The sequence below is a fragment of the Pleurodeles waltl genome, chromosome 8 (genome assembly GCF_031143425.1).
Source record: "Pleurodeles waltl isolate 20211129_DDA chromosome 8, aPleWal1.hap1.20221129, whole genome shotgun sequence".
In the NCBI taxonomy this organism is placed as follows: domain Eukaryota; kingdom Metazoa; phylum Chordata; class Amphibia; order Caudata; family Salamandridae; genus Pleurodeles; species Pleurodeles waltl.
Window position 1 is genome coordinate 1,511,021,409 of NC_090447.1, and position 124,628 is coordinate 1,511,146,036.

Below are 124,628 nucleotides of genomic sequence, written 5' to 3' on the forward strand. Positions count from 1 at the left end.
AGGGCTCCATTAAAGGTAGGAATATCCGTAATACTCCATCTGTTTTCCCTCTCCCAGAAGCACTGATAGTGACTTGGGGACATGGCAGTAACACAGCATTGTGAGTTTACCGCTGAGGGTCCACTAAGAACCTGGGAATAACTACGGAAATCGCAAATAGTGCACTCAATTTTAAGGTTGAAATATCCCATTTTCTAACCCAGTGGTTCCCAATCTGTGGTCCAGGGACCCTTGGGGGTCTGCGAAGTCTCTTCAGGGGGTCCGCGACTGCTACGAAAATTAAATAATATTAACAGATTAGGTCCCCAACTTTCAGTAATGACCCAGCATGGTGGTCCCCGGATTCCATTAAAGATTCAGTGTGGGTCCCTGGGCTCCATTAATGACAAAGTGGGGGTCCACAGAAGTCAAAAGGTTGGGAACCACTGTTCTAACCCATTTCCACTTGGAAATTCTGATGCAATCTGTGTGAGGTAGGGGGTCATTCCCAGTATTCGATATCCAAGCATTCCTTCTAACTTCAGAAGTGAAAGAAAATGGCCTGCCAAATCAGTAGTCATGGGGACCGCAGTGGTCATTCTTTGCATGGTCCTGGATGAAGTTTTCTGTGGTGTCAATGTTTGCTACTCCTGATCATCAAAGTGTTTCTACAGTACCCCCCGCCCCCGAATTCTGAGTGCACCAAAAAGAAAACAGCGCAACACCCTCCATAATATTGGCATAGAACTACTTCCTCTTTATATAGTCCAGAAAGCAAAAGTTGACTAATTTAAAAAAGAGAAAAAAAACTATTTTTTGAAATGTAAAGACTTGCTGGCTTAATTTAAAGGAAAACATGCAGTTTTAAAACAAACTTTAATGAAAAAATATTATTATTTCTTGCCTAGGATAACACCAAATGTGCTATTGTAGTGTGTCATAAAAATAGCTTGTGGTGTGTGATTGCGTAATAGATTGGCAGGCACACGCAGTCCGATGAAAGTTTCAGTCGCGCGAGCCTCGTCTCCCAGGAGCTGCGAACGAGCCTCGTTTATCACATCTACCAGACTTTGGGAGTATTATACGTGTTTTTTTAAATAGCCTAAGTAAGTTAATCAAGAACAGATCCACGCCCAAACAGGAAGTTGGAAACGTAAGGCTTCTTCGTTCATTCTCGGGTGGAAGGTCCTGGCTCCACGCTCGGCTGGCATGGCGCGCCCTGTGCCGGGGGTGTGGAGGGGTGGGGACCGTCTGAGGTGAACGGTGGCCACCACAGTGAGCACCCACTGTCAGAAGGTCACCCGGGCCAGCCGTGATGTAGGGGTGACAAAAGAATGCCTCTGTGTGGCACGAAGGCACCTTCCTGGAGGCGGACGGGCTCTGCCCCCCGCCTCTGGATTCCACAACTGGCCCTTCTCTGCGTCACCTGTTTTCTCCCAGGTAAGCCACATTTGTACTCTCATTATATTCAGCAGGGCTGCGTTTTTCATTCAGCCCATGTTTGGTGTTTCCCTTCCTTTCCTCCCGAGAACATTTATTTACTCCGACCCTTTCCTGGGTGCTCAGGGGGTCGGAGAACAGGCTCCTGTAATACCACTCTGGAATACCACCCCCTTCCCCTAGGCTAGATTTACTCACAGAGAAATCACTGTGGGAGAACACGCGTCCATGATTGCAGGGGCGTAGGAGACACTAAATTTCTGGGGGGGACAGGGACAACCTTGAGGTGGGCCCCCTGCACAAAGCTTGCCCCCAGAAGGGTTGCCGTGGTGGGGGGAGATGGGGAAGACGGTCGCTTCCAGTCGAGTCCTGTGTGGCCTGCAATTCCCTGTCTGCTGGGCCCTTTGCTGCCTGTTAGGCAGCGACAGGCTCTGTGATGCTGTTCGCCTGTGTGAAGTCCTAAGAGGCCTGTACTGCCTGCTGGGCGCAGTGCTTCCTGTCGATTCCTGTGCTGCCTGTTGGGAGCTTTCTTACTAGTCAGGCTGTATAAGTCTCTGGGTCTCGTTCCTGTGAACTGCTGTGCTGTCTGATAGGGCCGTCCTTAGTGCTGGTGGCGCCCTGTGCGACATTGTTTGTTGGTGCCCCCCAGTGACCACCTCTGCCACGGATTCCCTCACTACTATCCATCACCACTCTCTCTCAGATGCATTTCATTAGTTTTATAGCACCACTCATACCGGTAAATATCCCTTACAACGCAATCAATGCAATGCAATGCATTGACCATGCTGCCATTACCACAAATATGGGTCTAGCACACATGCCTTTACCACACATATCTTTACAACACATATGCGTGGTTACAGCATAGATAGCGGTCTAGCTGTCCGGGTGGAACAGGAAGAAGCAGAGGAGAGAGAGGTAAGTAGGGCTGTGGCCGGGTTTAGAGTGGGAGGTTGGGGTCATTTTTAGGTCAGGGTAGGGTCGGGGTAGTTTTTAGGACAGGGTGGGGTAGGTTTTAGGGGTCAGGAGGAGTGCATGGAGTTCAAGTAGTTTTAGGACAGTGTGGGGTAGGTTTTAGGGTACAGGGTGGGGGTCATGTAGTATTTAGGACAGAGCGGGGTAGGTTTTAGGGTTCAGGGTGGGGGCAGGGGCATCAAGGTAGTTTTTAGAGCAGTTCAGGGTAGGTTTTAGGGTTCAGAGTGGGGGTCGGGGTAGTTTTTAGGACAGGGCAGGGTTACTTTTAGGGCTCAGGGCAGGGGGGTTTAGGGCTCAGGGCAGGGGCAGTTTTAAGTGCTTGGATGGGTGGAGTATGGTATCAGGTGTAAGGGGGCAGGGTAGGGAGAATTTACCACGCATGTTCCTTTACCAAACATGCTTTTACAATGAAATTCGTTGTAAAGGCATGCGTAGTAAAGACACGGTCATTGTTGAGACCGCGATGTTAAGGCATGCATAATATGCGCATGTGTTGTTCCATCATTCATCCCTCATACCAGTCTAGGGTGTCAAAGCACTTTACATCAGACAGACATTACGCAGAGACAATCATCATATATGTGTAAATCAGTGTATATGAAATGTTACATAAGACAGAGGACTACAAGGTGTAGGTGTCACAGGTCATCCATACTGGTAGCAGGTATAGTTTCAGAGTGCTTTATCTGGAGAAGCGCAAACTCAGAATTTAAAACATAACACCATGGTTGGGGGCTCTCTTTAATAATAAGAACTGCACTCAAATCAACTTGTTTTGCAACATTAAGTTAATCAAAAAGTGGGGGGAAATCATGACGCTCTAATATATACCTTGATGTTTGCATGCAGCTCTTTGATGAGTTCATTGCTCACTGTTCTATATTCAGTTTTCATTTATAAATTGCAGGGGACAAAAAAGGAGCTCTCTGATGTAGGAAGCTGGCCTTGTGTGTGGTGAGTACCTATGGTATTATCACCTTATACCAGGTCCAGGTATCACCTTATTAGTGAAGTGTAGGCAGTGTCTAGAAGCCAGGCTCTCTAGAGTTAGCTGTGGATGAGCAGCCAAGACTTATCTAGGACACATGCAAAGATCATGCAATACCACTGTAGTCACACAGCACTTACACGCATGAAAGAAACACGCGTTACGAAAATAAAGGTTCCTTATTACAGTAACACAAACACTAAAACACTAGATAGGCAATACTCCAATAGGATGTAAGTAACACACTATTATATGTACAGCAGCAATCACAAATTGGCATAAAAAGCAATAGAAAACAGTGAAAAGCAATAGGCAATACTGAAGGCCTAGAGGGGACCAGACCATATACTAAGAAAGTGAAATGCGAAAGCCGGGTCCCCACCCAAGGAAGTGGAATTGGTAGAGGGGAGCTGGAGGAACTAGGAAACCCCAAAGGTAAGTACCAGAGTGCCCCCCAGCGACCTGGAGAAAAGAGGTAAGTTACAGTTTTTTCCCTGACCCACCAAAAGGACTTCAGAGAAGGATATTGCAAAACGCAGACAAGACTGCAAGAAACTAGAGGTGGATCCTGGAAGAGTAAGACCTGGAAAAGAAGGGCACCAAGTCCAGTTTACGTAGGATGGTCCGGTCGTGGCAGGAGCCATGACCCACCCATCTGTGGATGCAGGAGTTGGTCGACGGGGAGACAAAGATGGTCAGCAATGCAGCACTGGAGCAGATGAAGAGTTCCTAGGTGATGCAGTCGACGTCCCACGCCAGATGAAGAATTGCAGTCAGTCTGTGGTGTGGAAAACCCACCAACAAGCCTTAGCAAAAGCAAATGTCGCAGTAGGAGAAAAGTGGAGCTACCGGGGACCAGCAAGGTCCAGGGGGACTCAACCCATGGAGGGGAGTCTCAGGTGACCATCAGCAAGGCAGAGAGTCTGGAGGAGGAGAGGCAGCCCCCACAGAAGACCTACAGGCAAGGAGCCCAGGAGCTGTAGAGAGGCCCACAGCACACCTGAAGAGAGATCCCACTTCACAGGCGAAGCACATTGAGGGCTGTGCTTCACAGAGAAGAGTGCCGGGGGTAGCTGCAAGAGATGCGGTGCATGGGGGTACTGTCCTGCATGGGAAGGCAAGGACCTACCTACTCCAAAGTTGGGCAGCTGGTAGAGAGGACCAAGGAGACCACTCCAGACTACCACCCCTGATGCAGGATCCACGCAGCTCAGGAGGAGAGGAGAGGAGATCCACGCAGCCGGTTGTTGTTGCAGTTGGTGCCTGCGGATGCAGATAAGTGACTCCTTCACTTCAAGGAATTTTCCTTCTTTCTTCTCATGCAGACTGAAGACTTGCTGCCCTCAGAGGAAGCACAGCTGGGCAAATGTTGCAGTTGCTGGAAGGAGTCGGAGAAACAATGTTGCGTGGCAAAGTCGTCGCTGGAGCTGCAGATTGTAGGTTCCTGTGAAGTCCAGTTGCGGTTCCAGTAGCCAGAAGTCAAAGTAAACGTTGCAGAGGAGTCCTGCTGGAATCTTGCACGTCAAATCTGAGGACCCACCCAAGAGGGAAACCCAAAATAGCCCAGAAAGGGGGATTGGTCACCTAGCCGGGTGACCACCTAGGAGGGGGCTGTGATGTCACCTCCCTGACCTGGCCACTCAGATTCTCACAGAGGCCTCTGCCAACCTTAGATTCAAGATGGAAGAATCAAGTGGCCACCTGGAAGAGCTCTGGGCACCACCCCTGGGGTGGTGATGGACAGGGGAGTGGTTACGCCATTTCCATTGTCCAGTTTCACGCCAGAGTAGGGGCTGAGGTCCCTGAACTGGTACAGACTGGTTTATGCAAGGAGGGCACCAAATGTGCCCTTCAGAGCATACTAGTAGCTTGGCGAGGCTACCCCTCCCAAGCCTTGTAATGGAGAGGGTGTTGCCTCTCTCTTCCAAAGGAAATCCTTTGTTCTGCCTTCCTGGGCATGAGCTGCTCAAGCAGCAGAAGGAGGGCAGAAATCTGTCTGAGGGGTGGCAGCAGCGTGAGCTGTTCGGAAGACCCCATAAAGCTGGTAGGAGCAATGCTGGGGATCCTCTAAGGAGCCGCCAAAGTGCATGGAATCATACAATCAATACTGACAATAGTATTGGGGTATGATTCTGACATGTTTGTTACCAAACATGCCCAGGTTCGGAGTTACCATTATGTAGCTGGACATAGGTAGTGACCTATGTCCAGTACAAGCGTAAAATGGCGTCCCCGCACTCACGAGGTCCAGGAAAATGGAGCTGGAGTTCGTGGGGGCACCTCTGCTCCTGCAGAGGTGCCCTCACACACAGGTACTTGCACCCTACCCTCTGGGCTAGGAGGGCCTACCATAGGGGTGACTTACAGTGACCTGGTGCAGTGGCCTGAAGTGAAAGGGTGCAAGCACCTTTTCACGCAGGCTGCAATGGCAGGCCTGCAGACACACTTTACATGGGCTCCTATGGGTGGCATAATACATAATAAATGCTGCAGCCCATGGGAACCCCTGATCCCCCAATGCCCTGGGTACCTGGGTACCATATACTAGGGACTTATAAGGGGCACCAGTATGCCAAGTGGGGTGTGTGTGTGGTCCAAGCAACCAAATTTAGTGGGAGAGAGCACTGGGGTCCTGGTTAGCAGGATCCCAGTGAACACAGTCAAAACATACTGACAACAGGCAAAAAGTGGGGTAACCATGCCAAAAAGAGGGTACTTTTCTGCATCTGACAAAAGCAGAAACCCACTGACCTATTCACATTATATACACTTTGTGATCTGCATGTAGACGGCCTTTGTAGCAGGCATAGTAACCCTGTACGTTATGATGAGTCAAAACTTCCACTAGACAAAACTTCAGTCTCTCTCCAGAATGACCATTAATCACCGGAATTATTTTAAGATTTTTATTGTTGCCTGAAAACTGTTGGTGGCAAGGAACATCCAGCAGGTGCTTTTAAAGTCACAATATACTTGCAAACATAGCACCCCCATCCTAAATCAGCACCCAGTGCGGCAGCACCGGTTGCATCGCCCTAGCTGCCTTACCTAGCCCTGTCCATCTCTTAGGCCATCTGGTTCTTCCTGGGACCCATGCTGTGTGCTGGTCTCTCTGCTGTCTATCCAGCAGTGTCAGGCTCTGTTCCACCATAGCCTGTGAAGTCCTGTAAAGCCTGTGAGCTGCCACAGTGCTGGCTTCGCATCCACAGGCCATTGGCAGGAAATTAGATTTACAGACAGCCCTTGCCCTTCAGAGCGGGCTTTCACAAATACCAGGAAGGCTGAGGGAGAGACAGGGGACAGAAATGTTGGGGGGGGCAGGATGTCAACTTAGGGGACAATAATTAGCACTGGGGCAGGCAAGCTGGAGACAGAGGAGAGAAGAGAGTGAGAGAGAGGCAACAGAAAGGGGGGCCCTAACAAACACTGGCGCACAGGGTGCCACTAGCGCGCTAAAGCCTGCCCTGCTCATATCTAACAGTAACTCAACAATACTGTTTTTAGAAAGGGAGATACTCTGCAACACAGCACTGTATTTAAAAAGAAAGGGAGTTACTTAGCAATAGTTTATTTAATTACCCAAACCTCCTTACGTTCTCAAATCTTGCTGCTGTCTTCAGGGTTCGATCTTCAAGGGACAGGAAGGGTCGGGCTCAGGAGGGACTGGATGCACACAGCAATCAACAAAGGGCCTCTCCTCCCCCTTTGTTCTCAGAAGTGCAAACTGCAGGCAGCTGTGGCGGCAAGGTGAGAAAGAATCCCTTGTGTACTGCAGCACAACAAAAGGGCAGAGGGCGAGTGTCCTGGAGCCAGGTCACAGGTCAAGTGCAGGGCCATATAGGTAGCGCTTTCATGCGCTAATGGCCCTGCGAATTACAGGAGAAAGGAAAATTCTTCTGTCCCCTCGTCCCCCCCACCCTTGTCCCCCGTGTCCCCCCCACTCCAAAATCTGGGGGGGACATATCCCCCGCGTCCCCCACACTTCCTACGCCCATGCATGATTGCAGAACCGACTATACTGAGTTTAAAAAAAAGTGCTTTCACACCTGTAAAGTCCCTCTGCTTGTAACTCGCCTGCTCACTTGGAAGAATGAGGCCCCGTGTGTATTACTAAGCAGTTGTGTAGCAGTTAGTGTCAATTACGGAGTATAGGGGTCAGAGACAACTTTCTAAGGGTCACCCATGTCCCCTTATGATATACAGAATAATGTACCTTCAGTTGGGCTTAATGGGTTATTATAAAACGCAGAAGCGCTCTATTCCATATAGTGTTCTACAACGGTCATGTAGCTATATACTAAATGGCGGGAGTGCATTATTCCGTATAATGCTAACAGGTGAATGCGTGTTTGTAGTCACTGAGGAGTTCTGTGCTGCTCAAAGAATGAGACTACAGGCAGAAGAACGCCTTATGTTAGTGGATAAATTCGAAGTCATTTGAAATATCTTCATAATGTACTTAATGGGGGTAAATTATTCTATCTCATTTTCAAAAGGCAATGTTGGAAAATGTGCTGCTATTGTAGACTTTGTAGTTAGCAATAGGTTGGTTAACGTCATAGAGTGGACTTGGGTCCTCCCTTGTCAACCATTGGCTTTTCACAACTCGCCTCTTTCAGCATAGACTTGAGACAGTGTCAATCATGTCTTGGCTCCGCCCAGTGGAGTATTAATCTCTCATGCAAGGCTATTTGGGATTATCCTTCCCCCTCCACTCTTGTGCTTGGATAGAAATGCACAAGGGACTATTTCCCTAATTTCTCACTCTTAAGTGTGTTAATGCTGCATGCTTTAGCACCGTAGATCCCAAACCTTTTAGAACCGCAACCTACTTCTTAGAACGACAAACTCCCACGACCCACCTAGCTTTAAAGGCCATGAGGCAGCCATTTTTTTTATGTATCTAAAGCGTCGTGTGATAGCACACTGTCATATAAAGACAGTACATTTTCCATTTAAATGACCACTAAATTTGCACAGACATACAGTTTTACTGATAAAACGATAATGCACACAAATGATCATGTGTGGAAATTGGGTTTTAGTGAATATTGTTTGTGTATCAGCAAATAAATTGTCTTGATTTGTTGTGATCCTATTAAAACCTTTGTTTCATCACATTTCAGAATTACTAAAAAAAGTGCTTCCGTTTTTCCTTTCCTAAATGCTGAATGTGTACAGTTCATTTATAGGTATTCACATTTTGTTGCGTGTTACAAAAAAATGACATCTGCAGCCTTTTCTTTCACTCTCCATGTACCCAGGAACTCTCATATAATTCCCTCTACTTTTCCTTCTCTGGCTGTAAAGTGAGTGGAGTTTGTAAACACCAATCCCCATGTTAAAAGAAGCATCAGAAGACCTAGGCTGATATTTGACCTCTCTCTTTGAAACCGGGGAAGTGGCAAGATGGATAAGGAATTCAGATGCCGACAGCACCAAATTATTGCAGGATTGGTTTTAGTGAAAGTTTTGTGGAGTTTGATGGCACTGAAGTTATCCTTAAACCCCCCAAAATAAAATGCTGGCGTGCCAATAATTTACTGTGGGGGGAGGAGGGTTTGAGGCTGCAAGCATACAGCAATTTCCAAAGTTTAGTACAAAATGTGTATACTGTATAGTTTTAAAGTGATTGAATGAAAACCACTGTATCTGATACTGAAAAAATCTGTACACTGATGACACTATAGGCACTTAAAAAACATTTTGTAAACTATTGTAAGTAGCTGATTGGTCTACCGAATGCGGTGATTTATGCAAGAATGATAAATTAATTGGATGTAATTTGACTTAGATAGGTTTGCTGAGAGTCTACAAGGTGGACCCCCATTTTTGACTGTGTTCTTGGGTAGATAACTGATTATGGATATGGACCCTGTTAAAAGGTCGTTTGCACTTTGTATTTGATGATGGCGTTTTAATTTAGAAAGTGTGCTATGGATTTACTGAAATGATATTGATATTTTAAATTGTGTGATCACGTATTATTTGTTTTTATGAGATGTATTTCTGCTTTCAGGGTTTTTAACCGAAATCAAGCCATATTACTGTTAAATGCTTCTGTATTTATTGCTTGGACCCACCAAAAATCGTCTCGCGACCCACAGTTTGGGAAACACTGTTGTAGCACAGTAAACCCAGACCTTTTTGCTTTGTTGCCTGTTTTTTGTGAAAGTGCCAGTGTGTGCCAGTTAATCCACCCGGTGCTCCACCTCATACTGCAGGGAGACCATACAAGGCCTTCTGTGTGAGGGGACCTTCCTGACAGCAGGCACCGACATCCCAAGGATTTTGGGACCCTGGGACCAAACGAAGTTTGGAGACCCCTGTTTGGAACAGCTTTGAATTTATGATCCATTTTCAGCTCCTTCATGCTCTCTTTGACAAGGTGCACAGGAGTATTTTCCAAATTCTGTGTTACATCTAATATTCAGGGATCGTGACGTGTGTTTTCAATATTGTAAAACAGCAGCAACTCACTAATATTACTGCAAATAATGTCTGTGACCCCCTCCCACTTCTCATATGTGAGGTCCTTTTTTGATCTAAAAGAAACTTTTTTTATGGATGTTGCATGAAACACAAACTCAGCATTTCTCTGCAAAAAGGAGCTTTTGCGTGTCCAGAACACATCACATTCTGGCTGAGACAACTGCATTTTAGTTAACCCAGAACTGTCCAGACAATAAAAAGGAACCGAAGCAACAGATTTGGCTTGCAAGTTGTACAAATCAGAAGAAAGAGGGCCTGATTCCAACTTTGGAGGACGGTGTTAAACCGGCCCAAAAGTGGCGGATATACCACCTACCGTATTACGAGTCCATTATATCCTATGGAACTCGTAATACGGTAGGTGGTATATCCGTCACTTTTGGGCCGGTTTAACACCGTCCTCCAAAGTTGGAATCAGGCCCAGAGTGTTTTGTTTCTATCAACTTTGTGTTTTTTAATTGCTATGACATCTTACAGCAAAAAGTGATTACTTTTGTAAAGTTCTTGAACACAAGAGGTCCACAGACACGTGGACACAGGTGACAGAGAAAGACACCTACATACATCAGTGCATACACAGAGCAGCACAACCCACAGACCTCCTCACAGGCAGTCATCTTATACGTAGACATGTAGAGTGCTTGCTTAGTGCTGTGTCCCGGTCTGAGGCTGTCTGAAATGCCAGACGTGATAAGAGAGTGGCAAGGACGGAACAAGGGACTGCGAATGGGGAATAGCCCTTGTGAATCGAATCGAGGACTGTAAGGTTAGGGGCACATCTATTGATGGTGCCCAGGGGTCGGAGGGGCCCACTGCACCAGAGTTATTACTCTTTTTAATACCTTGGCGTGAAGAAGAGGGCCTGTGTACCTTTCTGGCATTAGGGCCCCTGTTTGTTCCTTTGCTACACCACTGTGTTATTTGGCAGTGACAGCTGGAGACCCATGTCTGCAAGCCAACAATCAGAAAGTGACATGCACAGAAACAACAGGGGCAGATGCAGCCCCCCTCAACACAGGTCAATAAGGAATGGACAATCAGAGCTACACAAGCAGGCACACACAGCGGAACAAAGGACAAACAGACATAGAGTAGGATGCAGCCGGCGCATATGTCAAAGGGGGCGACGACGGAACGGGGAAACAAAAGAAAAAAGAAAACACACTCACAGGTTCTCTTTGTCGTCTCTTCCCGCTGCATCATGCTGCCTCGCTCGTCGCTCCTCTTCGTCTTGTGTCCCATCATTTACTCGGGCACCAGCACAGACTCCCCTGCAATTCTGGCACTGCTTTCATGCTAAACTTAGCATGAAAGCAGCGCCAGGATTGGTCCTAGCGGCAGTGACTGTCGCTCAGACACAAGCCTTGGGTCTGTGCTGTTTCTCCAGCCCCGCTGTGTATACAGCCGGGTTGGAGAAACCGAAGTGCGCCTGAGACAGCCGGCCAAACATACATGCGCACTTAGTGCACTCTCCCCTCCTCCCCTTCCCATTGCCACTCCCTGTACACACTGCTGGCTGAGGCAGCAGATGAAAAGTAAAATGATAGCAAGCTATTGTTTTATTTTTCATCTGCTGGCTCAGTCAGGGGGGCGACTCCCCTCCTCCTCTGAGGAGGAGTGGATACAAGCTTCCTGTCCACTTCATCTTGACACCCTTTGCTGACAAAATCCTAGTTAAGGTAGAGAAAAGGTTAGTGTGAAAGCTCAGACAATCCTTGGCATCTCTTTAGAGAAACCTCTGTTATGGGGTGATGGATACTTTGGGCTCCATGGCAACCCACTCCTTTACGATGCCCCCTTCGGAACAATTGCCTGACATTAACAGTGGCATGTTCTGTGCTATAATCATACGTATGTGGCATTGCAGTTCTCTTCCTGAATTTATTTAATACTAACATATAACATATTTATCCCAGCTCCCTCTGTCTACAGCAGTCACTTTGCACCAAGTCCTGAACATTGGGTAAAAGTAAAAACTTAAACTTGAACAATGCACATTGATTTATTAAATAAATGAAATCCCTGAACCAATATATGGTGTCCAATGTACGTACAGCAAGTTAGTAAAATATTTACTAATTTTCATGGTCCTTTTTTAAATAAATTAAATGATTCTTGGTGTTTCACAAAATAAAAATAAAATAAAAAAATTCTACGCTCATTAATGTTGATGAAATATGAGAGTCTTCATATATATTTCTTATTGGCCTGTTTGGAATAATCACCTGTCAGTAACACTGATGTGCTCTCTGCTTGCCCATTCTATTCTTGGCCTCTTTGTGATATTCGTACATATGTAGCACTGCAGTTCAGTACCTTCATTTCTTTAATATTAAAATATGAAACACTTAGGTTTGACAGATTGCTCAGTGTACAGCAAACGCATCCTGAGGTTTCCTTTTACAAATCACCTTTATCAAATACTATGGGTAATTGAAACAAATTAAGACTTCCTCCCCAAGAGAGAATTTTCTTGATAGATTAAAACCACAGGACCACAAACGTGGTATCCACAAACGTGGTGTCCACCGTACATGGAGCAAGTTTAATTTAGTAAAATCCTGCTTTGACGCAAATTAGTTAAAAAAATAAAATAAAAAATAAAATAAAATAAAAATCCACTCGTTAATTTTGGCTCGTTGCTTGCATTAAATCGTTATTCCATTTGCCTGCGACAATGATATCTGAAATTGTATTCTATTATTGTGCTTATCTCTCCGCATCTGAATATTTTATTTGCTGACAGTTGCTTCCACACAATAAGTCACTATAAAACCCAGAAACACATTATCAGCCCACGAGGCATTGATATCGATCCAGTGACTATCAGAACAGAAACCAGAGTTGGTGTGTCTGCACTCTGTTTCCACCTTCACCATTGGGTTCAAAATGAAAACACAAACAACTGTAGTAGCGAGTGAGAGGCTTGGACGAAAAAACAGACCCGGCGGTTGAGCCTTCTCCGCCGTCGCTCCTAAAGCGTGGAACGACCCGCCCTACACGTAAGAGCCTCCTCCACACTTGTTGGATTCCACAAGAAGCTGAAGACCTGGCTTTTCGAGTAGTCCCGCTAGGTCCTAGGCGTGCCTAGACTCACGCCTGCTCAGCGCAAGGATACCCTCCCCGGTGGTGGTGAACTCTAGAATACTGCTTCACAACATAACATAACATTAACAAAACGCAACACAAAACATAACGCATAACACAAAACAACATAACAAATAGCAAAACATAGCAACACATAACACAAAACATAACACATAGCACAACACGTGACATAACACATACCACAAAACATAACACATAGCACAAAACATAACATAACACACAGCACAACGCATAACACAACACATAACACAACACATAAAATATAGCAACATAACACATAACAAAGCATAGCACAACATAAAATATAACACATAACACAACATAAAACATAACACATTACACATTACACAACACTAAACATAAGATAACAGAACATAAAACATGTTAGATGGGTGACACAGCTGTTCCTCAGTCTGTCCTGCACAGAGCTGGGCATTTCTACGGCGCGACTCACCCACACGCCTGAGTCCAAAGACCAGTGCAGCTGTTCTGGCATCTGGCAGTCAGAGAAGGCTGCTTGACGCAGCTACTCTGTGTTTGATAACATCGAAAGTCAGAATCACGTGGGAGTGATAAGAAGATGGCAAACAAAGCTCGGCAACCATTGCCTTTGTAGACTAGACATATAGGCCTCACACCTTCACCCCTGGTTGCCCTATTGGCATAGATATACATATTTCATTTTCTGATCACACACTTTTCAGATAAACGGTCTTATTTAGGTCTTGCCATATTACGATCCCATTATCTCCTATGGGGAGTGTAATGTCACGGACAGGACGTCTGTCACATTTGTGATGGAGTAATCCCTCCTCCAAGCCCCAAGTCAGGCCCTAACTCTGAGTTAAAGTTGTAGAGAGGAACACAGAATGGGAAGTATAAAACATTGACAGGTCTTCAGTGTTACTTGGAGCACATTAAGAAGTAAATTTAGAAGTGTAGAGCTGACAGGGAAGCCCCCCACACTGGTTGTAAAATCAAGGAGTGATAAGAGAGGCTCCCAGTAGGCCAGTATCTACTCTGAAAGCTTTTACGACAAAGACTAGTCAAGTTGTGCATGTGACAACCAAATCTGGCCTCCATGGTACAGTTTCATTTCTCTGGGGATTCTGTAAGCATTTGGCAAACAGTTTTATAGTCTGACCAAATGGAACATTTTGACTTAAATGCAAATTATTATGTTGAAGCATAAACACCACATCACTAAAAGAACATTATTCTTCAGTGTTGAGGTGGGCCAAGGCAACTTCTGTGCTAACCCCACCAAGGAACACGGGCAGGTAGGAGTTTGTGATTGGACTCGCTGAAAGTATTTACCTTCAAACTTAGAAACTTTTCTGGAGGTCAAAGATGAGTACACCAGAAGACTATAGCCTCAATGGCTTACAAGGTTGGATACACCGAGCAGCTGATCACACTATAGCATTCACACTGTTGAGCTCTGTCGGGGAAAACAAAGAAGGTTGTTTCCACAGAAGTGGTGTTTTTTTTAGTAATGCAGGTCATCACTTCTGAATGGGGACAAGTGATACAGGCTTTATTCATTCATCTACGTCCCAGTTACCAGACCCCATGCAATATCTGCCTGACACAGTGTCCACTGTGTGGCCAGTCCTTTGCAGTGACAGCTGGGGTGTAGGGGCTGCAAAAGTGTGAATGAGGTGTGGTTACAACCAAAATCTGCATACATCTGGAAGGCCTTTTAGATATTTTCAGCCTGGGACTGCAAATTTCTTTTTACTAGCATTTGTGAGTCAAGTGTGACAAATACACCGTCATGTAACAATTTAGCAGAAGATATGTCCCAGAGCAAACTTTACGTGGAAAAGATCCAAGCTAAAAATCAGGTTTTTAATGCAGATGGGACAAATATATCCTTCAGTGCCGCCCAGCCTGTCTGTACCATGTGCAACTGGCTGGAAGAGCCGCATTCACTTACTTACCCAGTCACAGGAACAGCTATGGCTCACAACATTTGGAGCTAAAAAGAATGGAGAAGGAGGTCTGAAGGGACGTTCAGGTTTTCTTTTTAGTATTTAACTATCTCACTCGAAGTTCATTACTCTGGGCCTGATTCTAACTTTGGAGGACGGTGTTAAACCGTCCCAAAAGTGGCGGATATACCACCTACCGTATTACGAGTTCCATAGGATATAATGGACTCGTAATACGGTAGGTGGTATATCCGCCACTTTTGGGACGGTTTAACACCGTCCTCCAAAGTTAGAATCAGGCCCTCTGTTTCTTGAAGAAAACATTGGAGAAACACATCAGAGATTTCACCTGTGATTGCAGCTTTGGACTTTACCTTTTCTTTATTCCAGATTTTTGGAAACCCCCTTGGTCCTTATCTCCTCCCTCCGCCCTTTCCCGAGGTCACTGGACTTACGTCTGCTACTTACCTATAATGCTGTGTTGCACCATTCACACCAAACATACTGTAGGAAAGTACTCTCTTTTTGGCATGGTTACCCTCACATTTTCCTGCTATCAGTGTGCTTAGACTGTTTCCACTGGGATCCTGCTAATCAGGACCCCAGTGATTATGCTCTCTCCCTCCAAATTTGGTTACTTAGGACCTTTTTGCACTCCACAGTTGGCATACTGGTGTCCCCTTATAAGTCCCTAGTAGTACTTGGGCACCCAGGGCATTGGGACACTGGGGTCCCCCATGGTCTATGTATTGTGCCACCCATGGGGCCCATGTAAAATATGGCTGCAAGCCTGCCATTACAGCCTGCGTGAAAAGGTGCATGCACTCTTTTCACTGCTGCTCACTGCACCAGGTCACTGTAAGTCACCCCTATGGTAGGCCCTACTAGCCCGAGGGCAGGGTGCAGGTGCCTGTGTGTGAGGGCACCCTTGCATGAGCAGAGGTGCCCCTAGAAACTCCAGTTCCATTGCACTGTGCTTCGTAAGTGCGAGGGACCCATTTTACCGGTGTACTGGACATAGGTCACACTACCTGTGTCCAGCTACATAATGGTAACTCCGAACCTGGGGGTGTTTGATATCAAATATGTCGGAATCATACCCCAGTACTGTTGCCAGTATTGATTGCATGATTCCATGCACTCTGGGGGCTCCTTAGAGGACCCCCCAGTATTGTTCCTACCAGTCTTCTAGGGTTTTTCCAGGCAGCGTGCGCTGCTTCTGCCCCTCAGACAGGTTTCTGCCCTCCAGCTGCTTGACCAGCTCAAGCAGAGGAAGGCAGAATAAAGAATTTCCTGTGGTAGAGGGAGGCAACACCTTCTCCCTTAGAAATAGGTGTTACAAGGCTCGGGAGGGGTAGCTTCCCCAAGCCTCCAGTTTGCTTTGAAGGGCACATTTGGTGCCCTCTTTGCATGAACCGGTTCACATCAGCCCAGGGACCCCCGGTCTCTGCTCTGGTGTGAAACTGGACAAAGGAAAGTGGAGTGACCCTTCCCTTGTCCATCACCACTCCAGGAGTGGTGCCCAGAGATCCTCAGGTGGCCACTAAATTCTGCCATCTTGAAACCAAGATGTGCAGATCCCCCTGGGAGCATCTGAGTGACCAGGTCAAGCAGGTGATGTCAGAGACCCCGCCTGATAGGTGGTCATGGTGCAAGGTGACCAAACCCCCTAGTAGGGCTATTTAGGAACTACTTTGCCCAGATTCGATGGGCAAGACTCCACCAGGACTCCTCTGCATTGTTTACTTCTACTTCTGGCCACTGGAACCGCAACTGGACTCTTCAGGAGCAGACAAGACTACAACTGCCAAGACGATCTCGCCTTGCAGCATTGTTTCTCTGGCTCCTTCCAGCAACTGCAACATTTTCCCAGCTGTGCATCCTCTGGGGTTGGCAAGACTTCAGCTGCACCAAGAAGCAAGGAGAAATCTCCCATTAGGGAAGGAGTCACTCCCCTACATCTGCAGGCACCTACAGCAACAACATCTGGCTGTGTGGATCTGCTCTCCTCTGGAACTGCATGGATCCTGCATCACAGGTGGTGGTCTGGAGTGGTCCCCTTGGTCCTCTCTGCCAGTTGTCCAACTCGGGAGACAGTGAGCCCTTGCCTGTCCTTGCAGGACAGTACCCCTATGCACTGTGACTCTTGCAGCTACCAAGGCTTGTTGTCTCCTGCTCAGAGGGAGCTTCAGGCTCTGAGTAGCCCCGGCCTCCAACAATGCATCCTGCCAAGAGCTGTCTTCTCTCTCCTGCTCCAGCAATGTTGGACTCCTCTCCAGGTGTTCTGATTGGGCCTCACTGTGACTTACTGTGATTGCTGCTAGTGGGTTGCCTGTGGGGGCTGCGACTGCTTCCGCTGGCTCCCCCGACTGCTGAGGATCAGCCCGGACTCCCCACCAAGGGTTGGGTCTCCTAGACCTTGCTGGCCCTCTTCTGCCTTGCAACTCTTCTTTTGCTTCCTTTTGCTTGCCAAGGCTTGTTGGTGGTTCTCCTAACCACTGACCATCTGAAACCCAACTACCGATGTAGGGACAACATCTACACCACTCCTAGGACTCTTCTTAAACTCCTGGACTCCACAGCTGGTCTTCTTCTTCTTCTTCCCCCGTCGACCTAGATTTTTATCCACAGAAGGGTGGCTGTTGGCTCCTGCCCCAACTGACACTCCATTGTGGACTGACTCTGTCCTCTTCTTTTCAGGTCCTCTTCTTGCAGAATCCACCTTTGGTTCCCTCTGGACTGGTCCTGTTCTTGCACAATCCATTTTCTATGTCCTTTTGTTAGTCCTTGGGAAAACCAGGTACTTACGTCTGCTCTCCAGGTCGCTGGAGGTCATTTAGGTACTCACCTTTTGGGGTCCTGAGTTCTCCCATCTCCCCTCTAACTACTTCATATTTTAGTATATGGTTTAGTCCTTCCCTATGGCCCTCACTATTTTCTAAAATACTTCCCAATGCTTGTTGTTTCTATGCAAATTCCCAATTGCTATTGTGTGTATCTATATACAGTGTGTACTTACCTCCTGTTAGAAATGGGGTCTCTAGTTGGCAGAGATATACACCATTGTCCAAATAGGGACCACAATTCTAGTCAGGGTAAGTCACAACACAATCTAGATTATCCTGTGCCCACCCTCTGGTAGCTTGGCAATGAGCGGTCAGGCTTAATTTAGAAGGCAATGTGTAAAGTAATTGTGCAATAAATCATACAGTAACAAAGTGAAAACACCACAAAAATACACCACACAGGTTTAGTAAAATAGATAATATTTATCTGAATAAAATAAAGTCAAACCAACAAATATCCAGTTAGCAAAAGTTGAAATGTCACTTTTAAAAGGTTTAAAAGAGTCTTAATCCTTACAAATTGTGAGAGAACAGGGCTGATTGCAGAGGCCCCCTAACGTTTTGCCCCCATTTTCCACTTTTTGCTGGTGTTTTCCTGACTCTGATGGTGCCCTGGGTACTGCTAACCAGTCCCAGGGCCTGTGCTCTGTATAAAATCAGTATGCAAATTAGGCTAATTATAATGGCAAAATTAACCTACCTATAAGTCCCTAGTATATGGTGGGGCATGGAGGTTTAGGGACCCCAGCATAGGTAGTGCCCCCATGGGTGCACTGCTGAGGTGCCCAGTGTCATTTTAAAGGCAGGCATGCCTTTGCTGGCTGCTTTTAAATTAAAGTTATATGCAAATTCGACTTTGGAATTATAAGTAGTTCCAAAGTATTAAACTACCTTATTTGTACATATAAGTCAACCCTAAGGTGTGCCCTATGTGCCCCTAGGGCTGGGTGCCATATAACTATAAGCAGGGACCTTATAAAATAGTTTTATTAGCCCTGGTGAGGTAAAACAGCCACATTTGTTTTTCCCTCATTGTAGTGAATGGCCTCCATAGGCTAGAATGGGGAGACTTTAGTTTCATTTTTAAAGTCCCCTTAAGAAACAGATACCAGACATTTGGTATCAAATTAATTGTTATAATAAATCCTACTACTTCCAGTTGTGGGAGTTAATATAACTTGTTCAGGTAAAGAGTTTTAAACTTTACCTGAAACGTTGCCAACTTCAGCCCTGCAGTGTTTTTGCTGCTGTGCTCTGGTTGGCCAGCCTCAGGCAGCCTGGCCAGGCTGCCTTGATGAGGTATGAAGTGGCCTGGCTCCACACAAAGAGATGTGCCTGAGGGAGGAGATCTCCCCCTCAGCAGATGGTAAAGCAGGAAGGGGGAGGGCTGCCAAACTGGTCTTCAAAGTCAGAGAATGACATTTGGAGCAACCCAGCAACACCCTCACATCCTGCAAACCCAGACAATTAGGTGCCCTCTTGATTAGATTAGGAGAGGGCAGGAGAGGGGTGTGTTTAGGATTTTTAGCCACACCAGTGGGTGGGCTCAGCCAGATGTAACCTCCAAAAATCATTTTCAGCCATGATTAATTTTTGAGGAATGTTGCTCCCTGGGATTGATTTTTGCCACACTTCCCAGGAAGTGGTCATCACAGGGGGAAGGACCCTGCACCTGATTGGAGAACCAGGACCCCCCTGTTTCTCACCCAGGAGCAAGGATAAAACTGGCAGACCTGCACCCACACCTCAGATCCGCATCAGTTTCCAACAAAGAAGAACTACAGGAGAAGAAGGACTGCCCTGCTGGACCCCTGGCCTGCACCTGGATCCTGCACTCTGAAGGACTGCACACTTGGGCTTCACCACAAGGAGGACTTTGCCTGGCTTCAACTGGTTCAAGGAGGGACTCCCTGTTTGCTGCAGGTGAAAACTTACTAACCAGAGTCCCCTGCACCAACTCCTGAAGAAACCAACCAGCTGACCACTGTCCAGTGGCCAAAAAGGAGTTTGTGCCAGGTGCATTCTGGGAGTTGTAGTCCACACCCCAAGGAGCATCTCAGAGCTTCTGGAACCTTGGGGTGAGCTGTGGACCCCAAAAGAACCTTAAAAGAACATCTGGAAGAAGATCCAGAAGTTTGGAGAACTTTGGAGAACTTTTGGAAAAAGGCTCCATAGAGGGACCGACCCGCCACAGCAACTCTAGCCGGCTTGCCTCAACCGCGACCCGGCCCGACTTGCGGGTTTGTCCGGGTGAAGAAAATCTCCAAAAAAGAGACTAAGGGCCTCATTATGACCCTGGCGGGCGGCGGAGGCCGCCCGCCAGGATCCCGCCCTCCAAATTACCGCGCCGCGGTCAAAAGACCGCGGCGGGTATTACGAGTTTTCCCCTGGGCTGGCGGGCGGTTCCAGTTAAACCGCCCGCCAGCCCAGGGGAAAACGACCTTCCCACGAGGATGCCGGCTCGTAATCGAGCCGGCGGAGTGGGAAGGTGCGACGGGTGCTACTGCACCCGTCGCGTATTTCACTGTCTGCAAGGCAGACAGTGAAATACATTTTGGGGCCCTCTTACGGGGGCCCCTGCCGTGCCCATGCCATTGGCATGGGCACGGCAGGGGCCCCCAGGGGCCCCGCGACCCCCCCTACCGCCATCCTGTTCATGGCGGCTTTCCCGCCATGAACTGGATGGCGGTAGGGGGGGTCAGAATCCTCATGGCTGCGGAGCGCGCTCCGCAGCCATGGAGGATTCCAATGAGCAGCGGAAAGTCAGCGGGAGACCGCTGACTTTCCGCTTCTGACCGCGGCTGAACCGCCGCGGTCAGAATGCTCATTGGAGCACCGCCAGCCTGTCGGCGGTGCTCCCGTGGTCGGTGGCCCTGGCGGCCACCGGCCGCCAGGGTCAGAATGACCCTCTAAGTCCGAATGTAGGAAGTTACCCGGGACCTCCCAGCCAGCGTATCCGAGGAGGGCTCCAAGGATGTCAGATCAAGGTCCAGGTTTGCCCCGGTCGAAGGATTTTCACCTCGAAAAAACAACTAAGTCCGAAGGTAAAAAATCTCCACCGAGGGCTCCTGCAACGCGTATCAGAAGAAGAGTTCCAGGAGGTCTGATTGGACTGGCAGGTTCGTCCCGCTGAAGAAAATCTTCAGAAAAACAACTAAGTCCTAAGGTAAACTTTTGATCGAGGCCTCCTGCGGGCTGTAGCAGAGCCAGGCTGCATCGCGGTCGGCCTTAAACTTTGACTTTGCCCTAGTTGAGGTGCAACCAGATGACCAGATTGGCGCTTCTTGTTTCTATGCGCTAGAAAACAATAATTCTTTAAAAATTCTCCGGTTCCCCTTATCCGATTTTATTCGCTTTTGTGTCATTTTAAAGATAAAAATATAATCTATTTTTATAAATTGATTTTGGATTTTTAAACTGTTTCCTGTGTTTTATTTAATTACTGTCTTGTGATATTTGAATGCTTTACACTCTGTCTCCTAAGTTAAGCCTTGTCGCTCGTTGTCAAGCTACCAAGGTTTGAGCTGAGTTTAATTTACTGAGACCAAACTGGACCTAAGTGGAGGTTAGTGACCTATTGCTAAGTGTAGGTACTTACCTGCCCTTACCAATAACCCATTTTCCAACACAAATAAACAGTTGCTTCTTTGTTACACACAGTACCTAGGATGCGTAAAAAATAACGACACATGGAAACCGCAGAGGAGGAGATGCGTGAAAAAATAAGGTGTTTACGTTGGATTTCCCTGCACGGCACAGACAATGGGTCATTTCTTTCCACGCTGCAAGGGTTTGTGTCTTTTTTTCGGCTCACAGTCTTGGTTCCTCATTGTGATGCAGGGATATTTTGACGGCCAGGGACAATGCGTTGAAAATCCTTGACGCGCTGGAAGAAGGAGCAGGCACTGCGTTGATCCAGTAGGCGATGTGTCAAATTTTCCACCGCAAGGCAGGCACTGCATTGAATTTCCTGTCGGGAAGTTCGTGCTGCAAAATCCTTGACGCGCTGGAAGAAGGAGCAGGCACTGCGTTGTTCCAGTCGGCTATGCGGCAATTTCTCAGTTGCGATGCAGGGTGTGCATCGCTTTCTGCAGGCGTTGCATCGATTTTTGGCACACAAGGAGTTTCTTGAAGAGGTGAAGTCTTTGTTGGCCCTTAGACTTCAGAAACAGGAGGCAAGCTCAATCCAAGCCCTTGGAGAGCACTTCAGGGGAAGGCAGAGTCCTTCCAGCAACGTCAGTGTCCAGCAGGGCAGCAGGGCAACAGCACCACAGCAGTCCTTCTCAGCAAAGCAGTCCAGATGAGTCTTTTGGACAGCCAGGCAGCTCCTCTGACAGGGTGCAGGTGTAGGTCCAGAAGTGCCTGATTTGGTGTGGTCAGAGACCCAGTTTATATACCCCAAAATGCCTTTGAAGTGGGGGAGGCTTGAAAGAGTGGTTTTGAAGTGCACAATTTCCCCCTTTAAGCCCTGTTCTGTCTGCCAGGGTCCCAGTGGGGGGTTATCAGTCCTATGTGTGAGGGCAGGCCACTAGCCTTTGAAATATAAGTGTCAGGCCCTCCACCCTTCCAGCCCAGGAAGACCCATTCAGTATGCAGATGAATGCAGATGTGACTGAGGGCCTCATTATGACCCTGGCGGGCGGCGGAGGCCGCCCGCCAGGATCCCGCCCTCCAAATTACCGCGCCGCGGTCAAAAGACCGCAGCGGGTATTACGAGTTTTCCCCTGGGCTGGCGGGCGGTTCCAGTTAAACCGCCCGCCAGCCCAGGGGAAAACGACCTTCCCACGAGGATGCCGGCTCGTAATCGAGCCGGCGGAGTGGGAAGGTGCGACGGGTGCTACTGCACCCGTCGCGTATTTCACTGTCTGCAAGGCAGACAGTGAAATAAATTTTGGGGCCCTCTTACGGGGGCCCCTGCCGTGCCCATGCCATTGGCATGGGCACGGCAGGGGCCCCCAGGGGCCCCGCGACCCCCCCTACCGCCATCCTGTTCATGGCGGCTTTCCCACCATGAACTGGATGGCGGTAGGGGGGGTCAGAATCCTCATGGCTGCGGAGCGCGCTCCGCAGCCATGGAGGATTCCAATGAGCAGCGGAAAGTCAGCGGGAGACCGCTGACTTTCCGCTTCTGACCGCGGCTGAACCGCCGCGGTCAGAATGCTCATTGGAGCACCGCCAGCCTGTCGGCGGTGCTCCCGTGGTCGGTGGCCCTGGCGGCCACCGGCCGCCAGGGTCAGAATGACCCTCTGAGTGTCCTGTGTTTGTGGTTGTCTGGGTGAAATGTACAAGGGAGTTGTCAACCAGCACAGACCAGACATTGACAGGCTTTAAGACACAGATGGTTTTAAGTGCAGAGAAATGCTCACTTTCTAAAAGTGGAATTTCTAAAATAGTAATATAAAATCCAACCTCACCAATAAGCAGGATTTTCTATTACCATTCTAGACATACTGAATATGACGTTGTTACCCCTTTTAGATCATAATCTGCCACTCAAAAAGTATATGAGGGCTGTCCTAATGCTAGCCTAAGAAAGGAGTAGGCCTCACAGTAGTGGAAAACTAATTTAGGAGTTTTTCACTACCAGTACATATAAAACACTTACAAGTCCTGCCTTTTACCTCCATAGCACCCTTCCCTATGGGTTACCTAGGGCCTACCTTAGGGGTGACTTATGTGTAGAAAAAGGGGAGTTTAAGGCATGGCAAGTACTTTAACATGCCAAGTCGAAGTGGCAGTGAAACTGCACACACAGGCCTTAGGCATGGTTAAGGGGCTACTTATGTGGGTGACACAATCAGTGCTGCAGGCCCACTAGTAGCATTTAATTTACAGGCCCTGGGCATATGTAGTGCATTTTATTAGAGACTTATAAGTATGGCAGTTGGGGCTGAACCAATGTTACCATGTTTAATGGAGAGAGCATATGCACTTTAGCACTGGTTAGCAGTGGTAAAGTGCACAGAGCCCTAAAACCAGCAAAAACAGTATCAGAAAAGTGGAGGGAGGCAGGAAAAAAGTTGGGGGATGACCACCCTGAGGCTGCCAGGTCTAACACCTCCAGTTGGAGGGACTGCCTATAAGTAATCTAGTGTAGTGTTGCTGTAATACGGTACCTTTATTTTTGTAACACTGTTGTTCCTTTCATGTGTGATAAGTTACTGTGTGACTATTGGGGGATCGCATAAGCTTTGCATGTCTCCTAGATAAGTTTTGGATACTCATCCACAGCTACCTCTAGAGCGCACTGGCTTCCTAGACACTGCCTACATTCACTAATAGGGGTTGCCTGGACCTGATATAAGGTGCCAACACCATAGGTGTCAACCACACACCAGACCAGCTTCCTACACTTATCACCATGTAAAACAAGAATTGACAAACCCAATAGCTTCCTTTCAATGTGTATATGGAGACATGGCATAACTGCCAAGTTTTCCAGGTGAATGCGCGATGTGCCTCTCCAGTCCATGTTTTTCCCTTTGAATACTGGAAGTCTTCTTTTATAATTCAATAAATAAGACCACAAGTCCCTGAATTCAAAGAAAAACCCTGGACTGGAACAGCACATCACGCATGGACCTGGGAAACGTGGCAGGGCTGAGACTGGTATTTAAAGACATTAATGGAAAGGAGGAAGCACATAAACCCATGGACGCACAACAGGTATTTAGTCATTGCATGGCATATATTTTTAAATGCGCCTCGCTCGTATGCATGGATGAAAGATCTTTGAAACAAGTGGGTGCTTGTCATCTCAGACAGGGGCAGCTGACAAATACTGAGAGTGGTGGGGTGAGCAGATGAGTAGGGTGGTGTCAAGGAGGGGCTAAATAAAATAAAAATAACTTACCTTGCTTGCAAGGTGATGCCCTCGTTCCGGTTTCTGACTTCTTTCCACGCTCCAACTCACTTAACCAATCCTGGTGTTGCTCTCATGCTGTTAACCAGCATGAAAGAAGCACCAGGATTGGAGGGAGTGGCCTCTATCGGCACTCCAGAGTGCACTGGAGGCTTGTGCTTTCTCTTTACCCAGCTGTCTAAAATAGCTGGGTTGAGAGGTTTAAAGTGCGCGTGCCTGGCTGGCAGTCGCAAGACAACCAGCCAAAGGGACAAGCGCACTTTAAACAAATGCAGAGGCAGCCCACCACTTCTCCCTTCTACTGACACTGGCACTCAGCTGGCCCCGCCTCGTCCTGACACTCAGTTCAGGAACCGGGGATACAAAATACAAATTTTCATCCATGGGCAGTGCCGGGGCATTTTTAATAGTGGGACAGTGCTCCTCCGCTACGATGGAAGAGCCGCCCCTGATCTCAGAGGTCTGAAGCGAGGTTTATTGGCTTTAGGGTGACCACCTTGCATGGAGGCAAATTCAGAGCCGGACTGTAAAAATTCAGGATAAAGGGTCTAAATTCAGGACTAAAGTTCAGTTTTACACACACATCCGAGGAGAGGCCATTCCTCACTACTTTGTCAGCACATTTATTTAGGTGGTACATTATGTTCTTGTTCAAAAGTAAATGGATGCCCTTTGGCATGGCGTGAACAAATCTATCAAATATTTATTTAAGAGAAAGCAATAGCAAAATTGTGATTATGTATCTAAACATTTTAAAACCCATGGCAAACAGTTTGGGAAACATTAAGGTACATGACTCTTTCACCTTCTGCTAATTTAGGCAAGTTAAAAAAAAACTTTGGCCCTCCTCGAAGGTGTGGGCGACAGTCGAACACCGAATATCGGGATGTGAGGTACGTAAAACCTGTCTGTAATCTCACAACACTAAGAAGGCCTGACCACTGCATTAGAGTGTGCAACAGGGGCTCTACATTTATCTCACAACTGGGAGCCTGAACCACCAGACAAAGAGAATTTAAAGAGTGGGATGAATCCCAGATCACATGGGCGATCCTTAGCAACTGATCCAAAGGATTGTTCCTAAGAACCGGACAAACAAGGAGAGGAGAACACAGTGGGACAAATCCTCATGAGAAGATGGGCCCGCCATGAGTATGGAAAGTATTGCATACTTGGAGAGTAGTCTCAGCAGAGAGGCCAGAAGCAGAAGAAACAGTGTCAGGTAGCTGAACAAGCAGCACACCAACCCGAACAAACTCGGTTGGTGCAGTGGTCCATTGGTCATGCTTGTGCAGGGTAGACACAGGTTAGGCCCCTTGAAATGTTGGGCCCTGGGCAATTGACTACTCTGTCGTGTCTTAAAATGTTTCTGCAGTTGAGCCATGACCGACCAGTGCTCTAGCTCATCCCTGAGTGCCAAAGAACATGGAGAACCTTCAAAATATTTGGAATGTAAATTACACAACAAAAAAATTTAAGAACATGATAAAGACGCTAACATTTGGAAAGTGTTTCTGTAACACTTGGAAATGTTTCAGTTTAGTATATTTGATCATATCATTGCATTGTCACTTATTTGAAGTGATCGTTTCTATTCATGAACTTTAAAACATTTATTAACCCTCCCCCTCCAACGCCATGAGTGAAAAAAGTGAACCAATTTTGATAGAGGCCAATAAAGCATGTACAAGTGAGGTTTTTGTGCAGAGTCCATCTTGAACTGAATTACCTAAAAATGCTCTCAAATGTCACTGTCAAGTAAATTAAACACATGAAGTAAATTGATTTGACTTAGATCACACAATTTAGGCCTGTGGGGAAGTCAGGATTTGGACTCAGGTTCCCTGGTCATAAGTAGTGCAAATAAGCCATTGACCAGATGTTAACCTGACACAATATTTAAAAAAGCTTATATAATGAAGGAAAAGTGAGGTAGGACACAAAATGCTAATATCACTGGCTTTCTCGGACTCTACATAGCTGTTCAATGCAGCTGTCAGAGTGCATTGAAAAAAGTATAGATACTGTGATCCTGAGTGAGCAGTGTGGTTGGGGTCAGTGAGTATGAAAGCAGAGTCAAAAGCCTGGCTAAAAAGAACAAAATATTCTGGTAACTATGTTGTGGCTTTTTCACCATCCGGTTACTGCATTGAAAAATAATGCAAGCTAAACTAATCAGTGGGAAATGCACTACTTGACATTGAGAAACCTCCAACTATAGAATTGAATCCTGTCTCGTGCAGCAGGGAAGAGTGACATGTATTTTTAGCACTAAGGTCCAATGCCTGTCACGGAAAGCACTATAAATGCCATTATTGTATACTTGCATTACACACAGTACAGTGAAGGCTAGCATAGAATGAGCAGACAAGTTTAGTGTAAAGATAAAAAAGTTCTTCTACAGTATAGATTTTTGAAATGTGCAGATTCTACACAGTCCAAATATTTTTTATAACTGTCCTTTAAAAGCACATAGTGCACAATTTTTTTAGATGCTTTGGAACGAATTTGGCCTCCCTTTCAGTCAGCAGTGGGGGTATGTGCAAGTGCACCATTGTCTGACTTGTAGATTGGGCCCTCAACCTTGGAATATCCCGTCCTCTCCGGTGCCCACTTATATCATCGCCTGGGGCAGCTAAGGGCGTGATGTCCGGCATGGACAATCTTCTGATTCCCCATCTGTACTCCCTGCCACAGGCGGTGCACCTGCTAGAGAAGTGGCAGGTCTGCCTCCAGGTGGAGCATGAGGTGGAGGACTGGGCTGAGATCCTGGACAGCCTTAGGTGAGGTGTGCGGGAGGCCCAGGTGAAATGTTGCCTTCTCAAGAGTCTGCAGAAGTGGCACTGTATGCTGGACACAAGTCAGCTGGACTGCTGCACCACTCCTCCTTGTGGGCATGTCCACAGCAACATTATCCACATACTCTACGATTGTCCAGACATCTGCACCTTCTGGGATGCACTGGGGTCCACGCTGAGGGAGGCGATAGCTTTCTCCATCCCGTTGCCACATCACCTCATTCTGCTTCACGACTCGGCAGATTCTCCTCGGGTATCTCATCTGGACCATAGACCTCTCATCACCGCCCTGATGGTGGTCAAACTCTGCATTTTGCGCCATTGACTCTCCTCACAGGTGCTGTCACATGAGGAATGGCTCATTGAGATGTTTAACACCACTTCCTATGAGAGAATCATTTATAATCTGCAGGATAAGGGTGACACATTTCTCCTCATATGGTCTCCCGTCTTGCAGGAGGGTTGCTGAAATGTAGCCGATGTGGGGGAGGGCCTCCCCTCTGCTGCACAGTGGGGCATGCTGGTTTGGCATCTCCTCAGTCTTGTCCCGTTTTGTCGCCAGGGAACTCACTTCCCGGGTGCATCCACTTGTGGGTTGTCTTGTCGACCTCCTTAACCCCCATCCCCCAGATCCTTTCCCCTTTTTTTCTTTTTCTCCCCCTCCTTTTCTCCTTCTCTCTTTTCTCTTCTCTTCCCTCTCTTTCTTTTCTCCACCTCTCCCCCTCCTTTTCTCCTTCTCTCTTTTCTCTTCTCTACCCTCTCTTCCTTTTCTCCCCCTTTCTTCCTCCTTTCTCTCCCCTCCCCCTCTCCGTCATGCCCCCCGCCTCTCCTCTGTGGTCCATACTCTTGCAGTCCCCTTCTTATTCCTCCGCTGAAAGTACACGTTCTGCTGAGAGCGTTGGGGCGAGCAGTCTCTTTTCCTTTTCTTTACTTCTCATCAGAAAGCAAAGAATCAACATAATAAACAAACACTGCACCTTTATGAGTCCATGGTAACCACGGTAAATATAATAAACATGGAATAAATATCACACCGTCTACCAGTCAGCATTCTTGCCAGTCCATAACTGCACTGAACAACAGCTCCACCTCATCCTTCATTGTTCCTTGTTTGTGAGTTAAGTGCCTCTCATTCCTTGAGAGTATTCCTTCCTGTTTGGGAATAATGTGCTTGTTACATTGCATGTTGTTTACAGTTGATTACTTTAACCCTAGTTGTGTTTTTCAGCTGTCGAGGCTGTTATCATCAGGCGTCTTAGCACGCACCTAGGTGTTTCTTCAGCATGCATCATTTTGACTTTTCTGAAACATCAAAAGGTCTTTGTACACCTCCTGTGCAAGCCACCCCGCGAGCAACAGGTCCCATCAATGGAGAAGCATGTGTTTCTGACATCCTTCCTCAGGCTGACGTGTGTCATGGCTCATTGCGCCACAGCGCCACTTAGAGGCATGCCTGCGCTACAGCACCTGTCAAGTTGACTTGCCTGCTTCCATAGCAACAGATAACTTTGGGAGTAGCCGTGTGGTGCGGCAGCACGTGAGCTGGGGGTCATAACCATCTAAAACCTGAGTTAAGATCCAGGCCTTTGTTATAAGCAGCTTCACCTAGTGGCCAGTAAGTCAAGCACATTTAGACTTTATGAATTTGGCAGTTCTGAGCCTTAAATTCACAGGCATGCTTAAATATGAGAGCTTTTGTGGACCGGTAGCCAGGGTACCACTAACTTTCCCTCCTACGTAGGTGGGTTTCCGATGTTCTTTATCAGTAAACTAAGGAGGTGGAATAAGGTTATTCTTTCACAACTGGATCTGACGTGTGAGTCTTAGAGACAGTTCAGGGATTTCATTTAGAGTTTTGTTTGACTCCTGTGCAAGTTGTCACCCGATGACAAATCCAACTTTCAATTGACAAAATTGTTTTCACAGATCAAGAGATTCAGTCACTGCTTAACAAAGAAGCACCCAGTCTTGTTCGCTTCTTCACTCTGGTTTCATGAGGAATGTGCTCCTAAGCAAAAAAACAGGAGGTATCCATTTTGTTAACAATCTTGCGGACTTCAGTGCATGGATTGTATATATGCATTTTGTAGGAAAGTGCCCTTGTTGGCATGTTTAACCCCACTTTTTGCCTGATATTGATGCCAGCTTTGATTGAGAGTGTGCTGGGATCCTGCTAACTAGGCCCCAGCACCAGTGTTCTGTTCCAAACTCTGTACCTTTGTATCCACAATTGGCACACCCCTGGCACCCAGATAAGTTCCTGGTAAACAATTAGGGAAAGCAGGAAGAAGTGACCACCCCAGCTAGGACCACCCTTAAGGTGTCCAGAGCTGAGGTGGCCCACTCCCTGCAGAATCCTCCATCTTAGTTTGGAGGACAGGGACCAATAGGGTTAGGTTTGTGTCCCCTCCCCAAATGGAGTGGACACAAGAAGGGTGTAGCCACCCTCAGGGTCAGTAGCCATTGGCTACTGCCCTCTGACCCCTGTAACACCCCTAAATCCAGGATTTAAGGGCTCCCCTCAACCCAAGTCGCCAGATTCCGGGTGACCTCACAAGAAGAAAGAAGGAATGCTACGCTGAAACTGCAGCAGAGAAGAATAAGACAAAAACTGACTTGGCCCCAGCCCTACCAGCCTGTCTCCTGCTTCAGAAAACCTGCAAAAAAAAGCGACACATAATGCGGGTCCAGCGACCTCTGCCAAGCCTCTAGAGGACTGCCTGCATCACAGAGGACAAAGAACTCCCGTGGACAGTGGCCCTGTCCAATAAGAAACTATGGGGGTTAATACAACTTTGGAGGAGGTGTTAATCCATCCCAAAAGTGACGGTAAAGTGACGGATATACCACCAGCCGTATTACGAGTTCCATAGGATATAATGGACTCATAATACGGCTGGTGGTATATCCGTCACTTTACCATCACTTTTGGGACGGATTAACACCTCCTCCAAAGTTGTAATAACCCCCTATATCTAAGGACTCCAGGGCCTCCCCGGATCCGCGTGTCTTGACCACTCTGCACCTGACACCCACAGCCTGTGTCTAGGTGGCCCAACCGACTAGAGGGGATCCCCACGTGATTCCAAGCAAGTGCCCACCCTGGGTTGACCTCTCCTGAACCCCCATGACGATGCCTGCAGTGTGAATCCAGAGGACTCCTCTGACCGCGAAAGCTCCAGATGAAGATATCCGACGCCAAAAGGTACACTACACCCGCAGCCCCCTGGACTTGGAGATCCCGACCTCCAATGCAGCAACATACTGCAGGCGGCCCTCCTACTTGTCTAGTCCGTGGTTTTCCGGTATCTACCCACTTGACCCAGCCTGCAGTATGTAAGTGACCCCGGGGTCCCCTCATGGGAAAGCATTGGGAGCCCGACGCTCTGTTTGCACCCGGCTGCCCCTGCGCCACTGAGGATGTGAGTTTGGTGTCTACTTGTGTCCCCCACACCTCCCCCCCGGTGCTCCTCTAAACCCCCCAGGTCTGCCTTCGCAAGACTCGGCATACTTAGCAGATCTGAAACCGAGTGCTCCCACTCTCCATAGAAGCCCATGTTAAACTTGCCTCATCTTTGACACCTGCACCCGGCCGGCCCTGTGTTGCTGGTGGTTGGTGTTTGGGGTTAACGTGAACCCCAACCAGTGGACTTCCTAACCCCCAGAGACTGGAACTGTAAGTATTGTACTTACCTGCAAAACTTACAATTTTTCTATTCTCCACGAACTGTTCTGAAAGTTGCAATCTCCTTTTAAAACAGATTATTGCCATTTATTCAAAATCTGTACAACTTACCTATTCCAATCAAAGTGGTACTTCAAAAATGAGGGCATTCACCTCCTCAGGGAGTTGTTATGAGAAGGAAACTTCATGGATTACTCGACTCTAGGGACACTAAGCTCTTGGTTCCTATTTTTTCCTCATCCTTCTTTTCTCCAGTTTCAAATGCAATTACTCACTTACAAATTCTTGGCTTTAACCTTTGGGCTATCTTTAGCTCTTTGGTGTTTCACCAAAGTAATGAAACCAGCCATAGAATTCTTGGGACAACATGCTGCTTGTGACCCCGGATATAGCAATCTGTCCCTGACGGTCAATATCTTAGAAGATCTGGCATATGTCATCAACCAGGAAAAGTCGTACATGGTGCTCTCCACTCTCTTGGAGTTCCTAGGCTTCGTAAGAAATTCAGACTGGCACTCTACTTCTCCAGGTCAGAAGATAAGGCCCATTGAGAAGGGGGTTTAGAGGGTTCAAGCGTGAGACAAAGTCTACCTTGGTTGGATTGTCAGGTTGGTCAACATGTTGGGAGCTTCCATTTAAGTGATCATCCCAGGCCATCTCCAGTACAGGGCCCTCCAATGATTGAAGACCATTTTCCTTGCAATGGTTGCCCTATGTGGAGTTAGTTTCGCTTTACGAGGACGTCCATATTGACTTTAAATTGTGGCTGTCAAACACTGAAGCATGGAAAGGGCAAGCCATCTTTAGCCTGGTTCCAGATGTTGTGATCGAGTCAGATGACAAAAGGGGGCAAATGGTCTAGACTCTAGAGAGGAGCTTTACCTACATATGAATTGTCTGGACCCGGACTCCGGCCCCTAGTGCTGCCATTGTTGCATCCTCCTGAGAGTGGACAATGTCTTGGCTGTTCAGTGCATCAGTCACCTAGGAATGAATGTTATCAGAGTTAGCTAATGACTTTTGGCATGTCTTTTTGCAATTATGTTAGTTGACTTACCAGGCAAGGCGAACATAATCACAGATTGGAACTCACACCACCAAAAGGCCTTCAACAACTGGAAGCTGAGTTTCTAGTTTTTTTAGATAATGAAGATGTGGGCTCTGTGTAGGATAGACTACTTAGTGTCTTGACTGCTGTTTCAGCTCGCATTGCATTTCAGCTACAGACTAGATATATTTGCAATAGTGATGGACACCATTATGCAGGAATGTCTAGCATTTAACCATACCCTCCCTCCATTTTCCATAATTCGTAGGGTCACCAGTAGGTCAGAAAAAAGCCAGCAGAGCTGCCCTTAAAAGCTCTCCTATGGAGGACACATGCAGTTCCCAACTCTACTGGAGTTGTCTTGCGAACTCCTGAGATTACTCCCTTCACTACCAATGGTTCTTCTAGATTCAGTGGGCCGAACACACTAATTAGTGATGCAAGGCCTTCTTTATTTGGGTACATCTCTACTTTATGGAGTCACTGGTACATGCCAGGACTTTCGCGACAGCTCATCACTGCATCAGCCTGGCCACACACAGAAAGTACAGATTTGCTTAAAGTAGGTGTGAGACAGCCTTAATCCTGTGGGGCAGATGTTACTTATGTTGTCCATTTCATGTCAATTTTTGCTGCATATGCTGTAGCCTATAGGACTGTAAGCCCTTATCATTCTGCCTTCTCAGCAGGTTACTTACTGGTTGCAGATCAGACAGTTGGTAAACATCCTTTGGTGTCAAAGCTACTCAGAGGCAATTTATTTTCCATGTTTCTAGGACCAAAGTATCCCTTCCTACAGGTCTGCAGACAAGATGCTTATAAACAACACTGTTATATAACACCATGATTGCGTGTTATGGGCCATGGGCGGGCACACAGTTAAGTGAAGAAAGGAAGGGAACTAATAAAAACAAGGGAAAAAAAGAAAGAGGGACAAATAGACAAAAGGTGCATAAGAGGGAAATGTAACTAAGAAAAGTAAGGTTAAGAGGAAAAGGATGGGTAGATAGTAAGGGAAAGAAAGAACTGGAGGAGGAAGGAAGGGTAACAGGAAGAATGGAAACAAAAAGGGTGAAAGTAGGGTTGAAGGGTGAAAAGATGGATAGATGGAATGGTGAAAAGTTGGATGGAAGAGTGAAAGGGTCAGCAGATGAAAGACAATGTGCAGAAAGATGGGAGAATAGAGAGATGGAAAAGAGTGAATATATGGATGGATGGATACATAAATTTAGTGATGGATAGATGGGTGAAAGGATGGATGGGAGGTTGGATGGATGGATAAATGAAACAATTATGGTTGCATGGGTGATTGGTGGCTGATTGGAAAAGTGGGCAGATGGATGAGTGGATGAATGGATGAAATGATTAATACCACAATCACCGGTATTAGTTGGAACTGCAGCTGCAAACCCCCACCTTCCCAGAGCCCAAAACTGCAAGAACATTAATAAAAACACAATGCTGTAGCAGAATAGTCTCAAAGACACAGGGGTCCTAAACCAGAATAAGTAGGAAAAATGGAGATCCACCCACAACTGGACACACTGATCCTCACTAGAAGCTGGGGATGTCCTGTCCTAACGCAGGCATGGAGATCGGTTCAGAGTGAATGTCCAAAAAATGCAGAGGGACTGAAGGCATGAAATCCAACACAACACATGCACAATGCAGGGAGATCAAAAAGGAATCTGAGAAACCAACAAAGGTGCAGTGAGGGAGAAGATTGTGTGCAAACTAATACAAGAGTCAGAGGACCTAACAAGAAGCACGTTTACCAGGCAGTGAGCATTTACATCCTGCTGCCCTTTATAGTCCCTCTGCCTACAATGATCTAGAAGAGAAAGTGATGTCATGACCAATAGTGAACGGATGCTATTTTGGATTGGGTACTAATGTGTTAACAGTGATTATAAAGTATTCCCAGCGATCTTGGAAAGGGAATCATGCTGACCATGAGACCCTGATGACTCCCCACTCTCAAACTTTGTCCTAGTTGCCGTAATCTTCAATTCCTCTAATGTCTTACACTTACTGTAACTCACTGACCTCGGTCTGTGGGCTGTGTTGATGTATGCGGACGTTCTTGCAGTAGATGGATGTAAGGAGGATTAAAAGGAGAGAGGCATCATGTTTGCTTGAGTTGTGTGCTTAGTTTGCTCAATGTGACTGGAGGGATATTTCAAGTGATATTTTGATTTCCGAGAACTCCTTTGGCAGAATAAATACTTGAGGAGAATGCGGAGGCATGCCTCAGTCCTTGCATCACAAAAAGAGAAAGTGTGAGGGGATCATGGACCCCTATTACAAATGCTAAATTGTGATTGGTCTTCATTGTTTTCCTACTGATAAGATGTTTTTGAGCTTTGTTATGGCTGCTTCTTAATAAAGCAATAATTGTTTATAAATAATCAAATAGTGTCAGGCAGAGGTCCACAACAGTGTCCAGTTGTCACTGGTCAGCTGGGTTCTTCCGTGAAAAGGCCTCTTGCAGCTTGTTGTCTCTTTGTAGCCACACCAGAGCTCAACCAAGCGACCCTTGGAGTCAACTTCTTTGTCTAGGGTACAAGAGAGTCCTGTCTTCAGAGCTACTTGCAGTTCACAGACAGCAGGCTCACCCATCTTCTGATCTTTCAAAGATGCAGAATGTGTTCTGTAGTGTGTGCCTGGGGCTGCCACATTTATGCCTGGCACACGCTAGTGGGTGGGGGGTGACTCCTGGGCATACCTTACAAGTTCTGGGGACCAAGCCTAACCACTTTTTCAGTAGTTCCTGTTTCTCTTACTGCAAACATCCCCCAAATGCCATGCCATGAACATGGTCTGTGAGGGCTGGGGTTTGTGTGGATCACCAATTTCCTCCCACACCTCACACTAATCCGGTTTGAAACAGGTACTGTACACACAACATCCCAGAGACAGATGTCTGGTAGGAGAAAAGCAGAATCCTTCAATGATCAAATGGCGGATCCACAAGAATTGTCTTGGCATCCTGTTCTCTCCATTTCAGCTGTGCCCCATGTGCTACATGTGGCCCAGCAAGTGCCACATGAGGCAGGATTTGACAGTGTGGTGTCACAGGATGCCCGCAGTCCCATTCTGAGTATTCAGTGGAGTTCAGAGGAGTCACCTCTGCTCATTCAACTCAACCTATTGTTTGCTCCTGGGAGTCATTTTACAACCCATTCATACCTATTCAAGGCTGAGCACAGACTGGGAGAATCTGGAAGCTAATGCAAACTAGCCCCAGGAACATCAGGCAGGGAAAAAGTGACTTTGAAAATGTTACTTCTCCTTAATAGTTATTAGAAATCCAACTTCACCACTGAATTCAATTTTAATACCTATTACAAATAATGGCTTATCTTTTCATTCAGCAAGTCCCTTTCCAGAGGTAGCAATATAAGTGTTTTCATCTGCACTCTGGGTTTCTAAATATTAACAATAGTGATATTATTATTTTGCTACATGTCCCACTTTTAAATGCCATGTGCCCTACTGTATGGACCACAAGAGTTTCATAGGGGTGACTGATTAATAATTAATAAGGAAGTTTGTAGCTATCAAAGAGGGTCATCTTAACAGTTCGTACTTTAGGTTTTATGCTGCCAGTCAGGTTACACAGGATAGGCCTGAAACCATGTTTTCTTTTGTCACACTAGTGGATGGCACAATAAATGCTGAAGTCCACAAGTGACACTTAAGTTTTCATGCCTTGGGTGTATTTCCACACCATATACTATGGCCGTATAGAAAAGTTAAATCGCCCAATCAGGGATTAGCCACTTTCTCTAGGGGTTGTTTACTGGGTACTGGGCATCAGTGACCCAGAGTGCAGTCTAAAACCTAGCAATAAAATGATGTCCAGCAAAAGGTGAAAAATCATAGTTGGTCACTCAAAAAAGGCAGATTTCCTACAGTTCCAAAATATCAGTCAGAACAGCCAGGGGGTCAAGCACCCAGAGGCTCTTTGTCGCTTCCTTATGATCCAGTTTGTATCTACTAAACTTTGGGGGGTTTGTAGCACTTCTCTCTGCTCCATTAAGCTCATCTCGATCCAATGGACCTTGGAGCAAGAGCACAAACAGCTTTAAGCCACTCCAAAAGATCCGGCATTCCAGGGCTTCCTCTTGTTGCTGCTTCCAGACACAGCTGAAAGTTGTGGTAAATAAACACAACAACTGAAAAATGTGGTAAGGTTCTCTTCTTGGTTTAGTCTAAGCCCTGTCCCTATGACAACAGTAAGAGTAGAGGATCCTAACTGCAGGATTCCCTTGCACTTTTTTAGGGGCACCTTCACATCTTAGAAGCCTGACTCATCCACACATTCTGGACCAGGGAATGTGGGAACAGGCATATACACCTTTTACACAACACACCATTAATTTGGTCATAAAAACTACAAAATATGTTGAACACTGAGCTGTGAATTAACATTGATGTATTATTTGGCTGAATAAGAACAAAGTTTTAAAAACATAGGGCCTGATTTAGAACTTGGCCGACGGGTTACTCCTTCACAACGGTGACAGATATCCAGTCTGCCAAAGTCTAAATCCCATGGTATAGAATGGGATTTAGGTTTCGGCAGAGGGGATATCCATTACAGTTGTGACGGAGTAACCCGTCCACCAAGTTCTAAATCATGCCCGTTGTTTGAAGGTAATATTTGAACGAGCAGCAGCATTGACACATTTTGGATTCATTTTTAACTTTCTGGCTGTTCCCTGTTTTGCTTGCCCAGTTTTAGTTAATATTCTTTTACGTGAGTCAGTGTTTGCAGGCTTCCTATACAAATATTCATTATTACTTTATTAGACATTATTTTTGAGCTGCAGTCTTTCCTGAGACCAGATACAAAAGCTTGAATCTACCACGGATTGGGTGAGGGCTTGGTGGGAAGCCAACACATTATTAGTGATGTTGGTAATGGATGACTTCCAATAACCCTCCCTCTATTTGTGCTTAGGAATCTGCAAGGTTGTTTCCATCCAAGCCTCTCTGAACAGCACTGTGGTGCTGCCCTGCCATCATGCTATTGGACCTGAAGAGTTGCTGAGGGATTATCGCGTGTATTGGCAGATGGGACACATAGTGGCCCATGCACTGATGGATGGACGCCATGAGGAGCAGCACCAGAATGGGAAGTATTTCAACCGCACCTGCTTGGACCACAACAACCTATCCCTCAGCCTATCAGATGTCCGGGTCTCCGACGCGGGGTCCTACAGCTGCTACGTCCAAAAAAGAGATGGGACTGGCCGGGGTTTCAAAAGCATCCAGGCTGATTATTCAGTCCTGCTAAGTGTTATAGGTGAGTTGATAGTTATGTGTAGGTGAGTGGATAAATGGATGAATAATGAATGGACAGATATATGCGTTGTTTTGTTTGAACATCCTTTGGTTTGAAGGAGGTGGAAAGGGTCACTGATCACCTCTAGATTGTACAAAGCCTGTGTGTGGAAGTGAACCAAGTCCACGCTTTTAGCCATGGGACATGCTTGCAGAGTTTCTGATGTAGTATAAGTATGTACTGCAACCCCATTTGTTTTCCATGGCAAGCCTGTTACGGGTGCAAAGTGTATTGGAGAGGATGATCTCAGTTGCCCAAGAACATACATAATTGCTTGGTAATCTGTGTCACTGTGAATAAAAATAGAAGTCACTGTGATGGAAGTCCTCTTCAGCAATCACAAGTTCACTAGATAATTTTAAGGTCTTGTGTAACAGAGTTGTTCTTGTATTGCAAAGATCTGCACATTAAATTCTCTCCTGCTTCACTCAGTGGACTTAAAATAGTCACTGGGTTGGAAATCCCTTAGTACCAAACAACAGCAGCAAACTCATGAATGACAGATGTACTCACAGAGGTCTTTGAAGTGGCTGAGAAGCAGACATACTGCAATGTTGTCTACGCCAGGGGTTCTCAACCTTTTGACTTCTGTGGACCCCCACTTTAATATTAATGCAACCCGGGAACCACCACTGAATCATTATTAGAATCCTGGGAACCCCCCCCCCGAGTCATTACTGGAAGCCGGTGACTCCGGCCTAAACATTGTCAATGATTTGAACCGCAAAACAATACACAAAAAATACAGAAACAAGAATTAATCAAACACATAAACAATTGATAACACATTTTATTTAACTCCTTCGCTGCCAGGCCTTTTCCCCTCCTGTGCCAAGCCTTTTTTTGGCTATTTGAGGTAGTTCACGCTTAGGCCCTCATAACTTTTTGTCCACATAAGCTATCCATGCCAAATTTGTGTCTTTTTTTCCAACACCCTAAGAATTCCAAAGGTACCCAGAGTTTGTGGGTTCCCCTGGAAGAGAACAAGAAATTAGCCAAAATACAGCAAAAAATTGTTTTGGGGGGAAAAATGGGGAAAAAGTGCTGCAGAAGAAAACATGTGTTTTTTTCCTGCAAATGGCATTGACAAAGGGTTTGTGGTGCTAAAGTCACCATCTTCCCAGCTTTCAGGAACAGGCAGACTTGAATCATAAAACCAAATTTTCAACACAATTCTGGCATTTTACTGGGCCATACCCCATTTTTACTATGTTTGTGCTTTTAGACTCCTTCCAGTTTGTGACAGAAATGGATGTGAAACCAATGGTGGATCCTGGACAGCTAAACAAGACAACATTCTGAATTCAGCAAGTGTTATATATTATGATACTTTAGGTTTATGTTATTTAGGAATGCTAGTGTTGTAGAACTTTTAATATAGAATTCTGTAATGGAATGCAGAACATGGGAACAGAAGGGATAGGCCATTAAGACTAGAGAAGACTTGGAAGAAGGAAGACCGTGCTGATATAGAATAAAGATACCTTCATTTATACTATACACAAGTGTGGATTGGATCTTTTCTAGCAAGGAGTCAGATGTGTAGATCCTTCAAGATTATGCGACAGAAAGTAACAGTTGAAATGAAAAAATATTGAAATTGAGTTGAAAAAACAGCCATTTCTGCCCACATTTACTTCTGTAACTTTTTCCAGCTATCGCAGATTATTGAAAGCAATATACTGTTACATCTGCTGGACTCTTCTGGTTGCGGGGGTATATAGGGCTTGTAGGTTTGTCAAGAACCCTGGGTACCCAGAGCCAATAAATGAGCTGCACCTTGCAATGGGTTTTCATTGCATACTGGGTATACAGCAATTAATTTGCTCGAATATAAAGTGTGAAAAATAGGTATCAAGGAAACTTTTGGATTTGCACAACATAAGGTGTTGAGAAGCAGTGGTTATTTGCCCATCTCTGAATTCGAGGGTCCCCATACTAGCATGTGAATTACAGGGCGGTTCTCAAATAGACTTCTTTCTTACACACTGTGTTACATTTGGAATAAAAAATGTAGAGAAAGACAATGGGCAATAACGCTTGTTCTTCTATTCTGTATTCCCTCAAGTCTCCAGATAAAAATGGTACCTCACTTGTGTGGGTAGGCCTAGTGCCCACGACAGGAAATGCCCCAAAATGCAACATGGACACATCACATTTTTACATTGAAATCTGACCTGTTTTGTTTGGAGTGTTCCTAGTTGTGGAATTTGGCCTCTCGCTCAGCCGGCACCTAGGGAAACCTAGCAAAACTGTGCACTGTTGAAAACTAGACACCTAGGAGAATCCAGAATGGTGTGATTTGTGGGGCTCTCACCAGGTTCTAGCACACAGAATCCTTTGCAAACCTCAAAAGTTGGCAACATAAAACACTTTTTCATCACATTTCGGTGATAGAAAGGTCTACAATCTGAGAGGAGCCACAAACGTCTTTTCACCCGGTATTCCCCCAAGTCTCCCGATAAAAATGGTACCTCACTTGTGTGAATAGGCCTAGTGCTCGCGACATGAAATGCTCCAAAACACAACATGGACACATCACATTTTTCTAATGAAAACTGACCTGTTTTTTGCAAAGTGCCTAGCTGTGGATTTTGGCCTCTAGCTCAGCCAGCACCTAGGGAAACCTAACAAACCTGTGCATTTCTGAAAACTAGACATCTAGGGGAATCAAAGATAGGGTGCTTGTAGGCCTGTTACTGGGTTCTGTTACCAGAATCCTTAGCAAACTTCAAAATGTGGCTAAAAAAACATTTTTTCCTCACATTTCGGTGCTGCAAAGTTCTGGAATCTGAGGGGGGCCACAAACTTCCTTCCACCCAGCATTCCCCCTCATCTCCCGATAAAAATGGTACCTCAGACACCCGAGGGAGTCCAAGGAGGTGTGACTTGCGTGGATCCCCCAGTGTATGCTTACCCAGAATCCCGTGCAAACCTAAAATTTTGCTAAAAAAAAAATCGCGTTTTCCTCACATTTCTGAGTGGGATCACCGCACCGACACAAATTTCCGCCTAACGTTCCCCTCGGTCTCCCGATAAAAATGATACCTGACTTGTGTAGATGGGACAAGTGCCTGTGACAGGGAAGTGCCAAAAACATGTTGAAATTGAGAGGGAACCAAAGCGGTTCCAAAAGGACAATTAAAAAAAAAACATTTTTAACGCTGAGAAGTGGGGTCGAACATTTATTGGTATAGATGCGACAATGGTGGGTGGTAGGAATTTTGTGGATTCCTGCTGATTCCTAAAGGTTCCATCACAAAAATGTAGGGAAAATGTGTGATTTCAAGCAAAGTTGGAGGTTTGCAGGGCATTCTGGGTAAGAAAATGGTGTTGGGTGCATGTGAAGCTCACCACCCTGGACTCACCCAGATGTTTAGTTTTCAGATGTGCCAAGGTCTGGTAGATTTTTCTAGGTGCAGCCTCCCAAAGTCCAAAAATTGCAGCCGCTCACCATTCCAAGTGGAACGATTTTTGGAGTTAGCCTAGCTCTCTTGGCCCAAATGTAAAATCAAAACCCATAATAATCAAATGTCCTCTTTCTTGCCGTTGGGATGAGATGCTTTAGTTTGCAGGGGGGCTGAAAGACTGTTACCCCCTTCAGTTGGGATTGAGGGCATAACCATGCCCATACAGGTTGGCAGCCCCCACCCCTCTTTTTTTTTTATTGCCTGGCATCTAGTAGGCTTTCTGACCCCCCGGGGAGCAGATCGGTGTTAATTACTCAATCTGCCCACCTCGTGGGCAGAACGACTTGTTCCCCATTTATCTGTGGTGGGGGTATGGCACCCTCTTTTAAAAAAAAAATCTTCCCCTGTGTCTAGTGGGCTGGCTGATCTGCCCCCAGGGGGCAGAAATGACCATCAGTAATGTGCCCCATGGGGAGCAACCCTTGCCCAAGGGGCCGCCTCTCCCAAACAAAACACACAGACACCGATCCCTGGTGCCTAAGTGGTTTCTGCCCCCTTTGGGGGCAGGTGGGCCTAAGTGAACGAGATAAGCCTCCTCGTCCTAAGGAGAAACAAATCAGTTTCTCCTCAGACGCGATGGAAGCCATGCTTCCAGCACGTATGGGGCGACACCTGATGAGGTCATTGCCCCGGAAGGAGTCGGGGTGGGTCGGGTTTGCAGCGGAAGCGATTCCCCTGCCATCCTGCCCTTGGGAGTTTGAGTGGGTGAACCACAGGTACAGGTCATAACAGTTACGTCCTTGGCACACCATCGCTGCAGCCGAGAACGTAACCGTTACGTCCATGGCACCGAGGGGTTATTTGCAAACAAATATAAATAATTTATTTTAACAGGAAGATTGGAGCTCTTATAAGTTCAATTGAAGCCGCACATTGTCCAAACTATCACACTGTATTCCGTGCGATGCACCCGCACTTCTCCCATAGTTACACCAAGAAGCCTGCAGACTAGGAGTAACGCCGCTTTCAAGGACAACCATATTCCTCAAAGAAAAACAACAAATGCAATATTGTTTCCCTATCCCATCCGCACACTGAACTCTGGGCCTGATTTATATCTTGGCAGACGGGGTTACTCAGTCACAAACGTGACGGTTATTCTGTCTGCAGTATTACGCTTTCCATAAGATATAATGGCATCGAAATATGGCGGACGGGATATCCGTCATGTTTGTGACAGAGTAACCCCATCTGCCAAGATCTAAATCAGGCCCAGAGTTCAGTTTCTGTAAATAAGTTATGCAATTTTACACCGAAACTATTAATAGGGAGTGTCCCAAATCTAAAATTCAAATAAAGTTCCTTAGCCAAAGGCGGGGTGATAAAGTTCATAAATAGTTCAAAGTAATGATCTGGTTTACAATCTAAAAATCCTCCTTTGAGTGAATAATGTGGGGTGGTGGCATGAATGTTTTCCAGCGCAACCTGCCACTACCCATCTGAGAGTGATGTTTTAGATACTTATGTACTCTCCCGCGATTATTCCAGAGCTCCATCAAACCCAAGGAGGTCAGTTGCGAGTCTACCAAATTAAGCGAGGGAATCTTGTGGGAAGTGTCCAAGGCTATCACCTCTTCTAGTGCTGACCGATAATCCATGAATTCTTCAGTATTCCACAGTCTTCTCTCATATACCAGCACTCTTAGATTTTTTTCTGCAATGGTTTTGAGACCTAAATCAATATGGATCTCAAAAACTTGTTTTCCAAAGATGATAGCTATTTTAACTGTTTATTTGCCCATAATTCTTCTCCATAGAGGGCTCCACCCAATGCTTATATATTATAAATGTGTAAGGCTGGTGAAATAGACCTGGATGACTTAGTTTTTTTAACTTTGAAATCTTTGAATTCCAGAGGTGCTCTGCTGTAGTTTATGGGTGCTCTTTTAAATGTGATGTATCCACTCTACATTGGGGGATATTTATACACCCAAGTAATCAAAGTATCTTATTGTTTACAGTCTCGAGTTATCCAACACAATCCTACCCCCCCCCCGAAAAGATTTATGAGGGTTGAGGGTCATAAATTTGGTCTTTGAGGTATTAATCTTTGGACCACAGGTTTTATAAAATTCCATAAACTTCTACAACAGCTGTTGGGCACCCCAAGGTGATTCAAATGAGGAGAGTGTCATTGGTGAAAAATGACTCAAATAAGGTGAGTCATTTGTGCAACTGTTAAGGCCACTGATGACATAATTAATGTGAAGAGACAATAAATGCCCTTTATTTAGCGCTGCTGTCTTCCTATAAATAATGTCGAACCTAAATACCTGGTCAAATGTACTGACGTTTTTCCTCAAGCCTGCTTGTAAGGTTGTCAAAATGTTATAGGTGCCCACCCATTCCTGTAATTTATTAAGTACCTTGTGGCAGAAAAGTTTCTGGAACCATCACTTAAACTTATTGGTTGATAATTACATGGGTTGTCTCTGCCCCCTTTTTTAGGTTTCACCTGCGAAGCACTGGTACTGTGTTTGCAAAGTCTTTTGAATTTAAAAAAAAATCTTAAAAGGGGCTTAAAACCTGCCCCTTACTTACTTGAACTTACTATTCATTCATTACAACGTTGCTCGAATTTACTTACTTCTCATTGGCCAGCAGGTAGTCTGCTTTCACTTCCAGCTTCTTCCTGCTGCTCTTGCCGTCGTGTGGAGCTTGGACAAAGTGAACCTACGGGTCACTGGCTACTGGCCAGTGTCCTTCCCTGGCTACTCACTCGCAAGGTACTTTTTTGATCAATGCCAAACAATCACTCCATACGAGGGCATGTGTTTGTGGTCTTTATGCACATTTGTTGACGCATTCTGTACCTCATGCTACAGCGATGTACCACTGAATTGGATGATAGCTATATCGTTGCCTGTGCTGCAACCACTACATGGAAAACATGTTTGAGGTATGCAAAAGATGTAACTGTGCATATGTTTACAGTAACAGTTCCATGCCGATCCTTCCAATCTGCTTGAATTATCAAGATCACAGACACCTTGGTCCAAGGTCAAATGGAGCGTTTAGCAGGAAGGCTCTTGACTCTTCACCCATCAGTGTCATCTACTCCCTTCCTTTGTCGCCATTAAGCTTCATAGCATCAGCAGATAGCTGACACATGCACTTTGGCAGGGGGCGCACAGCTGATCTAGGCCCGTGTGCCTGCCAAGTTTCAAGGTTACACCTCCAGATGCATAAATATCTCTTGTTCTGACATTGATGGTGTCAGGCGCCTGACCCTTCCTCAACCCACTGCCGCAGCCTCCCAGTCATCAGACAGAAGCTAGTGATTTTCCACAGTGTTAGGTTTTTGACATTCATTCCTAGGCAAACATCTGTGCTCCTGTATTGCAATACCAAGCCTAACGTTTTCTTTGGGGCACTTAAACATTGTCTGCTTTCCCTTTCTCAACCCCCTCCTGGCCGCAAGAAGGAGTATTTTCTGAAGCATTGTTTTTGGTCAGCATGCACATCACCCTTTGATCACCAGTGTATCACTTGGTTTCTCTTATTCACCATAGTTCGGCCTTCAACTCACTCACAGTCTCAGCAAGAGTCCTAATTAAAGATTTTGGCAGGGAAGTAGCTCAGGGTGGGGGGGAGGGGTGTTTGGGGTGTGACCCCCCCCCAAGCAAATGCATTCTTGACTTGAGAGTTGGGTCTGGACGCCCTGAGTCGGGTCACCTATGCCTTTGTTGTTGTTTCTCATTGTCCTTGTTTCAACAAAAGGTTTTAACTTGTAATAATTTTTTATCAGGAACTTAGACGTGGCCCACCTGATGCAAATCAGTATTGAACTTGTTCTTCATGGGAACAGTGTATCCCAAACCTTGGTCATCTCTTCCCCCTTTGGTGTACTGTTTTTAGTTGGGAAATTTACGATTCACACCTTTACGATTCACACCTTTCCGAATCTCACCGACTACGCCGCCGCCCGTGGATTTTAGCTAAAAAATGTAATCTCTTAACTCTTGTTCCGAACCAGCATTGTCAGACCCTTCTTGAGGCATTTAAATCTTTGGCTCCAAGGGTTGTATATGTATTGGCAGGTCAAGCGGTTGACTCTTTTTGTCAGCAGTTAACACCTCAAACCTGTTCTTACACAAAACATTAAATTTATGGGACAATTCCAGTCTAGGGTAGGGATGACGAACAGCAGAAGCGCTCACCAGGTCATCTCCTTTACTGGGTTTCTCTATAGTAGTTGTGAATGCACCATAGGTGCAAGTACAATTTTTTATTTCTTTTTTGCATTTAAAATTTCAGGTATTTTAGGCTGTTTCAAAAGAGTAGGTTTTTATTTGTTGTTCCCTGGCTTAAGAATGAGCTCCACCTCCTCTACTAAAGTGTCAGTTTCATCTATTGCGCAGTTTGACGTGTGATTCTTTGATTTGGAAACTCCCTGCAGTGTTGTCCATGTTGAGTGGTAGAGACAAGTAAAGAAACTTAGACCTTCAACTCAGAACACAATGAGACTGCAACATAGTTGCAAACAAATAAGAGCAGGGTGGTTTTGGAGGAAGTAAGAGAGCACAAAAGCTGAGGGTGGGATGGTAGACATCGTGGGTATTCATAGATTTTATTAACTCACTGTGGCTGGGATGTCAGGCTCATAAGACCAAGGGGGGTAACCCCGCCTTGCCTCCTCCTGGCAATGACTGCGAAAATGGGCCCACCCTTGGCATGAGCTTTGCCCAGACCCGGCCCACACAGCGGGTCAGAACAATGCATTTCATAGCGCCAGCAGTCCATGGGGCCTCCACCTCCTCTGTTACTGTGTCCTTCCTCTGCTCAAGGGATTCTGGGATCGGTAGTCTCTCAGCAACCAACAATGGCAACATCCCACTCAGGGGGTAGATCAATGCGCTTTATAGCCAACACCGAGATGGCAGATCTCTAACATTTGTGTCCACCTCGGGCAGCTCACTTCAGGGGTGGGACTGGCCTGAGGGGGGTGGAGAGGCCTCCCTGAATACAGAATTTCTCGCTGGCACAGGTGCCAAATGGTCTCTGGGGCGGGAGGGCGGCCTCTCTCCTGTGTGTGAAGCCAGATCTGCATACCAAGAGCGGCGGGCCTGTTTGAAGCCTCCTACTTTGTAATTCAGATTTACAGGTCATTCTTTTGGGAGGGGTGTGTATAACACCTAACCCACGGCAGGCTTTGTGACCTACTGCCCGAGAGCACAGACCCTCACCCTAGAAGGTCAACCTCGTGTCTGGCGCTGGCAGACTGGCTGAAACTGGTCAGTCCACCCACTGGTAGTTTATTTATTTGAGAGTTTTCTATAGCGCTGGCAAGACCGAGAGGGTATCAGAGCGCTTTACGACAGAATACATAATAAACATATGAAAAACACATGAAAAATATAAGAATCACATTACAGACCGATTATACAGAAGGGTTCTCATGAACAAAAGGATAACGATCCGGTAGTTGGCAGGTTATCCTCTAAGGTGCCCTCGGGGTGCATGTATTGATAAATCCATCACTGGTATCAGTGAGGGTTTATCAATACGAGATGTTTGACACCAAACATCCCTATGTTCATTGAAGCCATCATGTAGCTGGGGAACTCGTACTGACAAGTGTCCAGCACATGTACTTAAAATAGCATCTTTGCTCACTCACCATGTCTAAGAATCGACAAAGACAGAGCAGGGGCGTACCTGCACACACGGATATGTCCTCACATGTAATATAATGCACTCTGCCTTAGGGTTGTAAGGCCTGCATAGGGGTGACTTACATATGTTGCACGGAGTGCTCGCGGAAAAGGCACATAGGAGGTGTGTCATGTTGTGTTTTCACTTTTAGCTCCATCGAGACATGCAGCCTGTAGTGGCAGTCTGCTTGTGCTAGGTGTGGGTCTCTGAGGATGGCACCGTACATGCTGCAGCCCTCAGGGAACCTCTTTGGTACCCATGCCCTAGGTACCAGGGGTACCGTCTACTAGGAACCTACAGGGGGGCCAAAGGTATTGCCAGTTGGGGAACCGTTGTACAGTTTTAGGGAAGAGATCTGGCACTGGGGCCTGGTTAACAGGAACCCAGTGTGCTTTTTGTCAAATTGCATCGAATACCAGGCAAAATGTGGGGGGTGACCATTTCAAAAAGGGGCACTTTCCTACAGCCATCATCCTTAGTCATCCTACATCTTTCTCCTCCTCCATCATCCTCTATCCTCCTCCTTCATCCACCTTTTCCATCATCCTAAGTCAACATCATCCTCTTCCTCCACCATCATCATCCTCGATCATCCTCCTCCTCCTCCATCACCCATCATCCTTTTCTTCTTCCATCATCCTCGAACAAAGCTCATGAAAAACTTTTTTCCTAAAAAAATAGTTGAGGTCTGCATGCATGGTTCTCAATTAATGTAACTTGTGCCAGATAAAATCCTGACCCACATGCTCCTGTGATGCAATTCCAACGCAGAATTACAGCGGCAGCCAATATGTTTGATGGAGCAATGCCTTCTGCACGAAAAGCCCAGCCAAATTTTTGGTTCATCAAAATATTACATTGTCTCCTTTTCTTTAGAATTTTGTCTTAAGTCGCGTCTTCATGTGCGGGGGTGGAACGGTTTGTGTTTTTGAATCCTCACGATTTAAAGAGACTCGTCTCAAAAATGGCAGTCCTGCACCACAGTAAGGTGGTGCCTAGCTGAATCAGCACAAGGGGGAACCAGATTTAAGCTATTCCTAAGTAGATAACTCTGCTGCCTAGAGATGGACAGGAACCACAGTGGCAAAATATAATTTTGACTGAGGTCCCTAAAAATCCTTGCAATGGAGCTGGAAGCAAGGGCTTGTGCCAGATACGCATGGCTGCGACTCCCGGCATTTAAAAGAAAAGCAAATACTCTACTCTAATTGGTGAATGCAAATAATCTGTGGTTACTGGGCTCATTTCCAGAGCTATTTTAGCATTTTCATTCCCTCTGTGAGTAGAATATTGGGTTTCTTGAACACAGTTGTAATTAGCTGAACCACCTGCATTCTGCATCACACATAGAAAGAGAAACTTGCTTCTTAGGAAGACACCCCTTCCTGCACAAAAAGAATCCTGTCTGTAACACATGCATCCTTGCAGCATTGCGCAACGTGCCTGCGTTGGTGCTAGGCAGCCCACATTGTGCCAGCGCTAGGAGAGAGCAGCTATATCTTAGTAGATATGGCTCATTTCTGCTCTCCTCTCTTCACGCAGCGTTGCATTTTTGTTGGCAACAATGAAGGTGAATTATCTGTGGGGGCGCACATATGTTTGACTGTTCTCAAAAAGTTGTCAATCTACCTGTAGGAGCATCTTACTGTCTCAAGCCCACATCTTGCTTACATCTCTTGGAGGTAGCCCTCTGCAGTTCCCTGGCAGGCAGAGGCCCGCTGGCAGTGCCCCTGGTCTGTACCTGGGGAGTCCCAGCCTCTTGGCAGACAGGTTAGGCCCATGAGAGATCTCAGATGTAAAAGTTTGCAGGTACTTTGAATAGAGACATCTTTAAATCTGTTGTAATGAAAGCAGAGTTTGGTGTTCGAGCCTCGGGTGGATTTAAGTCATGTGGACCCAAGCCATGCTGGCCACGCCAGTGTGTTTCATTTAATTTTACTTGTTGAAATGATTGTTTGCCTACAACCATGTCTTTGGTTTAAGCATTCGTATACAGTGAAATCAGCAATGGCACAGTCTAAGGTCTGGCATGTATTTTAAGTCCTGATTAAAGTATTCTTAAAGTCTACAGTGGTGGAAAGAACAGATTGTATCCTGTAAACAATCCCTCTGTGAGCTAACAATTTAATGTGTGATGAATGAATGTACTTTGGAGATGCAAAATAGTCCCTCATACATTCTAATGAAATATTCCACTGGAAGTGGAATTATATATTTGGAAGGATCCAAGGTCGACAGTTAACTATAACTGGTGAACGTCAGTGTTTTTAAGCATCACTTTAACTTTGTTTTTTTCAGTAGGTCACCACTAGGTAGTTATAGTTAGGATCTAATTTCTATAGAAAAAGCATTTTTTGTTTTGCTAATAACTTTGGCGCAGTTTTATGAATCTTCATAAAATGTTCTAAAAAAATACGACGCTCACTTCAGCGTCTGTCTGAAAAGTTTCAGGTTGATCTGTCAAGTGAGGGCCAAGACAAAAGGGGGAGGGTCCCAAAACACTTTTCCCCCCATGCATTTTTCCATAGGGATTTTTAACAAGAATAGCGCCCAAACCACTGGATGAAATTATACCAAATTTGGCAAGAAGGTAGCTCTTGGTCCAGAAAGTGACCTTTTTGTTATTTGGTGTTCAGAAAGTGCTGGCAGCCATGTTGGAACTCAGCTTCAGTAGAGTCCCAGAAAAAAAGACTAAAAAGATAGAAAAGAGGACAGAGTATGGACACCCTGTCCCCTTAGCTCTGGTGACCCCCCCCCCCAGAGCAAAAAAACATTAAAAAAATAAAAATCAGCAGTAGTTGCGTCAGATTTACGGATTTGCCGAAAATATTTTACAAAGAAGTGCATGCTTCCGTGCTTGTTTCAGCGAAGCCCTCCGGTGGGCCAGGTCCCAGTGGCATTGAAATTTTGAATGCAGGTGGGGCTGCCCGGAACCCCCTGCAGCCCCGGGGCCCACCACCTCTCTGGGGCTAATGTATTTTCAAATGCGGGGGCCAGGTGGCCCCCAGCAACCCCACCACCTCCCGGAGAACAATTTCAAATGAAATGCTGGGGAGGGGGGGAACCAACCACCCTGCAGTCCCGGGGACCACCACTTCCCCAGGGCAGAATTTGAAATGAAACACGTGAGGGGGAGAACCTTGTCACCCTGAAGCCCCAGGGACTGCCATCACCCAGAGGCTACATTTGAATAAGATAGGGGGTCTGTTTCGGACCCCTAGCCCCAGGGACCACCATCTCCCCAGTGTGGTATAAATTGGCCCCCCTCAAGGAGCTAGTGATGGCCATGGGGACCGCCACCCGCCAAGGTCGGCTCCTGCTATTTCCTGGGGTGCCAGGCCCAGGACATAGTTGTTTGTTCTGACCTTTGACTCCCCCCAAGTCAGAGCAAACACTCTGGTTCTAGCAAGTGAGAGCTGTCAAACAGCTCCCCTTGCTGCAAGCAGAAATGCAGGCAGGAAACCACAGGAAACAATTGCTTTCACAGACAGGGAGCTGCATGTTCAGCAGGTCCCTGTCTGTGACAGCAATGCTGGCTCCCGCAGAAGGCAGGGCGCCGAGTGGAACCACAGGGGTGCTCAGGCTCCACCCACGGTGTTCAGCCGTGGTGACTGGGTGCTCTGGCGGGCACCCAGATGACATGGCCGGGCCTCAGGGGATGGGCTCCCTGGGGCAAAAATCGGCCTGGAGAGGGGATCCGCACAGCCCTCCTCATCCCCAAAAATGATATGTTTAGGTGGGGCTCCAGGGTATAGGGTCCTCGAGGCTGAGATCAGCCCAGGGAGGGAAACACATGCTCCCCCTTCCCCGAACAATTTTTTTTTTTTAATGCTGGGCCCCTGGGGGATGGGGTCCTTGGGGCCAAAATCGACCAGGGGAGGGGGTCGCATGGGTCCACTTCCTCCCCCCAAAAAAATTTAGGAGGCTGGGTCCTGGAGGATGGTTTCAACAGGGCCAAGATCAGCCCAGGGGAGGAGGGCTACACAGACGTCCCTCCCTGAAAACAATACATATTAACACCAGGCCCCAGGAAATTGGGTCCCTGGGACCAAAATCGACCCGGGGTGGGCGCGTGGCCCGCCTCCCCCTCAAAAAAGGTTTTAGAAGGTCGGGCCCTGGGGTATGGGATCCCTAGGGCTGAAATCGGCCAGGGGATGGAGGCCACGCGGACCTGCAGCCAACTCCTGGCCAGGTGCAGCGTGGGTTGTGTGGTTTGGGGGGGACGGCCATGTGCAGCTGTGGTTGGATTAACTAATAGTAATGAAAATTCCTTTATTTAAAAAAAAAAGCCCATAGAAATTCACCGAAAAAAAAAAACAGATTACAGGGATGTTATAGTTCTGAAACAGAGCCCTAAGGTCACTATAACTCGCGCCTTTGCCATGCACTGTTAATTACCCCACAAATTACGGCACTCATGACATCTAACAACATCATTAATAATATCAATATATTATTTGCTGTAAAATCTTTGACTAAAAACTGTGCATGGCGGGGCGCAAGTTATAGCTACTTGAGATAACTCTATCTATAACAGGTGAATTTCCATGGTTTTGTATGTTTAAAATCTGAGCCTAACTCTAAGGTCCCTGTAACCTTTGTTTCTTAAAGTGAATTTCTATATTTTTTTTAATTGTATTTCCTAACTGTAACGTCCCTGTAACCTTTGTTTTTTTTTAGTGAATTTTTATATATATATATATACATATATATATATACACACACACATACACACACCCCTGCAGATAAGAGTTTCTCTGGTATGGTTGTCTGACCCTATATCCCTGGAAGAGCGTAACTTTTCATAGAAAAGAGTGGCAGGCACCTGTCCATTCATCCATTCTTCTTTTCTCCGAGGGGGAGTGATATGCATTTTCCCCTTGGCACTGTGGAGATCTGACCCGGTACGTCCCCTGCCCCAAACTGTGAGTTGTATGACAAGGTGAGATGATGATACCCGGTGCTTCTGTTTCTCTCTCCTTCCCATTCCCCTTTCCTCTGATCTACTGCTGACCACAACACTAACCCTTTGCATGATCGCTACTGGGTATAGGGAAGAGTTGACTAAAGCATCACTTTTCTGCATCCCAATTACTAGCTTTGTGCTACCACTTCATCAAACACACAAACAGTGATGGGAGAAATGCTTGCAATATGTCTAACCACTAGCAGTCACTCAGAGTAGCATCTCAACCCATCGTTCTTTTGCCCACCATGCCACCTCAGTTTGAAGCCAACCATTTGCAAATCAGTCTTGATCCTGCTACAACAGGAACAGTCCAGCCTGAACTTCAAGGCCAGGTCTTCCCTGCACATACAACAGAAGCACCCCAAGACTGGTTTGACCCTTTTTGGGGCTGCTCAGCAATGCTTAATTTGTAAATAAAGACGTGCTGTTGCACAAAGCCCTTCTCTTAAACACGGGGCTGCTGCAATTAAATGTGCGAACCCGGAACACTGAGGCAGCGTAACCCTGAAGCCATTTTGGGCCTCTTATTCCATTTACAGCCACTCTCTGCCCCGTCAGCTCACTCTTGCAGCTTTCTGCTTTCTTCACTTGTGACGCTTTTTCGGTTTTCTCGTCCTCTGTCTTTCCCATGTGTGTCTTTTGCTCGCAGTAAACGCTTGAGGCAGAAAAATAAGCACCTGCCCTCAAAAATAAGTGCCGGAAACAACAAGCACAAATTAAGCTCAGCCTCAGCTAGGTGTAACTTGGCTCTCTATACTTTAGCTCCACCATTAAAACTCCGAAAATGTCGAGTACCTGCACTTCTGTAATTTGAAAGGGAGAGTACCAGCACTTCTCCGGACTGCTGTAATACCTTTGTAGATTGGGTACTGGTCCTTGGTATCGCGAGGTACCCTGAGATAGTGAGTAGCTGCGCTGCTACATTTCCACTGAGAGCACGGGCATGGAGGGACGAGCTTTTGCAGATGTAGTTCAGACGGCCTAGGTCTAGGAACTCCTGGTTCCCCAGATCCATGGATAATGACCCCCATCCACCAATGGTGACAGAGACACTAAGCGCCTTGAGAATGATGTAACTGTCATGCACACTCCACACAGCTGCTAGAAGAGGGGACCAGACAGTCAGCACCTGGACGCACCTGTAGACACATGCAGAAGGAGGTCTTCACTTGAGCTATACTTCTTTACATTTATTGCAGAAATATTTGTTCTTATGACCAATAATGCATGAGCTATGTTTTGATTTGAAGAATAGTAAGGGTTAAGCTACTAAACTATTCAGTCAACTAGTAACTGGACTGGACATGGTGGAACTGTGCACCACCTGACATCAACAGCGAACACTAGCACGAGAAGCTGCTCGCTTTATTATAACACAATACACTGCTTGGATTGTGTTCTTTAACAACTGCATGGTCTGTTGGCATGAGACATGCACCAGCATGGAAATGTTATGTATTTACAGGTAATATGACAGCTCAGTAGGTTATTGCACCCGCTGCGGAGATATGCTCGCAATCAGTTCGTGAGTTAGGGTTAAAGATGTGCAAAGGGGTTGTATGTTGGAACGACGCCTGCCGGAACAACGAATGCCAGAACAACGAGGTCGGAACAACAACCTCGTTGTTACCACTAATGCCTTTACCACGAGTGCCTTAACAACGATTTTTCGTTGTAAAGGCATTCCTGGTAAAGGCATTAGTGATAGGCATCCATTGTTTCTGCATGCGTCCCCCCTGCCCCCCACTCCCACCCCTAAAAATTACCACGACCCCCCCCTAAAACCACACCAACCCCCCACCGTTGCCCCTAAAACTACCCCGCCCCTAAAACTGACCCCCACCCTACCCCCAAAACCTAAAACAACCCCAAGCCCCACCCCATCCCTGAAACCTAAAGTACCCCCACCACTAAAACTACTCCGAGCCCCCCACCCTGCCCCTAAACCTAAACCCCCCAACCCCCCACCCCGCCCCTAAAATTACCTGACCCCCCAACCCACCCCTAAAACCTAAAACCCCAACCCCCCACCCCCGCCCCACTTACCTGAATCGTGGCCTCGTCGCGTCGTCCTCCTCAGCCGACTCCCTTGTTTGTGCCTTAACCACGCATGTGCGTTGTTCAGCACATGCGTGGTTAAGGCACAAAATAACGAAGTTGTGGTTAAGGAAAGCGTTGTTCCGCTTTCGTTAACCAGGACTTCGTTGTTCGGGAGTCGGCCTTAAGGCCGTTTCCTGTGCAAAGGTTTCCTCTTTACTAATTTCTGTCCTCATTCATACATTTGGTCACAGTTTTCTGCTCCTCTTCTAAAGTATAAACTGGGAACGCTTCTTGAGAAAAATAGCATGTAACAGTTTTAGAGTTAGCATTTGTTTGAAAAGAAGATGCAGCGCTACGTGCAGCATTGTTTTAATGCCAAATTACTTTGGGCTGTTTCTACCCTGTTGACCAGGCACAGCCCACAGTGGTTAACCACCTGTGAGTGGTGATCTTTTCTCATGGATATTCACTCCCAGCTATCAGTCACTGAAGAGCCAAGGGACCTCAGAGCTCTCTTTAAGGTCCTGTTGGGTGAGTTTAAGTCTATAGGAAGCCACAAGCATCACAAAGTGTGAGCAAGGGAGTGAAAGACTTACATTGATTCACCTGTAATTCAGTTTTAACTGGCAGGCCAACAGCAGCTACCCCTCTCTGAGGCTCCCCCCATCCTTGTGAACGCCTACAGATATTGTCCCTAGGAGTTAAGGGAAAGGGACTTAATTGGAGCAACAATGCTCCACGCCATAGAAAAACTGCGGAATGTCCTTCGCGTCAAGGGTTTTAGTCATAACCACTAATGTAGTACCACCTAAATTATTAGATAACACGATACCCCCCAGCAATCTTTTTATTATTTTAACCCTTGCTGCTAAGTCCTTCCAGACACCTATGCTGTTGAAGTGCATACATTGGTACATATAGAAACCGCATCCAGTGGTATGGACCAATGAACCCTGTGTATTGTCTCTGTAGGCTATGCCACTGATTCTGTGGGATTGGGACGGTCATTGCACAGTGCCTGTGTCACTGTCCCTGTGGGAAAGTCATGCTATGGTGTCTGTGTCACTGTGAGGCAGTCGTGGCACGGTGCCTGTGTCACTGTCCCTGTGGGAAAGTCATGCTATGGTGTCTGTGTCACTGTGAGGCAGTCGTGGCACGGTGTCGGTGTCACTGTCCCTGTGGGAAAGTCATGCTATGGTGTTTGTGTCACTGTGAGGCAGTCGTGGCACGGTGTCGGTGTCACTGTCCCTGTGGGAAAGTCATGCTACGGTGTCTGTGTCACTGTGAGGCAGTCGTGGCACGGTGTCGGTGTCACTGTCCCTGTGGGAAAGTCATGTCACGGTGTCTGTGTCACTGTGAGGCAGTCGTGGCACGGTGTCGGTGTCACTGTCCCTGTGGGACAGTCATGTCACGGTGTCTGTGTCACTGTGAGGCAGTCGTGGCACGGTGTCGGTGTCACTGTCCCCGTGGGAAAGTCATGTCACGGTGTCTGTGTCACTGTGAGGCAGTCGTGGCACGGTGTCGGTGTCACTGTCCCCGTGGGAAAGTCATGTCACGGTGTCTGTGTCACTGTGAGGCAGTCGTGGCACGGTGTCGGTGTCACTGTCCCTGTGGGAAAGTCATGCTATGGTGTCTGTGTCACTGTGAGGCAGTCGTGGCACGGTGTCGGTGTCACTGTCCCTGTGGGAAAGTCATGCTATGGTGTCTGTGTCACTGTGAGGCAGTCGTGGCACGGTGTCGGTGTCACTGTCCCTGTGGGACAGTCATGTCACGGTGTCTGTGCTCTTTCGTTAACACTGTGGGACAGTTGTGATGGTGTCTGTGGTAGTGACACTGTGAGACTGTCATGTCATGGTGTCTGACACTGCGCAACAGTCATGCTTTGGTGTCTGTGTCACTGTTCCTGTAGGCCAGTGATGTCATGGTGTTTGTGTTACTGACACTGTGGGACAGTCATGCCATACAGTATGTTGTAAAAATGTTAATTGTACGTTTAGCCACTTTAATTATATACACTTTATTAATGATCTAATATTATTTAATGTTCTAAGCAGTCATGGACCCCCTGAAGAGGCTTTGTGGACCCTAAAGGGTCCCCAGACCACAGGATGGGAACCACTGGCTTAGAAGTATGTTTGTGTCTGTAAATATTATTAATTATCTCAGGAGGCGCATCATTTTGTTGTTATAGACTAAAAGGGACTTAAAATACCGCTTTGGGAATAAATGCTAACATTAATACTGCCCAAAATCTCTTCTGCCCAAGAGAGTCTAACACTAGGAACAGCAAATAAAGTGTAGTTATGGTAGGATGTTTTGCACCGTAGGAGAAATCGGCCTATTGTGAAAGGAGACAAAGGGCCTCACATAGAGTTTGGCGGATGGAGTTATATGTCACAAACGTGACAGATATCCCATTTGGCGTATGACGATCCCATTATATCCTATAAATATATATTTATATCTTTATATACATTTGTGAAGGAGTAACCCGTTCGCCAAACTTTAAATCAGGCCCAAAATCACAAATATGCTGAAGTCTGCAAATTATTAAATTACTTATTAAAGACCATTCAGCTGAAAGTAGCAACACATATTTTAAAAAGTGTACGATCCCACTACAGCCAAGAGCATCATATGTTCACTGTTTGTCTTTTTAATCAGCGCTGATGAAAACCGAAGACAGCACTGATTGTGCGACCCACTAAAGTAGTTATTTAAAAATCAGGCCTACCACTGCAGAGCCTGTGTGTGCAGTTTTGAACTGCCAATTCAGTCTGGCAAATAAACCTTTTGAGAGGCCTAAACCTTCCTTTTTAATACATATAAGTCAACCATAAGGTTGGGCCTACCAGCCCACAGAGCAGTGTGCATTGTAGTTAAAAAGTAAGATACTTTTAAGTTTTCCCTGTTCTGGAGGTGAAAAACACCTAATATAATTTTCACACTCATATAAGGCCTATATTTCCCATATGATTCCATTGGGTTACCTTATTACATTTAATAAGTGCTAACATTTGATTGGGACATTACACAACATTGGGGTAACCCAATGGACCAATAGGACCTGGGTACTAATTGATTCAAAACAACATTTGGTCCTAATGGATGCTACAAAAGATATATCAAACTAATTGAACAATCATGACTCTATAATTGTAGGCACATGCCCTCAAACCCAACCAGGGGGAGTATGTCAATCCTAAAATAAAACGAAGAGTCCAATAACATTACAACACACTGCAAAATCAATGGAACTGAATTCAAAATTGTATTGATATTTAATACTATATATATATCTACATTATTTACATTTCATTTCATAGTTGCACCATTGTGTGACATACAAATGCTCATGCATATGTGAAGAAAAATGGGAAAACACAACAATGTCCAGTTCATAAATTGGAAACACTATATCAGGCCTGTCTGGAAGTCTTCCCTTGGGATCAATCAATAGCCATCCATAATGTGTGGATACAATGTATGAGTCCATATAATCTCTTCTTGGACCATAAAGTCAGTCCAGGCGATAAAGATAGAAGATTGTCGACGTTTCGACCCTAAACTTTGGAGGCCCATTAAAACCTTCTGTGCGGGTCTTCATCAGGACAGATTGATGAATTGAAAGGAGCAATCTAATTTCGATAGTCCCAAGAACGATACTTATGGAATTTAATAGGCAAGATGAAGGCTCACCAGCTCTTTATATATTCCTTCATCTGCGCCTACCAATGGGGGCACTTCAATTCATTTTCAGAAGGAGCCATCTGATTCAATCAAAAATTAGCTCTCCGTGATACAAAGTATCTCTGCAGTGTTCGCTTGGGTGTTCAAAAAGCTGGTAGGGTGGTGGGGTTGAGGGGTTGTGACTAATGTTATAGAGTCAGGATTGTAGCATCCATTAGGACCAATTGTTGTTTTCTACCAACATTTGATTGGGAGCAGGTAGTATTTTAATTCACAATTCTGAAAATGCCATTTTTAGAAAGTTGGCATTTCATTGTGATAATCATTTGGTGCCTGCTGCCAGTGTCCTGAGTCACATGACGATGCTGTTAGGCTTTACGTATTCCTCCCAGACAGTGAGACCAAAGGGCTTAGTTGTAGGCAGGATGAGCCATCCTGACAGGATGGATGGAGGCGGAGCTCTTCTCTGCCCCACTTGCGCTTCAAAGGGGCTTGCCTCCAGCACAGAAAGAAAAACCCCAACACTAGTCTTTTGTCATCCCACACTTCTGGAAGCCCTGGCAGAGGGAGGAAGCAGCTTCCCAGAACCAGATATGGGGTGGCCTAGAGGTTTCCCCACTTCAAACGCTGGGCACCAAGTGTAAATATTGAACCTTCAAAATACTCTTCCGTGTAAGTCTGGAGCTGTAGACTACAGAAGAAAGGTTGCTTTATTCCTCAGAGGATTACTTTGCTGCTTGAGACCTTCCTTGTTCCCCAGAGGACAACCCTGCTGCTACCAGAGGACTGTCCTGCTGGTTGAGGCTGGCCTTGTTCCCCAGAGGACCACCCTGCTGCTAGAGGTCTGCCCTGTGCTCTATGAAGGAAGACTGGACCGCTTCCCTTCATCCCAGTCTAAGCTGAGTGACTGCAAGGGTCTGTAGGCTGACCTCCTTTTCTGAGTTATAACGACATAACAAGTTATAGAGGCCTCCCTGCAACTGCCTAAGTGACGTGCTCCAACTGTACCTGCCTGAGCCCCGCTGGCCTCTGCTAGAGTGAGGCCATGAGCACCAAGAGGTGCAGCCCCAGGTGTTGGACTTTTGGCTGACATCAAAATGTGCATCTCTGTGGAGAAAAAGAGAAATCCTGAAGTTTTGGCCTCTTCGTGGCAGCAAACGTCAAGACTTTGCGACCAGTGATGACCGCCAATGCGAACCTCCAGTGAACCTAACTCTGCGTTACAGTGACCACTAGTGACGGTCGGCAATGTGAGATCTGCACTTTGCGCTACAGCACCGACCGCCCAGAATGACCACCAATGCAAAGCTCCAGCAATGACCGTCAGTGACACCAGACTGGATCATCACATTACAGTGCTTTTCACACTACAGGGATTACCATCCGGAGAACTCTCCCAGCTCCTCTCGGCCTCTTTCACTGCTAACAGGACTTCAAGCCAGACCTTGAGAAGGTAACCTTAACCTTTTCAGCCGTGCTAAGCTCGTCCCTGTATCCGACCCACACTTCATCCCGCTTGGCCGGAACTAGGGACTAGAAAAAGCTAAATTTTGGTCTCCCTTGTACCCATGTCGCCCCGGGTTACAGACTTGCTTTCACACCAGCTGGCCCCTACGGTCATGGCTCTGTATAACTTATTCATTGACAATGGAATCATCCCAGTTTGTCCCTATACAAAAAAATGGATGCTGTCGACCCTATGAATTTAACAAATTACCGACCTATGTACCTGCTTCCGCTTCTAGGTAAGTCCTTAGAGGGGCTACTAAATTCACGACTTTCAGCCTATTTAGAGGCCAATAAGATTCTTAATCCCTCTGAGTCCAAGTTTAGGGCCGCTTATAGTACGGAGACAGCTCTGGCTGCAGTACAGACTTTATAAGTCTTTCCCTGGATAAAGGCACTTCCACCATTTTGGTCTTATTAGACCTATCGGCTGCCTTTGACACTGTGTCTCATCCTAGAATGATTCATAGGCTGTACGAGACTAACATTTCGGGTGTGCCTTGAAGTGGTTCCAAGATTTTCTTAGTAACAGATCACAGACTATTTTGTTAGGTTCCTTTAAGTCCCGTTCCAAGTCTATTGACGAGGGTGTACCACAGGGCTCTCCCTTTTAAGCCCTTTTTTATTCAACATCTATGTAGCGCCCACTTGCTGACGTAGCTAGATCCTTTGGTTTTGCCATAATATCATATCATATGCCCATGTCACACAGTTGATGATCTCCTTTGATAACAATGTGGAGGTCACTAACAAGTTATTCTCCAATGGCATGAAGGCCATCTTAGATTGGATGGCTACCAACTGCTTACAGATGAATGCAGACAAAACGAAGATCGTGGTATTCAGCAATGGCCAGCAATCTTGGACGTTGGACTAGTGGCTGCCCAATCTTGGTCCAGCCCCCAAGCTGGTAGTCAAAAACCTAGGCTTAAAAATTGACCAGTCTCTTTCAATGAAAGATCATGTTGCTACTTCAGTGGTAGCTGTTTCAGCACTATGCTTCTATTAAGGAAGGCCTTCCCTTTTCTTCCAACATCATCTAGGAAAACCTTAGTCCATGCCCTGATCATAAGGAAACTGGACTATGTCAAAGCTCCACTCGCTGCTGCTAATGAAAATCTATGGGCAAAACTGCAAATACAAAATATGGCTTCCTGACGGCGCTTCTTCTGAGCTTTTAAGCTCAGAAACTCAAACAGTATTGTCCTACTAGGGATTTTACATTCCAAATTCAAGTTTTTACTGACAGCCCTCCGTATTCGGTTGGTGAGAAGTGGAGAAGGTCTTTTTCCTATCTGGCACCGTTCTTTTGGAACAATCCGCCACTTCATTTTTGTTCTTGCTCTGATTTCACTAGTTTCAAGAAATTGCTTAACACTGCATTGTTTTAGGTGGGTGTTTTGTGTCCTGACTGTACCTTTTCTTCCAGCGCTGAGAAACCCCTTCTGGGGTGAATAGCGTGCTATATAAGCTATATTAACATAACATATTAACATAGCATAACTTTCCTGCAGTCTAGAATGACCAGATGACCACGAGTGGTGGTTTGTGCTTTTAGGTGCTATACTTACCTAAACCTTTGAAATTGCTTATCTCCGGTTCTACTGATTGAAGTTTTGCCATTCTAAAGTAATTTTATTTATTAACATTTGCTCTATTTTTCTGAATTGGTTTGGGACCATTCTTGTGTTGTGTTTTCATTTAATTACTGTTTGTGTGCTGCATAAATGCTTTACACTTTGCCTCTAAGTTAATCGTGACTACTTTTGCACCAAGCTACCAGAGAGTTAAGCACATGTTATTTTAGTGACTTTTGAGGTTCCCCCTGAAAAGGATTGTGGTTGTTGCTTGAGTAGGGTTTCCAACCCCCTCAACCAATAACCCAATTTCTTAGTCGTCCAAATTGCGGTTTTCCACTTCAAAGAATTTTCGGAAGCCGAGTTCTTATATTGATCACTTGCCGATAGAGAGGTGGCTCATTTCTATATCAGTTTTAAAATAGGCTACCAACAAATGTGAGCAATGGAAGTCTTATGGCGAGATAAGGAACATTTTTATTGCGTTTATCCACTTTGTAGGGCAGGTGCGTAAGACCTAAATCATGCTCCATCTTTAACAGGTTTGGGGATTTTCCCTAATTTGCTATAAGTTGTTGAATATGTTATAATATAAGGGATTCTGCAACCCAATCTGTCTCTAAATTCTTTATAATAGGCAACTTGTGACGCACCCAGTCACCTATTGTAAAGAGATGACATAGATGCTCAACTGTAATTAGTTGAGTTTTGACAAAGCGCCTGATTAAAAAAGCTGTTTAAAGAATGAGAAAATAAGGGTCTGATTATGACCTTGGCGGATGGGTTAATTTGTCACAAATGTGACGGGTATTCCGCCCGCTGTATTACAAGTTCTGTTATTTCCCATGGAACTTGTAAAATGGCGGGCGGTATAACCCTTACGTATGTGATCGATTATCCCATCCGCCAAGGTCGTAATCAGGCCCTAAATGTTGCTTTTCTTTCTTCTGCTCTGTTTTTTAGCTGTGCAGCTACAAGCAGAGAGTGGATATTTATGGCAACATGTTTATTTGTTTGCTCTTCATAGATATTTATAAAAACGTTAGAATTTTTCTGCTTGTTTCTACACAGCTACTGAACCTTTTTTTTAAACTGACGTGAATTAAACTGATTCTAATGTCCTTTTACAACAAATATCGAACAGCATGTTTGATGCGCTTAATTTTGCACTAAAGATTGATTTTATTCTTCATGTTTGCAAATGTGCTCTCTCTTTCATATTAAAGACCTTAAGTGGTCTTTGAGAAACGTGATGGCGCGACTATGTATAATAATTAATACAATTACCCCCTAACATACATGATAAGGATATTGCAAGTCATCAAGGAGCCCATAACCTTATAAAAGAACTCAACTTTTGGCCTTGTTCCTCTATATGGTCATGGAACTTCACAGTAGGTATCTGGCAATATCCTTGTACTGCACTGTAGGGGATATTTTATCCCATAGATAACAAGTTGATTATTTTGCTACAATGAGTTGATAAACTAAATATAATTATGTATATAAAAGGATTGATATTTATATCCCTGTAAAGGTTTTATTTTGAATATATATCACGGATATGTATGAAATATTTGCTAAAATGGATCTTACAAGATTTTCCAGTTTCAGTTGTATATATACATATATGTCTGGCAAAATTATATTATGGAGCTAAATAATGTTTTTATATTTTAATTTTAATGTTAATTACAGAATGGATTTGTAAAAAATTTTAATATTGTAAAATTTCTAGGAACATGTTTATGTGTACAATATGCATAAGTACTTGCATAAAGTGCTAGAAATAAGGAACGTGAATATGAATGTATTACATGTAAGGATGTTTAAATATATAAAACAAAAATTCAGCCATTGTTTAAAACTGTTCTGTAAATTTTTATTTCACCTGGTAGTGTGCTTTTATTGCAGCAGCCTACAGCCAGCCTACTGTATCTCAAGAGGAGCCCTCCGACAACACCTGCTGTGTAAACCTGACTTGCCTCTCCCAAGGGGGCTATCCACAGGCATCCGTGGTGTGGTACAACCTGACCGGGGAGCATGTGATACCAGAGTCCCAGCAGACCACTAGCTTCCTCCAGGACCCTGACAGCCATCTTTACAATGTCACCAGCCGGCTGGTGGTGGAGGCGTCTACGTGCCTAGTAGTGTGTTCGGTGCAAAGTGAGCATCTCCCTGCAGCAAACTCCAGCCACTTCACACCTGGTAACTACCGCTTGAAGCTTTCTGTTTGTAACAAACGTTCCTACAGCTAAAGCACAGAGCAGGCGGCCCCCTAACTTCTGGAAACCTCCTGATCACTTATCCGTGGGGGCTCTGTATGCGTATTCCACAGTTTAACACTAATGATGAAAAACAACTTTCCTCACATGAAAATGCATTTTATTTGGAAGTTACGTCCTCGCCCACTTTTCTGGCATGCTTCTTCTTCGGGCTCGCTTCTACACACCATGTTCCATCCTGCACAGGGGTGGTGCTTGATTATAATTCTTACCTCTTAATATGAAATAGAGATCTTTTAAGAAATAGTTAAAACTGCCCCAGAAAAACCCCAATCAATTGATTATTTATTCACAAGCTCACTGAACATTGTTAAAAGTGATATATGGAGAGTCTCCGAGCATATACACTTTCCCACCACTAAATTCTTTGTCAAAATGTTTCGGGCATTTTCCAAGCTGCCACCAAGGATCGCTGGCCTTCATCAGGACTACGATCCCTCTGTCTTGTCTAAAGAGTCAGTTGTGCACCGTCTCAAAGTTGTGTCCCACATACATGCTACAAATACCTTACATTCAGTCTAAAATGCTGATCTTGAGCTTTTCTCTGTAAAACAGGGATCACATTTTTCAGGCTCGAGTCGTGGAAGTTAATCAAAGCAAAACATTTCTCTGTTTTTGTGGTCTGGCTTAGAATTTCATAACATTGTTTCAATGATTATCATAAAATGAAATGTGATGCACTGTACACTGTGAAACACAGCACACTTCAAGTGAAATCACGCATTGTGGTTAGCACCCCTGTCCGAGATAGACTCCTTTCCCCGTCATTTGATGGATAATTCTATGGGAGCTTCACCCTGTAGTCACACACTGTACTTCATAAAAAGCCAAAATAAATTTAATTAGTTAGTTCTCATTACTAGTCTATTGAGCCTTATTTCTCTTTTTTCCTATGCTTTTTAATCATATTTTTGGGAGGGATGTCTTGTTATCATGCGTTGTGGATTAAATTTGAGATTCAATGCTATCCTAGCATTTAAGATTATCCTGTGTTTTTATCTGTTTTCTAAGACCAGGCATAGCTGCACAAACATATGGGAGGGGTTGTTATACCCTTAGATCGGGAAACAATTATTTATTGCCATATGTGCCCCACATTCATTAGCAAAATCATGTATGAACATCTTAAGACTCTTGCAGTGAGTAAAATCCGTGTCCCCATTTCTCAGTGTCAACGTTCACATATTGCCTTCTCATCTAAACAATATGAAGTTTTTTTAGGTGATGGGGCAATGAGTAAATAATCAATTGATTCGGTATTCTCTTAGGCAGTTCTAACTATTCCTTAAAAGATCCGTATCTCATATTAAGTTCTAAGAATTATAATTAAGGCTCCCTGTTTTCAATTTTTACTGATTTTTACAGATAAATACAGACTGAAAAACATTTATTTTCCTGTCTGTATTTTTAATTGTGAATAAAAATGGAAATAAGGTTCTTTTCTGGCAATTCTAAATACCGTCAGACAATATATTTGCAGATTGACAGGTAAGTAGGTTAAAAATAAAAAAAGACATATTATTAAGGATGATTAAAGAGCAGTGTATATGCGTAAGATTGACACTAAAAGTTTCATATTGTCTTAAAATGTATTGATTTATCATATACAGGTCTTAATACCATTGAAAACTGTTAGATATTCAAATAAGAATGTACATTTTTCGGTTAAATAAGTTTAGAAATGTACTAGTTTCAGCTTCATTTTTTCACAAAACCTAAAATATATACGGATAAATACAGATAAAATTAGCAAAAAATAAATATGGATAGATATAGACGGAATTCTAAAAACAAAAAGAAAAATACCATAAAACCGGGGGCCCTAATTATAATGAAGCTCCACCCCTCTACAGATTGGAGCATGCCTGGAGATTAAGCATGCCACGAAAAAAAAAAAAAAACCTTGCGATTGTATGCATCCAGGAAGAAAGGGCCAGACTGGTACCCCTATAAAATAATAATAACAAAAGTCCGTGGATGACAATATGAAAAATCAAATTAAGACCTCACACCCTCCTCCCCAAAAAATAAAGGTTGCGTGCTATCCTCGCAAAATTAATGTGTTTGAGATACCCCCATAAAAAGGAAACTGTGTGTACCTCTAACCCCACCTCCCAAAAAAAATAACTATTTGTGTAACAACTATGTTGTTGCTCTTGCAGCTGTAGCCAGGTTGACTACACACCCACTTGAATGTTTTCCACACAGATAAAGTTTAGTCTGTCAACACATCGCGATAGACTACTGATGTGCAGATGTCTATAGGGGCAGTGGCGAATCAATGATAGCAAAAAAATAAATACATGCAAGACAAGAGCATGATAAAAATATGGCACAGAGTGCCAGAAAAAGAGTGCATCGTGTCGTGACCATGGTTCCCAATGTTTTATTCAACCAGTGTAGGGTGGAGGGGCAGGAAGGGAATTGCAGAAGTGTGGTACGGAGAGAGGTATGTCGACGGAACAGGGAACTGAAATTAATAGAGCATATTTCAGGACTGCACGGTCCCAGATTGTGAGGAGAAAATGGATGAATTGTAGGGGATTCTGGTTTGGAAGATAATGATTCAATTTCCAGGGTGGTGTGGGATGTGGAGAGATGAGTGGGTGAGTGGTTGCAGGAGATCGGTAAGCTGGTGGTAGCACTTGGTGTTGTACAGTAGGAATGTTTTTACATGGATCCGCTTAACTGTAGCCTCTGATCTACAACTACGCAGTCTGCTGGCAGTAGAATGAGAAAGATTTGTTGTTACGGTGTTAACATATGATTGCTGGTGCTGTTGTTATGCCCGAGTGATATGGGAGTCTCATGTGCTTCTGTTGGTGTTGACAGCTGTCCTCAGGCCTACTAGTATGAATTCCGAAGTCAAATACCACTAAGCTGGGTCATAATAAAGCCTTTTATTTAACAACCAGGAAACTTAAATTTATTGCTGCTCTGCACTATTGGTTAATATTAAATGATAACATAGGCTGTGCTTGGCATGGGTCAAATAGTGGGCCGAGAGTACCTATTAGACAGGAGTAGAGTCCCTCCTCACCCATGTCTTCTTCTCCTTGCTCTTTTCTAGATGGATGTAAACTAGTTCCAGAGCCTAAGAAGAAGGACGCCTCAGCCATTGTGGTGGGGATTATTGCCATCATCCTCGCCCTGTTATTGTTGTTCCTGGCAATTAAGTTCTGTTGCCCCTGCTCCACAAGAAGTAAGTACTAATGCATGAACATTTACAATTAGGTCAGGGGGTATCAATGATATTCTGGATTAAGATGATGTTGACAAGCGTAGACTTTGCTTTCTTCAAGGTAGCACCATTAACCTGGAGTTTGTGATGAACTGGTTCGAAATGGGCGTATGAACAAGGAAGTGTTTGTTGGGTTACAGTGAGAAACATCAGTAACAATGTAAGTTTGATCTGTGTGAGGTGAGGTAGCCATGCGAGGAGGATGCATGGTGCAGGAGCATCTTCAAGGTGGTGTTCAGACAAAGTTTGGGAAAAAACATTGTGCGGACAAAATATTGTGTTAAGAATATGAAGGACAAAAATATTGTGAAGGTAAGTTTCTACTGGTAAGCAAAGTTTTAACCTATATGAAACCACATATATATATATACCTTGACAGTATATATCTACAAGGTACGTAGATGTGCAGTTAAGTTTAGCAAATCTATTCTTTCCTATTTGCACTTACCATCTCGATATTTGGGTCCTCAATATTTTTGACACAATATTCTGAACAACACAATATTTTTGGTTCCAATACTCTGCCAGTAATCCAGCAAGGCTCCAGTTTATCAGGCCCTGGATGGCGCCAGCTAGAATGTTAGCAGCAATGGAGAGCTGCCTAAAAAGTTTGAAAGCAACCACATCTGAGGCAGTGGCCATTGTCTATGCGGAAGCATAATTTCGCAGGGACCTCTAATTGTTCTAGATGGCACTGGCTGGGAGAGCTGATCACAGGATCGATGCACCCATCAAAGCTTGACTTTGTGAGAAGGAGATGCCATTGGGCCCCTGACAATGTGTATGAAGAGCATGCACTGCAGGCACAATACTAGGGCCAAGTTGCTGGTTCCAGCAGTTTACATGTCCACTGCCATGATGTTGCGCAAAAGTAATTGAAGTAGAACAACCCAAAGAGCCAATATGCTTGTCACAGTATCTCCTACTGCACAAGTCCTGGGATTAGCTGTAGTCTAGATGGCTCCCTGAAATTCCCCAAACTAAACTCAAAAAAAGACCCCAGCTTTAAAAAAATCTGTCTGTTTTAGCAGAACCTATATTCTGTCTGTTAAAGAGTTACACCAAACGTTGTCACCCAAATAAAACTAAGACAAAAACAAACAATAGGCAATTCTTTCACCCCAGGCAGCCATCATGGCAGAACTAGACATAGGGTGGGAGCATATTAGACCCCTGAGAAGGCACCGGGGAGTGACCCATCACAGGGAAAATGCCTGATACTAATGATCCCTATTAGATCTGCAACAAACAACATATGCAATAGAAAAGGATATCTCCTTCATTGAGGCTACTGTGGCCTCTATAGAACACAGGATCATCATTTCGAAGGTTAGCCAGAAAGAGGAGTGGTGTGGGTAACACTTTTGGAAAAGTAGGTGTCCAACATGATTTGCACAACTTGGCCTTAAAACATGTGCCATCTCGTCATTAATAGGCATTATGGGGGTTATTACAACTTTGGAGGAGGTGTTAATCCGTCCCAAATGTGACGGATATACCACCAGCCGTATTACGAGTTCCATAGGATATAATGGACTCGTAATACGGCTGGTGGTATATCCGTCACTTTACCGGCACTTTTGGGACGGATTAACACCTCCTCCAAAGTTGTAATAACCCCCTATATTGCAAACTGACTTCCAAAAGGTTACTCAGCAACCCTTTATGCAATCATATGGGGGGCGCCCTCTCACTCTGTCAGACGAGACACCCCTGTATGGGATGATACCTTGTTGACTGTAAAAAGCAGTTTTGCCAGAAGCATGTCCTCTAAGCTGGAGGTTTGAAAGACATAGGGGGCCTGATTTAGATTTTGGCCGACGGCTTACTCACAAACGTGATGAATGTTCCGTCCAACGTATTACAATTTCCATAGGATATAATGGAATCGTAATACAGCAGACGGGATATCGGTCATGTTTGTGACAGAGTAACCCCACCTGCCAAACTCTGAATTAGAATGGGGACTCACCACAAAGGTGGCAGAGTACTGTCCTGCCAACCAGACTCCCAGTTTGCCAGCTCTGTTTAGAGTCATGTTTCTGCCAATGGGAGATTCAGCTTTCTCCAGGAGTGGAAATCTTTAACTAATTGCCTGAGTGAGTTTGAGCCAGCAGTCAGACCACCTTAGACATTCCACCCTTCTGAAGTCCTTTTTTTGCTTGGCTTCTGGGACCACCATAGAAAGCCTTGCCTTCCAAAGCAGGTTTCCATATAAATGCCCCCCTCGTCCCCCACACATTGACAAGTTTTCTGGAATTCCTCCCCAGAACACAGCCTAAGAAAATGTTCTCAAAGTCCTCTGCCAGCAAGGACATGCCCAGTGTCCCAATAGGAGACGTGATGGACTTCAGTCTCTCTAAATTCACTAAGGATTGAAGAGTAAGGTGTCTGTGAAGTAACGATCAGTCCAGTGAGACTTACAGGAAAAGGTAGAGGAACTCAAACCTTCTTTCATCCTGAATAGACATAGGGGGTTATTCTAACTTTGGAGGAGTGTTAATCCGTCCCAAAAGTGACGGTAAAGTGACGGATATACCACCAGCCGTATTACGAGTTCCATAGGATATAATGGACTCGTAATACGGCTGGTGGTAAATCCGTCACTTTTCCGTCACTTTTGGGACGGATTAACACCTCCTCCAAAGTTAGAATAACCCCCATAGTCAAGAATACTTGGAAGCAAGGAATATATTTTCAAGATATATTAAAATTTTAAATCCTATTATAGTGCGCATGGTATGTACAGTAACTATTATAGCAAGCATAGGCATAGCCAACAGGTGTCGCCTTTGGGACTTTAGAAGTGTTTAGCCAGAGCTATTGACTTTGCCAGTTCCTTTAAACGATGCTGTAGAGCATTGTGGCTGCTGTGCAGCATGTTTTATAATAAAAGAGTGTTATAAGCAATCCAGTATCCCAGAACAAAAGTAACAATAATATGCTGATTTAAGGTACAACTTGAATCATTCCACCAGGGTATTGCAAACCAAACAATGACTGATAAATCTAAAGCGATACGGAAAGGATGAAACAACCGCAAGTCATAGACCAGAAACTTTAAAGAGCGTATCTGCTAGTAAAAACTATTACCCTCCAAGACCATTATAAGGCGGTTCATAGACATTTAAGAAACATTTATTGTTTTTCAATTAAAAGATTGACAACAGCAGCATCGGGCAAGGAGCAACAAGTATTGTTTCACAAGCAGGATAACACACAAGGTCATTCCTTCTAAGACTGGTTGTCAGTCACAGTCACATTAGCTGTAGTGTGACTGATGAAAACACTGTAAATTCCATTTTGCTTGATGAGCAGACCTTCACGCCACAAGGTCCATAGAAGAACCCATGCAGCGCTCCCAGCACGCAATACACGGGAAATGTCACTAGCTGTTCTTTACAGATCCTAGAAATGGTAAAAGAGCTGCATGAAGCGCTGAGTAAAAAAAACTGTTCCTACTAATGTCATTGTATTGAACTGTTGTAGCAGGTGCATAAACCAGGTGAGCAATCTCACAGGTTACCGTTAACAGTGCTTGGATACTACCCGTCTGAGCACTATAATAACACATGCCTTATAAAAACAAGCAGTGTCTGACATTAAAGGCCTGATTACAACTTTGGAGGAGGTGTTAATCCATCCCAAAAGTGACTGTAAAGTGACGGATATACCACCAGCCGTATTACGAGTCCATTATATCCTATGGAACTCGTAATACGGCTGGTGGTATATCCGTCACATTTGGGACGGATTAACACCTCCTCCAAAGTTGTAATCCGGCCCTAACACCCTTACCATCCGAGGTATTGTGGCAGTGGGGGAATAGACATGCAATACACCTCCAGAGCAGTGCAAAACAATCCAGCAGCCTCGCCCCCTCCCTCGCCCTCCGCGCACACACAGTGAACATCTCGGGGTTGGCAAGGCGATGTGCAACAGCCCACAAACGTGCCTGCCTCATTCCAGCTGGATCCCTGTTCCTCCTATTGCAACAGCAGTGGTACAAAAAACAATGGTGATAGCCACAGAACAAGCACTAGAGTTTGTAAAAACAATAAGCTCAGCCCAGGAACAGAAACCAGAAACAAGCCCCTCCCAAAAACATTATTATGACACTAAAGGCAATGTTGATGTACATCTTTATTTCTTTCATCCACATTAGAATTGTCTTAGTTTATTTATTATTACCATTGTTGGTATTATGATGATGATTATGTATGATATTTGGACCCGAAGGGAGCAGAATAAACAAGTTCCAGTAATGCCACTTTAATGAAATAAAATATAGTTTTTCAAGTTAGGGGTCTAAGAGGATGTGGCCTAATCTACAGAGCTGCCAACTTTGGTACTGGGGAATCAGGTTCGAGTCTCAGCATTAGCTCTCCCCTAAAAAAAAAAACGTAAACACTTAAACATGGGCAATTGAAACCAAATGGGAATGAAACAAAATTACAAATGCCGATCCAGCTACCGTATTGGTTGAATCGATGGTTGAACTCTCTTAGTGAATGACGCCGCTCGTGCTGATGCAACAAAAGCCGTAGAAAATTATAAATGCCGATCCAACTACACCAGGGGTTGAACTCTGTTTGTGAATAAAGCCGCAGCCATGATTGAAGCAGTGGTTGAACCCTCTTTAAGAATGAAGCAATGCGTGCTTATGCAACAAAAGCCACGGACTACAAAAGCACGTAAATGTAGAAACGTGTTGTGCTCACCTAGTTCTTAATTCTGCTAGCAGTGCACGCTTCTGTGTTTCGCTGGCCAATCACAGAAAACACCACATTCCTAAAACACAAGCGAGAGGAAAATGTAAAAAAAAGTGTTCCGCAATGAGCATAAATCAACAGGAGTGAAGAGTACATGTTGGAGGTGTGTAACCAGGCATCGTAACGGATTTTCAATGACCAATGACCTTGGCCCGACCCACAGAGTCAGTGGTATCTCTACCACAGCAAATGATTAATTTGGCTCCCTGCTGGCCATCTCTGATCAAGCGGGCAAGATCGTTCAGGGTGTCATCCGGGAAGCAATGGCAAGATGCATGCCAATGAGTCCAACAGTGAATGGGAAAAACATCCTAGAACGCAAGATGTATTAAGAAAGCGCAAAGCAGAACTGGTGGAGGAGAAAATATGCCTACCAGAAGTCAAGTCTCCTGGAATCTCTGTCAGATAGGAAATGAGGAAGAGTGTCAATATCATGGGAGGCTGAAGCAGCCTGTCCCACCAAACTACGAGGAGTAGAATGCTTTAGGAAACAGGCCGGATAACCGGGGTCAGGTGTGTGCCAGTGAGATATTGCTCAATCAACATCGGCCCCTGTATCAGCCTTTCCCAAGCCCACAACAAAATGTTGTGTAGGGTTTCACTATAAGGAAGCACCGGCTCAATCCTTGTTTGACCTTGATGGAGGACGTCAATGAGAGGATCAGTAGTCAATACCACAGAGAAAAGTGTCAGATCCAAAACCACAGCAACCTGCCTCAGCATGTCAGCTAGAGAGGAGCTCGCCTCTGTAGCAAGGCCAGGGTGGGAAAGGAGGCCCGAGGCTAGAGGAGAGTCCAAGCCACTAGCCACACCTAGGTCAGTCACCGAGCTATCCTCCATTGGAGGCTGAACAGTGCTTAATTCTTCTCTACTACGTTCAAAACCATGTCCCTCAGAAGGATAAACATGAGGGGACTTCACAGAAAGTGGAGGGATGGTGTCAGAGGCAACCCGCATGATCAACACCGTACCCGACATCAACAAGCAGTGTCTCGACATCAGGAGGGGAGAGGGGCATGACTTAGATCGACGTCACCTGCATCTTCGTCGGCTGAAAAGATACAGGCGCGGAAGGTGGAACCCAGAAGGGCTGTGCACCAGCGCTGCAATGGCTTCGGCAACAGAAGCAGGAGGCCTAACTGAAGCCGAGGAGGAACCCGCAGGCGCGGACACAGTCAAGGCAATTTTCACCTTTTTGGGGCTCAAAGGTGCCCCAGGGGAAGGTGAAATCGTCTGCGGTGAGTTTGGGGATGCCGCGACTTCGACCTCTTGCATTGTGACTTACTGTGTGAAGTCGATGGAGAACGACATCCACGGGAGTGACTCGTGGAATGGGCCCATGAGTGGACCATAGTGTGAGAAGGAGTCTGAGGTCGACTGGAAGCCAGGGACGGCCCTGCAACAAGCTTCATACAGTGTTCCTGCAGCACCTTTGGCTGAAGGCAATGACAGGAGTCACATTCCATGGAGTCATATTGCTCCCACAGGCACCATATACAAATATATTTGGGGTCCATGGCTGATATTTGTCATCCATAGGACCCACAGGGCTTGAACCCTGAAGACATACAATGGTAAAAAGCACACTGTTCCATCAAAAATCAAGAAAAAGTTGAAGTAGACCAAAAACGGCCTGCAGAACCATCACAAGATCTGCGTTGCAAGCACGGAAAATAAGGACCTTACATCGGTGCATCATTGAGGGGATTATATGGACTCCATCGACGTCACATCCGCTGGATGACCTCGATACGGTGTCATGAGACTCTCTCTTCCGACGTGTATGTGCTATGGAAAAAAATTCCAGATTCATTCTCACGCCTGGGGAGGATTCTAAAGTAAGGAATAAGCATCTAGATGCCTCTGGCAGATGTGTATGATTTACAGTCAACTAGAGCCTGATTTTTTTGGCCTCTGCCATCGGTTATTTGTGACATACCTCCACAATCCCAAACCCACTTGCGGAGACCACCATCAAACTTATCATTCCACTGTCCACAAGGTAAAAGTTAAACAAAAGGTTAATTTAAAGAAGGTTTTGAGTGTGAGGCCTTGACAAAACATCAACCTAGAATTGCTGAAAAAATCTGAGTCCACTTGGAGGTCCTTTGAAGAAAAGAGAAGCCAAAAACAAGAGGCGCCCATCGAGTGCACTAATTTGGGGTCCGTGTAATGGGAGAAGTACTTATAGTGTTGAGCAGTGGTGAGAGAATGATGGTCGTAGTAAGGGTGAGGGAGGCGTGGTGGCGTCAGCTGAACGACGAGGTGCCAAGGTCAAGCAATGAAAGTCGTCTTGAAGGGACCAAATTCCAAGAGATTGGGGAAGTGGTGCTGTCCAACGACTGCACAGGGGCTTCTGAGCTAATAGCCCAAGTGATATATATCCTGACATCTTGTAGGTCCAGCCACCATTTTATCGTAGTGACACAGTGGCTACTACCTAGCATGGTAGTTCTTTTGCCCACCAGCCCACTCCTTAATGCAGGGGTCCCTGTGAGGGGTTGGTCTTGGAGGATATATTTTTCTCGGTGGCTTTGTTTACAAAATGTGAACAGGGATCAGTTGTGTATTTAGGTGTGTCGCTTTGGGGCAGGTGCATGAGCAGTTGGCAGTGAAGTTGGCAGAACTCTATGGTTGTTGACAGCTGCAGTTTAGGTTGAAAAGTAACAGTAGACAAGATCACGCCTGGACGAGCTAGGAGGTTTAAGGTTTGTTAGGAAGTTAAGTTGATTAGAGGTTAATATTTACAGTAAGACTGGAAGGGAGTTTAAAGTTAGCGCCCCAGTAATTGCACAGATCAGCATGGAGGGAATACACTTTTCCAATATTAATGTTTTGAAGAGGGGTATGGTGTATCAAAGGTGGGGGGTACTGAACATAGGTGAGATCTTTGTGTAGTGAGGTTCATAGTTTTGTAAGGCAAAGGCCCGGGATGTTTTTATGGGATGTGCATCTGTTTCAATAAAGCAGCCTTTTTCATACAAAAACCTAGTGTTAGTGGTTGGCAATGCGCCCCTCTTCCCCAACAGTAATCCTGATCACAAAGCAAATGCATCAAACTATAATTTCTGTGAACACTGTTTTTCGTGACAGCTGTCTTTATACTTTGTGCCATTTTCTGTATCACTTGGTGTGCTTAGTGTGTGCCTACAGGGGAAGAAGAAGAGGGGTACCTTACCTCCTTACCCCTTGCAGTAATACAGGTACTCCTATCAATTGTTAGGACTTGTGTTGCTGCCTCAGATGGGCAACTGTCCTTCCTTGGTTGGGTGGGGGTTTGGGGAGGGAGGTCTGGGGTGGCCACATCTCTGAATCCCCCACTGAGTCGTCCCTGACTAGTAAAACAAATCTGAAAGGTTCTCGACCTGCGGACACTGTTAAAAGGCAACTTGCGACACGTACCTTATAATTTATTACTTTTTGTTTGATTTTTCTTTTTTATTGTACATAAGATATATTGTTACTGTACGCATTTTCTTCTGTAATTCATTGACTTCCCTCTTTTTACTGCTGTGTAAAGTGCTCTGTTTCCCTATAGGGCTGGTCAACAGTATGGAAAACCACACATAAATGAATAAAGTGATGGTTTGTGTAGGAAGAGCGGCCGAATAATTGTGGTTTTTTGTTTATATGAGTTAGTGAATTTCAGTGCTGGTATGTTACAGGTAGGTAAGAGGGCATCAGTGTTGAATCGAACAAGATGAGTTGAGGAAGTAACAACATACTGTAGGCCGTACTGTGTGAGTGACTTCCACCTGGACTGGATTAAGCTAGTAGGTAATTAAAGGTCTTGGCTTGCTGTGGGGGAGGTGTTGGGTGAGTACCTCGGTTTCCTTCTTGTGATGTGAGTGAGGAGCAGTGTTGGTTTAGTCAAGGTGAGGCAAATAAGAGACAGTCATGTTTGTTTTGGGGCAGGGTTGTGTGAGTGATTATTTTGCTTATATGTTTACAATGCAAGTGAGCAGCAGTGTTGGTTTGATAAGGGTGAGGTGGGTGGGAAACTGTCTAGATTTGGGTGAGAGGAGAGAAGCAGCCTTGTTTTGCACAGTTGAAAGGGGCTTAGGGAGGAATAGCTGTTAAAAATACTGTTCTCAGTGGTTCCCTGCCGCTTTTGTGACTCTCGTTGGAACTGTTTTCTGGGGTGGGGTTATGTTCCCCGGACAGCTTGGCAGCAAGGCGGGGACAGGAGGAGATGCGCTAAAAGGTCTTTGTGGGTCACGCAGCGCGGGTCGTTCTCTACGATTCTCTACCTGCTTTTGTGAATCTGCTTGGAACTGCAGTCTGGGATGGGACGACGTACCCCAGACTGTTTGGCAGCAAGGCAGAGCCCAGGAGGAGGTGCGCTTAAATCGCTTCGTGAGCCCTGCAGCGTGGGTTGTTCTTGACGGTTCCCTGCCCCTTTTTTTGTGACTGCTTGGAACTGTAGCCTAGGGTGGGACTACGTCCCCCAGACTGCTTGGGGGCAAGACGGGCCCAGGAAGAGACACGCTAAAAGCACTTTGTGAGTCCTGCAGGGGTAAGCACCCCAGCGTGCGCCTGGGCCAAGACCGGGCCCGTCTTCGCCCGTCATCACCTGGAAGAGGCTGGGCTGGGCCACCCTTCCTGGTTGTTATGATCTATTGGCACTGATGAGTCTCCTATTGATGGGAGAAAACGAAAGCACCACAGCTAAGTTGCAAACAGGGGTGACACGACTTCTTCCCTGCCTGTGCCGTGGGTGTGATTGCAAAGGAGATAGACTTGTCTGTTGATTTGGGAGCAGGGTGTTGTGCCTTGCCAACCTCTTCATCTCTGTGTGCCCTGCCAACCTCTTCATCGCTGTCATCAATATATTCGAAGATCCTGGCCAATCTCCTTTGCTGGCTCCAAGTAGGGTCCCTAGTACTGTTGTCCCGTGAGCGCTAGTATTTGTGAACCCTCTGCAAGTAGGAAGAGGAAAATTAAGAAAGGGCCGCTCTTAGTCTGACTAAAAAACAGGGGGCCGCCACCAACCACCCGAATGGTTCACCTAAGTTATATGGGTCTATCTCGCTCCAGAACAATTCACGGATAAGTGCTGCTGACAAGCAGACATACAAAGCCTCATCATTGGCCTGGGAGAATGCCATGGTCAAAATAGAATCTGTAGTGGCTTCTTTAATTGCTCTGCTGGTGGACAGGATATGTGCCCTAGAGGGTGTGATAACAGAACTATACTCCAAGCTCATCTCCCTGCTGACATCATCGACATTGATCCAACCACTTGCCCAGGTATCCACAAATGCGTGGGCCAAATCTAATGATCTGTTCATTCCCTGGACCGGAGGGCTGTACCTGCTTTTGGCACTCCTTCCTTAATAACATCCAGGTGCAGTCAGCTGGTGGGGGCGTGTGCACAGTAATCTCCAATTGTGGCCAAGTTGGACATCAGAAGTGAGCTCAAGAGAGACCTGACAGCTGTTCCTTCCGCCTGTGTACTCTGGTAGCCATGTCTCAGCACAATTGTTACAAAGGCTGCGGTAGTGGTGAGGAGAGCGAGAGAGAAGACCATTGAAGTGGAGAGAAAAGGGGACAGGTGACTTGGTGATCTAATGTGCTGTGTAACATCTGTGATTGCTGTTTTTTTAGTTTGAGTGAACTGAAGAGAAACAACATTGGTTTAGTCAAATGACTGAAGCTGGTGGAGGGAGAATAAACCAAAAAACTTGATTACTCAGAATAAGAGTGGGTCATTTAACTAGGTTGTGGTGGAAGGAGGGTGAGCTGGATGAATTGAGTCAGACAAGGGAATTCCTGGGACATGCACACAATTCCATGGAAGCTGTATCAGAGCAGCATAAACAGACCTTTAGAGAGCTAAATATGCTTTCAGAATAAAGGTGAGTAGTTCTATCCCATACTAATATGATTAGTTGTCTGTAGGTGTTTGATACATTGCACTCTAACAAAGGGTGTATATAGAGTATTGAAGACATCCACCAATTAGCACTCTAGTGTGGTCAGGCTGTGAATAATACCTCAACGATAGATAACATGAGAAAACATAGGGTTTGCTGATTACAATCATGGGATTAGTGAAGCAGCAATGTTGTTAGGTGAGCGGGTCTCAATTGGTAGAACTGGTTAGTTAACACATGGTTGGCATCCCAGTACATAAGAACCACTAATGAGATTGTTAGTAACCGGGACATTAAGCAGAATGTTTTAGAAATGGGGAGTTAGTGATGGGAGAGAAATTAGAGTTGGTCGGTAGAGGTGCAAAGTGAGCTCTGTCAAGTAAACCAAATGGGGTCAAGGTGGCTGACTGATTCATACAACAATGTGTGGAATTAGTACAGATCTTTATACTGGGCTCTCAGTCAACACACAAGTGTATCAGGAGGTTGGTGCGGATCTTGAGAGGTCGAAGAGCCTGCGGCTCTTAATGTTTAAGGACCTCTAAAAGAGGTATAGAGATGTTATGTGGGAGACCTACCAGTAGGCTATTGCAGTCATCTACTTCGAGGAGTATGAGCCTCGTGCTGAGGGTCTTGGCTGAGTGGAAGGCAAGTAAGGAGCAGACCTTCCTGACATTAAGGAGGTTGACGCGTGCTGCGAGGGCAATGCAGGTGATAGGGTTGGAGATTTGACTATTGCTATCTAGTGTTGAGTTGGAGGGGTAGTGATTGTGAAAAGGGAGAAGTAGAATGGAAAGTGGAAGGTAGGTGGGTTTGATGGGGAAGCACTGCTAGCTGTGGGGGATTTGGTGATATGGATGACAGCTACATAAAAGGTAGGTGTCAAATTGCAAAAGCCAATCAAACTTTGAGTTAGCTGATGTGAAGGCAAGGGTGGTAAAAAGGAATTTCAAATGAAATGAAATGGAAGTTATTTTTATATAGCGCACTACTGCTCAAAGGCGTCTAGGCACTTCCCACTACCGAAGACATAAAAACGCAGCGAAAAAGTGAAAGATTAGTGATGGAATCCTGACAAGGTCAAGGGGTAAAAACCTATTGATTGAAAAAACAGGTATTCAGGGCTTTCCTTAAAACAGGAAGATCCACATATGTCTTCAGCTGAAGAGGGAGGGAGTTCCATTTTTTGTCTCTCCAGTAAATGAAGCTCCTTCATCCCCAGTGAGCTCCTTTACCATTGGGAACCATCACATTTAAGGCTCAAGAGAACCGCAGGGTTCGAGACGGGTGGTACCAAACACATTTCTGTTTCAGATAATCTGGGCCAAGGCCCCTCAAAGCTTTAAACAGGATGCAGAGTGGATTCAATGTGCTTGCGGATGGTTAGCCAATGAAGCTGAACCAGGGCTTGAGAACCCGACTGATTCATTCATATCTTAAGTAGCATACGCTCCGCAGAATTCTGCAGGACTTGTAGTTTGTTTGTAAGTTTCTGCTGTAGATTAACATATAGTGCATTCCAATAGTCTGAGGACGTCACCACATTAATATTTTTTATCAAATGACAATTTGTCATCAAAGATGATGCACAGATTTTTATCTGTAAAAACCAGCAAGGGTAGGGCTCCAAATTCTTGAGGCCACCAAGAAGGGGACCAGAAATAAAGAGAGTTGCCCAGTAAGAGCACCTCAGTATTGCCGGAGTTTAGTTTTAAGCAATTGTTGGATATTGAGTTGCTAATTTCCAGCATACAGCTGTAGAATCTGCTGGCTGTGTCTTCCGGCTACCAGCCACAGATACTATTTATTATCTGAGTATCATCTGCACGACTGACGACTGAAAATCCTAACTTTGTAACTAACGTAGCCAATAAAGACATAAAGATTGAAAAACATAGGGCTTAAAGAAGAGAATTTGTGTTACGAATGGTACCAAAGGAGTTCTGGTTAGGTTGGTTGTGCAAGTAACTGGGCCAAGTTATTCGAGAAAGATGGGTGGGATTTACCTAGGCATGATGAGATGAGAAAAATTTGTTATGAGGGGAACTTGTACCCATCGGGATTGCATCATTGGTCTATTCTTCACATCATTACCAGATTAGGCTAGGTAAATTTAGCTGTTACTATTAGGCATAGCCATGGAGGGGCAGATTTACCAAACTATCAGACAACGCAGCGCAGCAGCCACAAATGCTGCTCTGTGCTGCGTTGCGTGCCAGGGAGGGAGCGGGAGAGCCATAGCTACAGAGATATGGCTCTCTCCTCCCCTCTCCCTAGCGCCGGTGCAGATATGGCTGTCTCCTCCCCTCTCCCTAGCGCCGGTGCAGATATGGCTGTCTCCTCCCCTCTCCCTAGCGCCGGTGCAGATATGGCTCTCTCCTCCCCTCTCCCTAGTGGCGGGGCAGATATGGCTGTCTCCTCCCCTCTCCCTAGCGCCGGTGCAGATATGGCTGTCTCCTCCCCTCTCCCTAGCGCCGGTGCAGATATGGCTCTCTCCTCCACTCTCCCTAATGGCGGTGCAGATATGGCTGTCTCCTCCCTTCTCCCTAGTGCCGTATCTGCAGAGATATGGCTCTCTCCTCGCCTCTCCCTAGTGCCAGCCATGCTGCTGTGCGCCACGCACACACCTTAGTGCCATGGTGCAAGGGTGTGTGCAAGAGTCTAGCATAGGTTTGGTACTGGACGGGTACCACTCCAGTACAAAATGCTATCCTCAGGCACACTTGTGTTCTGCACAGCGAACAATGACAATGACAAAGTTTCTCCTTTTAATGCCTGGTTATAAATGGCATTATTTTGTGACACAAAACCCCGTCTCGCGTTTTGGTAGATAGGGATTTACATCAAAAAGAGTGGGTGGCTGCATGGGATCGCCCATGTAATGCCCCCTTGACGCCAAGTAATGCGTTACTTTTAGTCATTTTCCAGTGCAAAACGAATAATAAAATAACTAAAAAAAACATTTTGTACTGGTTTGTGGAGGGTCATTGTCTTTTAAAATCAAGTTCGGTGTGTAACATTACCTGGAATAATATATTTTTTCTTCTCCGGCCTTTTACCAACATAGATCGAGAGGACATAATGTGAAGAATATTCGAAAATATGCATTATTTTTGAGTATCAAACTTAATTATGTCCTAAATGTTAAACAGTTATACATTTTTTCGCCTCAGGCTCCTGTAGCATTGCCTTAATAAAGCTTCCCTTTGAGCTTTGAAACGTGTCGGCTAAATTTGTCCTGTTGACATTTTGTATGTGTGTATATGACTGTTAAATATAGTATTGTAAATTATTGAAATCGTGGATGTAATTGAGATGGATTTTTACATGTAGCGTGGCTAATTGTGTTTTATGGTGCATCACAATTCCTTTTCTGGTATCTATTAACACCAGGAGGGCACCAGGCCCTTGGTACTCTATTCCTCTTTACCGTAAAGTGCTGGAATGGGAATAGTAGGGAATGCAGGACCCTTGGCAGCTGACATGGGTGGAGGATGATTTGGAGTTTGTCCACTCAAGAGATGTGGGGACAGTGAGTCAGAGCACTTATGTATTGACAAGCTCAGTTAATGGGAATTTCTTCCACCTGCAAAGGTGTGTGGTGTGTTTTAAGGGGGTCGATGTAAGCATTAACACATCACATGATCTTAACACATGATGGGGCCGGGCATTATGAATTATTATATTAAGTGGAGTTGTTAAAGTTCCAGTGTATTACTTCCTGAAAGTGTCAAAAAATCTTGGCCACTGGTAGGTTAGAAGGTTGTGAATCCGTTGTAGGCTTGTTAGAGATATTGTGGGTTTGAATCTCGTGGTTATATACACTGGGCCTGATTCACAAAGGTAAACTTAGAACCAAAGTCCAAGTTTTGACCAAAAGTCTAAACTTAGACCAAAAGTCTAACTTTACTACGAGTAAAGTTACACTTTAGGTCTAAACTTAGGGCCTGATTACGACCTTGGCAGAGGGGATTACTCCTTCTCAAATGTGACGGATATCCCGTCCGCCATATTACAAGTCCCATAGGATATAATGGAACTCGTAATACAGCGGGCGGGATATCTGTCACATTTGGGACGGAGTATTCCCCTCGCCAAGGTCGTAATCTGGCCCTTAGACTTTTGGTCTAAGTTTACCTTTATGAATTAGGCCCACTGTGTTTCAGTGTAGGGAAGCGATCCGACAAAGTGAGTGGCCAGGAGAAGGTTGTCGGGCAAGAGTAGTGGTCAGAAGGTAAAGTGTTAAATACCATTGGGTTAGAATTGAGAATGTGGTCCATGGCTCAACCACTGTTGTGTTTCCTTTGTGCGCCAGTATTGGAGAGTGAGTGTAATAGCAGCTTTCTATGTTGCTGTAGATTCCCAAGTAGAAATCCCCATGAAGTCAAGGATGGGGTTTAGCATTTTTTTAAATTAAAATAGGGGAGTGATTGTTTAATTTTGTTTGATTCAAGTTTGCCTAATGGAAATTGATTTAAGGTTGTGGGTATTGGGGTGTTGCGGCTATAGTAGTCCCTGTTTGAAACTGACCTGGCATTTCAAAGACAAATAAGTCATACAATAAATTGTCTCTATTTGGGGGAGAATCATTGTGTTGGAGACAATCACAGGTCAAGTCATCAGGTGCACAGAGATCAGGAAACACTCTCAGGCAGTGCCTCTGACTGTACACAAAGTCTTGTACCTTAATGCTACGGTGCCAGGCTCTGTGCTGTAATTTTGTGAACACCAAATCCTACAGGCAGGAAACTCAGCTTGGTTCTGAATGTGTTCTCAATATAGCTATTGTGTTAGAATGTCTAAATAATTGAATGTGTCTTGGATGGCATGGACTGGAAATAGTGCTAAGTAAATATTTTATGCTAGTAAGTCAGATGTTCCACAGTGAGACGGATGAGAAATAGAGAACTTGGGGCCAGAAGATCGTACCTTGTAATTGCTAATTCCTAATAGCGATTCTGTGATAATCGCAACAAGGAAAGCGCAATTCCAAATGTTCGAAACTCGTTTGAGTTTCTTTTGTGATTCGCAGTGGGTCGCAAATAGACCTACCCCATGAATATTTATGAGGTCGGTCTCACTTTGTGACCCACAGGGAATCGCAAAAAATCACAGGGATGGTGGCCTGATGGGGTCAGCAGACCACCATGTCTGTGAATGCTTTTAAATAAAATAATATGTTTTTTTTAACACAGCATGTTTTCCTTAAAGGATGAAGGGATGCGTTTAAAAAGTAGAAAATGAAAAGTTTTCCTTTCATTTTTTAAGAGTAGGCAGTGGTATTTGAGACCACTGCCTGCTCTTAAACAAATGCTTTTACAGATACTCACAAAGGTGAAGGGATCCCTAGGAGACACTTTCCTGTTTGTGAATGGGTTAACACCAATTTGAAGTCGCAAAACATTAAATCAGACCACTGCGATTCGGTTTTAGGAAGGGACGTTTAAACACGCCCCTTCCTAATACCAAATCGCAATGCCAAATTGCGATTCGGTAACAAGTTATCGAATCACAATTTGGCATTTGGAACATGCCAGACATGTCCTAGCTTGTCCTCGCAGAACCCTACATAATTTCTTTTCATAGCCTTTTCCAACCAATTATTCCTAGAGCTAAAACCATTAGGTCTTCTCAACCAATTAGATTTTTTCCTCAAATGTTGAAACTCCTGCAAAAGCAAACATTTTTCAAATGTCTCAGTCAAGAGGCTTCCATCAAAGCAGTCGGACTAGGAATCAGTTTCTGATCTCAGTTTGGTGTAAATCTGCCCTTTTGTTTTGTGTACATTGATACTTCGAATTGAATTGGAAATTCACCTAATTGGATCTCCCTACAGGTAAACCTCCCTGAATCAATGTATACTTTCTTTTAGAAGAGTAAACTGATCATTCCCTCATCCGCAGAGGCATGTTGCTGTATTGCTTGGAGATGGAACCCTGCCCATTTCCCAACCCACCATGTTCGTGGGCAAAAGGTATCTTCTTATGAGAAGACACTATAAGGGAGGTGGATTCCAAACGTTTGAAGTCTTACATCTTCTGTGAGGCCTTAGATTTTTCTGCCCAGACGTAAAGGTCCATGATCAGGAATAATTTATTCCAACGCATGTGTGGCTTTTCAGGATATTTTCTATCTCAAGCTGGCATACTTTACCTAGCAGTCTCAGACAGAGAGTGTACAGGTGTGAATGTTGTCAAAGGACCATTAGGTCAGCAAAACGGTGTTTGTAATGGGGAGAGGGTGAGGGCAACGCTAGCTCTGCCCTTGACATTTCCTGCACTCAAAATGAGACAGGGGAATAGAAAGGAGGGTGAATGGGACATCTTCCTTTTTTATGGATCTCTCATTACTCCCCTAATTTAAATGAGGCCATAAGACATCATGGGAATGAGCAGGGCCGGATCTTAGGGGGTGTGACCGGTGCCACCGCACCAGGCGTTGACTTCGGTTGGGGGCCATTGGTCATTGGGTGGGAACCAGCGAACACTGTCGCACCGGGTGTCTCCAGCGCTAAAGACGGCCATGGGAATGTGTACTGTAATGTAGGCGGGGCGGGTCACTTCCTACTTGTGATGTCATAAGCAAGTGCCAGTGCGACTCTCACTAAAATTGCGAATTGTGCCTCACAAATTATTGACAAAGAAAAATTGCTATTTGGAAATCGCTATTTAAATTAGTGAATTTTAAGAAATTGCAAAGTCAATGTAATGCTTGTACAAGCATAAAGATTTGCGATTTGGGAACTGTGGTGCCTAAAATTCGCAAATTCATAATCACAAAAGAGCATTTTTTTGTACACCTGGTCCTTTTTTCAGCATGTGGAGGGTTAACCTGGACTGACAAATCTACACATTAGTTGTTATAATTGGTGAAATTGGAAACACATGATGATAATGTCAATACCTTGCTATGATTTTAGCAACATATCTCTTCATTAGAATTTTTGTTTTGTTTGTAAAAAAAAAAAAACTACCTGCTAAACATTTGGCTGATAGAGATAAAAGCTCCCCCATCCAAAACCAATGGTGCCCAGAATTTGTACAGCATAGGCGTATGCATCTACCCCTAAAAAGGTGGGTGGAAAGAAATCTGATGAGCACAGAACACTGGTGCAGCATTGCTGATTAGAAATAGTGGGTGTCTCAGTTAAGGAAAGTGAAATGCCGCATTGATATGCTGAAACGGGTACTAATGTTAGATGGGTGAGCTCAGAGGAGGTGCAATTCCAGTGGAATATTCTCTACTCAAGTAGTACGTTTTGTAAAAAAAAATAAAAAAATCTAGTATACAATCTTATACATGCAGAAGAATTAAAACATGTAATATATCTATCACCAGTGGAGAGGAAATTCCCATCACAACTTGGTGACAACATGAAAACTCAATGCCTAATCCCTGAACATGTCTCCTGAAGGTTTCAGTCACACCTACATGCCAGCCTCTGAATATCATTTCTACTTATCCCTTCTTCTAGGAAACAACAGCCCTTCCTATGCAGCTCCTATTGGGCAGAGGGGAGGTGAGTCTGAGAGGAGTGTGTGGTATCCTGCTCTCTTCTATCACACATTCTTTCCCTTGTTTACATATAATTGTGAAGATTGTTATGTTTTGAATGTTCAGGTCTGGTATTGGTCAGTTACTCCACTGTCACAGCTCTGATTGGATGTCCCTGTTGGACATAACGTTGCTGCTGCTGACAACACGTTTTGTTGTGCAGCCATTTTAGTTATAGCTCCATACACGTTATTTTAGCAAACTAGGCCTGCCGCTGTGCACTTTAACCTAGGCATATTTTATTCAGCTTTGTTTATTATTTTAATATTAGCCACATGTGCGGTCTTGTTTTATTTCTCTCTATCTAGCTGTTCTTTGCCTAGGTCAGCACTGCGTTCTTAAACAAGACATTTCTTTCACTTTATTTTCTCAAGGCTGCAGTGAGATAGATTGCCGGTAAAAGTGGTAACGCTTTGTCTCTAGTGTTCATAGAAACATACACACCCTTACGTAGGGACATTTTCTCAGAACATCAGCTGTTTTATTATAAACACACTTCTCTGTCCCATACACGTTAGAGGGAGATTCCAGCCAGATGACCACAACTGTATGCTGATTGCTTCGCTGCAACTGCTTATGTAGACTACAGGCCTTGTGCTCAGGTCTGAGGAGTGATGTCTTCCCAGGGGAACCTGAAAGGCAGAACTAGAGCTTAATATGCTGTGCCCTAACATAGCCTAGGTAGGAATTATCTTAATGATTCTAGTGATAATATGGTAGCGTTATTTTTATGCTTTACTCTCCTTGTCACAATTTTAATCGTCATGCTTCATCGTCCTAGTTATTGCAGTACATGCTTTATTATCTAAGATGCAGTTGCTTCATTAAAACCTTTTTGAAACATATACTGCCTCTGATTGTCCATGTATACGTGAGACTAATGTAACTGAGAGAAACGGATGCGATCTGAGTGACCACGATTTCCCTGAGGAGTCAATTGTGTCATGCGCTCGGCTGCCCAATCATCCCTGCTCTTGGGTGGAGATGAAGCACTGCTAGATAGCCGGAGCAAAACCCGGATTATGCCGACAGGTGTCACCGGTAGTGGGTTCCGACTCAGTCCCCCCACAGCGCAAGTGATTCTGCCTCCCAAATCCAGTAGTCTCATTAGAATAATGAGAGCCTAAGCAACAGTTGGTTTAGGAGTATCGTTTTCATCCACTCCACAGAGTGCTGACCAGCTGACCTCTCCGGAAAGACAACAGGCTTAAACAATACAAGCATAGGACCAGGACACATGCAAGGGGGTTGGCACCCTAGCTGAGGTTTTATTTTTACAACCCCACCTATAGGAATGATACCTTATTTGATGCCTATTGAGGTGGTACTATACCCCAACACATGCCTGACGCACCCTAATAATTGCCTTGTACTAAAACTGGCCAAGGCCAGGGCTTCTGGGTCCACCAGGCCTTCCCACCTAAAATGCAGTTTGGGGTTTGGCCATTATATGCCCCCAGGAAAGTGCAACCTCCAAGGGGGTTGCTCTGGCAGGAAACCTTATATATTGTCCACAGACAGTACTTATAGTCAATGGAAGCAGTAGAGGGGGAGCACGTTAAGGTATGGGATGTCAATGTTGTTTTCTCTAAGAGCAGAGGGACATCTTCCAACTCACACCCACTATTTTGCTCAGACAGCAAGCAGTAGAGTTTGCTGACCCTAAGCCTTGTTGCTGTTTATGCTCCCTGTGAACTAATTCGGGACCCCTTTGATTTAAGCAGTACGGTTGCTTTTATTAACAAGGATGTGTTTTGACTTTTAGCAGCAGGGCATTCAGGGCTGTGATCAGAACTCCTGTTTCCTAATGCACTGGCTTCTTTAATAGTCAAGTGGTCAATAGTTATTGTTCTATTATTATATCCACTGACCAGTGTCAGCTGTCAAAGGTGGCCTGATGTCAGTTCTGGCGATATCACTGAGAAAAACAAAAAAGTGATGACTGGAGTATTTGAAATATAAAATATGCCTGGTGTTTCCGAAAAACCTGCATAGGAGGTATATGGCACAGCAGTTCAAGGTAGACAGTCCTCCTGGGTGGAGAAGGAGGGCATGGCAAGACTGATTTCATGTTCTGTCCTCATTGGAGTGGTATAGTGAGCACGAACCATGGGTAGGAAGTAGCCCAGAGTAGTAAGCAGTGATAGAAAGCAATAGAAACATCACTTCTCAAGACCTGTGGTATCAGCTGGTTCAAATGCCATGCCACTGTTGCTACTCTTAATGTTCGTAAGATGATGCCATTGTTACTTGCTTCCTTGGCACTGCATGTTCTGTTTTACTTCCGGTGTTTCAATTCTGGTTCTTAATCATCATTAAAGACAATTTCCGTAGGATGGGTGTAAGCTACAGTGATGGTGAATCTACCTCCTAGGAATCGGAAGGAATAATTTTGTTGTGATAATGCTTAGGGCCTGATTTAGATCTAGGGTGTAAAGGACTCACCATCGGTTTTCCGACTGAAAACCCGTCCGCTGCCTTGGCGATCTGTCCCACAGATTTAGATGTTGGCAGTCCCATTAGCATAGTCCCGCAGACTCCGCCAAGGATTCCCATCCACATTCACGGCGCCACAGAAAATAGTGGCTGGACTCCAGCCACTCCTACCGCCGTGCAGATTTGGAGGTGCCTTACCACCAGGCCAACTGTGGCAGTCCGACCTCCTATTCTGAATTTGGGGGAAAAATGAGGTACCAGCTTAACTTGTTTCCTGATTCCACTTTTGTTTTTGACTGGACATTGCTGGACAGCACTGTCCCCCCACCATCACCGGACTTGACTATAGGGAACCCGCATTGCCTGTGTCCGTTGTGCGGCCACTGCACATGAGTTCAGGACCGCTGCAGTTATATACATGTGACAGTAATTTATTTTAATTAATTTGACATGCATATGTCGTGGACACTATGGTGTTAGACATGGATGGGGACACATTGGTACAAGACACACATCGCACACATACACAACTGTCATTATGGTGTCAGTATTCATTGCCAAATGAATGCTTGCACCACAATGAAGTTAGAATCACACTTGTCAACTATATTCATGTGTGCACTTTGCAAGGGGACCTCTACCTGTCATGTTGTGCTTCCTGTTGTGTATGTGAGTCAGTACGTGTATGTGAGTGTATGTGAGATTTGATTGGCTGGTTGAGGTGGATGGAGCTGGGTTGGGTAATGTGGTTGTGTCATTATGTGTGCCACTTGCATATGGGTCTGATGTTGTTGTGTATGGTGTGTGTTGTGTGGGTGAGTGCAACATTCAGGTGAGTGTTGCTGTGTGGCAGTTGTTGTTGTGATGTTTGTAGCTGTGCCTTTGTGTGCATGTATTTGTGTAAAAGAGTGTGTAGTTCTGTTGGATGTTGTGCTTGTTTCATGTGTGGGTGTAGTAGCAATGTTGTGTGTATGCTGTGTCATGGATATATTTAAATGTGTATTTTTGGCATGTGCGTGTTGTGTGGTGGTGGAATGGCAATGGATCATAATGTGTATGTGGTGTGTGTTGTGCAGATGGACACATATGGCAAAGGTACAGTGTGTGTGCTTGAATTACCTGTATTCCATATCCACTGCCATTGTCCGATGCCATTGGGTCCAGCGACAAACTCCCTCCATCCGCAATCCTCCGGTAGTACACCGCAACAAGGACTGTAACATCTAAATAGAGTCAGTGGCAACCCGCCAGCCTGACAGCTAGGAACAGCACTCTGCCATGACGGTCTGCGGCTCAGCCGCAATACATCTCAGTACAGCAGGCGGAACAACCTGGACTTGACGGTGTTCTCGGGACCGCCGCAGGAGGGGATTGACGGTAATACTGCCAGGATCAAAATCAGGCCCTTAGTCCCGAAAGGCACGACATTGAGTGTTAAGCAAGACTTTTTCGACACCTTGGGGCATATTTATGAGGAAGGGTCGAAATGCAGCGCAGCAAGTCACCTTGCCGCACTCCACCACTTGGAAAGGGCAGGAATGTGCTGTGTTTAAGGCATGCATCACATTCCTGAATTATCCCTCTGCGCTGGCATCCTTTTGGCAGCCCAGTGTCAATGCAGGTAGGTGCCTAAGTCGCATGCAGGTTTGTTTTTGTGCAAGAAGGGATACCTTCCTGCAGAAAAAACATTCCTGGAAGGCTTATTCCTCTATGTGTGTGGCAAAATGCAGCACACATGGAAAGAGGAAGAAACAAGGAGAAATATTTCTCCTCGTTATGCCTCCCCTTGGAAGGCATAAGATTTTGGTGCACTCCTAGGTTCACAAGGTCTTGTATATCTGGGAATGCATCAAAAACCATGGGAGTTGCATGGTAACACCTCCGGAATGCCTATGGAATGCCTTCTCAGGGCAGAGTAACTCAATGCAGCGATTTGCACTGTGTTGCGTTACTCCATATTTTTAGAGCCACTCAAAGCCATGCAGAGTAGTTTGGCGTGGTTTCACAAATATGACTTAAAGTTTGTTTCACCCATGTATCACGTTGCGTGGTGCAAACATGACGCAAAGCGCTCATAAGTATGCTCCTTTATTGTTAAAGTGATAGGTCACATAAGAAAATAATAGAAACCTTTCCACATTAGTGAATTACAAAGGGATTACAAAAATAAGAGGGCAGGGGAAGAACATAGACGGGAAGGAGGGAATCATAAGAGCCTGTTCATCACACAGATGCATAGCTCAGGAGGAGAGGGAGGCTACAACCATAAATGTTGATACTGCAGGGTCTGGTATCATGTTCCCAAGAGCCAGACATTCTGTGATAGCTGCTTCTTCTTAGCAAGTCAGGTATATGTTGCAACATTCTTCAACCCTCCCAACTTAAGTCTTTCTATATGTCTGAAATGGCTTCCAAGTCCTTTCGAATTTTAACATTTTCTCTGCCACTCACAGAGTCAGTTTCTTCATCCTCAAATCATTATCCACTGAAGGGCTAGTGTGGGTGAATCCTTCTGCTTTGAGCAACGGGCTAGCTTTATGGAAGTTTTTCCTGGACTTTCACCAGTCTCATTTGTACTGGGTCCCTAACGAGATCAGAGCTGCCCATGTCTTCCCAGACTGAAGTTTACCTTCTTGCTCAAGGGTGCTTCTTGAGCGACCTCCTCGATTGGATGGGGGTCAAGAGACAGAGGCCATGGAAACCTAGTTGTCATGGTTTTACAAAGATAGCAGAGAAGGACACAGCAAGAGCGTCAGCAAAGATGAAGGAAAATTCCAAGAAAGATAGCAGTCATCTTTTTAACGAGGCAAGGTGACACGGGGAAAGAATCATCACTAGCCAATGTCAAGTTTCTGGAAGAGACCCAGTTGGTCCCCGTCGGGATCTCCACCAATCGCCTTCATCCTACTTGGGTACGGAAGGGGTGGTGCTCCTTTAGCCCTATTGAGGCATCCAGTGGGGGCCTCCAGACAGAAAGCAGCAGAGAAGAAGCTCGGAGACAATGTGTTGCCTAAAACTGTGGGTCCTGATGTTAAATAGTGGGTTGGTGTACAACCCTTGGTCATATTTGCCTTATGTAGTGTGCCAAAGGCCTCATAGGGTTCACCCAAATTGAATAGATTTTAGGATCGCAGCCTCATTCCATTGTAGATGTTCTTAGATGAATGGACCGAAATCGACCAACAAACTGTGCTTTTGGTAGGTTAGGTCTTGGCCCCAAATGAAAGATTACAAGCCACAGAGAACTCAAGCTGACAATCACAGAGCATGCCTCCTCGCCTTGCAGATGGGTGATAAAGCATTATTCGTTTTACCCACTCCAGATAAAAAAAATAATAGCCATGTGGTGTGGGCCATATGAAGTAATTGGAAAGGTAGGTTTTAAACTGGTCTAGGTCCACACACCTGAATACCTAGCAATGAATATCCGCCTCCAAAAATGCTACTTATCAAAGCATTTCAGTGCTGTTCATTTTACGCCTCACTGAGAAAAGCCACAAACTTAAAAAAATAATTGGTTTAAACCTAAAACGTTGAAAATAGTTAAAGATGTACATGGAAACAGCACCTCCTGCCAATACAAGATAGCGCTAACAGTAACCCAAGCCCTATCCCCAGCTAACCAATGAGATTACAAGATGGCTGCCTGTCATTTGGACACCATGTTTCACCCCTAAGCATTCATAAATTAACCCACTGTGTTCTGGAAGTTGTAGCTGTGGTTCACCTCAGTTGGACCATATCTTTAGATCACAGTTCCAAATTCGAAGGTGTAATTTGCACCCCAATACAACCTTTGTAAGGTTACCATGTGCTTCTCTTCTTAACAAACCAACCAGGTTCAGAATAGATGGTATTTCTAAACCATTCTCAATTTTTCCTGCACGGATTTTCCAGAGTGAGAAAGCTATGGGCGGAAACACCTGACCAGCAGTTAACAACTTCTTGAGTTTGGGTGATAGCTCCATGTTTTTTATCTGACAACCTTAAAGATTCTACAAACAGGGGTTGGTAGAAGGAAAGACTGAACTGGAAAATATTGTTCCTTGGTGACATGGAGTCCTCTGATGGTATTACCTCAGTCCAGTCCTTGCTCTTATTTAATACTTTCACCAGTCCTATCACAAACTGTAAGCCTAGCCTTAACTGCATCCCTTGCTCGACGCATAACTTTAGTCCCAACAGAACCCCAGACCCTAATTTACACATAACTGTAGACGTAATCTCTGTACACCAAGCATTATTTTTGTGAGTTGTGCTGGCACCAAGATTAATTTTCAATAAAATATGTGCCGGGAGCCTGATTGTCAGATGGCATAAGTGTTGAGAAATGAGGGAATACTGAGTCTATCTCTTGCTTAGTTGGTTAAGGATGTCCCTGCAGTTGTGCTGATGCTTTGGCCCTGCAGGTATGGCTTGCCCTGAGAGCACAAGTCTAACTAGCAGTTTGTGCTGTGGTTAGAAAAGGAGGAACCAGCCAGAACCCTAACTACACCCAGGGTTAGTTGGTTCAGCACATTTGTAGTGCTGCCATTCCAGTCTCCACAACTTAAACTTGCAGTAAAAATGAGCAATAACAATGGGGGAAGTCAGGCAAAACTCCAGAGTTGGAGAGGGTCCAATTTTGCTATTCTCCTGTGTAAATGCCTTGATTATAAGATGGGGGACTTAGCCAGAGGACAGGGACCCAAACGTCCTCTAAAGAAGAGAATGCAAAGTCAAAAAGAGGTAAAGTCCCACTCAAAAGTTCTCGAAATTATCAAATTAAATGGGGGAAGTCAGGCTGTACTGCTTCCTAGCAACACACACCCCTCCCCCCCAAAATATTCCCAACACAAAGTTATTTTAATTTATGGAACAGTGCATAAAAGAGGTCCTATACTTTAAATATAAGATTGGGACCTCTCAGGATCCTATACTCATACATCATTTTCCCGTTGCTTTCTTTAGGCAAACTTGGCTCTGCTTATCCCTACTCTCTAATGTCCCTCCATGCTTGAGCATAGCTTCTCCTTGTTGTCTCTGACAATGACTTGTGAAAAGGTTCAGCACCCTCTGTCTCCCAACATCTGTATTTCCTGCGGCAGCTAGGTCTTCTTCAAGTCTGCTCCTAGTGGAACCCACAGAATCTCTGCCACTGTGAACGTGACAAGTAAACAAGCAGGATTATTGTCCACATTTGGCATATCTGGCCTAAAAAAGATGCTTGCACTACAAACAGTCCAACACAAAAATTCACAATAACTTAAAAAATCTCAAATCGTGTGCCTTCTGCCTATTCACTGGCCCCAGTACTGCCATGAAGTCCACATTAAGTCACCCTCAAGTCAGGTAGACCTGCACCCCACAAAACCAAGGCCACCGAAAAATGATAAAGCTCAGGAAGCCAATACTCCTCCCTTCCCTCATTCATTGCTTAGGCCACTGATCCGTATACCATCTCCTGTCCTAGCAAAGGCCACATCTGCATCCAACAATATCCGAACTTGCTACAGTAGCTCATCATCAAAGTCCACATTGTCTCTCTTTGGAGCTCTACAGGAAAAAGCGTTGCATCTTCAAATCAACAAACAGATCTGCTCAAAATCTCTCTTTGTGGTGTGGCAATAGTGCTACAACATGGCAAACTCCAATTGCCTGCAAAAAGTCTTCTCTGTGTCTGCACTTTCCTCCATTTGCTCCATTGTTCTCGCTCCTACTGCTTTGTCTAGAAGTCTCAAAATGTCTTCATTCTTTTTCTTAGGTAACCATGCTGCATGCAGACTGCACCCATCTCAGTTCCCAGGAAAGTCATCACCGAACTAGGTCATTCTGCCTTCTCTGATGCCAAAGTCTTGCCCCCCAAATGTTAAACTATGTCTTACTGCACTCACCTGAATCAAGGGGACCCAAAATAAGAAATGATTCAAATAATGATTACAAAACTCCCAACCTGACTTGTCAGAAAACACCTACTGACCAATGAACTGAACTTTTTAAAAAGGCAACATGAAATGGCACAGCATCCCCAACGGGGGGAGATCTTCGGGATGTACCGGCCATAGCTGGAACACTGACTTTATGCTGCACTTGGCCAATTCAGCTCCCATCCCACATTAATTCTTAGCCATATATTAGCCGGAATTGCCCCTGCTGTTTTAATCGGCACCTCCTCCAAAGAAGAAAATGTAAAATCCTGCAAAGGCCAAGTGTAAAATAGGCCAGCATCCCTCCTTTCTTTAACATCTTCTATACAACATGTGGCACAGTTTTGCCTTACCTGTCCAAAAGCCTCTTTTCCCTGGGACCAGGTAGCATAACCTAAAACTGACCTGAAACTCCAGTCAAGAACCTCTGCCACTGCTCTATCTGGGTAGAAATGCAGCCAATCCCTCACCCTCTTTACATCCTTTGGTACAACTGACTTTTCCTCAGATGCTGCGGCTATCCATTCATTTCCTTGCTAGCCCTGCCCATGTTGCTACTGTTCTCTGTCGCCATTTGTCCGAAAGAGTGGGCTACAGGGGTTATCCCACCACATTTTGAGCATTCATGCTTAAATCTAAACAAATCTCTATTGCAAAACATCCTTCTCACAACCCCAAAAGCGATCCTACATTTGCACCCTGCCCGCTGCCAAATCCACTCACACCTCCTTGGTTCGGGCAGCCCAGAAAGGTTCGGTACTGGGAAGGTAAATCTGTAGTTCCCAATGCTGGCTTAGTTGCAGCCATCCACTTCAACCATATCTTGCTATAACCTTCTTCCCCTCCCCCTCGCCCTCTTGTCCGTGTTTAAAATCTACCCCAAACTCCACATCATGACTTAGCTGTCCTGTTTTCAGTGTTTATTTTTTGTGGACTACAGTGGTGTTTTTTCAGTGTTCTCAATACCCTTTAAAATAAGTGTTTATCAGTGTTTAGCCCCCACAATAGACAAAAACTGTGTTTTTCCTTTGTTTACAAAACATGTTCCTTTGCACTGATTGCTATCAAGCCCATATTTAATTTAAAGGAGAAGCAGTGCATAGTATACAGTGTCTTCCCATTGGCGATGTGTCCGTTGGGCCTATGGTGGACTAGTATAGAATATCAATCAATCAATCATTCATTCATTTGTAGAGTGCGCCTCTCACCTGTGAGGGCCTCAAGGCGCTGAGGGCAAGGGATGCTACTGCCAGGTCTTGAGGCGTTTCCTGAAGGTCAGCAGGTCCTGGGTCTGTCGTGGGTGGACTGAGCCCACACTCATATCTCATTATTCCATCTCATCATCTCTCACCCTCACTGTGTCAGGACAGAGCTCTGTCTGGTTTGCAGGACCATTAATTGATTGAAAAAGCAGGAGTGCTATATTCAAATGTTTCAATGAACAAATTCATGGGCACTCTTTGGGACCATTCACCTACTCCTTATTGAATAGTATGACACTGTAGGGGTGATCTGTCCTGCCAAAAGGAAAGTACCTTGTGAAACCTTTAACATTTTGAATTGCACCAGATTAATTTGAAGCCCAGCAATGTAAGACACCTGAAACATGATGCTTTAGCCATGTCTGTCACTGCTTTTTTACACTCTTTGCCTGACTGCATTCAGGTGGTGCTGCTGGTGTGCGGACGTTCATAGCTGCCAAGTGTCCCATGGGAAATATCTTACTTTAAGTCAGTCCCGACCTTTTAACAAACATCACATTGTATTCTAGGAATCAGAATGATATGCCCCAACTAATGGACTGGGCCCCTACAATGGTGATGTGAAGCCACAGAATCTTGAACGTCCTCTGCAACTAGACCTGGTAGACATGGGCACCCTAAGAGTACATGGCGTGTCAGGACAGGGCTGACACACCAGTGATTTATACTATTGATCTGTACCACCAAAGTTAACCTGTAGGCTTGAGAAAAGGCTGCTAATGTAAGACACACCTTTAAAAGCCTAACAAAGGTCTAAAAAAGAGCCGCACCCCCACCACCAGTACTCTTACTCAGACACTATTAATGACCTAAAGAATATCCCACTAACTTCAGGGTGGGAGGGTGCTCAGCAGGAACTGAGCCCACCCAGCATGTGACGGTTCCGACAAGATGGCAGACCTTGTGCCTGAAGCCTGCCTAACCCTACCTTAAGCTTTGCCTTTCAGGCACCACTACCCTATCTTGGCCATGATCTAGGTAGTCATTGCTACTCACCCAAAAAAACCTGTGAGGCGAGATATCATTCTGTCTTCCTCTACCCTTCTCTCTAACTCCCCCGCCACACACTTATTTGCCTCCTCTTCCCTCCTGAAGTGACCCAGTGTTACCGCCAAAGTTAATAATGATGGCCACTCAGAGTGCGCCACAATGGGTACCACAGATTCCTACACTCTTGTTGCTGTAGGGAGGGCACTGTAGAGCCCAGAAATGTGGTGCATCAACTAGTTTGTGTGAACTTTGCACTCACGTGAACTCACACAAAATGCAGATGTGATCTCAAATTTAATACAAAGCCTAACTACGACACAGTTGTAACTAAAACTTCATCCTGAATGTTTTGCATCTTTCTATCAAGTGTTGGTGTTTCAGTCAGCTCTGTTTGTCGGTCAGTGTGTGTATGTCTCTCTCAGTTTTATTAATTTGTGCTTGTTTAACATTTATTGGTGTGTGGATTTGTCTTTCTGCCTCCCTGCCTATCATAATGTGGAATGTGGGTCTGACAGAGCATGAACATGTCTGTCTGAATATCAGTGCATGTTGTGTTTGATTTGGATTTGATATTGCTCTAAAGAGTTAAAACCATGAGTTAATGTCTCTTCTATTAGTCTAGACTCACTGACTCCTGGATTGATGTGTTGGTGTTTGTATTTGCAGATAACAACAATGAAGACGCCACACTATGACATCAACTGTGGCACCTGCCAATCAACCCCTCCTGTACAGAAAATGCAAAGACCTTCCTGTGGATGTGAGTGAGAGGAAGCGGAGAGCACAATGATGCTTCTGCAGTCAGACAGGGGGAGCTCCGTGAACATCCACACATGGTTCCACAGATGGCTTTGCCAGTTCTCAGCATCTTAGTGAGAACTCTTCCCACATTACTCCAGACTGGGACTGCAAGGTCGGAAAACACCTACCCTTTCTTAGACCTGCTTGAGACTGACAGATGACACTCATTATGCTGCTAGAGAACAGGTCATTGAGGATGCCAGCCAGGCTAGATCAGCATTAGACTACTTCAGAACAGGACAGCTAGGAGGTCAAGTCATATCCTCCGCACATTGCTTGAGAACAGGGCAGCCAGAACGTCATATATCCACATCTCAGTTCCCTAAAAAAGACAGCTGGGGGCTATGTCCTAACACCAAAACTCTGCTCCAGCATGAGACGATGGTAGTCCGTGGCATATTCCCATCAAACTGCTCTAGAGCAGAGCAACTGGCATGTGACATAATATCTGTATTCAGTGCTGTAGAAGAGGAAAGCTGGGAAGCCACGTCTATGCCACATCACAATGCTACAGCACAGGGCTGCAGTCCTGTGCCTATTCTGCATGGGTAGAGTATATGTTTGTGTGTGCATTTGTTACACTATCATGGGTATATGGAAGTGTTAAGTTGGGCATTATGGGTGCACAGGATTGTGGTTCATCTGCCAGCTGCCTTTCTCCAAGGTGGATGTGGCTACCTGCATTTCTGTGTTGTGGGAGGAGTTTTCCACTCGCCTTTATTCACAGTAGGATTCCCCTGGTTAAACCTACTCTTCCCCTTCTTCCGGTGACGTTGACAACAATAGCTGTCTTTTGGGGGATGTCTGATCATGCCCGTACCTTTAGTGGTTCAAGCTGGCCAGACCCGAGAGTCTGCTGTGAAAGCAAGGGGTTTCAGAGCAGAAACCATAGGACAAATGAAGATGCACTTTTCCAGGTTTGTCTGAAGTACTAGAATGGTGATAAAGACTACAATTGTTTTGGCTCCAGTTCCTCCCCTGTGCCCCTAGAGTGGCATAAAAAACTGGATGCGGCTAATAAGTTGTAGATTGTTCGGGCACTAAGCAGCCGTGTACTCCGTTGTTGGGCAGAATTTTCACCAGAGGCCGACCCTCTGAGGGGGTTGTGCTCCCTCAGGCTGAGAACAAGTCGCAACTCCTGGAGCTGCTTGTGTCATCTGTGGAAGTAGCTGAACTACTCTTTAAGGAGGGGAGCAAGGGAAGGAGCTCAGGAGCTGGACAGCCCTACAAGGAGAGCAGTGACAAGAGTAAATAGGCTTCCCGCAAGGATAGGAAGGTAGGAATGAGTGAGATTACACAATGATCAAAGGAGTGTGGGCATAACTTGGGCTCGCCAGCGAGGAGAGGAGCAAGAGCAGGAGTTAGAGTGTTCTTAGGAGGAGCTGCCTGGCTGCAGAAACATCATCACAAGGCCCTGCTAAATGAGGAGCAGCAAAGAGGTTCACTCAAGGCACCAAAACTGCCCTAGTGCTTGAACGCAGCTGGATCCCAGCTGACCTGGAAGAAGCTAGGTCGCCGGCAGGAACTACCTTAGTCAAAGATTTGTGGGAACGCCTTCCTGGATCATCACTGGTGTGTCAGCCCTGTCCTGACACGCCTTGTACTCTTAGGGTGCCCATGTCAGCCAGGTCCTGCTGCAGAGGACGTTTAAGATTCTGTGGCTTCACATCACCATTGTAGGGACCGGTCCATGAGTTGGCTCAAATCATTCTGATTCCAGAACTGCTTGAGCCTTCAACACCGCGGGGCTTGGTCCATTGGCAGGCGCAAACCATCCTGATTTCAGAACTGTTTGAACCACATCTCTTGCCCATTTGGTTCTGAAGATATCTTATTTTAAGTTGTGGTGGTTCCTAATCCCAAAGTCAAGTTCCCGGTGGGTATGGTGAAGCCCTGGGGACCCCAGCATGTCTGAAATCTATTGGGTGCCCCAAAACCTAAAATTTTCAGAAGCAAAATGTAGTTTCTGTGACATAGGACACCAAAGATGGGTACACTAGGGTGTCTTCATAATGGAGGCTCATCCACTCATATCTGACTTCCTTTGTGGGACTTTAACTAGTTTAATGGGTTTGATCAGTATGTTTACCCAGAGTCACAAATACCTTGGGCACTGGCACTCTGGAAGAACCCTGAACTGGACCATTAAGTACTTGGGGTGGGACTCATAGTCATTGACCATGAGGGACAGAGACTATAATATGAAAGCTGCATTGTTGCTTGGCACATCTGTCCCGTTGAGCAGAATCTCCAACAGTTTGTAAGCACAACAGTAAAAGACCTGATGAGTCCAGAAGATCCTGAGTTGACCTGAGTGAAGCCCCAGAATACAAAACAAAGAGAGCCTGGTGCACAAATGCTCCAAAAATGTTTTTAATTGTACCTCTGATCCCTGAAGGTTTCATATTTTAACTTCTCATTTAGAAACCTGAATATTATTGTATTATTTTTATTTGGATATCTAGCACTGGCTGCTCATTGACTTTGTTGAGTGTTAATTATGCATCGTGTTCTCCCTGAGTATCAACCCCTACCACTTCCTGGAGTAAACCTTAAATCTTGAACCTTAACTGTTCGACTTCTCTCCAGCTAGAGACAAGTTTGTAAAGGAACTGACATAGGGCCTGATTTGATGGACTGATTAGAATATAATGCACATATAACACGGTAGACATGATATCTGTCATGTTTGTGATTGAGTACAAACATGCTCCAAACTCTAAATCACACCCATAGTTATCCAACTGGAGTGCAATAGTATCAGTGGCATAACAAAGGCCCAGACAGCCACTGCGGTGCGGGGGGCCCATGAGCTGCAGGGGGCCCCCTCAGCACCATACCCTGCCCTGAGAGCTCTGGAGTGAGTCCAGAGGGGGCCCCCCAAGTACTTTGCAGGTGGGACCCCTCAAGTTTTGTTACGCCACTGTCAGTGGGTCTGGGACATCACTGGTCAGACAGGATACTGCCCAGTTACTACCGACTACCAAAGGACCCCCAAGTAAGGAACTACCTCTGTCTCTATCTGTTTTTCTCAACCTTCTAACTGTAATTTGTCAGCATATAAGTGATACTGGCAAAGTATCCAAATCAGGGACTACACTCCATGTACACGTCTAAAGATACACAAAGCATTGACCCTCACAGAGGGCATGCTAGTCTGCAGAAATCCTCTAACTCCTGCATTATCAGGCTACATCATACTCATAAGGAGTGAGCAATTATAAAATGCAAAAACCTACCACACCCCCAACTTCTTAATCAGCCTGCAGTCTGTTAAAGGTTGCTGCAGCCGCCTCTGCTTCTCCTCCACAGCAAATATGGAGAATCTTTGAGTCATGTTCCACTTATAATGTGGTGAGTTTGCCTTTTAAGTTTGTTCTAACTTCCCTTTTCATTTGGCTGATATTCACTTTTAGTTTGCTTGTTATCCCCTTTTGGGTGGAAATTCACTTTCAATTTGACCAGTTCTACTTTTAAGTTGTCAGGATTCCACTTTTATTTTGGTCCTGAATTATAAGTTTCAACTTCCCATGCAGTCCGCACCTATAATTTGCAGTCCTTACTGCATTTTCAGGAAGAAGCTATCCCATCAAATACCATTTCAAAGATGTTGTATGGCAGATTCAGTTTAGTTCACTTGCTTGGACTGTACAACCCCACCCCTGAGTTTACCGCTGCTAATCGCTTCTCCCTATCAAAAGGAACTCCCCACTATACTGGTCATATTGTTGACTTTATTTGAATTACCAATGTGATATGTTTGACAACTCAGAAGAAGATGGTGTGATACAAAGTTTCAGTGCTCGGAAACACTAGGTACACCACAGAAATATTCTAATATTCCACATCATACTCAGATTTTAGCCTACAAAGATTATTCAAAACATTCTTGGAGAGTCTTGGTAAGGTCTCCATCCTTCTCAACAAGGGAAAACCACAGCTCCCTTACATTGGCCTCCACATGCCTCTCCAAATTTGCCATAAGGAGCATGAGGGGAATGGATACTCCCGGGAGGAATGCAGTCATGTCCTGCAGTGGCTCTCAGATGTCTTCCCAGTGGAACAAACATTTTCTTACTTTTTGATTCAGCTACTAGTCCTTGGAAGAAATGTAGGCTCCACAGGCCATCTTCAGCTTCCCTTTCACTCTCTGTTCTATGTGTGTGATCCTTATCCTGCAAGTATGATCATGTGCGATCGGATCATAAGAGATGTTGCTTATGTCAAAATTGAAGATCTTAAAATATGCCATTGCTTGAAACGCATAGCGTGGAGCAAAAGACAAATAACTTACACTGAATGACTATAAAAAAAACAAATGCTACTCAACAGAAAGAGTATAAAATCCAACAAATACCACATGATTGAATGAGACACACACTGAAACAATTATTAACTATTGTGGAATAAATATGATCATAGGTCCTTAGAATAAACACCAAAATTAATATGATACGTTAAAAATAATAAAGCGCATGTTAAAATGGGTGGCATGCAGCTAAATTAATATGATCTGTAATGAAATCAATACAATCCATGATGAAATTAATATAATCAACATTTACATTACTATGGCAAACACTGAAAATATCATGAGCCTTGTTGAAATGAATGAATGTTTTTGAGATGAGCAGATGAAAAGTATGTGTTTAAGTAACTACGACATCCTACAAATTTACCATGACCTACTCTGAAATGAATATGGCAGACCTTGAAATGTATACAACACATCCTGGAATTAAAATGAAATGCGCTGCAATTTAGGACAGTTGTTCAAATATTTATATGCATTGAGATGAACATGCCAAACTCTCAGATAAAAGACCCACATGAAAATGACTATGACATGCATTGAGAAAAGAATATGACAGAAAGTGAAATGAATATTACTGATTACCATGGGTAATCGTTGCACTTTTTAATTGAATTTTAACTATGTTCTATTGATAGCAAAGTACTTATCTGAGTGAGCTAGCCTACAGGGGAAGCTCCAGATATGTGATGGGTCCAAAGTCAACAGCAGCAGAGAAACTGTATAATCAGTGGATGTATCATGAACAGTCCTGCATGGAGGCACGTACCAGACTTGCATGCTTAGTGTTAGAAACTGGGTTGCTTAATTGACTGGGGTGTAAACCTTATTCACGCCCTCTGGTAGCTCGTCACAAAGCAGTCAGACTTATATTACAGGCAGTATGTGAAGTATTTCAAACAGTAACACAGTTGGAACACCACACCAAAAGATACCACACCAAGTTAGAAAAATAGATCTCACTTTAATAAATGAAACAAGACCAAAACAATAAAAAATCAATAAGTAGAACTCGAGATATTGAATTCCAAAGTTTTTTTTTTAGTTCAAAGAATTTTTGTAATTTTCAAATAGACAAAACAGTACAGAAAAACACTGATAATGGACTCATGAAAGTAAGTACATTGAGCTTTGTGTTGGTGAACCACTACTATAAAATTCACGTAATTCTAAGAAAAAGTAAAAATTAATAATAATAGAAGAGAAAAGTCTACGTAAGGGAGAATTGTGATTAAAGGTTTGTGGAAGGAGAGTAGAGCGATCAAATGTGCCTTTATTCACTTGAGCTCTTGTTAGATAGTACACCTAGGTCACTTTAGAGAAGAAGGCCATCTAATTGCTTACTTCCTAAAGAAGCAATGAGTAGCGTCTCAAGCTGGTTTACTAGTAGGAAAGCTGTTATCTAAGGAAACCCATGTAGGGTTTGTTTGTGACTTGCATGGCGAGTTCTGTCATGCAGTATTATTGGCTCCTCTGATTTGTGTTATCCAGTATAACCCAGGTGTGAAAGCAGTTTTATGAGTAGATTTCCAATATAGCCTTAGAACCCGCCGTAGCGGGCTTTACCGGCTATTAAAGGCCCGCTCCCCGCATTAAATGCCCGAGACGAAGGCGAGGGCATTTAACAAGGGAGAGGGACTTTAATAGCCGGTAGAGCCCGCTACGGCGGGTTCTAAGGCTATTAGAACATTCTGCCACACAGGGCAGAATGTTCTATTTAAAAAAAAAAATGTTCACGGAGCCTGAGGGGATTTAAATCCCCTCGGGCTCCGTGAGGCTTTGTTCACAGCTGCTGCTGTGAACAAAGCAAACATTGGAATGTTGGCGCTGCGGGCTTTTACCGGCCTGTAAAAGCCCGCAGCACTCCATTGTTTTCAATGGAGCCTCCAGCATTCCAATGTTCTAATTAGCGGTAATCAATTTGATTGCGGTTGTCAGTAGGAGATCGAGAAGGAGGCAGTCTGACTGGTTCTTGATGTTCTGGTCCAGAAAGCAAGTATGAGAATTCTTTCTTGAGTTGTATCTAAAATAGTTTGGAGGTAAAAGAGAAGACTTCATTCCAGAAAAGATTTACAGATTTGCAATAAAAAATTAGGTCAGCAAGATCATCTTTTTCTTCCCTACAATTCCAACAGGTAGGGTTGTCAAGGCGTCTCATAGTGTATAGGCAGGAGGGAGTCCAGTAGATTTTGTGTAATAGCCAGTATTTCGTTTGGGAACGTGTAGGTGATACTTTGTGTGACATAATTAATTTCCAAATTTTAATCCATTTGGATTTAGAGATATGGGAAGAGGAATGAGTGCTCCAAAACTCTTAGTTTTCTGTGTTTTGTTGATGAGAAGGTTGTAGGAAATGGTAGAGGTTTGATACTTGGTGGTCCTTTTTAGTTGAATTTTGAGATAAGGGAGGGATGGTTCATTGTGGTGGGACTAAGATTTAGTTAATGCCGCTTTGATTTTGAGAAAAGTATAGAATTCTTGGTCCTCAATATGGAAATTCATCTAAGATTTACAAAGGTTAAGGGGGAAGATTTGGTACCTATTTGTTTGGGATAATAAATACTCTTACTTAACCATGACTTCCAGTATATTGTCTGGCCTTCGTATTTGATGTTTGGGTTTTGCCAGAGAGAGAGTCTAGATTAAAGAACATAATTTTAGATGGCAGTTTACGTTCAATACACAGCAGACCATTTTTGGTGTTCTTAAATATGTACTTAGAATTGGGGAGGTGTCTATCGGTAGTAGTGAGAATGGTGACTGGGTCTCGGCTTTCTAATATGGATTTCTCTACTTCCAGCCACAACAGAGTATAGTTCTCTGGGGTAGAGAACCAGTATGAGTCTTGTTTAGCCAGAAAGGCCGCTTGGTAGTGTCTAAAGTTAGCAAGGTTGAGGCCTCCTAGTTTATTAGGGAGTCTTAGTTTATATAATGCTATTCTGGCTATTTTTTCTTGTCAAATGAATTTGTTAATCAGTTTGTCAATTCCCCGGTGAAAATGATCAAATAGTATTTGGGGTAGCATACTAATTAAGTAGTTAAAAATTGGGGTTATCATCATCTTTACCTTTTCAGTGCGACCGCACCAGGTGATGAATTTTACTGTCTAAGAGTTGTTGGACTTTTTTGAAGAGTTAAGTGCTCATTGTGGTTTACCTTTGATGTAATGGGGCTGCCAGGTTAGGCCTGAATTTCCTAAGAGGTCTTTCGTTCCTAATGAGTTCAGAGATTTAACTTCAGACTTATCTGCGAGACCTGAGACTTTCAAGTATTGTTCAATTGTTTCCATGAGAGCTTGGATGGAGAAGTGGGGGTTATCTGTGAGGATTAAGATATCATCTGCATAGGCAGATAGGTTTTATTACCTTCCCATGAAAGTCAATTCCTGTTATGTTGGAACTGTTTTTAATATCTAGGAGTAGAGACTCGAGAGCTAACCAGAAAAGTGAGGTAGAAAGTCTAGTTCCTTTTCCTAGTTTAAGTGGAAGAGACAAGAGGCCATTCATCGGGATGCAGGCTTTAGCGTTACTGTACAGTGCCATAACCATCATTATGTATCCTTCACCAAGATTAAAAGCTCTAAGTGAATGCTCTAAAAAATTCTAAGAGACTCTGTCAAATGTTTTTTCAGCATCCAGGGCTATTGTGACAGAAGCAGATGAAAAGTTTTTCGCCCTCTTTAAAACATGGCATAAGAGACGGGTGTTTTTGTTAGACATCCTGCTTTTCAGGAACCATACTCAAGAGTTACGGATTAGAAAAATGTTTAGGCATTTGGCAAGTATTTTCACATATAATTAATAGTCTAGAGATAGGCGTATAGTTTTCAAGTAGTAGTAAGTCTTTTCCTTCTTTAAGGATCACAACAGTATTCGCTTCAGCTGTAGTACCGTTGATAACTCCAGAAGCAGCATAGTTATTGAATAGTTCATCATGGTGGGTTGGAGTGCTTGGGCAAATGTTTTTTAGAATTTGGCGTTGAAGCCATCAGGGCCAGGCGCTTTGCTGTCTTTTAGTGTTTTAATTGCTTCAGTAATTTGAAAGGGAGGAAATATGTTTGGCTAGGAATACCTTATGTTCTTCTGTTATGCGAGGAATTTGCAGTTTATTTAGGTATTCTAGACATTCGTCAGTGTTCATCTGTTTGTCATCAGAGTATAGGTCTTCATAAAATTGTCTGAAAGTGTCTAGAATTTTTTGAGGGTTTGTGTGAGTTATATTTTTCTTATCCTTAAATGCGTTAATTGTTTTTTGATTCTGTTTGTGTTTAAGATATGATGTTAGTATCATACCGGCTTTAAATGCTTCACAGAGTTTGAATCCTTTATATTTATTGATCCACACACCTGCTCTTTTGCTGAGGATTCAATTATAGTCATATTTCTTGTCGTAGGTGTGGAAATCCAGTGTTTTAATATGATTTCATTCTAATTGTTTACATTCTTCCTCAAGAGTCCATAGAGATGCATTGCTAGTGTTATTGATTGCACTTTCGTTTCTAATAAGGTACCTCTTAGTATTGATTTAAGAGCATCCCAAAATGTTTACATATGTGTATCAGGTGAAGAGTTATCTATGATATAATTAGAGATAGCTGTCTCGATTTTTCTTTTTTTTGTTTTTTTTAATGTTTCCTTGATCATTTAGAACCTCATTATTAAAACACCATATATTATTTGAAGCTGTGGGGTTGGTGCCAGCGAGGAGTGTATTAATACAGAAGTGGTCTGAGATTAATCTTGGTGAAATATTTGTTTGGTAAATTAAGAGTGTATTGGAACTTAGAAAAAGGATATTCTATTCTTGTATAAGAGTTGTGAGGTGGGGAAGAAAAAAGATGTATTCTCTCGAGTCGGGATGTTGTAGTCGCCAGGTGTCTTTAAGATCATATTTGGAGCTAATTTTCTTTAAGATTTTATGTGATTTGTGTGGGTGATATAGACATGTGGATTGTCGATCCAGTGTCATGTCAAGTGGAAGATTGAAGTCTCTGCCTACAATGAGGAGGTCGTTAGTGGGTAAACGCCCAATATTTTCTGACGCCTTGTTCCAGAAGTTAGTATTATTATTATTCAGTATATATACTTTCACTACATGTACCCAAGAGTCTTGCTTGCACAATGTGACTATAATCCATCTGCCTTCCTCATCAGAAGAGCAAGATTCACATGTAACATTAGCATGTTTTGAGATCATTGTAATAACCCAATTTTTCTTGTGAATTGCAGATGAGCACTGAATTACAGTAATTAAGTTATTCTTGAGTTTGGCCGCCTCAGTATCAGTACTTTTTGTTTCTTGGAGTAGAATGATGTCTCCTTTGGATGTGTAGAGATAGTTCATGAATTTGCGTTGTTTTATAGGGTGATTTAGGCCTTTTACATTCAGGGAGACAATATTGAGATTGTCTATGGCATTTTGGTTAGCCATGTCTGTGGAGGAAATGGTGCTGGTATAGGGCGACGTGTTGAGATATGAGGTAATTGGTGTGAACAAAGTATATTGCCTCCAGTTGGTGAGTGAAAGGGCTTAAGGCAACGTATGGTGGGTCCATAAGTTGGGTTGTGTAATGTGGTGTGTAGGTTCCAGACATGGATTTGGCTATGGGATCTCACCCTGCATTTGTGTAGGATTGACCAGCGGTCATTATGTATATGAAGGATGCTATAGACATTTTCTACTCTCATATGAGAAATAATGTAGGATGAAGTGGGATAGGAAGATGAGTGAGGATCTGTTATGTCAAACATGTGTTCATCAAACCTATCCATTGAAAAAAATATATAAAAAGTAAAAAAGAAGAAGAACAGAATGAAAGTCCCATACCCCCACCTCTTGTCCCACCACTCCACCCCCCCATCCCTGCAAACTTGACATGGAGCAAGCGATGAAGAAGCCTGAAACATCTCTCAGTATGGAGTGGGAAATATTAACATCGAAAATCTATACTACTTTTTTTTTCTTTTTTTAACAAATCTCGTAAGGAAGATCCTGTAAGAGTAACTTAATTAAACATTAAACATGTCATTTAAATAGCATAAACATTTACATTCTTTAGTAGACTATGAAAGGGTACTATTTGTGTAGTGGACCTAGCCTATTAAGGGTTTAGACAGTAACTGCTAAGAAAATTGAAATTAGAGTTATTGAGCAAAGACGTGCATTCAAAGGCAAAAGATATACTTCTGTCAGAGGTTTGTCATTATAGCTACAGATGACTACACTGTGGATTTGCGATGACGATGGGAGTCATAAGATGAAATAGTGTTAGGTTCAGCTGGGGTCCAGATCGGTCAAGTTTTCCTTTTGTTTGAGAAGGATCTAGAAAAGTCCATTGCATGGTCTGACATCTTTTCCAGAAAATCTCTAGGCTCATCGAAAATGTGGCAATTTTTTTTTCACCATAATTTTGAAGTTTGCTGGTCCTGCAAAGGAGAATTGGATTTCCATGCCTATAAATCTGTTGTGTAACGCTTGGAAGCCTTTCCTGGTTTCCACCATTGTTTTGGAATAGTCTTGTGAGATGTAAATTTTGGATTTGTTCCAAGCAATGTGGTTATTTTTGCACATTTAAGATAGGATGGTTTAAGTATGTTGAAATCGTAGTTGCATGCATACTATTGGTCTTGTTTGATTCCTATTGGTGGATTTGAAGGATGAAACTCTGTGAGCTCTTTCCAATTCAAAGTTCTTGGTGAATTGCAGTCCTGCAACTTGTGGGAGCCAGTTTTCAAGGAAGGAGATACAAGAATTGGATGAGTCTTTTGAGCTTTTTGGGATTCCAGAGAGTCTCAGGTTTCCTCTTCTGTTATGGTCCTTCAATTCAGCAACATAGTTTTTCTTAATTTTCATGGTAGTTTGAAGAGAAAGTAAGTCTTTGGTTGATTTGTTTCTCGTGTCTTCTAGATCACTTTGTTTGTCTTCAAATATTTTGTTGATATCAGCTCTTATTGCTGTAATTTCAAGATGCATAGAGTCTGTATTTTTTTAAGTGGGCGTGGCAAGGTTGTGGACCCGTGACAGTTTTTTTAAGATCTTGTCCATTGTGCTGTTAATGTCGGCTTTGATCTTGATGGGCAAGTTCTGAAATGTCGGTTCAGCCTTAGAGCGTTTCACATGTGGTTTGGTTTCTTTTTCTGCCATGTTGGGGTTCTTCTTCACACATTATGTATGCCTGGAGCGTATCAAGTCATAGGCAAGAGACCAATAGTGGTACCGGTTATATATTGTGACCAATGGCATTCACTAATTGTATTCACTAACAGGGATCTACATGTTGACTAACACAGTTTCCGGGTATGGTGGATATCAGTTTTGTCAGACTGTTATTTATTGTTGATTCTGATTTCTAGAGAGGGTTATAGAAGAGTTGAAGTTCAAGTTAGTGACTAGTTATATTTTATTTCCTTTCTTACGTGTATAAACAGGTTATATGGTTTTCATTTTCTATGCAGAAGATCAGCAGAGGATCGTATGACCATAGAGTAGAAAATGTAAAATCGCGCAGTAGAGAACATGTTTCTGTAGGTTTCATAAGCATTATGAGCATTAGGAGTGCTTTTGATCATTTCCGTAGGATCGTGTAACCACAGAGTAGCAAATGTCAGACTGTGCAATAGATAACATGTTCTGTAGGATTCATGAGCATTCATGAATATTGTGAGCCTTTGGAGTGCTCTTGATCGTTTCCGTAGGATCGTGTAACCACAGAGTAGCAAATGTCGGATTGTGCAATAGATACCATGTTCTGTAGGATTCATGAGCATTCATGAACATTATGAGGGTTTGGAGTGCTCTTGATTGTTTCCGTAGGATCGTGTTACCACAGAGTAGCAAATGTCGGATTGTGCAATAGATAACATGTTCTGTAGGATTCATGAGGATTCATGAACATTAAGAGGCTTTGGAGTACTCTTGATCGCTTCCGTAGGATCGTGTTACCACAGAGTAGCAAATGTTGGATTGTGCAATAGATAACATGGTCTGTAGGATTCATGAGCATTCATGAACATTAAGAGCCTTGGGAGTGCTCTTGATCGTTTCCGTAGGATCGTGTAACCACAGAGTAGCAAATGTCAGATCGTGCAATAGATACCATGTTCTGTAGGATTCATGAGCATTCATGAACATTAAGAGCCCTTGGAGTGCTCTGGATCGTTTCCGTAGGATTGTGTTACCACAGAGTAGCAAATGTCAGATTGTGCAATAGATAACATGTTCTGCAGGATTCATGAGCATTCATGAACATTAAGAGCCTTTGGAGTGCTCTTGATCGTTTCCGTAGGATCGTGGAACCACAGAGTAGCAAATGTCAGACTGTGCAATAGATAACATGTTCTGTAGGATTCATGAGCATTCATGAATATTGTGAGCCTTTGGAGTGCTCTTGATCGTTTCCGTAGGATCGTGTAACCACAGAGTAGCAAATGTCAGATTGTGCAATAGATAACATGTTCTGTAGGATTCATGAGCATTCATGAATATTCTGAGCCTTTGGAGTGCTCTTGATCGTTTCCGTAGGATCGTGTAACCATAGAGTAGCAAATGTCAGATCGTGCAATAGATACCATGTTCTGTAGGATTCATGAGCATTCATGAACATTAAGAGCCCTTGGAGTCCTCTGGATCGTTTCCGTAGGATTGTGTTACCACAGAGTAGCAAATATCAGATTGTGCAATAGATAACATGTTCTGCAGGATTCATGAGCATTCATGAACATTAAGAGCCTTTGGAGTGCTCTTGATCGTTTCCGTAGGATCGTGGAACCACAGAGTAGCAAATGTCAGGCTGTGCAATAGATAACATGTTCTGTAGGATTCATGAGCATTCATGAATATTGTGAGCCTTTGGAGTGCTCTTGATCGTTTCCGTAGGATCGTGTAACCACAGAGTAGCAAATGTCAGACTGTGCAATAGATAACATGTTCTGTAGGATTCATGAGCATTCATGAATATTCTGAGCCTTTGGAGTGCTCTTGATCGTTTCCGTAGGATCGTGTAACCATAGAGTAGCAAATGTCAGATCGTGCAATAGATACCATGTTCTGTAGGATTCATGAGCATTCATGAACATTAAGAGCCCTTGGAGTGCTCTGGATCGTTTCCGTAGGATTGTGTTACCACAGAGTAGCAAATATCAGATTGTGCAATAGATAACATGTTCTGCAGGATTCATGAGCATTCATGAACATTAAGAGCCTTTGGAGTGCTCTTGATCGTTTCCGTAGGATCGTGGAACCACAGAGTAGCAAATGTCAGGCTGTGCAATAGATAACATGTTCTGTAGGATTCATGAGCATTCATGAATATTGTGAGCCTTTGGAGTGCTCTTGATCGTTTCCGTAGGATCGTGTAACCATACAGTAGCAAATGTCAGACTGTGCAATAGATAACATGTTCTGTAGGATTCATGAGCATTCATGAACATTATGAGCCTTGGAGGGCTCTTGATTGTATTGTGGCAGACTAACTTCTTTACATGATGGTATCTTGTACTCGTATTAACCAAGCAAGCTGCTGGTAAGCAAAGATGTTCTGCGCATAGTAAGCCCAGCAATCCCTGTTGCCATGGCAGACACTCGGGTGGAATCTAGGGCCAGGCGTCTCATTTTGGGAAGGATCGGGTGTTTCAGTGGTTTTATTGCGGTATAAAATTCCCCTGAGTGGAAGACCACAGCTCTTCAGTGAACGTTTTCAAAATTCAGATTCGGCTGGATTGAGTTAATTAAGCCCTCAAGCAAGTGGTGCTGCGATCGTATTGCAAGCGGCAGCTGCCATTTTGGATCACGGTAGCGCAGCGTGAGGGGTAATTGGTTGTTATTACTCCCGGAGGTGTCTGACCTTCATTTTGAGGCAGATTTTGCATGGTAGGCACCTTCTGATGTTTGAGGTAGCTCATGGATCAGCGCTAGTGGGGTCCCAAGTGGTCATATTCAAGCCATACTGCTCCGTGCTGCAAGGAGAGATGGAATCAGGCACTCATGCGCTTCTCCATCCAAGCCACACCCCGAAATTTGAAGGTTTTAAGTAGAAATAGAGCTAAGAAGCATAAAGCGCTAAAAATGAATATTTGGTCGCATGGAACAAACTCAAATGTTCATGCTGACTGCTATGGAGCCAGGCCAGCTACAAGGACTTGCTGAACAAAAGTACCTTAATCGAGGGTGCGGATCCAGGACTGCGGTTGCACCACTTGACAGGACGGACTCAGAGATGGCAAAATCCTGGGGCAGAAACAGGGTGGTTGAAAGTCTTTTATGTCCCTAAGACTTCACATCAGGGTGCCAGCAAGACAGCTCTTAGATTCACTCTCGGTCCAGTCCTTCTCACTTAGGCAAGAGAGCAGCAGGGCAAAAAACTAACTGGGGGATACACGGCTAAATAGTCGAAATGTATGCAACAGTCTTATTTATCAGAGTAGTGATTGGGTGTGGAGAGTTAAGGTAATGATGATTGCCAGGTAGGGATGCTGCAGCATGCTGATTATATGGGAACCTGTCTTCCATACACTCACAGAGCCCCTTGAGTTATATGGCAATAGAGAGCAAATATTCATGGTGGCGATGGATGAAGGGTGCTGCAACAGAAGGCAAATTGTGTGGCATAGTATGGCACTTCTCATTTGGGACAACATACTATATGCTTGCATTCCTAGATCTGTCTGTCACTTTTACAATTAAAGAGCTAATCAATGTTCTCTGTGTTAGGTAAGTGTGTAAATTGTACCCGTCTGCCCTCACTTGTTGGTTGACTCCTGGATATTTGCCCTACGAGGTGGGTGCAACACTGGGAAGCTTCATACTGTGCCAAAAGACAATATTCAGCCTGTTTTAACTCATCTCCAGACAGGTGAGGTGAGCACATTTGAACGTCTCACTGTAAAATGATTGTCTGAGGAGCACACAGATAGAGAGGTCCCTGCAAAGCCCTTGGGACATCGCTGGAGGGACTTCCTGATTCCAGATGCAGGCGAGGCACGCGGCTGCTGCTAGGCGAGTGAAAGATGGTGAGTTTCTCCCCTTGGACTGCATTGATTAATTGCACCCCAGCTGGCTCAGCCTGGTCCCTCCCCTGCTCTGTGCAGCTGCAGTCTATTCCTCCAGCTGGGCCTTGGCCCTCCATCTCAGGCATCCTCTGTGATCATGTTTTTTTCCTGTATTTCCTATTTTTGTGCTCTTTCACTCATTCTCTATATCCCTCTGCTTAATATCACTTTGAAATATATTGCATGATGCTTTGTAGTTAATTAATGGTCATTGAAAATGGTATCTAGACGGATCAGGTCACCTGGTTTTGTGGTATCCAGTTTTTGACATATACATTTATATGTATTCCTAGTTATTTTTTCTCCTTCTATTGGTATTTATCCATATTTAATTTTGTTAGTGAAAAAAATTAAGCAACAACCAGTATATTTCCTATTTTTTTATAAGGCTCATGCACACTCACACATTGATGCCTGCAGGAGTTTTGTGCTAAGTTGGCATGCCCAATGGCAGATCACAATATTATCATTGCAGTTCTAGCACATGGGCACATCTGTAGCTGTGATAGCTTCTTTAGTAAATCTCACCCCATTTTTTAACTCTCTGTGCTGTCAATATGCACAGTAAATGGCCTGCAAGCCATGACTGGCAGCGTGGAGAGGCATACAAATGAAAACTCGTTTATGCATTGTCCATTTTTAAAAATCAGAAAAGCTGTAGGCATTGCATGCCTTTTTGAAACAAGGAATGTCTTATATAAGGTCAGGAGAAATGTAGCTTTGCCTTTTGGGGTGGAAAAGCTGGAGATGTGTAAGAGCACACGAATGGCAAGGTAAGTAGCTACGATTCGAAGTCAACTACTTGGTGGTGGAGAAGCTGGAATTAGCATGCTACTGGGCAATGATTATTTTTTTGCTGATGGGGTTTAATGGAGTTGCCGGGCAGGGGAAAGCCGCAGTCGATTGCATGTCTTTGTTGCCCCAACTTGATCAAGGCAGGTGGGGCAAGATGGAAGATTATGGGCATGATTACGACCTTGGCGGATGGTATACTCCCTCACAAATGTGACGGATATCCACCCCCGTTTTACAAGTCCCATAGGATATAATGGAACTTGTAATATGGCAGATGGGAAATCAGTCATGCTTATGATGGAGTATTTAATCCGCCATGGTCGTAATCAGGCCCTATGTCTGGATGGTGCCTGATAACTGGATGCTGGCTAGCTGCCAAGACGAGGCGGTTAACTAAGTCATGAAATTTGAAGTGGAGTGTTGCGAAAACCAGGTGAAAGCAAAGTAACAAGGTTCTACTCCATTGTAATTGTAAGGTTATTCACAGATATTATTTGTTGTCGCAAAGTCTTCAACAAATCCAGAATTCAAATAAGCATTTCAGGAGGAAACACATGATCAGAACAGGTATTACAAGAAAACCTGCCTGTCCTCTCTTCTGTCTGCATGCATTTCCTTTCTCTCCTCCCATTCCCCTTTCCCCTAGATTCCTTTCCCTGGACCCCTGAGCCATTTATGGGCTGGAGAGAGGGAGAGGTCAGAATATTCTTCTGGACGATGCACATGTAGTTAAACTCAATATATCTTTGACGTGTTTGGTGGGACTGCTACATGGAGGAACATTCACAACCATGGTACAATAAGACAAAGCAAAACTTTTATGGGGCGGTTCTGGCACCTGAATACTAATGAGCTGCCATGCCACAGTGGCAGAAAAGCTCATTAGTTTTCCAAGACAGTGCACCTGTGCACGCTTGACAACTTTTTCTCTGGACTTGGCAGTCTCTAAGCATGACCGTTACAGCTACTTATCGACCCTTGTGTAAAAAGAACACAGTGTCCATTCTGACGGTGCTGGGCATATAGGCCCCTGCACTGCCTATCCCATGGATAGTGCAGGGGCACCCCTGTGGCCCCCGGCACTGGCTTTCCATCAGCCAAGTGGTGCTGAGTACAGCGCCACCATAGCTGGTTACAAGTCCCACCACCGTCACCCCATCGGGATCTATGATTTTGGCAGGGTCGGCAGTCTTTAGGTGGCTCCGCCTGCTAGAGTTGTAATTGGGTGCCGGCCCGACCGCCAACGCGAGTGCAGCAGTCCTCGGACCGCCACACTCGTAGTGAGGCCTTTGGGTAGCAGATGCCTGCCAAAGAACCTCTAATTGGAGCTTCCTTTTTCAGAAACCGTTATTAAAAATCAGAAGACTGAAAGCTGTTAGCACCAGAGAGACAGAGGATATTAGCAGAAGTCACAGTAGTCTTATAAATAGGACATATATTTGTGACTGAAGAGATATATGGAAAATAAAATACAACTGGTTATTATCAACAAGAAGATGTGAATATTTATAACTGGATATACCATCTCCACATGTGAATTTAATGTAGATATATGTTTTGGAACTAAATAAGGAAAAAATATAGGTTCCTTCTGTTGTACACTGTTGATGTTTATGTGGTTAAAGGATCTTGTTTTATGAGTGTTGAGTGTGGTGTGTGTGGTATGAATGCATTTGTTTTTTTAATGGGGATAGCAGTTTGCAATATAACGAAAAAGTGAAAAAGATGTACTGTTTTATTGCATTATGTGATTTATACTATATGAAATTAGCATGACTACAATCAAAACTATTATAAGTTATCGCATTTTGATTATGGAGCTAGGTCTTAAATTATATTAGAACATTCAAACGTTGCAAGCTCCATTGAAAACAATGGAGTGCTGCGGGCTTTTACTGGCCGGTAAAAGCCCGCAGCGCCAACATTCCAATGTTCGCTTTGTTCACAGCAGCAGCTGTGAACAAAGCCTCACGGAGCCTAAAAGGGAATGCTATAGTAATCAAAGCCTAACATCAATAAGAGCTGGACTAAATAGACAAATTAATAATCCTCCTTTTAGCAGAGCTGTTAATATCATGCATGATGCTGCGTTTGCACCCACTAACAATGTGTTAGTAGCAATTTTAAAAAAACAACGTAGAGAAGGCAAAGATGCCAGTATTAGAAAATAATTCATATCAGCACAGGACTTGTCACTGATAAAACACTGTGGTATTTTGAACTGTGATGAACCTACTTCACTGCAGTACAAAGTTTTTTTTGATACCCAACTTCACCTTGCAAGACGCGTCAGGGAAGGATTGCGAGAGTTGCCTAAAAATGCTTTCACATTCCTACTAGATGAACACAACCAAGAGTATGCAACGTTAACCTTCAATGAACAAACAAAAAATCATAAGGAAGTAAATGAGAAACTTAGATATCAAAACAGAGGGCGCATTTATGCCCAACCAGACAGTGCAATGTGTCCTGTGAAATCTTTGAAATTGTACATTTCCAAATTGCCCAGAGAATGCAGTTGCTTCTATGTACAACCAAAGAAACTTACTGTGGCGGATGCTGCAAGTACCTCTGTGTGGTATTTCAATAAGCCTCTTGGGAAAAATACAATTGGAGGACTAATGAAAGAAATCAGCAGGAAAGCAGGATTAAGCCGTATTTACACAAACCATTGTCTGCGCGCTACAGCTGTGCAATTGCTTGCAGATAATGGTTTTGAAGCACATCAGATAAAGGCAGTCACTAGCCACAAAAGCGAAATCAGTGTGCAAAATTACTGGAAAGCATCATCTGAAGATAGAACTGTTTGGTCCACTGTACTAGCAAATGCTCGTGACAGTATCAAGAAAGATGGATCTGAAAAATACGTAAATGGAGCACAACCCGGTGTAGAAATAGAAGACAGCTCTTCATTTAGAGTACCAGGGAGCAGCGCAGATCACAATACGCAAAGAATTGTTTCCGATATTTTCTCACATTGTAACATCACATTTAACGGTAATGTACAATTTTTACTGAAATGAAATCTTACTAGTACAGATGTGTCCTGATTGTTTTAATGCATTGCAATGCTTGTTTTTCCTCAAACACATTAGTGTGCATGTTTAACTTTTGAATGTAAAACTTTTTATTTCATGATTTTAGTACTTTTATTGTAGAATGAAGTTCATGGCGGTGTTAGTAATATAATAAAGGCTTTTTGTTCCCGGTTGGTTGCTGAAATTTAAAATGTGTTAAAAAGTCAGACCTTTTTACGCTTCTTTTGATTCTTCCAATTATTTAGTAATATTTTCAAAATGAAACTGACATTTTACAATTTTACAATTCTTTGTCAAAGTGTGCCTTACATACCTCATTTCTGGTAAAAACGGTACTGCTTTCTAGATTGCGTAGAGAATGAACATGGTGGGTGGGCTCTTCCTTATTTTCAGAATCTCCACTTCCGTTCTCAGAAGCGCATGCCCAGCAAAAGGACCCAATCTCTTTATTGAAAAAAAAAGCAGATGCTTGTCTCCCAGCAAGGTGGGTGAACCCTGGAAATTATTTAAGTAGAGTGAAAAATAAACTCTTCAACACCTCGTCCAATTCAAGTTACAGAGTGTGAAAAGAGCCGTTACACTTAACGGCAGCCGCCATTGTTCTTTACGAGATGAAAGTATGGGTACGAAAACGTTTATTTTTGTAATGTATCTGCCAAGGTTTTTGAAAACAGTGTATACGCTTTACAAAAAAGTAATTTAGTGAGCCAGACACGTGAAAATATATTTTGTTAAACATGGACCGGTTGCGCAACGTGTGCAGCCTGAGCTGCAACGGTATTGTTTTGAAAAGCCTCGTGCCTTTTCAAAACATAAGGCAATTGACCTCTGTGTGCAGCAACGATTGACCCACACTTCTCAGACCCAGAGCCGTACATTCTTTTATTATTATTTTAACATGAGTTCTGTATTTATTTCAACTTCGAGGTTTTTGTTTATTTTCCTGAAATGTAAAACTGCAGACGGTGGTGTTACCTTTCAGGAAAGTAAACGAAAACCTCAAAGTTAAAATAAAGACAGAACTCACGTTTAAATAATTTTAAAAAGAATGAACGGCTCTGGGACTGAGAAATTTGGCTCAGTCTATGACACCTTCATGCTGTTCTCGTGACGCGTTTTGACACGCATTTACCTTCTCTGTTCATGCTCTAATAGCCTTAGAACCCGCCGTAGCGGGCTCTACCGGCTATTAAAGTCCATCTCCCTTGTTAAATGCCCTCGCCTTCGGTTCGGGCATTTAACGCGGGAGCGGGCCTTTAATAGCCAGTAGAGCCCGCTACGGCGGGTTCTAAGGCTATAATATATCAATTTATTGAAGAATATTTATGATTGATAATAGTATGGCTTTGTGCATGTGGGGGGGTGAGGTGTTTTTTTGGTTTCTTTGATTCCCCTGTCCCGTTCCCTGGAATTTAGCTGGGGGATCCCATCATTTTGCTATTTTGGCACCAGTGAGACATCTCACTCTGCTTTTCTAGGGGCTCACTTAGTCATTTTTTCCTATTTTTTTGGGGAGGGCTATTCTTACTGGTGCTGATGGGTTTCTTATGACTTTGGGCCTCATTATGAGTTTAGAAGATGGGAAAGACCATCTGCCAAACTCCCGGCAGGGTGGCCGACGCCTTCATGGCGACCACTCCGCCGGACCCATTAGGAGTTTCTGGCAGGAAACAGGCTACAACATTGTCTCTGGCTCGTAATCGTAAAGCAGACAGTGAACATTGCGAGGGTGCTGGTCAGGGGGACCCCTGCGCTGCCACCTGTGACCCCCTAACACCTACTGTCCGCCAGCCTTTTCATGGCAGTAAAACTGCCATGAAAAGGCTGGTAGAGAGCAAGGCCATAATCCTACGGGCAGCGCTGCTGGCAGATTACGATCTCTGCCACCGACAGGCCGTCGGGTTCCCAGCGGTGCTGGCGCAACCCTGGTGGTCTGACCGCCATGGTCTTTATTTGGTGGTCCTGACTGCCAGCCTCATAATGAGGCCCTTCGTCCATTTGTCTTAGACTCTTCTTTATGGGGATGCTGTTGATTCTCGTTATGAGTTCGACTCTGCCTAGATTTGACTAATTAGGGCTACGTTTTATGATTGTGTATTTCTGTAACTGAGCCTTTATGGCATTTTCATGTATTTTGCTCATTGACTGTATTTACTAAACTTCTGTAATAAATGTAATTTTGCCTATTTTTGATGTATTACTCAGTTATTAGTTTTTTCTCATTTATTTCACTCTGCTATGCTAAATGTTTGATTATTCATGAGGAATGTAGTCTCTAACCTCTAGATCTATTGAAGAATCTGTAACCTGATTTATTGGATAAGATTTGGGATGATGAGAATATTGGAGTTCAGAAAATTATTGGGGATCGCCTCCCCCCTCTCCAGCAATCAGGGAACAACAGGTTATTTGTTCTTCTGATGTCTCCTACGACTCTCTCAGTGCAGCTTATGAAGCAGCACGGTCTTCGGTGACAGCATCATGATGACTACGGATGAGGTCATGGAAGGCAGATGCTGCGCAAAAGAATCTCTTAATGAAGATTCCTTTTTCAGTGACCACAGTTAAAACATCAGAAGATAAAAAGTTGATGGCACCCGTGAGACAGTCCTCAAGAGGAAGTTACTTTGGGGCTCATAAAGCATTTGGACCAAAATTCCAATAAAGTTGTTGTATTCAGCCACTGAATTCCCTGGTTCAGGAAATGTATAAATACCCAAAACAAAATCTATTATTTTTGAAAGCCCTTTGTCCTCCAGGGTGGGAGAATTGTGCAGCAGACCACCTGAGCAGAGTTTTTCCTGTCAATGACTTCTCCGTCATTGGAGAAGCAAGTCTTCCAGTAGTTGGTGAAGAAGTTTGGGGTCCCTCTCATTGATTATTTTGCTCTATAGAGGAATGCCCTCATTTTAAAATGAAAGGTGGATGCAGTGTCTTTCAAGCGGCCAAAGGAACACCTATCTGCTTTTCCACCCATTCCCATGATTCAAAGAGTAAAAATATAGGAAGACAGTTCTTTTGGTAGACCTGGGTTGGAGTTCTCACCCGTGGTACCCATTGCTTCTCCAACTACAAGTCCTTCCTCATTGGATGATCACCCTGTTGCCCCTATCCTCCAGAGACTCCCCTGCTGCCTCCAGCAGTGCTATCTCAGCTATAGTGGGGGGGCCTGGCTACTGAAAGGGTGAATTTGGAAACTGTGGGATGCTTCCCAGAGATCGCTTTATTCATGCAACTATCCAGGCGTCTGTCTACTTGAAGCCATATTCTTGCCACTGGTAGTCTTTCGTAAAGAGTTTACTAAAAAAGGTCTGGATTTTTGATTGAAACTATAAAGATTCTTGAGTGTCTTAAAGAAGGATTTCATTTGGAATCAGCCGTTTCCACCCATCGAGCCCAAAGGGCAGCCTTTGGAGCACTGGAAAATACTGAGTTTGAGACTTTGGTTCCTTTAGTTTCTAGACTATTTTTTAAAGTTTTTTTCCTGACAGGGTTGTTCTATCTGCTTTTCCTTGTTCTGAAGATTTGCTGTTTCTTGTATTTTGTCTTTCAAGGATCACTGACCCAATATTGTGGTAAGAAATATCAGTAACAAAAATATTGTGTCAAAAATATCATTTACCAGAATATTGTGCTCCTATACTTAAAATGGTAAGTACAAAATATTGGAAAAATTACAGTTTAAAGTAGTAACTGTTAATATTTTAATATATACATTTATTATAATGTAAATTAAACATATTCCACTAATATTTAATATTATGCATAAATATATACTTAAATAAACACATATATATGTTTGTATTTATGTAATATATCTATCTATCTATATATATAGTGTAACATAATATTTATTTTGCATTATATGTTTTATATTTTACATTTACTATGATATATATATAATTAATAGAAATACAATATATATAAATATATATATATATTTTATTTATTTATTTATAGTAATACAAATACAATTTTAGAAAATATATATATATATATATATATATATATATATATATATATATATATATATAAAAAAAACACCAACGTTGCCAGACATCCGAGGCTACTAATTCAGTAGCGGGCCAGGCGTGGACCTAGCCATCCACATATTATTGACAACAATCCTCCTGTTACATGCAGAGAGTTCCCGGACCCCATTTGGTGTCCGGGAACTCTCTGCATGTAACAGGAGGATTGTTGGCAAATATATATATATATATATATATATATATATATATATATATATAAATAATAAATCCATAAAATTAAAACAATTGAATTTGAAATAATATATGTGTAGATAATAAATAATAAAAATTGGAGAATCCAAAAAACACATTCACTAAAAATACTATACACATTCAAGTAAATTTAAAAATAAAAACAAATAATATAACAAAATAGACAATGCTAGAATAATATGAAAGCTACTGGGGGCTAAGAATATTAAACACACTATTCCTACTCACGTCACTGCAATAATAGGGAAGGTATTGGACGCCGGAGGAGTTAAATTTACTATTCCTACTCCAGTCAGTTCAACAGTAGGGAAAGCATTGGAGTTTGAAGGGGTGAAATTTAGTATTCCCAATCCAGTCTACACAACAGTGGATAAAGTGTTGGACTTTGGAGGGGTTAAATCTACTATTGCCACTCCAAACAGCACAACAGTAGGGTAACTGTTAGACTTCAGAGGGGCTACATTTACTATTCCCACCACAACCTGTGCAACAGTGGGGGAAGCGATGTACTTTGGAAGGGTAAGAATTACTATTCTGGCTCCAAACAACATAACAGTAGGGAAAGTGTTGAACTTTGCAGTCGTTACATTTGCTATTCTCACTCCAAATAGGGCAACAGTATTGAAAGCATTTGATTTAGCAGGGGTTTTACTGATTTCCACACCAAGCAGCGCAACAGTAGGTAAAGTGTTGGACTTTGGAAGGGTATAATTTACTGTTCCCATTCTGTAGTGGGTTAATTTTAGCATTGTGCTTGGGCACATTTATTTTAGCTTAGGGCCTGTGCCCTTTTACTTTGCTCATTTCATTTATGCTTTTTTATTAGTTTAGCATGGCTTCATTTTAGTGGGCATGGTTACATATTTTTATCAGTTGCCTTTCCATGCAGGCATTGGTATTAGTTCCTTTGCACAACATTTCCTCTTGTGCCTCTGCTCAAAGCTGTACATGATAGTTTAACAAGTACTGCCTGTCCAAGAGTACGCAGTCAACCTTACACAGAAAGACACATTATCACATCAGGCCAGTTCTTAGAACTCAACACATTTTCTTATTTAAAAAAACAACAACACACTGGCAAAATAAGATTAGAGGGAACATTCCAGCCATCCTTCTTACGCTGTACCATGTCGTACCAGCTCTGCTGAACTTGGCATCATCGCACCAGCCACTTGGGACTGCCAGGAGACCACAGGCAAAAAACCCTGCTTTGTGGTTCAGGTATGGGGCTGGAGTTTCTTTCCAGGGACTAGTCCAGGCAAAGAAGGACTATCACTGCTATGCTCTCATGTAGATGCTAGAAGTGAAGGTAGGGATTTTAGATCCACTAGTGTGACAGAATGCTGGGACTTTTCATCTGTTTCACACTTCACGCTTATGGTCACAATATTAATTGTATTGTGTTTAATTTTCCTAATAATCGCAGCTCATGCTTTTTTACACAGAATGCAGTTGCTTCAATAAAACCTATTGAAAACGGTCCTACATTTCTCTGTCTGTCTTTGTATGTATGAGACCTTGTGCATATGAGACCTTGTGTAAATGAGGGAAAGGGGTAAGAAATGCTCTACCACAACTTCCCTGAAGAGTCAGTGTCATGCGTCAAGCTGTCCAAATCACCTTCACTTTCTAGGTTTCGGTGAGATGCTGCTAGCTAGCCGAAAGAGACCAACAGCTCCAAGACTGTGTGGTATCATGTGGTATCCACACAGTCACCCACATCTCCTCCTCCATGGTAAGAGTCCATTGTTTGTGCAACAGTAGGGAAGGCGCTTGAAGACCTATGTTTGTGAAACAGTAGAGAAGTTATTAGATTTTGGAGAGGTGAAATTTACTGTACCCTCTCCAAACAGAGCAACTGTAGGGAAAGCGTTGGACTTCCCAGGGGTAAAATGTACTATTGCCACTCCAATCTGTGCAACAGTAGGGAAAGCGTTGGACTGCATAGGGGTGAATTTACAGTTCTTACTCCAGAGAACCCAACAGTAGAGAAAGCGTTGGACTTTGGAGGGGTGAAATGTACTATTCCCACTCCAAACAACACAACAGTAGAGAAAGTATTGGACTTTGGAGGTTTAAGTTTTACTATTCTTACTCCAGTCAGTGGAACTGTAGGGAAAGTGTTGGATTTTGAAGGGGTGAAAATTACTATCCCCACTCAAATGTGGAACAGTTTGCAAAGTGTTGGTATTCAGAGAGGTAAAATTTACTATTTCCACTGTAGTCTTTGCAACAGTAGGAAAAGTGTTGAACTGCGAAGTGGTTAATTTTAATTTTACTATTCCTAATGTAGTCAAGCAAGAGTAGGGAAAGAACTTCACTTCAAACACATTACATATGAGTAACCCCATAAATGTAGAAATAAAATGACACTCCTAATGGAAAATATTAATTAACATACAATATATATATATTTGAAACTAAAAACAAATAATTTGCATAAATACTACTCAAAAATGAATTATTAATTAATAAATATTTGTTATTCAGTTATTAATTAACTTCCCATCCTGTTCCCCTACAAACCTAGCAGCCCACACCAAAAATATAACTAAAAAAACTATTCAATAACTTACATATTTAAAATAAATTAAATAATTAACAATTAATAGATATTTGTTAATTATTTATTAATTAACTTCCAACCACAGGCCCCTAGAAAATTGGAAAATAAAATTAAAATAAGTGTTCCACAATTTACATATTTAAAATGTAATTAAAAAATTAATTTAGAAATAATTCATAGTTAATTAATTTTTACTTAATTAACTCCCCACCCTAAACTCCTACAAATCTAGCATCCTGCAACTCAAATATAAGTAAATTAAATCAGTATTCCATAAATTGCATAATGAAAAATCAAATAATGAAATAACAATGTATTCATTGTTAATTATTACTTAATAAACTTCCCACCTTATACTCCTACAACAAACACCCCACAAATAACATATAATGAAAATAAATCAGTATTACATAATTTACATAATAAATATCAATCATATAATGAAATAAAATGTAATAATTCTTAATTAATTAATACCTAATTAACTTCCCACCCTATCCCCCTACAAACCAAACAGCCCGGCATGACACTATAAATTACTGTGAAAATGCTTTTAAAAATCTAAATCACTTACAATTACAAATTTTAAAAGCAAGTAATAAAATGTATATGAAGAATTGTAATCTATAATATTATTCTATCTCAACTAACACAATAAAATAATTAAAAAACAATATTTTTAGCCACTATATTTGTGAAAATGATATAAAAAACATAGATATTATTTAAACCAATATTACCTATCTCAAAAAATGATTTTCTTATCAATGATATTTGTGCATCACAATATTTGTGTCACAATATTTAAGGCCTCATTTCGAGTTCCCATCCGCCAAACTCCCGACAGGGTGGCCGCTGCCTTTGTGGCGACCTTCCCGCCGGAGTTATTACAAGTTTCCCGCTAGTTTGGTGGGCAGAAACCTCAGTTTCCACCCGCCGGCCTAGTGCGAAAAAGGCTACGGCATTGTCTCCGGCTTGTAATCGAGCAGGCAGCAATGCTGTAGCCCGCAGGGTGCACCAGCAAAGCAGTCAGTGAAGATTGCTAGGATGCTGGGATGCTGCACTGCCCATGCCAATGCACTTGGCATGGGTCCTGCATTAAAAGGATGGCAGAGAACAGGGTCTTAATCCTCAGGGAAGCGCTGCCCTGGCAGATTACGATCTCTGCCACTGCCAGGCGGCCGGGTTAATGGATCCTGACGGAGCTGGCGGTTCCCTGTTGGTCTGACCGCAAGGGTTGTAATGTGGCGATCGGACTGCCATAACAGCGGCAGTCCTGACCGCAAGTGTGGCAGTCTGTAGACCGACACAATTGTAATGAGGCCCTTAATGTCTGAAAATTCTGTCTCCCGATATTTTTCATTCAATATTTTGTCCAATGACAGTCCTTCACTGGGGATGAGAAACGGGCAGTTCATACTTTGGATGCTACAAGAGCTATGTCAATCTACTTGGCTAGAACCGTTTCATTCAGAAAAGCGGATGCTTTGTTTGTTACTTTTGGGTCAACATGTCAAGTTTTCAGGTGCTACCTTGAATAGTTGGTTAAAATTAGCTATCATGTCAGCGTGTGCAGCTAATGGGGAGGGGCATGGAGTGTAATGCAGGCAAAGTCAACAAGAGGTATGGAGGCTTCCCGGGCTGCATGGAAGGTGCTTTAATAATAGCGATTTGTAATACTCCAACCTGTGCATCGCCTCACACCTTTTTGAAACATTATAGGTTCTTGGGTTCATGGTGGACGGTGGTTCTTTATTTGTTTGTGGTACTTCAGTGTTAAGTTTGGTAGAAAATCATTGATGACACTAATCATGATTGTTTATTAAACCGGAATTTATTAAATGGATTGTTTCCCTTTATGAAGCTGATTACATGCTTAGATATCATCACATTGGGCAAGAACTGTGATGGGGAAGGCAGGCGATAAAGTAATTGTCGGTTACCTAATGGGCATGTTTATTAATCTGAGTATTAGGCTTCTCGGTCACCGTCCAGGTTTCCCATCCCGCCTATCCTGTGGGGTTATCGTCTTCAGATTTTTTTAGCTTGGAAATACAGGGTGGGAGGTCAGTATGCTTCCTGTTTTATGCCACGTGACAGGAAGGGAGATAAAGCCATATTGTAGGAATGGAAACATATTATTTTGGATTGATGACTATTCTGGTGGGAATAGTCTTTGTACGTTGAGTAAGGACTGTGACGTGGAAGTCCAGGAGCCATGTCTGACCCCTTCAGACAATTTTGGCTTTCCATCCTGCAGCTCTGTGAGGTCTGGGATTTGTGGGTTTGCTTTTGCAATTGTAAGTTAAAATATAGATTTGTACTTCTTAGGATGCAAAGAGCACAAGGATGAAAAAGCAAATAACCTCTACATAACTTTTTATCATCTCGGTCTGTACATTATTAGGGTAACCACCCTCTGGACAGAAAAAAAACAGGAGAATTCTAGCAAGCCCTGCCCACCCACTTGGGTAGTATATAAGCCATGGGCTTGCCCGGTTTCCCCTGGTTGTTTTTTCTTTCCTTTGTGGTGACAAACTCACAGGATGAGAGGTTTTGGAGGAATTGCATCTTCCCTGCTGGGAATGGGAGTCCGCTCCTCTGCAATGAGGGATTAATCAAGGACTTACCATGTGGGCAGCGGTGATCCTTCTGCTGTGAGGCCATGAAGCAGACTTCATTCAGGCAAGTCGTGGTGTATGCCCTTTCTTCTCCTGTTTTTTCATCAATGGTGGTGGTGTGGTTGTTTCTCCATGCTCCTCTCCATCTGCTTCTGATATCTGTTACAAGAAGAGGGAGGAGTAGCAGTTGCATGGGCAGTAGGAACACGTGTCTTCTCGCTCCACCCTCCCTCCTGCTACTAGTGTTGGGTACGGGATGCAAGGGATTACCAGCCACTTTAGTGGTTGGAGCATGCCTTCTTCGGCTATGCCTTTCTCTCCTTCTGCTTCTGAGATAGGTTGCAGGTGGCAAGAGATTACCGGACACATCACCAGAGTTATGGGTGACGAGCATGCTCAGAGTTCAGGCTTCTCTTCCATTTTGGGCATGAAGGTTGCTGTTTAAACAGTATTTAACAGCACCTCTGGA

At 44.2% G+C, this 124,628-nt stretch overlaps 1 protein-coding gene across 2 annotated transcripts; it reads left to right on the plus strand.

The window, feature by feature from the left end:
• The first annotated feature begins 1,002 nt into the window (after positions 1 to 1,002).
• Positions 1,003 to 100,866, plus strand: CD80 (CD80 molecule). Of its 2 annotated transcripts, XM_069202789.1 has the most exons (6): positions 1,005 to 1,419; positions 37,125 to 37,469; positions 62,330 to 62,623; positions 65,771 to 65,902; positions 84,064 to 84,108; positions 95,404 to 100,866. In XM_069202789.1, exons 1-6 carry the CDS (start codon positions 1,314 to 1,316, stop codon positions 95,430 to 95,432), a joined length of 951 nt encoding a protein of 316 aa, XP_069058890.1. In that variant the 5' UTR covers positions 1,005 to 1,313; the 3' UTR covers positions 95,433 to 100,866. The 2 variants fall into 2 exon arrangements, with proteins under 2 accessions (XP_069058891.1, XP_069058890.1); XM_069202790.1 differs by lacking the exon at positions 84,064 to 84,108 and having other exon boundaries at positions 1,003 to 1,419.
• The last annotated feature ends 23,762 nt before the right edge of the window (positions 100,867 to 124,628 follow it).

Bases quoted from the DNA above. Each gene is read 5' to 3' on its own strand.
- CD80 (XM_069202789.1), top strand. From the start codon at position 1,314: ATGCCTCTGTGTGGCACGAAGGCACCTTCCTGGAGGCGGACGGGCTCT. The intron at 1,420-37,124 runs GTAAGCCACATT...ATTTGTGCTTAG, and splicing joins CGTCACCTGTTTTCTCCCAG to GAATCTGCAAGGTTGTTTCC. The intron at 37,470-62,329 runs GTGAGTTGATAG...CTTTTATTGCAG, and splicing joins AGTCCTGCTAAGTGTTATAG to CAGCCTACAGCCAGCCTACT.